Here is a 144,179-nt window from a genome sequence, read left to right as displayed (position 1 = left end):
CACATTTGAGGCTGGGACATAGTAATAAGGAGAGGGGATGTGTTTGGTCTTTGGTCAGGCATATCCTTATGAAGGCATCTATGGGCATGTACTTGGAGTTATTACAGAAGTCATGTCCTTTGTTCCAGATACTGACATCACTCAAGTATGATAATATATTTAGTATTTTAAAAAAGGTGTGTGTGTAATAAAAAGATCTGTAAACAAAAACTATTATGTATTTAGAGGCCAGAAGGAAACCTCATGCATTATTTCTATTGTACTATTTACCTTGATTTTATCTTATATTTATTTACTTACTTTATATAAGCTTGTGTTATTATGTCCATCAATGCTCTTGTCATAGTATTTGTATAAGAATCAGAGCACAAATTCCATAGGTCAGTTATTTCTCTTCACAAAACAGTTTCTACAATTCTTCTGCTCACTGAACCATCTCATTGTCTGATGCTATATTTTGATATAGAGTTCTTGTAGCTTGGCAGCAAGACCCAGAGAAATTTACTTATCTCTTCTTTCCCCATGCTAAGATTAAGAATATATCCTACATTATCTCATTTACTTTGTACTTTCTAGCTGTGAAAATTAAAGTAAATTTCTCTTGCTTTCATGCAATTCACTTTATTGACTAATATCTTCCAGTTGATTTTGATTAGGTAGACAAATGTTTCACAGAAAAAATAAACTAATTTTGGCTAAGTAATAGATTGTATATGATTTAATATAGTGCTAAGTGCCTTGACAATGTTAAGAGTGATAAAATCAAGTTGGGTTCTCTTTTAACTACTGCTGACCTTAGGCCTTAGTGTCTTTTGTGGAAGAAATCATACAGTATATATTCTAATTTTAATTTATGAATTAAATTACTAGTAGAGTTTTGACTTTCACAAGACCATTAGATCAATCTTTCTTGAAAATCGGCCACGTGATATTACATGAGGGTCAGAGCAAGACGTTTTTGGTAATGGCAACTTTCACATTAAGTAAAATTTTCCCCAACCCAGTTGAAATATTCAGTTCAAATACCTGTCAATCATCTATATCAAGGTAGTATTTCTTATTGAGTATTATAAACAGTGGATCCTACCTTTAATTAAGCTACCTTTTGTATCACAATGTCAAGTAGAGAATAAATACCACGTGAGTATTTCTCAAAATTCAAAGTATTACTTAAACTATGTGATTAATATTTTTATAAGACAACATAGCCAAGTACAGCAATTAATCAGGACAGTTGCTATTCTGACTGGAGAATGATCTATGACAGTTGAACTTTGGTTGTGAGTGGGTTTATTAACCAGGTAGCAAGTAAAGTAACACAAAACAACAAATACCAATAATTCTAGACACAGTTGCAACAAGAGTAACTGAAATTCTGAAGAAAACTAAATAAATAAGCAGCAAAGAGATAGCAGAAAATTATCAAATTCTATGCCTACAATCATAAGCCAAATTAACTGAGAAAGACCTCCTTAAACATTGATATTCCAGAAAGAATATCTTCTCTACTAGTGAGGTATCAATCTTCCTATTTCAAGCATAGGGATGTTTACACAATGACATAGAGAATAGTAACTTCTCTTGGAAATAGTATTTTGAAAAGCACATTGCTTTCAAATTTTTATTCAATATACTTTGATGTTTTTTTCTTCTTTCTCCCTATAACAAGATATAATGAGGGAAAATGGTGATCTGCCTAGTCCAGGGAATCTCAGTAGACAATTGCCATGAGCATGCTTGAAAATCTTAAGGCAATTGAGATGCTTAAGGTGGCCCTGTTTTGTCTCATGGTCTATGTTCAATAACTACAAATATTTATGACAATTTATCAAAGTTATTTATGTTAAAGATACTTACTCATTATCTATTCTAAGGTGAAATATATGTACTGAAATCATGCATCCTAAGCATCTGCTTCATATATCTTGATATTATATATTCAAAGTTTGCCAAGGTACATGGGTTTATTGCCAATAAACTGCTGTTTCTATTTAGGATTCAAGACAAAAGTAGTGTTTGTGACTGTCTATTTAAAATCTGAAACCAAGCCACTGCTTTTATCAGTTTATGTTTAATATAGAAATCCTTCCAGAGGATTATTTGTGTTTCTAGTAAACAAGTTTTCCTTTCTTGGATTCCAAAACATTAATATTTTGAGACAATCCAAATATAACTTATATGTCATGGCTTGAATGAGAAATTTCCCTTCTTGGCTCATGTGTTTGAACACTTGGTCTTCAGTTTTTGGGAAGATATAAAGCTTTAGAAAGTAGAGCCTTTTTGAAGAAGTATATCACTGAGCCTTGGTTTTAAAGGTTAACCTGGACCCATTGTGTCATATCATTATCTGCTTCCTATGTTTACTGTTTATAAAGGGTCTATTAGCTTTCTGCTTTAGGCACTTATTTCCATGGCTTCCCTGTTGTTGTGGAATATGTCTCTGAACCCATAAACTAATATAATCTGTTTATTTATGACATTGTTTTTGATTATGTTATTTTATAACATACAAGTAATGCTACAGCTTTTCCTCAAACTTGCTTCACAGGAAAGGATGATCCTGAATGTTTGATCTTCTCCCTCCATTTCCTTTAATATTTGAGCTATATTTGCAGGCTAGGGATGTCTTTCTGGTATTTGTTTGTTTGTTGGTTTTGTTTTGTTTGTTTTTTCTTCTCCTTCTAGATCTACAGACTCAAACTTTATTTTCTAGTTTAAATCTATGTTATGTTTCCTTCTGTTGTCACCTATCATGTAAAATGCATTCTTGTTTTAGAATGGCATTTCTGTACTTTTGACATTCTCTAAAACCCCTTTCTTCCTACAGTAACTACCATAAAGATCTTTATCAATCGTATAAAACTCATCTTTATAAATAAGTTTAGGAATTACAATTGAAACTCCTCTTTTTTAAGCTGAATATCTGGAATACAATATTAAGTGATACTTTCTTTTAAGACATAATGCTGTTTTTTAATATTCATAAAAGAAATTACTGTCAATTCTATAGTGGGAGTAGTTTCATAGATATCAATTATGCTAAGGTATCAATTAAGTTAAGGTCAACATTAACTGTTAACCTACAATATACTTAGTAATAATTGATATTAGGAGTAATGAACTTTTCTTTTATAGACTAATTTTAAAATAAAGATATTTTCACTGAAAATGTCTTTATTGTTAGTCAAATTTCCCAATTACTAGAAATATATCGTAACTTACTTGTGTTTCATAGATGTAATTATTGTTCTAGTACCAGTAGCCTTTTGTATAGTACAATTGCAAACAGTTATTCTGGAAAAGAGATTTTTGCATCAATAGTAAAATTGTTCAATAATATAACAGGCTCATAGTGAAAAAAATTAATGGATAAATCTTTAGTGGAAAAAAATTGTTATTATTACTTCTCACGAGCAACATTGGCAATTACACAGAATATTTAAACTCAGATGTTAGTTTAATGGCAATATAAACATTGTAAGAAGGAATAGCAATAAGTTTGCTTATCAGAGTATACAAAGAATTATCTGACATTAAAAAAAAGCATTTTGAGTAATCTATATATTCAATAGCATCTCCTTTTGGATGCTTTATTTTTAAAACAAGACTATATATTTGCAATCAAAGGTGTAAAATGCTAAATATCTTTTTATAGTTTAAAAGTCACATGCCAGGATCCATCAAAGAGAAGCTAAAAACAAGCAAGCTGTTTTCCTGAAATGGTTCTGCCATGGATTAAAATCTATTATGGATTTGCTTCATTTGTCAAGGCCTAGGAGATTTCATTTCAGGAAAGATTCCTGCTATTAATATACTATATATGTATGTGTGTGTATATATACATATATATATATGTTCCAAAAAGGTTGTGAAACCATTAAGGAGGGGTCATAAAAAGGGTGCAGTATCAAAAGATAAAAATTGACTGGATTTACCTATACAAAACTTCACTATAACTTAGTCCCAAAAGTTATTTTTTTTAACTCTCTAAGAACCTGTAGAGGTGATAACAAATGGCGAGTGTTTAGCCAGAAAATTTCTCCTAATAGATATTCATGTAAATATTCTCTGCTGTACACTTTTTATTCAATTTATGATTTAAATTTCTATGTAAAATTTTTGTGAATGTTTTACCATGCTAGCATGTACTCTGAAAGATGTATAAGTGCTAAGGACTCAAGAAGAATATTTTAGACATAACTGAACTCAAGAAAAACTTACAAGTAAAGGCATGAGATTGGGAGCAATGTATTGAGAGTAAGGGTGTTATTGTGATATCAATGCAGGAGGAAGGAAAAAGCTTAGAAGAAGAGAGCAGAGAAAACTTTTTGGAGGAGAATTTTTGTAGAAAACTGAAGAACATAGAAATAAAGGATAATACCACTTTTCAAAGTGTCTGTTTTTCATCCTGTGACTTCAACTATCAGGCTTCAAGTTAGAGCCTTGTGCAATTCTTGTGGAGATAGACAAAAGTTACATTACTTAATCCCCTGCTGTTCCATGATGTGGTGCTAAATGCAGAAACTACACCTTCTGGCTCAACCTCAGGAAACAGTGTACAAAGTGAGGAGAAAAGATATAAAGATTCTAAGTACTAGGACATTTGCTACAGTATTATGTCTAACATATATAACAGACTGTCTTACCCAAGAAATCTTAACAATCCGATCACCTGTACAAAACCCACAAAATGACTCCATTTGACAGTTAAACATATATGTATGTATGTATGCATGCATGTATGGATGGATTGATCTTGGATGGAAGGATGGATGGATGTAATAAAGCAATACTAAATGGATTCAGATATTTCAGATAATTATATTTATATAGCTACACATATACAATAAAAAACAAGTGGCCATTAAATTGGGATGTAGTTTGTAAGACATATGAGGAATTAGTGTTAGAGGGAGAAAAGTGTGAATTAAGATATTATTACATTCTCAAAATTAGAACAAAATCAATGTAAAAAATTAGCAAATAATAATAGATTTTTCTGAGAAATCGATCTCTATCTGTGAATGGTAAAAATCAGGAATTATCTTTGGGATGATTGCATTATCCTTTGGATATTAACGAAATTATAAATAATAATTAGTAAAAATTTTAAGTCCATTTTTGTAAAAACATAAATATTTAAGTGAGAATGAAATGTGGTTTCACAGTGTTTGTGTGTGTGTGTGTGTGTGTGTGTATAGGAGAAGTCAAAATATCAGCAATTCTTGTGACATGGCATCATTTGTGAGGGTGTTGAAACTAATGAATGCTTTTATCATTTACCATGAATAGGTTTCTTCCAAGTATGATAAAAACTCTAAAGACACAATAATGGAAACCTTATCATATGTAAAACTAATGATAAACAACTTAATAAATTCCATTGCTAGACAGAAAAATTGCAACAATTTTCTGCTATTACTGTGAATCTGGTTGCTTTGTGCTATGTCATGAGTCTAAGTCATGAGTAGTACAGTTTTGCTTTTTATGACAACTGATAATATGAGAAAGATCTGATTGTGTTGTTCTTTTAACTAGCAAGAACTTACAATTGAAATTGTAATTTGTTAAACAGTGAAAATACTTCTGTGTGGGGTATTCAGAGAGAAAATAGCTTGGATGTGGATTTTAAGCCATACAAAGTCTCCAATAGATGCTTGGTGATTACACTGGGTGTTTAGGATCCCGATGTAGCACAGAGCCTTTCTCAGGATGAGTATTTTTTTCTTATTGGATAATTTATTTATTTATATTTCAAGTGTTATCCCCTTTCCTGGTTTCCACTACAGAAACTCCCTTTTAAAGCTCAAAACCCATTTCCTGGGTTGATGTACTTCAGTGAACAAAAAGTTAGTCCAGAAGGGAACCTACAGAAGCCTTCAAAGTAAAGTTAGAACATTTAGAGGCTTTTGAATAACTAATGGCTTACATGGATTACATCTTTGGTTTTATTTTTGGCAGATGGCACTATCTCTGTCCTGAATGTTTTACCATGAATAACACATTCACGATGGACCCAGTTAAGCTAAGTTCTGGGTGCCTATTAAGGTCTTAATCCCTGTTACAATTTAAACAAACAAACAAAAAAAGAAATATAATTTTACTGTTATATTCTTGAGAAATTGTTTTATTGTTGTTATTTTCCTATACTTAAAATATTTCCATAGGGTCAATTCATAGTTCAATGCACTATGATGTTGAAATAATGAACTTGATTACATTCAGTAACATTTATGTCACTAGTAAAGTTTATACTTCAGCATGAGATGGGTTATCTATAGAGGACTAAGTAAGTATGGAAAAGACATTGAGAATATAGCTAGCATCTTCAAAAAATCACCGATATCTAGAACTGAGGTAAAATAGATAAAAAATCAGAAAGTGAGTTGAGCTCCAACATTTTCATGCCCATACTTCATCTTCTAAACATGAGAATACAGGTGTATACTGATAGTTATCTTCTCTTGATTGATGAACAATTTTCATTTGAGGCTTAAAAACTTTTCTACCTCAGACTGCATTGGTTAGCGAAAAGAAAACTAACCAAAGTGTGGATATTTCGGTTCTTCTTAGAATGGGGAACAAAATACCCATGGAAAGAGTTACAGAGACAAAGTTCAGGGCTGAGATGAAAGGAAAGACCATCCAGTCACGGCCCCACCGCCCCACCAGGGGATCCATCCCATATACAAACACCAAACCCAGACACTATTGCATATATCAGAAAACATTTGCTGACAGGACCCTGATATAGCTCTCTCTGATGAGGCTATGCTAGTGACTGGCAAATACAGAAGTGGATGCTCACAGTCATATATTGGATGGAACACAGGTTCCCTAATGAAGGAGCTAGAGAAAGTACCCAAGGAGCTAAAGGGGTTTGCAACCCTTTAGGAGGAACAACAATATAAACTAACCAGTACCCCCAGAGCTCATGTCTCTGGCTGCATATGTAGCAGAGGATGGCCTAGTTGGCCATCAATGGGAGGAGAGGCCCTTGGTCTTACGAAGATCATATGACCCAGTACAGGGGAATGCCAGGGCCAGTGAGCAGGAGTGGGTGGGTGAGGGAGCAGGGCGGGGTGAGGGTATAGGAGGCTTTGGGGATAGCATTTGAAATGCAAATGAAGAAAATATCTAATAAAAAGAAAAAAACAAGCAAAAAGAAAGGAAACTAACCAGTGTATCGGTATACCAATGCATGCCTTGCTTTATCTGTCTTGAATTTCCCTGTTCACTTCCAGAATATCTCTCTTCATCCCACTTCTCCCTCTTTTTGTCTGTCTCTGTCTCTGTCTCTCTCTCTCTCTCTCTACCTCTCTCTGTCTCTGTCTCACATAGATCTTTAAAGAGATAATCTGATTCTTACATTCACTTTTAAACAATATCTCCCAGTTTATTTTCCTCAATTACTTTTTTAAGGGTTAGTACAAAACTAATAGAACCATTAATTAAACTGTATAAAGCTTTTTGTAGCTACTCTGTAACAGAACACCCGGGGCATTACTCCTTCATATATGGGGGAAAATCTAAACATGATTTTAATTAAGGAAGCATTGTCAGGAACTAACTACACCTGACATTTAGTGAGCATATTCTCAAATGTGTAAAAGCATATGAAATTCATATTAAAATTATTTAAATAATTATTTTTAAATTGTTGCAGAAATTTTGACATTTAGAAATGCTGAAAAAAGTCTGAAATAGAGTAATATTTTATTTAAAACAAAAAGTTCTGAACTAAATAAAATGTATATCACTCATCAATTTCTGAAAGATGTATCTAAAACAAGACTATGTAATAAAAGGGGAAATTGGCCTTACATGAATATCCTAAATTTTCACTTTAAAATATGCAAAAATAATGAATACTAACATTAACTCAAACTTAAGAAGAAAAATGAAAACAAAGTAAATTTTTCAAAAGACCCTAACAGAAAAATCAAGAAAGAAACACGTGAAACTAAAGTTTAGTTCTTTGGAAATACTAAATATTGATTAAAGATGATAACAATAAATTTATGTAATAGAAGTACAAAATTTAAAAGGGTATAAATATGAAAATAAATTGTGAATTTTTATTGTGAAATATACACACACACACATATATATATGTATGTATATATATATATATATATATGTATATGTATGTATACACACACACATATACATATACATACACATGTATGTTGATTGTTTGGTAGCTGTCATGTGTAAGGATTTGAAACTTTAAACCAGAGGATATTTACAAATTGCTTTTTATTTAATTAAAAAATATTCTGTGAAAGTTAGAATAATGAAAGAACAAGTCTCCATCTTTATAGAAAGGTTCTGATTGTAAATATACTACTAATTTGGAGACAGACTATATCGAGACTGATTAAAATTAAATATTAAAAATAAAATGTAAATCAGAAAGAAATACCTAAATTAACTTTTCTTTGTGAGAAATACATTTAAGAAGATACTTTAAAGTATGTTTGTTTAACTTTGGAGCATATTTGTCCTTATTCACTGGTTGTAGCATGATTTCAATGAACACTGGCAAGTGAAGATACATAGACAGAGGTGTATACTGTGGGATATCTATGACGTAGTACAGCTACCATGATCAAATCAGATATCAGATGTTCTTATATTGTTGCTTTTGTTGTTGTTGCTGCCTGTTGTTGGAGGTGGTGTGTGTCTATCTGGTGGAGGTGGTGGTGGTAGAGGTGGTAGAGGTGTGTGTGTGTTATTTTGGGTGAATATAGGTTGCAAGGGCAAAGGGAAAAGATGGTGAGACATGCAGGTCTAGGTTGCATGATGTGAAACAAAGAATAAATGAAAGTTATAAAAAAAAAGTTGGAGAGAACTAACCTTGGAATAAAAGATCCAAAAATTGATGAACATGAAAGACCATGATTTTATACACAGTATTTCTTATGGTGGTATTCTATTTCCTTAGTAGCTTTAAAGACTATCATTTTATTTTACCGCATTGTTTAATGAATCAGAAATGGGCACTGCTCCTTATTTTTATAATATTAATATTAATATTTTACTTTGATCATTCTGAAACTAAATCTGAATAAAACTCCAGAGGCAAAATAGTAACAGGTACTAATGTTGGTCTTAGTCAGCCACGCCATATGCAAGGAAATTAAAAGCCTTGGCAAGTGATTTCACACATCATGTTTATCAGAGTATATGTACTAAACTGTAGTATTTGAGTATGAATTATTCAATGTGAAATGAAATGAAAAATAATTTAACATGATTAAAATAGTGAGTTAAATTATGATATGACTTTTTTTTTAGTACTCGTTTGTTTTATATAGATGAGTGTTTTGCTCTCATTATGTATGTGCACTGCCTAAGTGCCTAGTACAACTGAAGGCATAGATGTTTGTGACCTACCGTTAGGATTCTGGAAACTCAACATGTATCATATTCAGGAGCAACACATGCTCCTTTAGCAACCACACCATCAAACCCCTGATTTTATCATTTCAGTATTCCGACATATGTTACAACTCTTTACACAGCGGAAGAAGTTCATGACAGTCCTCTAGTGAAGCCTCACAATTGCTAGCAATTTAAAAATGAGATTCCACACCTGGCAAATTTTGCAGAAGCAGAAGCAACATTCATGTACACAAATAATCAGGGAAATAGGTAATTCATGAAGAAATGATTCAATTTGAAGGAATGTCATTGAAACTTAATTTTAAATTTCAATTCACAGTCTTTGTTTTATAAATTGTAATGTGTGTGGTGTGTGTGCGTTTGTGTGTGTGTAAAATATAAAATTTTCTTTATATCTTTTAATGACTTTTTACTCAATAATGACTTATATTTTATAATATTTCATAAACATGTCTGCATACTATCTGGGTCTGATTAAAATCTTTAAATACTTATTTAAATATCTAAAATGTAAATAAAATATTTATCCTTACTTTAATTAACTACTGTCGTTTTAATATTATAGCTCTTTGTGGACTGAAAGAAGGCATTCTTCAGCAGAGCTAGTGCTCCAGAACCCCTCAAACACCCATGGAAAACTTGAATCTCAGGTGGTCTGACACAACCAGAAATATTGGTGAGATACCCACTGTCCCAATGTCTGACTTTACTGGGACTGCAACAGGGACCAGTGAAGATGGACCCCATCTTCCCTGCCCTGCCAAAGATAAATCTTCCTTTGGACTCAAAATTCAGCAAAGGGTAGAGCCAGTGCTCCAAACCCCCTCATACACCTAAAGACAGCATACTCTCAGGAGCTCCTTCACAGCAAAACTGACAGGATCACAGGAGGGACAGGAGCCAGTCACAGACAGAATGGCCAGATAACACCTGAGATAACCAGGTTGCAGTGGGCAAGTACAAGAACATATGTAACAACAACAGCAACAAAAACAACAACAAAAGTGCCACTTGGTACAATCAGAACCCAGCTCTCCTACAACAGCAACTCCCGGATACCCAATGTCTTAGTCAGGGTTTCTATTCCTGCACAAACATCATGACCAAGAAGCAAGTTGGGAAGGGAAGGGTTTATTCGGCTTACACTTCCATACTGCTGTTCATCACCAAGGAAGTCAGGACTAGAACTCATGCAGGTCAGAAAGCAGGAGCTGATGCAGAGGCCATGGAGGGATGTTTCTTACTGGCTTGCTTCACCTGGCTTGCTCAGCCTGCTCTCTTATAGAACCCAAGACTACCAGCCCAGAGATGGTCCCACCCACAAGGGACCCTTGATCACTAATTGAGAAAATGTTCCACAGCTGGTTCTCATGGAGGCATTTCCCCAACTGAAGTTTCTTTCTCTAAGATAACTCCAGCTTGTGTCAAGTTGACACAAAATTAGCCAGTACACCCAATATACCTGAAAAGCAAGAGTCCAACATAAGATGATAAAGGATCTTAGGGAGAACATAAAAAAACACAAATAAATACAAGAGAACACACGCAAATGGGTAGAAGTCCTTAGAGAGGAAAAACATAAATCCCTTAAAGAAATATAAAGAAAAACAGAGTCAGTCAGGTGAAGAAACCGAACAAAACTCTCCAAGATTTAAAAATGGAAATAGAAAAAATGAAGAAATAACAAAGGGAGGCAACCCTAAAATTGGAAAACCTAGGAAAGAGAACAGGAGTTATAAATGCAAACATCACCAACAGTATACAAGATATAGACATGAGGATCTCAGCCATAGAATACATCATAGAAGATGTAGAAAAATACAGTTTAAAGAAAATACAATGTGCAAAAAGCTCCCAACACAACATACCCAGGAAATTCAGAACAAAATAAAAAGACCACACCTAAGAATAATAGGAACAGAGGAGAGAGAAGATTTCCAGTGCAAGGGGCCAAGAAAGATCTTCAACAAAATCATAGAAGAAAACTTCCCTAGCGTAAAGAATGTACAAGAAGCCTACAGAATACCAAATAGATTCAACCAGAAAAGAAATTCCTCTCATTACATAATAAACAAAATAAAATAATAAACACATGGAACAAAGAATATAAAAAGTGGTAAAGGGAAAGTACAAAGTAACGTAAAATTACACCAGACTTCACAACAGAGTCTCTAAAAGCCAGAAAATCTTGAAGACATGCCATAAATACCCTATGAGAACACAAAAACACAGGCTAATATACTCAGCAAAATTCCCAATCAGCATAGATGGAGAAACCAAGATACTCCATGACAAAACCAAATTTAAATAATATCTTTCCAATGACCCAACCCTACAGAGGATAGAAGGAACATTCCAACACAAAGAGAGAAAATACACCCACAAAAAAAAAACAAGAAATCAGTCATCTTACAACAATCCCCAAACCCACACAAACATAATACCACCACTACCAATAACAACAAAAACAACAAACTGGGAACCAACAATCATTGGATATTAATACCTCTCAACATCCACAGACTCAACTCCCCAATAAAAAGACCAAGACTAACAGACTAGATATATAAACAGGACCCAGCATTTTTTTGCATACAGAAAGCACAGCAGAGACAAAGACAGACACTACCTCATACTAAAAGGCTGGGCGAAAAAATTCAAGCAAATGTCCCAAGAAAAAATCTGAAGTAGCCATTCTTGTATCCAATAAAATAGACTTTCAACCAAAAGTTATCAAAAAAGATGAAAAAGGACACTTCATACTCATTAAAGGAAAAATCCACCAAGATGAACTTTCAATTCTGAACATCTATGTCCCAAATACATAGACACTCACATTTGTAAATGAAATGTATCCAAAACTCAACCACACATTGCTCCTCACACAATAATATTGAGAGACTTTAATACCCACTTGCATCAATCGATAGATCATAGAAATGGATGCTAAAAAAGACACAATGAAACTATCAGAAGTACTGAACCAAATGGATTTAACTGATAACTACAGAACATTTTGCCCTAAAACAAAAGAATGTTTTCAGCACCTCATGGTACCTTCTCCAATATTGACCAATTGGACAAAAAACAAGCTTCAACAAATACAAGAAGATTAAATGTATCACATGCATTCTATCAGACCACTGCTCTCTAAGGTTACTTTTCAATAACAACAAAACAACAGAAAGCTCACATTCTCATCAAAACTTAATAACTATCTATTCAATGATAACATGTTCAGGGAAAAAAATTAAAGACTTTACAGAATGTAATGCAAACGAAGTCATAGCGTACTCAAACTTATGGGACACAATGAAAGCAGTGCTAAGAGGTATATTTATAGCACTGTCTACCTTAATAGAGAGATTGGAGAAATCCTATACTATCAACCTATCTGGAAGCTCTAGAAGAAAAAGAAGCAAACATACACATGGGAGTGGACCACAGGAAATAATCAAACTCAGACATGAAATCAGCAAGTATACTCAAAGAGAACTATTCAAAGAATCAACAAAACTAAGAGGTAGATCTTTGGGAAAGTCAACAGGATAGATAAACTCTTAGCCAAACTAACTAAATGGCACAGAGACAGTATCCAAATTAACAAAATAAAAAGTAGAAGGGAGATATAACAACAGACAATGAGCAAATTAAAATAAAATTAAAATCATCAGATCTTACCACAAAAACCTATACTGAACCACAATCAAAAATCTAGATGAAACCAATGATTTTCTTGAAAGTTACCAGGTAACAATGCTAGCTAAAGACGAGAGAAATTATCTAAATAGTCCAATAAACTATGAGAAAATAAAATCAGTCATTAAAAGTCTCCTAACGAAAATGTCCAGTGCCAGATTGTTTTAATACAGAATTGTATCAGACCTTCAAAGAAGAACTAATAATAATATTTCTCAAACTATTCCACAAAGAGTTACAGAAGGAATATTACCTGAGTCATTCTATAAAGCCATAGTTAGTTACACTGATAGCTAAGTCACACAAAGACCCAACAAAGAAATAACTTCATATTGCTTATGAATATCAATGCACAAATACTCAACAATATACTCACAACCTGAATCCAAGAACTGATTAAAATGATGATTCACCATGATCAAGTAAGCTTCATGCTATGGATGCAGGGACAGTTCAATATGTGGAAATCCTACAACATAATCCATTATATAAACAAACTACACACTAGGAAAAGATTTTTACTCTTCTCCAGGGTACTGGTTAGTTCATCATTTTGTTCCAACTATAGGGTTGCAGATACCTTTAGCTCCTTGGGTACTTTCTCTAGCTTCCACATTGGGAGCCCTGTGATCCATCCAATAGCTGACTGTGAGCATCCACTTCTGTGTTTGCTAGGCCCCGGCATAGTCTCACAAGAGACAACTATATCTGGGTCCTTTCAGCAAAATCTTGCTAGTGTATGCAATGGTGTCAGCGGTTGGAAGCTGATTATGGGATGGATCCCTGGATATGGCAGTCTCTAGATGGTCCATTCTTTCATAACAGCTCAAAATTTTGTCTCTGTAACTCCTTCCATGGGTGTTTTGTTTCCAATTCTAAGAAGAGACACAGTGTCCACACTTTGGTCTTCATTTTTCTTGAGTTTCATGCATTTAGCAAATTGTGTCTTATATCTTGGGTATCCTAAGTTTTGGGCTAATATCCACTTATCAGTGAATACATATTGTGTGAGTTCCTTTGTGATTGTGTTACTTCACTCAAGATGATGCCCTCCAGGTCCATCCATTTGCCTAGGAATTTCATAAATTCATTCTTTTTAATAGCTGAGTAGTACTCCATTGTGTAAATGTACCATATTTTCTGTATCCACTCCTCTGTTGAGGGGCATCTGGGCTCTTTCCAGCTTCTGGCTATTATAAATAGGGCTGCTATGAACATAGTGGAGCATGTGTCCTTCTTACTGGTTGGGACATCTTCTGGATATATGCCCAGGAGAGTTATTGCTGGATCCTCCGGTAGTACTATGTCCAATTTTCTGAGGAACCGCCAGACTGATTTCCAGAGTGGTGGTACAAGCTTGCAATCCCACCAACAATGGGGGAGTGTTCCTCTTTCTCCACATCCTCGCCAGCATCTGCTGTCACCTGAATTTTTGATCTTAGCCATTCTGACTGGTGTGAGGTGGAATCTCAGGGTAGTTTTGATTTGCATTTCCCTGATGATTAAGGATGTTGAACATTTTTTCAGGTGCTCCTCTGCCATTCAGTATTCCTCAGGTGAGAATTCTTTATTCACTTCTGAGCCCCATTTTGAATGGGGTTATTTGATTTTCTGGAGTCCACCTTCTTGAGTTCTTTATATATATTGGATATTAGTCCCTGATCTGATTTAGGTTAGGTTGAAAGAGTTAATGACTGGACACCTGAACTCTCCATGAACTCTTCAGCTCAGAGTTCTCTTACCCCTCCCATCCAGAGATAGTTCCCGGAGCACTCCTGAACTTTTTACCCCAAGGTACCCCCTCCCAATTGGAAACTGCTCCAGGAACATTTTTTAGATAAGGGGTCTCCTGGAAAAAAACCTAGTCCTACCCCTCCCAACTGAAGACTATGCCAAGAACATTTTTGAGATAGGGGCCTCCTGGTAATGTTCCAATAGATCGAGTACATTGCCAAAATATAGGACACGACCCCTTGGTTATGTAAAGCCCCTTGGCAGAACACCTTGGTGACGTAAAACTTGTACTTTTCCCTTGGCTATTTCCTATAAAAGCCTGTGAAAAGTTTGGGCTAATTGCCGAATCTCCTCTGCACCTTGCAGGCTGCATGAGATCCGACCCCAGATATCTGGTATATGTGCTTTTTGTATGCTTTCTTGTCGTTGCTGTTGCTGTATTAAATCTTACTCTCTATACATCTTAAGACCGGTCTCAGTGTCTTCTTGGGTGCGCGGCTGACCCGAGGCTTGAGTAAGTGCCTCCCTTTGGGAGTTTTGGAGTCTTTCATTTGGTGCGTTGGCCGGGAATCAGCGCGACTACCCAGAAGTCCTGGACCCACTCAGAAGTAAGATTTACTGTTCTGCTTTGGTCTGGTGTCTGTGTTCTGTTAATTTCTGAGAGGCCAGGAAGGCCATTCTGTATGAGCGATCGCTGTTTCGGTTTTGCAGACGCTCAGTGTGCAATGTGCACAGTGAGACCGCGCTCCGGGTAGGAGCGTAGGGTGTGGACAAAAGACAGACGTGTCCAGGAGGTGTCCACCGTCTGTGCGCCCTGGGAGACGTCCCAGGAGGACAAGGGGAGGACTAAGGACGCTTAGTGGACCCCTCTGGAGACCGGGTGGGTTCGAGTCCCACCTCGTGCTCCAGGTTGCGAGATCGTGGGTTCGAGTCCCACCTCGTGCTTTGGTTTTTTCTTTTGTCTAAGTCTCGTGTCTGCTCTCGTGTCTGCTATTATTCTAGAAATGGGACAATCTGCTGGGTGTGTAGGTGTGGAACTGCTGCATTTGTGTATTCTGAGATTGTGGGTTTATTCTGACAGTGGCTGTGAGAGGACGACTGTCTATGGCCTCACGGTCCGCACCCCAAAAGAGATGTTCCAAGGGAGACCCTGGAAGGAGTGCCCAGGGTACAGAACAGTCAAAAAGACCTGGCTGTTGCCTGGCAGAGTGAAAGAGAGAGAGTGTTCTCTCTGCCAGAGCGGGAGTGAATGTGGAATCCCACCCCTATCAGGAAAAGGAGTCAATGTAGAATCCGACCCCGTCAGAAAAAAGTGTTTGGCTGGTTGTGTAAGTCCAGGCGTGGACGAGTGTGCTTGTTTGTGGCCACATGACAAGACTGTGTGTGTGTGTGTGTGTTAACCCTTTGTCGACTGTAGACTTGGACTGACGTCAGGACAGAATTAGTCAGCAATGGTTTTAAAAGGAAAAAAAAAAGAGAAAAAGAACCATCAGGCCGGTCTTGCCCACCGCGCTCTCGGCGAGGCAGTGCCAGCGGCTCGCAGCGGGCGGGCAGCGCCGGCCAGCCTGGCTGCGGGGCCATCGTGGGGCAAGACCAGCTGCCACCGGCCGACAGGGGCAGCACACGGTCCGCACTCGGCTGGGGAGCCCCAGGCAGTTCAAAAGAGAACCTAGATGCAGAGCCGGCTTTGGCGGCGCAGTTATGCTGGTGGTGAGTGCGGCCGCCTGCCGGTCCCGGAGTGGCCGTGAAGCCTGCCCCAGCTGGGGAGGGGCCGACTACAGCCGCCGTCCCTCCTTTGGCCCCCCCAGAGTCTACCCGCACTCCCTTGTGCCTGCCTGACTGCGTGCTCCCTCCCCAAAGACAGTGCAGAGAGCACAGGGCGTCTATCAGGTAGTTAAATAGTTAAATTGCTGCCTCTGCCTGCCTGCCAGCGTTTGTTTGCCACTCCCAGGAGTTTACACCGCATTCCGGCGCGCAGCGGAGACTCCGCTCTGGGCTCTTCGCATCAAAGGGTTTGTTTTCAGCCTTTGCCTGCCTCTTGGGTGGGAGAAAGGCTCATTCTCCTGCCCCCTGTATCCTGTCTCTTGTAAACAGAAAAAATTGTGTTCATTTTGAGATATCAGTGTGCAGCCAGATGTAAGAGCTACACTCCCTTCTCTGCCCCATGTGTTTTCTCTTCTCAGGCACTGCCCTGAGCTGTGTGAGTTTGTTCTAAGCTCCGGTGAGGGAGACATACAAGGTAAGGAGCACCTGACTGCCAGGCTCTGTTGAGGGTCTCATGTCTGTGGGACTAGAAAATGTCCCATCAATCTGACCTAGGTTATGAAAAGTTACAAAAGTTAAGAGAAAGATAGAGGTCTGCAAAGAAGAATTGAGAGCAAAGCTTCAGCAGACTCAAAAGAAATAGGTTAACAGTAAAAAGAGGTAAACTATGAAAAAAGTTAAGTGACAGAATATAGATGTAATAATTAGATCCATTGCAGTTAAGAAACAGGAGCAAAGAAAAATAAATGACAAAGACTAGAACCTAGCAAAGTGACACTTGCTAATAATACTAGCACTTAGAGATGATCTGTAAGAAATAAGGAGCCAGAAAATTTTCAAAAAAAGATAAGAGAAATGAAATGCTGGTCACAAAAGTCAGGGAGACTAGAAAACTTAGTACCTGGCAACAAAAGCAAGCCTTTGGCTAAAGATCAAAGTGTTTACTGTCCTAACAAAAAGAAGAAGAGCCCCCCCTCAAGACAAAACCCTTCACCTGTTTGTGGCTGAAAGTAAAGAGATAGCAGAAGGGGTGCTAACACAGAAGCTGAGTCCTTAAAAGAGACTGTGTTTTCATATTCCTCCACTAACCAATGCAAAGCAAGTTTAAAAGGTTCCTGGACACTGCAGGCCTTTGCAGACTGTGGATTCCAGGTTCTGCTGCATTAAAAAGATAAACAGCCCCTCGTATAAGAAATAAAGAACAACCTTGGATGGCCTTGGATGCTATTGAGACTGCCCTAATGTTGTCCCCAACTTTGGGACTCCTAAATGTGACTGAGAACAAAAGTATTGCCAAAGAGGTTCTTACTCAGAAATTGGGACCCTAAAAGACCAGTGGCACTTGAAAAATTAGACCTGGTGACTGAGGGATGGCCTGCTTGTCTGCATATAGTGGCTTCTGGTCAGGGACACATGATTCAATTGTTTCCCTGGCTGATGGACACATTATTAGAGCTTTTTTTGACAGAACAAGTGACTTTTGCTTCCCCTGCTAACCTGCTGAGTCTTCACCTACTCATCGAAGGAACTTTGGCTCGGAAGGCTGAACTCCTGGCGCTAACCCAAGCCCTGCGGTTGGCTGAAGGCAGAGACATCAAAGACAAAGAAAAAATTCTGGCCCTCCTAGAAGCTCCTGAATGAACTGGGTGAGTTGGGATATCGGGTATCGGCTAAGAAAGCTCAGCTATGTCGTACCGAGGTGCCGACGACGGAAAGCGGTGGCTCACCGAAGCCAAGGAAAAGGCTGTGATGCTGATCCCAACCCCCACCACCCCGCGCCACGTGAGTTTCTGGGAACGGTGGGCTTTTGCAGATTCTGGACTAAAGAAAAAGTCCCATTCACCTGGACTGAGGAACACCAAAAAGCCTTTGACAGCATAAAGGCAGCCCTGCTTGCAGCCCCCGCTCTGGCTTTGCCAGATCTGACTAAGCCTTTTCTGAACTGGTACACGGATGGCAGTAGCCTCATGGTTAAAGGTAAGCGGAAGGCGGGGACAGCAGTGCAGCAGTGGACAAAAAGCAGGTGATCTAGGCCAGCAGCCTCCCTAAAGAGACTTCAGCCCAGAAAGCTGAATTTGTGGTTTTGATACAAGCTTTATAAATGACAAAAGAAAAGTCTACAGCAGGTATGCTTTTGCCACTGTATGGAACAATATGCAGACAAAGAAAGCTGTTGACATCTGCAGAAAAAGACGTTCTCAATATAGATAAATGAGACTGCTCACATAAGTCATCAAGAAGACTATTAAAGAAAATTTTTCCAAGGTTCAGAGTGCCAAAAGCAATGGTTGCCCAGGTAAGTCAGGGTGTGGCCAAGCATTTAGAGGTCAAATAAAAATTACATTGTGTGTATAGACCTCAGAGCTCAGGATAGATAAAAATTAGTTTAAAACTCTAAGACAGACCTTGACAAAATTAATCGTGGAGACTGGCATGGACTTGGTGTTCCTTCCCTATGTCCTATCTCTTGATTCAGTTTTACTCTGTTTACGATCCTTTATGAAACTCCTATGCCCATCATAGTCTCAAATGATGTGTTTAAACCTATGTTGTTAATAATGCTCTGTATGCTAAGTTAAAAGGGCTTGCAGGTGATACAGAAAAAAAGTCTGGTCACAACTGGTTACAGTGAACGAGCTGGATATCCCAAGGACATCTCACCAGTTCCAGCCAGAGATCTGATCTACGTGCACCTGCGTCATGCCCAGACCCTAACTAAATTAGTTATTGAGACTGGCGGTAAAGACTGGGTGACCCTCCTTCCCTTTGTGCTTCTCAGAGTCCGAAACACACCTGGACGTTTTACTTCTTTGACTGAGTCTAGCAGGATATTGGATCCCTGTGTTGACTCTTTCTCACCCTCTGCTCTGTTTACCCATTTAAAGGCCTTGGAGGTTGTCAGAACACAGATCTGGGACCAGATCAAAGAAGCTCATGCACCTGAGACTACAGCAGTTCGGTCCTTGTCAGATGACATCGCACCGGCACTCTTGAGCCTCGGTGGAAAGGACCATATCTGATACTGTTAACAACTCCACGCCTCCCACGTCAAGAAGGCTCCTAGCCAGGGTAGAGGCAACCATGAAGACAACTGGACGGTGGCAACTACTGACAATCCTCTTAAACTTCGCTTGTGTCGTGGGGGCCACCCTAAGCCTAGGGAACGACAACCCTCTTGCCCCGATTCAACAGTCATGGGAAGTGCTTAATGGGGAGGGAAACATTGTATGGGCAATCACTGCAGCACATCCCCCTTGGACTTGGTGGCCTGATCTCACACCTGACATTTGTAAGTTAGTAGCAGGATCTCCCAATTGGGACCTCCCTGACCATACTGATCTTAGTAACCCACCCCCTGAACAGCGGTGTGTTTCAGGTGGAATAGGGAACATGTATGGGTGTTCAGGGCAGTTCTACCGGGCTAATCTTAGAGCTGCACAGTTTTATGTTTGCCCTGGTCAGGGTCAAAACAAAGAGCTTCAACAAAAATGTGGGGGGGCATCAGATTACTTCTGTGGCAAATGGACATGTGAAACGACAGGGGATGCCTACTGGAAGCCTTCCTCTGACTGGGATCTAATCACGGTAAAACGAGGTAGTGGTTATGATAAGCCATATCAAGGTGAAAGAGATCCCCATAAATATCCAAACTATGGCGACCTCCATCCAGATGAGGCCGCCATAGGAGCTTATGGGTGTGCTACTGAAAACAGCCCCCCAGGACCATGCAAAGGTAAATACTGCAACCCCCTACTTATAAAATTCACTGAAAAAGGAAAACAAAATCGTTTAAGTTGGCTTAAAGGAAATAAGTGGGGTTGGTGTGTATCCAGTCCACCGAGAGACCCTGGGTTCATTTTTACAATCAGGCTGACTGTGACAGAACAGGGTCCCCCAATAGTACCAGCTCCCCCACAAGTCCCGGCTGTACCAGCTCCACCAACTCCACAGCCCAGAACAGTGAGACCTTCCCTATCGACCTTAGTTTCCCCACCGCCCCTAGATACAAAAAGCCGTCTGGTCAGTCTAGTTCAAGGAGCTTTTTTGGCGTTGAATAGGACTAATCCTAATATGACTCAATCATGTTGGTTATGCTATGACTCTAGGCCCCCTTATTATGAAGGAATTGCTCAGATCAGGACTTATAATACTACTTCAGATCATTCTCAATGCCTTTGGGGAGAAAACAGAAAGCTGACTCTGGAAGCAGTTTCAGGAAGTGGACTCTGTTTAGGCCAGGCACCTCAGGATAAACGGCACCTTTGTAATCAGACCCAGAACATCCAGCCTAGCAAAAGTGGTCAGTATCTGGTGCCTCCCATAGACACAGTATGGGCTTGCAATACCGGTCTCACTCCTTGTGTATCTCTATCTGTTTTTAATAGTTCCAAAGACTTCTGCATTTTAGTTCAGCTTATTCCTAGACTCCTGTATCATGATGATAGCTCCTTTTTAGATAAGTTTGATCATCGGGTCCGTTGGAGAAGAGAGCCCATTACCTTAACCCTGGCAGTACTTTTGGGATTGGGAGTAGCAGCAGGAGTAGGTACAGGGACCGCTGCCTTAATTCAGACCCCCCAATACTATGAAGAATTACGTACAGCTATGGACATTGATATTAGAACTATAGAACAGTCTATAACTAAATTAGAAGAATCTTTAACTTCCCTGTCTGAAGTAGTGCTGCAAAATAGGAGGGGATTAGACTTATTATTCCTTAAAGAAGGAGGACTTTGTGCTGCCCTAAAAGAAGAATGTTGTTTTTATGTTGATCATTCAGGAATAATCAAAGACTCTATGGCCAGACTTAGAGAACGCCTAGATATGCGTAAGAGAGAGAGAGAAAGCCAACAAGGATGGTTCGAAAGCTGGTTTAATAAGTCCCCTTGGCTTACCACTCTCCTCTCCACCATAGCAGGACCCTTAATTATACTTATGCTTTTGCTTATTTTTGGCCCCTGCATTCTTAATAAGTTAGTGGCTTTTATCAGAGAAAGAATAAATGCAGTGCAGGTTATGATATTAAGGCAACAATATCGGGTCCTTCAGGAAGCCAGTACCCAGCTCTAAGATTAGAGCTTGTCCCTAAAAGAAGGGGGGAATGAAAGAGTTAATGACTGGACACCTGAACTCTCCATGAACTCTTCAGCTCAGAGTTCTCTTACCCCTCCCATCCAGAGATAGTTCCCGGAGCACTCCTGAACTTTTTACCCCAAGGTACCCCCTCCCAATTGGAAACTGCTCCAGGAACATTTTTTAGATAAGGGGTCTCCTGGAAAAAAACCTAGTCCTACCCCTCCCAACTGAAGACTATGCCAAGAACATTTTTGAGATAGGGGCCTCCTGGTAATGTTCCAATAGATCGAGTACATTGCCAAAATATAGGACACGACCCCTTGGTTATGTAAAGCCCCTTGGCAGAACACCTTGGTGACGTAAAACTTGTACTTTTCCCTTGGCTATTTCCTATAAAAGCCTGTGAAAAGTTTGGGCTAATTGCCGAATCTCCTCTGCACCTTGCAGGCTGCATGAGATCCGACCCCAGATATCTGGTATATGTGCTTTTTGTATGCTTTCTTGTCGTTGCTGTTGCTGTATTAAATCTTACTCTCTATACATCTTAAGACCGGTCTCAGTGTCTTCTTGGGTGCGCGGCTGACCCGAGGCTTGAGTAAGTGCCTCCCTTTAGGAGTTTTGGAGTCTTTCAAGGTAAAGATCCTTTTCCAATCTGTTGGTGGTCTTTTTGTCTTATTGATGGTGTCTTTTGCCTGGCAGAAGCTTTGCAGTTTCATGAGGTCCCACTTGTGAATTCTCAATCTTACAGCACAAGCCATTGCTGTTTTTTTTTAATTTTTAATATATTTTATTATGTATTTTCCTCAGTTACATTTCCAATGTTATCCCAAAAGACCCCCATACCCCCCCTACTTCCCTACCCACCCATTCCCATTCTTTTGGCTCTAGCATTCCCCTGTATTGGGGCATATAAAGTTTGCAAGTCCAATGGGCCTCTCTTTCCAGTGATGGCCAACTAGGCCATCTTTCGATACATATGCAGCTAGAGACAAGAGCTCCTGGGTACTGGTTAGTTCATCATGTTATGTTATTCCCCCTATAGGGTTGCAGATCCCTTTAACTCCTTGGGTACTTTCTCTAGTTTCTCCATTGGCAGCCCTGTGATCCATCCAATAGCTGACTGTGCACATCCTCTTCTGTGTTTGCTAGGCCCCAGCATAGTCTCACAAGACAGAACCATTGCTGTTCTTTTTGCGCATATCTTCAAGGCTTTTCCCCAATTTCTCCTCTATAAGTTTCAGTGTCTCTGGTTTTATGTGAAGTTCCTTGATCCAGTTAGATTTGACTTTAGTACAAGGAGATAGGAATGGATCAATTCACATTCTTCTACATTATAACAACCTGTTGTGCCAGCACCATTTGTTGAAAATGCTGTCATTCTTCCACTGGATGGTTTTAGCTCCCTTGTCGAAGATCAAGTGACCATAGGTGTGTGGCTACATTTCTGGGTCTTCAATTCTATTCCATTGGTCTACTTGTCTGCCACTATACCAGTACCATGCAGTTTTTATCACAATTGCTCTGTAGTAAAACTTTAGTGTAAAACTTTAGTGATTCCACCAGAGGTTCTTTAATCCTTGAAAAGTGTTTTTGCTATTCTAGGTTTTTTGTTATTCCAGATGAATTTTCAGATTGCACTTTGTAATTCGTTAAAGAATTGAGTTGGAATTTTGATGGTGATTGCATTGAATCTGTAGATTGCTTTTGGCAAGATAGGATTTTTACAATGTTGATCCTGCCAATCCATGAGCATGGGAGATCTTTCCATTTTCTGAGATCATCTATAATTTCTTTCTTCAGAGACTGAAGTTTTAATTATACAGATATTTCACTTCCTTAGTTAGAGTCACGCCAAGATATTTTATAGTATATTATTGAGAAGGGTGTTGTTTCCCTAATTTCTTTCTCATCCTGTTTATTCTTTGTGTAGAGAAAGGCCATTGACTTGAGTTAATTTTATATCCAGCTACTTCACTGAAGCTCTTTATCAGGTTTAGGAGTTCTCTGGTGGAATTTTTAGGTCACTTATATATACTATCATATCATCTGCAAAAAGTGATATTTTGACTTCATCTTTTCCAATTTGTATCCCTTTGATCTCCTTTTGTTGTCGAATTGCTCTGGCTATGACTTCAAGTACAATGTTGAATAGGTATGGAGAGAGTGGACAGCCTTGTCTAGTCCCTGATTTTCAATATATGGAAATCGATCCGTATATTGGGATACAGGGATTGCTTCAAGCTTCTCACCATTTACTTTGATGTTGGCTACTGGTTTGCTGTAGATTGCTTTTATCATGTTTAGGTATGGGCCTTGAATTCCTGATCTTTCCAAGACTTTTATCCTGAATGGGTGTTTGATCTTGTCAAATGCTTTTTCCGCATTTAACGAGATGATCATGTGGTTTATGTCTTTGAGTTCGTTTATATACTGGATTATGTTGATGGATTTCCATATATTGAACTATTCCTGCATGCCTGGGATGAAACATACTTGGTCAGGATTGATGATTGTTTTGATGTGTTCTTGGATTCGGTTAGCAAGAACTTTATTGAGGATTTTTGCATCAATACTCATAAGGGATATTGGTCTGAAGTTTTCTATCTTTGTTGGGTCTTTTTGTGGGTTAGGTATCAGAGTAATTGTAGCTTCATAGAATGAGTTGGGTAGAGTACCTTCTGTTTCTATTTTGTGGAATAGTTTGTGAAGAACTGGGATTAGATCTTCTTTGAATGTCTGATAGAACTCTGCACTAAACCCATCTGGTCCTGGGCTTTTTTTGGTTGGGAAACTATTAATGACTGCTTCTATTTCTTTGGGGGATATAGGGCTATTTAGATCATTAACCTGATCTTGATTCAACTTTGGTACCTGGTATCTGTCTAGAAACTTCTCCATTTCATCCAGGTTCTCCAGTTTTGTTGAGTATAGCCTTTGGTAGAAGGATCTGATGGTGTTTTGGATTTCTTCAGGATCTGTTGTTATGTCTCCTTTTTCATTTCTGATTTTGTTAATTAGAATGCTTTCCCTCTGCCCTCTAGTGAGTCTGGCTAAGGGTTTATCTATCTTGTTGATTTTCTCAAAGAACCAGCTCCTTGTTTGGTTGATTCTTTGAATAGTTCTTCTTGTTTCCAATTGGTTGATTTCACCCCTGAGTTTGATTATTTCCTGCCATCTACTCCTCTTGGGTGAATTTGCTTCCTTTTGTTCTAGTGCTTTTAGGTGTGTTGTCAAGCTGCTAATGTGTGCTCTCTCTAGTTTCCTTTTGGCAGCACTCAGAGCTATGAGATTTCCTCTTAGAAATGCTTTCATTGCATCCCATATGTTTGGGTATGTTGTGGCTTCATTTTCATTGAACTCTAAAAAGTCCTTAATTTCTTTCTTTATTCCTTCCTTGACCAAGTTATCTTTGAGAAGAGTGTTGTTCAGTTTCCACGTGAATGTTGGCTTTCTATTATTTATTTTGTTATTGAAAATCAGCCTTAGTCCATGGTGATCTGATAGGATGCATGGGACAATTTCAATATTTTTGTATCTGTTGAGGCCTGTTTTGTGACCAATTATGTGGTCAATTTTGGAGAAGGTACCATGAGGTGCTGAGAAGAATGTATATCCTTTTGTTTTAGGATAGAATGTTCTGTAGATATCTGCCAGATCCATTTGATTCATAACTTCTGTTAGTTTCACTGTGTCCCTGTTTAGTTTGTTTCCATGATCTGTCCATTGGTGAAAGTGGTGTGTTGAAGTCTCCCACTATTATTTTGTGAGGTGCAATGTGTGCTTTGAGCTTTACTAAAGTTTCTTTAATGAATGTGGCTGCCTTTGTATTTGGAGCATAGATATTTAGAATTGATAGTTCCCCTTGGAGGATTTTACCTTTGATGAGTATGAAGTGCCACTCGCTGTCTTTTTTGATGACTTTGGGTTGGAAGTCAATCTTATCAGATATTAGAATGGCTACTCCAGCTTGTTTCTTCATACCATTTGCTTGGAAAATTGTTTTCCAGCCTTACATTCTGAGGTAGTGTCTATCTTTTTCTCTGAGATGAGTTTCCTGTAAGCAGCAAAATGTTGTGTCTTTTTTGTGTAGCCAGTTTGTTAGTCTATGTCTTTTTATTGGGGAGTTGAGTACATTGATATTAAGAGATATTAAGGAAAAGTAATTGTTTCTTCCTGTTATTTTTGTTGTTAAAGTTGGCATTCTGTTCTTATGGCTGTCTTCTTTTAGGTTTGTTGAGGGATTACCTTTTTGTTGTTTCTAGGGCATGGTTCCCGTCCTTGTATTCGTGTTTTTCTGTTATTATCCTTTGAAAGGCTGGATTCGTGGACAGATGATGTGTGAATTTGGTTTTGTCTTGGAATACTTTGGTTTCTCCATCTATGTTAATTGAGAGTTTGGCTGGGTATATTAGCCTGGTCTGGAATTTGTGTTCTTTTAGTGTCTGTATAACATCTGTCCAGGATCTTCTGGCTTTCATAGTCCCTGGTGAAAAATCTGGTGTAATTCTGATAGGCTTGCCTTTATATGTTACTTGGCCTTTTTTCTCTTACTGCTTTTAGTATTCTATCTTTATTTAGTGCATTTGTTGTTCTGATTATTATGTGTCGGGAGGTATTTCTTTTCTGGTCCAGTCTATTTGGAGTTCTATAGGCTTCTTGTATGTTCATGGGCATCTCTTTCTTTAGATTTGGGAAGTTTTCTTCTATAATTTTGTTGAAGATGTTTGCTGGTCCTTTTAGTTGAAAATCTTCATTCTCATCCACTCCTATTATCCGTAGGTTTGGTCTTCTCATTGTGTCCTGTATTTCCTGGATGTTTTGAGTTAGGATCTTTTTGCATTTTCCATTTTCTTTGATTGTTGTGCCGATGTTCTCTATGGAATCTTCTGCACATGAGATTCTCTCTTCCATCTCTTGTATTCTGTTGCCAATGCTCGAATCTATGGTTCCAGATTTCTTTCCTAGAGTTCCTATCTCCAGAGTTGCCTCACTTTGGGTTTTCTTTATTGTGTCTACTTCCCTTTTTAGGTCTAGTATGGTTTTGTTCATGTCCATCACCTGTTTGGATGTGTTTTCCTGTTTTTCTTTAAGGACTTCTACCTGTTTGGTTGTCTTTTCCTGTTTTTCTTTAAGGACTTCTTCCTGTTTGATTGTGTTATCCTGTTTTTCTTTAAGGACTTGTAACTCTTTAGCAATGTTCTCCTGTAATTCTTTAAGTGAGTTATTAAAGTCCTTCTTGATGTCCTCTACCATCATCATGAGATATGCTTTTAAATCCAGGTCTAGCTTTTTGGGTGTGTTGGGGTGCCCTGGACTGGGCGAAGTGGGATTGCTGGGTTCTGATGATGGTGAGTGGTCTTGGTTTCTGTTAGTAAGATTCTTTTTTTTTTTTTCCCAATTTATTTTTTTTAATTAGGTATTTTCTTCATTTACATTTCAAATGCTATCCCCAAAGTCCCCCAGACCCCCCTCCCACTCCCCTACCCACCCACTCCCACTTCTTGGTCCTGGCATTCCCCTGGTTCTTTTTTTTTTTTTTTAATATTTTTATTACATATTTTCCTCAATTACGTTTCCAATGCTATCCCAAAAGTCCCCCATAGCGCCCCCCCACTTCCCTATCCACCCATTCCCATTCTTTGGCCCTGGCATTCCCCTATATTGGGGCATATAAAGTTTGCAAGTCCAATGGGCCTCTCTTTCCATTGATGGCTGACTAGGCCATCTGTCGATACATATGCAGCTAGAGACAAGAGCTCCGGGGTTCTAGTTAGTACATCATGTTGTTCCAACAATAGGGTTGCAGATCCGTTTAGCTCCTTGGGTACTTACTCTAGCTTCTCCATTGGGAGCCCTGTGATACATCCAATAGCTGACTGTGAACATCCACTCCTGTGTTTGCTAGGCCCCAGCATCGTCTCATAAGAGACAGCTATATTTGGGTCCTTTCAGCAAAATCTTGCTAGTGTATGCAATGGTGTCAGCGTTTAGAAGTTGATTATGTGATGGATCCCTGGATACGGCAGTCTCTAAATGGTCCATCCTTTCATCACCACTACGAACTTTGTCTCTGTAACTCCTTCCCTGGGTGTTTTGTTCCCAATTCTGAGAAGGTGCACAGTGTCCACACTTTGGTCTTCATTCTTCTTGAGTTTCATGCGTTTAGCAAATTGTATCTTAAATCTTGGGTATCCTAAGTTTTGGGCTAATATCCACTTATCAGTGAATACATATTGTGTGAGTTCTTTTGTGATTGTGTTACTTCACTCAAGATGATGCCCTCCAGGTCCATCAATTTGGCTAGGAATTTCATAAATTCATTCTTTTTAATAGCTGAGTAGTACTCCATTGTGTAAATGTACCATAATTTCTGTATCCATTCCTCTGTTGAGGGACATCTGGGTTCTTTCCAGCTTCTGGCTATTATAAATAGGGCTGCTATGAACATAGTGGAACATGTGTCCTTTTTACCGGTTGGGACATCTTCTGGATATATGCCCAGGAGAGGTATTGCTGGATCCTCTGGTAGTACTATGTCCAATTTTCTGAGGAACCGCCAGACTAATTTCCAGAGTGGTTGTACAAGCTTGCAATCCCACCAACAATGGAGGAGTGTTCCTCTTTCTCCACATCCTCGCCAGCAACTGCTGTCACCTGAATTTTTGATCTTAGCCATTCTGACTGGTGTGAGGTGGAATCTCAGGGTTGTTTTGATTTGCATTTCCCTGATGATTAAGGATGTTGAACATTTTTTCAGGTGTTTCTCTGCCATTCGGTATTCCTCAGGCGAGAATTCTTTGTTCAGTTCTGAGCCCCATTTTTTAATGGGGTTATTTGACTTTCTGGAGTCCACCTTCTTGAGTTCTTTATATATATTGGATATTAGTCCCTTATCTGATTTAGGATAGGTAAAGATCCTTTCCCAATCTGTTGGTGGTTTTTTTGTCTTATTGATGGTGTCTTTAGCCTTGCAGAAGCTTTGTAGTTTCATGAGGTCCCACTTGTCAATTCTCGATCTTACAGCACAAGCCATTACTGTTCTATTCAGGAATTTTTCCCCTGTGCCCATATCTTCAAGGCTTTTCCCCACTTTCTCCTCTATAAGTTTCAGTGTCTCTGGTTTTATGTGAAGTTCCTTGATCCACTTAGACTTGACCTTAGTACAAGGAGATAGGAATGGATCGATTCGCATTCTTCTACATGTTAACAACCAGTTGTGCCAGCACCATTTGTTGAAAATGCTGTCTTTCTTCCACTGGATGTTTTTAGCTCCCTTGTCGAAGATCAAGTGACCGTAGGTGTGTGGGTTCATTTCTGGGTCTTCAATTCTATTCCATTGGTCTATTTGTCTGTCACTATACCAGTACCATGCAGTTTTTATCACAATTGCTCTGTAGTAGAGCTTTAGGTCCGGCATGGTGATTCCACCAGAGGTTCTTTTATCCTTGAGAAGAGTTTTTGCTATCCTAGGTTTTTTGTTATTCCAGATGAATTTGCAGATTGCACTTTCTAATTCGTTGAAGAATTCATTTGGAATTTTGATGGGGATTGCATTGAATCTGTAGATTGCTTTTGGCAAGATAGCCATTTTTACAATGTTGATCCTGCCAATCCATGAGCGTGGGAGATCTTTCCATCTTCTGAGATCTTCTATAATTTCTTTCTTCAGAGACTTGAAGTTTTTATTATACAGATCTTTCACTTCCTTAGTTAGAGTCACGCCAAGATATTTTATATTATTTGTGACTATTGAGAAGGGTGTTGTTTCCCTAATTTCTTTCTCAGCCTGTTTATTCTTTGTGTAGAGAAAGGCCATTGATTTGTTTGAGTTAATTTTATATCCAGCTACTTCACCGAAGCTGTTTATCAGGCTTAGGAGTTCTCTGGTGGAATTTTTAGGGTCACTTATATATACTATCATATCATCTGCAAAAAGTGATATTTTGACTTCATCTTTTCCAATTTGTATCCCTTTGATCTCCTTTTGTTGTCGAATTGCTCTGGCTAGGACTTCAAGTACAATGTTGAATAGGTATGGAGAAAGTGGACAGCCTTGTCTAGTCCCTGATTTTAGAGGGATTGCTTCAAGCTTCTCACCATTTACTTTGATGTTGGCTACTGGTTTGCTGTAGATTGCTTTTATCATGTTTAGGTATGGGCCTTGAATTCCTGATCTTTCCAAGACTTTTATCATGAATGGGTGTTGGATCTTGTCAAATGCTTTTTCCGCATCTAACGAGATGACCATGTGGTTTTTGTCTTTGAGTTTGTTTATATACTGGATTACGTTAATGGATTTACGTATATTGAACCATCCCTGCATCCCTGGGATGAAACCTACTTGGTCAGGATGGATGATTGTTTTGATGTGTTTTTGGATTCGGTTAGCAAGAATTTTATTGAGGATTTTTGCATCAATATTCATAAGGGATATTGGTCTGAAGTTTTCTATCTTTGTTGGGTCTTTTTGTGGTTTAGGTATCAGAGTAATTGTGGCTTCATAGAATGAGTTGGGTAGAGTACCTTCTGTTTCTATTTTGTGGAATAGTTTGTGAAGAACTGGGATTAGATCTTCTTTGAAGGTCTGATAGAACTCTGCACTAAACCCATCTGGTCCTGGGCTTTTTTTGGTTGGGAGACTATTAATGACTGCTTCTATTTCTTTGGGGGATATAGGGCTGTTTAGATCATTAACCTGATCTTGATTCAACTTTGGTACCTGGTATCTGTCTAGAAACTTCTCCATTTCATCCAGGTTCTCCAGTTTTGTTGAGTATAGCCTTTGGTAGAAGGATCTGATGGTGTTTTGGATGTCTTCAGGATCTGTTGTTATGTCTCCTTTTTCATTTCTGATTTTGTTAATTAGGATGCTTTCCCTGTGCCCTCTAGTGAGTCTGGCTAAGGGTTTATCTATCTTGTTGATTTTCTCAAAGAACCAGCTCCTTGATTGGTTGATTCTTTGAATAGTTTTTCTTGTTTCCACTTGGTTGATTTCACCCCTGAGTTTGATTATTTCCTGCAGTCTACTCCTCTTGGGTGAATTTGCTTCCTTTTGTTCTAGTGCTTTTAGGTGTGTTGTCAAGCTGCTAATGTGTGCTCTTTCTAGTTTCCTTTTGGAGGCACTCAGAGCTATGAGTTTTCCTCTTAGAAATGCTTTCATTGCGTCCCATAAGTTTGGGTATGTTGTGGCTTCATTTTCATTGAACTCTAAAAAGTCCTTAATTTCTTTCTTTATTCCTTCCTTGACCAAGGTATCATTGAGAAGAGTGTTGTTCAGTTTCCACGTGAAGGTTGGCTTTCTATTATTTATTTTGTTATTGAAGATCAGCCTTAGTCCATGGTGATCTGATAGGATGCATGGGACAATTTCAATGTTTTTGTATCTGTTGAGTCCTGTTTTGTGCCCAATTACGTGGTCAATTTTGGAGAAGGTACCATGAGGTGCTGAGAAGAAGGTGTATCCTTTTGTTTTAGGGTAAAATGTTCTGTAGATATCTGCCAGATCCATTTGATCCATAACTTCTGTTAGTTTCACTGTGTCCCTGTTTAGTTTCTGTTTCCATGATCTGTCCATTGGTGAAAGTGGTGTGTTGAAGTCTCCCACTATTATTGTATGAGGTGCAATGTGTGCTTTGAGATTTACTAAAGTTTCTTTAATGAATGAGGCTGCCTTTGTATTTGGAGCATAGATATTCAGGATTGATAGTTCCTCTTGGAGGATTTTACCTTTGATGAGTATGAAGTGCCCCTCCCTGTCTTTTTTGATGACTTTGGGTTGGAAGTCAATCTTATCTGATATTAGAATGGCTACTCCAGCTTGTTTCTTCAGACCATTTGCTTGGAAAATTGTTTTCCAGCCTTTCATTCTGAGGTAGTGTCTATCTTTTTCTCTGAGATGAGTTTCTTGTAAGCAGCAAAATGTTGGGTCTTGTTTGTGTAGCCAGTTTGTTAGTCTATGTCTTTTTATCGGGGAGTTGAGTCCATTGATATTAAGAGATATTAAGGAAAAGTAATTGTTGTTTCCTGTTATTTTTGTTGTTAAAGTTGGCATTCTGTTCTTGTGGCTGTCTTCTTTTAGGTTTGTTGAGGGATTACCTTCTTGTTATTTCTAGGGCGTGGTTCCTGTCCTTGTATTGGTTTTTTTCTGTTATTATCCTTTGAAGGGCTGGATTCGTGGAGAGATAATGTGTGAATTTGGCTTTGTCGTGGAATACTTTGGTTTCTCCATCTATGTTAATTGAGAGTTTGGCTGGGTATGGTAGCTTGGGCTGGAATTTGTGTTCTTTTAGTGTCTGTATAACATCTGTCCAGGATCTTCTAGCTTTCATAGTCTCTGGTGAAAAATCTGGTGTAATTCTTATAGGCTTGCCTTTATATGTTACTTGGCCTTTTTCTCTTACTGCTTTTAGTATTCTATCTTTATTTAGTGCATTTGTTGTTCTGATTATTATGTGTCGGGAGGTATTTCTTTTCTGGTCCAGCCTATTTGGAGTTCTGTAGGCTTCTTGTATGTTCATGGGCATCTCTTTCTTTAGATTTGGGAAGTTTTCTTCTATAATTTTGTTGAAGATGTTTGCTGGTCCTTTGAGTTGAAAATCTTCATTCTCATCCACTCCTATTATCAGTAGGTTTGGTCTTCTCATTGTGTCCTGTATTTTCTGGATGTTTTGAGTTAGGATCTTTTTGCATTTTCCATTTTCCTTGATTGTTGTGCCCATGTTCTCTATGGAATCTTCTGCACCTGAGATTCTCTCTTCCATCTCTTGTATTCTGTTGCTGATGCTCGTATCTATGGTTCCAGATTTCTTTCCTAGGGTTTCTATCTCCAGTGTTGCCTCATTTTGGGTTTTCTTTATTGTGTCTACTTCCCTTTTTAGGTCTAGTATGGTTTTGTTCATTTCCATCATCTGATTGGATGTGTTTTCCTGTTTCTCTTTAAGGACTTCTACCAGTTTGGTTGTGTTTTCCTGTTTTTCTTTAAGGACTTGTAACTCTTTAGCCATGTTCTCCTGTAGTTCTTTAAAGTCCTTCTTGATGTCCTCTACCATCATCATGAGATATGCTTTTAAATCCAGGTCTAGTTTTTCAGGTGTGTTGGGGTGCCCTGGACTGGGCGAAGTGGGAGTGCTGGGTCCTGATGATGGTGAGTGGTCTTGGTTTCTGTTAGTAAGATTCTTACCTTTACCTCTCGCCATCTGGTAATCTCTGGAGTTGTTATAGTTGTCTCTGTTCAGAGGTTGTTCTTCTGGGGATTCTGAGTATCCTCTGTCAGCAGACCTGTACAGACTAAGTTCGTTGGAGTCCCGGAGCCAAGATGGCGCTCCCTGCAGGGCAGGTCACTGTTCTCCAGCTGGGAGGGTGTCGGATGTCTGCGGCCCCTAAAGGGTGCTGCCTCAGCAGCTCTGTGGCTCCCGCCTGTCCCAGAAGCCGTCTGCCCCCGTGGTCCCCACTCTGACCTGTAGAGACTAAGCTCGGCGGAGTCCCGGAGCCAAGATGGCGTTCCCTGCAGGGCAGGTCACTGTCCTCCGACTGGGAGGGTGCCGGATGTCTGCGGCCCCAAAAGGGTGCTGCCTCAGCGGCTCTGTGGCTCCCGCCTGTCCAAGAAGCTGTCTGCCTCTGTGGTCCTCACTCTAACCTGTAGACTAAGTTCAGCGGAGTCCCGGAGCCAAGATGGCACTCTCTGCAGGGCAGGTCTCTGTCCTCCGGCTGGGAGGGTGCCGGAAGTCTGCGGCCCCAAAAGGGTGCTGCCTCAGCGGCTCTGTGGCTCCTGCCTGTCCCAGAAGCCGTCTGCCCCCGTGGTCCCCACTCTGACCTGTAGAGACTAAGCTTGGCGGAGTCCCGGAGCCAAGATGGCGCTCCCTGCAGGGCAGGTCACTGTCCTCCGACTGGTAGGGTGCCGGATGTCTGCGGCCCCTAAAGGGTGCTGCCTCAGCAGCTCTGTGGCTCCCGCCTGTCCCAGAAGCCGTCTGCCCCCGTGGTCCCCACTCTGACCTGTAGAGACTAAGCTCGGCGGAGTCCCGGAGCCAAGATGGCGTTCCCTGCAGGGCAGGTCACTGTCCTCTGACTGGGAGGGTGCTGGATGTCTGCGGCCCCAAAAGGGTGCTGCCTCAGCGGCTCTGTGGCTCCTGCCTGTCCCAGAAGCTGTCTGCCTCTGTGGTCCTCACTCTAACCTGTAGACTAAGTTCGGCGGAGTCCCGGAGCCAAGATGGCACTCTCTGCAGGGCAGGTCTCTGTCCTCCGGCTGGGAGGGTGCCGGAAGTCTGCGGCCCCAAAAGGGTGCTGCCTCAGCGGCTCTGTGGCTCCTGCCTCTGTTAGTAAGATTCTTACGTTTACCTTTCGCCATCTGGTAATCTCTGGAGTTAGTTGTTATAGTTCTCTCTGTTTAGAGATTTTTCTTCTGGTGATTCTGATTACTGTCTATCAGCAGACCTGGGAGATAGGCTCTCTCCTCTGAGTTTCAGTGGTTAGAGCACTCTCTGCTGGCAAGCTCTCCTCTTACAGGGAAGGTGCACAGATATCTGGTGTTTGGACCTCCTCCTGGCCGAAGAAGAAGGCCCAAAACAGGACCTTTCCCAGATGATGTGTTGTTTTGGCAGGTCACAGAAGCTGTCAGCTTCTGTGGTGCACACTCTCACCTGTGCAGACTAAGTTCCTAAGTTCAGCTCCTGAGGCAGAGGGCTCCCGTGCTAGGCAGACTACTGTCCTCAGGCTGGGAGGGTGGCTGGATGTCTGAGGCCTGAAAAGGGTGTTGCCTCAGCAGCTCCTGTGGCTCCCGCCTATCCCAGAAGCTGTCTGCCTCTGTGGTGCACACTCTCACCTGTGCAGACTAAGTTCCTAAGTTCGGCGGAGTTCTGGAACCAAGATGGCGCTGCCATGCTGATTTTAAACAGTCTCGAGGGAATTTTGATACAGATTTGTTTTTCTCCACCACTCATTTTATAAAATTTTTGTTGTAAATAAAAAGAAAGGCCGGGCGTGGTGGCGAATGCCTTTAATCCCAGCACTTGGGAGTCAGAGGCAGGCGGATTTCTGAGTTCGAGGCCAGCCTGGTCTACAAAGTGAGTTCCAGGACAGCCAGGGCTATACAGAGAAACCCTATCTGGAAAAACCAAAAAAAAAAAAAAAAAAAAAAAAAGTAAGTAAGAAATATGATCAACATCTGGCCTAGCTATATCTAATGGAAACAACAAAAGTCATAAAGTCAGCATAGCTGTTTAAAAATGATCCAGCAAAGCTGTGTCAAATGATGCTCTCCCTGCCATTCAAACTTCCACTTTTAATCATGATATCCACTTGTTACATGTCTGGGAAGTTTTTTAATGTTTGTACAACTAGGAATATTGGATGGATCAAAATTTTCTTAGGAATCATTTATGCATTCTCCCAGGTATACTGCCTCTTTGCTTCTTCAGGAAAACCATGGCCACTTTTATAGAGTTATCCTTATCTGGTTCTACTTGAAGGTCTTTCTAAGCCATGAAGGTTGTGACTCAAAGAGGAAAGAGATCTCCATACGAAACTCTGATTGCCAGATATGCTTGGAACATCTGCTCATGTACTTATTCAGGAACATGATATTCAGAACATAGTAAACTTGAAAAGGTAAACAAGATTTGGTGGGCTAAACGAGTTGGCAGAAGATCAGATTAGAAGCCTCCTCTTAGTATACACTCTGGCCATTATGATTTAATAATACATTTCTAGGGACACAACAATCTTCCCAGGTTGATTGTGAGATTTTCTTTCTATCTAAGCTCTTGAAACTGAAAGAGCTGCTAGCCAGAGAAGGGGCTGACATGATTTGGTAAAATATGCCTATGGATTTTTAAATATTGGGGTAGAAATGGAGAAATTATTGTAAAAGATAATTATGTTTTGTCACAGTTTATCAATGATAACTACACTTATGACCAAGGGGAAATTAAAACACATGTCTGGGAAAAATGATATAATCTATGTTTTGGAACAACATGAATCTACCCCTGACTACTTACTTCTGAATAAATGAAGAAGCCAGTCAGTCAGGATATAAGATCTCCCAGCCCCCTCTCCCAGATACATTCTTCTTTCAGGGACTCTGTATATTCTCTGTGGGACTTCTCCATTACCAGGGCAGGAATCTGGCAAGCATCTAAAGCATCTATACTTCCCAAGCATCCAGATTCAGCAGTTCATGTCTTGTAAAGGTGATTGTGAAACATTGCCTCCTAGGTAGTACAGGATGGCCTCTAACTAGAGATTCTCCTGCCTCTGGTTCTTATTGTTGGAATTTGAGGAAAGATTTCTATTGCTCAATATAATATGATTTTTATGATGGCATTTCCTGTTTTAATGAACACATTTATTTTAAAATGTATTGTTGTCTTATTTATTTTTAAAATTTTGTTTTTACAATGCTTTAATGAAATACCTTTCATATCTTACAACAAAATTATTAATTTAATTCTATGATTGAATATAGAATAAAATGAGCATGTACATGACCAAATTGAAAAAGATAGGAAACAGAATTGCCAAAATCAATATTAGATTATGTGAACATATTTGAATCTGTACATATTCACAGACATATCAAAACAAAGCAGTAAGAATTTGTTCTCTGCAGCTTTTTTAATTACTATAATTTTGAAATAGTCACTATTTTTAAGTTACAATTTCATTAATTTAAAATTAACTATTGTGTTTATCACTTTAAAGGATACTCCATAAAACCTCCACCTCTGGACGGGAGGTGTAGATTGGTTTGTAAAGTGCTTGTGTCTCTGTCACGCACACCTGATTTTGTAAACATCATATAACAAAGCCAGCACAAGTTCTATCCCGGAAAGCACATAATAAAAGTAGGATATGGCAGTTGTTGCTTGTAATTTTTAAGGACTCAGAGACAGGCAGATCTCTGAACTTACTTTACATCACCTTAGATACTCAGTAAGCACCCAGTCATAGAGATTGTCACAACAGCAGCAGCAAAATATACAAACAAAAATATAAGCAAAATTAAAGTAGATGGTAAATTATAGATGACTATCCAGAAAGGTCTGAAATTTACCTTTAGTCTCTACAAACACTACCTCAACTCCCAGATGTATACCCACACAAAACTAGACTGCTATGGAAATGTGTATACACATGCTAATATATAAAATTTTTCTACCTTATGCTTGGTTCTTATAAGCACAAATGATATAGTACACTTATAGTAATTATTACTGGTAGGAAACTAATTCTCATTGTCTCTATGAATGAGGTAAATTAATAATGACTACAAGGAAACATTATCCTCTAGACACAGCAGGGCAACTGTATATAAGAAGTCAGAGTAGCTGCAACACCACACAAGACCTGTGCAATCCCAGGACAAGCCAAATTTCAACATGGAAAGTGCATTGTATGCACAATCTCACCCCTTATCTGTATAAAATATAGTAATTAATATTTACTGAGACAAGGAAAAAATTTTTTTCTAAGTGTTTTGGGTAACATAAATTGGTCTTGATAAGGGAAAAATTAACAAAATAATTTTGGTTAATTGAAGATTGGGGAGGGACTTTGGAAAAAAATAGGGTAGTAAACTTATAGACCACTCAGAAAACTAATAAAAAGGCCAAAGATATATGAGATTGATATTCTAGCTAATGTTTAGTTAAAAAACACGAATAAAAATATATTCTTTGTAACTATGTATATCCAGAAGATAAATTGAACATAAAACACAAACTTCATGAAGTTCTCAAATTCATCTTACTGATTTACCTTTAAAACAAAAAATAAAAGTAACATTAGAAAATATTTGCTCAGAAGAAATATTAATAACATACATGAAAATCATATTAAATAATATCACAATATACTTTGCCAAAAGTGAATATAATTTAAAATGTAAAGGGTTGGAGTAAATTCTGTGAACAGCTATTAGTAAAGAAGAGGATGAATACACTGAATAAAATGTAAGACTCAGATAGGTGTGTCTAAGTTGGGACCACTAGTAAAACCCTGGCCACCCTGTTTGTTAAATTCATAATGCATGTTAATCTGACATGCCAACTAGAATTGAATTGTGTATATTATGTGTTATGAAAAATGAATCATTGTTGTATGTTATAAATTTTTATTAAAAGAACACTTTATGTAGGAGCAGCAAATACATTCATCCTCCCACAGCCAGCAGGAGATATAATGTTTCCACATTCTAGACAAAATAACAAACAATAATCTCTATTTTGTGTTTTATTTCTTTTTCTGCTTAAAATAAAAAGATGGATGTTGTTTAGGGCAACTAATACTTGCAATCTCTACTGAAATAACTCTTGGTAGACAACGATTCAAGTAGTAAATATCTTTTTATGGATAATTAGTTGATTGAATGCTGTGTGAATTAGAGGCTTTTTAGTATTCATGGCTAATTTATATTTATGAATATTTTATTAATTTCTGTTTTGTTTGGAATAATAAAATTGTAATAACATAGAACCCAGATACTTAACATTAATAAACTTTTAACAGTAATTTAGTGACACTTATGTGATTAACTGTCACCTAGAGCTTTCTTGACAGGGCAATATAATATGCAAAGTGCTAATTCTGAAATTCAGGTGAGGAGACATTTGATTCATTATTATTTTCAAATACATTAAATCATTTGGCAATGAAGATATATCCATCATTTCTAACAATGTATGTAGGATCATTAGGTTTTAGAAACCAAGTGTATACTTCAGAATCAGTACCCTGGTTCTATAATTGGGTTTACTTCTATATTTGAGACAGACACATCCAATTTTGAGTGCTTTTCAATTGCTAAACTCTAAAACAATGTTTGTATTAAATCTTTCTGCATTTTATGCAACATGTTTGTTTTAGTTATTCCACTGGTTTTGATCATATTCATATGACCGACACCTCCAAGATCCATTTCTCATTCCCTACATTTGTGTCCAGAGTTCTTTTCAAGACCAACTTGTGATGCTTAAATATTCTTCTACTGGAACATCATCAAACCAGCAGTGGTTACATATGTAGAGAAATTTGTCTCTTCCTCTTCAAACAGCTAAGATTTGACATTCTGTCCATGACAGTGACTGGGATTGGATGTCTAACTCCCTTATCCATGATAGGACTTAGAAAGACTGATTTATTCAAGGTTTTTGCATGCTTCTGAAGGAACTAAGAATTCATATGTGCAGCTGTACTGCTGTATATGAAAGATACATTCTTGTTATCATCCACTACCTTTGTTATCTACATTCTTTCTGACCCCTCTTCTTCAATGATACCATTGTCTTGGGAGAGATGCTAGAATATTGTTGTTCCATTTAGGGCTGAAAATTCTGTAGTGCCTTAAGTCTCTGCACTTTAACTAGTTGTGAATAACTATCTTAATCACAAACACTCTTGTGAGTGGTAAAATATACATTGATCTATGAGTTTAATGAGTCATTAAAAGCAGTTTAATACTATAGCCACTTAGCATAGTTATATTATATTATCCCTTAGGGTTATTACATTTATAGCTTAAGGTATTTAGGTCAATTGTGGCATCAGTTATGACTTTAGTCTTGTAGAATAGGATCTAAATACTACCAGAAGTTCATCATTTACTACCGCTGTTGAAGCAGTGGACATATTTTGCCAGTACTATCATTTTTTTTTTGCAGATTGAATAGTTTATACTTGTGTATTATTGATGATAACTCTTCTAATCTTGTATCTTGCATAGCGCCTTTCTGCACTTGAATAGCTAAGCAGAAACAGGGAAATTTCCACACTCATACCATCTCATCTTGCTATGGGCATTTGTTGGACTTTTGCACTGTGTAATTTAGATTTATAGTAAAAAAAATATAGCAAAAATACTAAAAGGGTTTACTTATGTATTTTTGTTTTGTCACTCTAAGTTTTTAGGAGAATTGAGAAAACACATTCATTTTGGTTTTGTTTCAAAGCTAAAACAAAATTATATAAATAAAAAATTAATTAAATTTTGTATGACAATTTATGTCTCACAAAGATTCACATTTGGAAACATAATTTGTAAATAAATATGTCAATGTAGTGTTTTGGTAGTTTTATGTCAGTTTGACAAGAGCTATTGTGATCTAAAAATAAAGCAGAAACTCAACTCAGAAAAAGTCTCCATAAAGTTTCACAGTAGGACATTTTCTTAATTAGTGACTGATGCATGGGAGAGAGTCCAATCTATTGTGAGTGATGCCATCACTGAGTTGGTGGTCCTGTATTGTGGATTTGGTCTAATGATGCTTGTATTATGTTTATCTGGTCTTTAAAATTGCATGGCACATCTGCATATAAGAAACTGTGGAAACCTTGCCTCCAATTGGTTTTTATCTCCCTTGCCAGCAAGATAGAGGCAGTACTTTCAGGATTTCTGGGCAAGGGACTTATGAAGAGAGAGGGAGGTAGATGCCAAGCATGGGAAGGAAGAGAAACACCTAGCCTTAAGGTGCAGGAGACCAAGAGATAGTCATCATGTAAGTGCTATGGAATGCAGACGAGGGGGATGCAGGTCGGAGTCCAGGGCAGCAAAGGTAGGACATAGATTTTAGTGAGTAATAATTCAGAAATATCAGAGAAGTGTACATCAGCCACATGGAAGTTTATATATCCACCTGCCACATGGAGTTTTAAGATCTGGTCTATCTATTGAGCCGTTTAAGGATAAGTGTTTAAAGGTTTGTGTGTGTGTGTGTGTGTGTGTGTGTGTGTGTGTGTGTTTGTCTTTCATTTGAGAACCCAGAACATTGGGGTGGGTGATGAGGAACACAAACTGCCTCTGCTGAGATCAATTTAAGTATCATTAATTAGGAAAAAACTAGAGATGACATCCAACATGTAGGCTTGAACTTATTATTAAAAGAATAATTGAGAATCTGAATGGAAAACACACAGCATGCCTTAATATTAGGAAGTGGGGCAATTGGTTCAATAGCAGAGCTGCTCATTTTTTGCCCAAGCCACATGAGTTTGGGACTAGGACAAAAGCCATCTAAATTGGCACCCATACTTTTTGTGTTCATGGTGTAAGCTATGACATGGCTGTGTCTCCCAATCTGAACAAGACAACTCTGGTAGTAGACTTAGAATCCATCCTGAGTACTTCTCAAAGGCTTCTAAGCTGCCTCAGAGAGATTGAGCTCAGAGGTTCTGGGAGTCCCTGCTCTGCAAGGAGACACACTGCTCAAAAGAAATAGAAGCAGATTCTAGAGGCTGTATGTCTATTACAATCAAGTGAAAGGAATAGAAATAATGAAAATTTAAGAAGTCAATGTTTTGTAAGCAACTGGGTTCTTTGACTGGAGGACTCCATGGAAATTCTAGGATTGCTTAGCATGGCATATGATACTGTCAGGTTGAAAGTAGGCTTATATTGTGTGTAAAAGGATTTATTTGAAGCTAAATATGAAAAAATATTAAATCATCTCATATAAGGAGACAGATGATATATATACCCATAGAGATATTAATCTACAGAAGGGAGAATGAGTGAAAATTGCTTAATCATTTTACAATATGTATGGATGAATAAATAAATTTAGGCATTAGATGAAAAAATCAAAAAAGAAAGGAGTTTGGGAGGATCACTTTTCAATGGATAACAGTTGTTTAAAATTGCTTTAATTTCCCTAAGTTGCCTTAATTACCAAGATGCAGATGGTTATAAGTTTGGTCTTTAAAGTATTACACATCCACTATGATAGAGGTCAAAATAGGACAGGCCTAAAGAAAAAGGAAACTGTTAAATTAAATCAATCTATCATTTTGATGATTTCAGGTTGTTGGGTCAAAGATATGCTATTTTGGGAGAGGGGCTCTATATTTGTGTTAACAGAAAAGAAGAAAAGACTGTGGATCCCTTCCTAAGTCACATGGATCAGATATAATGGGGAAGACCCCTGAACATCTTGGCTACAGACAGAAAAAAATTCAAGAAGATCAAACAGAACAGGTACCATGATTTTCTGATTCCTCCACATGGGAACAGTCTTAAAACTGGCTTAAATATGAAAATGTCTCTAGACAAAACTTTGGCTAAAATTAGACCATAAATTTTCCTGGTTAAAGAATCCTTAAGATGATATCATCCTTCACATGGCATGAACAAATATCTATTATAATTGGTTATTGATCAAATTAACTCATAAAAAAGATAGTTTTCTTTGACTTGCTCAAAGAGCAAAAAATTCATCCTTAACTCATTTGTGCACCTTGCACAACCCATACAAATATCTATATAGTACTAAAATATTGGTTGTAAGATTCATATATTACAAAGGTTTCAACTTTGAAAAGATTCATCCTTGGTACTCTGAAGTGACCTACTGTCCCACCTCCCTCCCTCCTGAAGCTGGTTTCAGAAACTTGCTCTCAGAACACTTTCAGGAATACCTGGTGATTCCCTATGATCTCAGCTCATCAAGCCTTTCAAATGGAAAGAGCTTCAGTCAAGTCCTGAATCTTCTAAGCATAGAGATTAGATACCAGATGCTAATGCTAGCTTTCTTAAGTTTAACCACTTTTTTCAATTTTCTTATTTATACCCATGCCTAAAATATCATATATGGATATATGATATATGTATATATATATATATATATATATATATATATATATATATATAGTTTTATTTATATAGATGCAGATACAGATGCAGATGATACAGATACAGATACAATTATAGCTATGTTGTCATTTTAAGGGATCATTTGGAAACAAGCATACTTTAAAACAGGGATGAAACTAAATAAAGAGTTTATGAAAGAAAGATAAATTTTCAAGACCTGTAAGTCATATAAAGTACTCAGAAATTGCTGGTTGTTTGTGAGCCTAGAAGCTGCTTGGGGCTGAGAAAAAAAGAAAAAACAAAGCAGGGCATGCCTCGTAGTTAAAACATTCCTGGGAACAGCTTGACCATAAAGATAAAGAGGAATGTGTAGACATAACAGGGCTATCTGAACTGAGTCAAATTGACCAGATAGTCTGCTAGCATTGATAAACATCTAACTCACAGAACTCTGACACCCTGATCTGCACGTACATATAACTTTTCTGCTGATGTTTGAATAAGCCAATAGTATGTTGCTATGCTGAATTCTCCACCCCTAAGCCCTTTACCCCATAAAAACCCCTAGCTTTCGAGCCTCAGGGTCGAATCCACTGTCTAATGCAGGAGATATGTTTCGACCTGGAGCTCCGTCATTAAACTACCTCGTGTGTTTACAGCAAGAAGGATTCTCATGTTTCTTTGGGTGCGCTCTCTTTCCTGAGACACTAGTAGGGGTCCTTGAAAAGGGGGTCTCACATCTTGGGGGCTGGTCCGGGATTTGGGGACACCCAGAAACCCAAGAATATCCCTTGGAGGTATGTTGTGAGAGTCTCATATGTTGTCTGTTGTCTAAGTGTCTAAGTGTGGTGCTGCTGAACTTGTGTCTTTGTTTTTCAGTTCTGAGATTGTGGGTTCGAGTCCCACCTTGTGTATTGGTTTTTCAGTTCTGGGATTGTGGGTTCGAGTCCTGCCTGGTGAGTTTGAGTCCTCCTGGTTTTCCAGTTCTGGTATTCTGTATTCTGGCAGCTGCCACTGTGGACCGTGAGGACCTAGTAGTTGTGGGAGGAAGATGTCCTAAAGCCATGCAGGCTGCAACCCTGGAAGACATTCCACGGGTGGAAGGGGGTTGATGTGGAAACCGACCCCCATCAGGAAGGGGGTCGATGTGGAATCAGATCCCCATCAGGAAGTCTTGGTTGGCTGGCTGTATAAGTCCAGATGTGGACACATGTGTTTAGATGTACTAGTGTCTTCTGTCTTTGTTTTGTGTCTGTTTTTTTCTGATTTTTGTTATGGGACAGACTGTGTCAACCGTTTGTCACTGACTGTGGACTTGGACTGATGTTAAGACAGAATTTGTCAGTGATGGTTAAGAAAAACAACTTGGTGCTGTTTTCCCGAGGACAGTCCGTGTCCCTGACTACTCAGAGGAGCTCTGTGATGCAGCACTGGAGCACAGCTAGGGCCTTGGCACAGCAGCGTGCTGCGACAGAGGTCAGTGTGAAACAGCTCACAGGCCTTCAGGTGGCCTACTGTTCACTTCTGGGTTCCGCAGGTACCTCGGAGGCAGAGGCCAGCTGTGCAGGTGCACGGTCCTGGCAGTCTCAGTGTGATGGGCCGCAAGAGCAAGATGGGCACCAGCTGGCCGAGGTGAGGCACTGCGTGAAAACTGGTGGCCTGGGGAGGGAGGATCACCAACGCAGAGGTTTCCCTGGGATGCCCACCACCGCCACACACTTACTTCGGTGCCTGCGATGGCAGCTGGGGAGGGACTGACTAGTTGCCACCTCCACCCCCTCCCCCAGTGTCTCCCCCCTCCAGGCCAGCTAGTTCCTCCCGCTCCCAGGAGCCCATGACCAGAGTGCCTCTTGTTAACAGAAAAAGTGTTTTCACTTTAAGATATCAGTGGCCCAGTACAGCCAGCTGTGAGAGCTGTGCTCCCTTCCCTGCCCTACATGTCTTCTCCTCTAGGGTGGCACTGCCCTAAGCTGCTAAGCAGTGAGAGAGATATCTGCCCACCCAGGTAAGGAGCACCTGCGAGTCTGACTGCCAGGCTCTGATGGGGGTCTCGTCTCTGTGGGACTAGAAAGTGCACCAACAATCTGACAAAGGTAATAGGAAGTTATAGAAGTTAGAAGGACAGGGTAAGTCAGTAAAAAGGTTAGGATAAGTCGATAAGAAAGTGCAGAGGAAGAGAGACGAAGGAAAGATAGAAGTCTGCAAAGAAGTGAGCCAAGAGCAAAGTTTCAGCAGACTCAGGAGAAATAGATGACAGTGGCAAATAGGTTAACAGTGAGGAGAAGTAAAAATAGAGATGAAGGAGATTAGAGAGGTCTGAAATGAGAGATACTCTGGATGAGAAATATTTAGATTAGGAAACAGTAAGTAAGAGACAGGCAAAAGGAAGAGTTGAGGAACCATGAGGCTGACAAAGACAGAGACCAGAGTCAGAATCAGAGATGTGCAGTGAGACAGAAAGATAAACCAGGGTAGAGGCAAACTATGAGAGAATATGAGTGACAGGGTAGGGACGTGATTATTAGATAACATCCAAAGGAATAAGAGAAAATGCTGGCCACAGAGTCAGGAAAACTAGAGAGCTTAGATAGTACCTGACAACTACAGAAAGCTTTTGGCTAAAGATCAATGTGTTTACTGTAAAGAAAAAGAGCACTGGGTGAAAGACTGCCCCAACAAAAGAAGATGAGCCCCCTCATGACCAAACCCTTCCACCTTTTCATGTCTAAAAGTGAAGGGATAGACAAAGGGGTGCTAACACAGAAGCCGAGTCCTTAGAAGAGGCTGGTGGCCTACCTGTCGAAGCAGCTAGAAAAGAGAATGTGTTTCATATTCCTCCACCGACCAGTTCAAAACAAATTAGAAAAGCTCCTAGGCACTGCAGGCTTTTGCAGATTGTGGATTCCAGGTTTTGCCGAATTAAAGAGATAAACAGCCCTTCATATAGAGAAATAAAGAACAACAGGCCTTAGATGCCATTAAGACTGCCCTAATGTTGTCCCCAGCTTTGGGACTCCTAGATGTGACTGAGAACAAATGTATTGCCAAAGAGGTTCTTACTCAGAGATTGGGACCCTGGAAAAGACCTGTGGCATACTTACAAGAAATTAGACCTGGTGGCTGTAAGATGGCCTGCTTGTCTGCTCATAGGGGCTTCTGGTCAAGGATGCAGATAAATTGACTCTGAGGCAAAACTTGGCACATGACCTTGAAAGTGTTGTTCAGCCCCCCAATCATGGCTGATTAGCACTCACATGACTCATTATCGGACCCTGTGGTTCAACTCTGATAGAGTTACTTTTGCACCCAGCAAGTCTGAACTCAGCTACCCTGCTCCAAGACCCAGACTTTCAGCAGGTTCTTGCTGAGACACATAGGTGGCATAGAGATCTGACAGACCAGTTACTAGAGGGTGCAGATGTTACCTGGTTCACAGACTGGAACAGCTATCTAGAAGAGAGAGAAAAAAAAATACTGGAGCAGCTGTGGTAGCTAGACAGGCCCTTCCAGAGGACACATCGGCTCAAAAGACTCAACATCTACACAGATAGCAGGTATGCTTTTGCCACAGCCCACGTCCATGAGGCCATATATCAACAGAGGAGTCTACTGACATTGGGAAGTAAAAGAAAATAAGAACAAAGAAGAAATGCTGATTCTACTGAGGCCCTCCACGACCCTGCCAAAGATTCCAGTCACCAGTTCAACAAAAAATAAGAGACTGTGATATAACTCCAGGGAAAGAGAATCCTGCCACAAAGACAAGCAGAAGCTGTGATCAAACAGATGCATCAATGGACTCACTTAGAGGTAAGAAAGCTCATTCAGACATTCTCCAAGACTGAGTACCATGTACCAGGGTTAAAACAGTGGAGCAGGAGGTGCACAAGTGTGTGTCCTGCCAAAGAGTCAATGTCTGACACACTATAATAGATCCAGGGAAAAGATACTGGGAAGACAGACCTGGTGTCTACTGGGAAATAGAATTTACTGAGAAAAATATGTGTATGAATACCTTCTGGGTTTTGTGAACATTCTCAAGATGGATAGAAGCTTTTCCCTGTAAAAATGAGACTGCTCAGATAGTCATCAAGAAGATTATTAAAGAAAAATTTCCAAGGTTCGGAGTGCCAAAAACAATAAGGTCAGATAATGGCCCTGCCTTTGTTGCCCAGGTAATTCAAGGTATGGCCAAGTATTTAGAGGTCAAATAAAAATTACATTGTGTGTATAGACCTCAGAGCTCAGGACAGATAAAAAGAATGAATAGAACTCTAAAATAAACCTTGATAAAATTAACCATGGAGACTGGCACAGACTTGGTGCTCCTTCCCCTTGCCCTATTTGAAACTAGAAATACTCCCTCTTGATTCAGTCTTACTCCTTTTGAGATCCTTTATGGGGCTCCCATGCCCATCACTGTCTTAAATGATGTGTTTAAATCTACATGTTGTTGTAAAAATAATTTGTATGCTAAGTTAAAAGGCTTGCTGGTAGTGCAGAAAGAAGTTTGGTAACAACTGGCTGTAGCGAATGAGCCAGGTACCCCAATGTCATCTCACCAGTTCCAGCCAGAGTCCTGATCTACGTACACCTACATCATGCCCAGACCCTCAAGCCTCACTAGAAGGGTCCCTTCCTAGTTCTGTTTACTATTCCTTCTTATTCTGTTTTTGTTCACATGTTAAAAATAGAGTAAATGCAGCGTCAATAACAACCTATAGTTAAGATAGAAGAAGAATATGATTTCTATTCTCCACACAGAGATATAGACTTCTGAAATTCTAAGATTAGAATTATTCAGTAAAAGAAGAGGTGAATGAAAGAAAGATAAAATTTTAAGACCTATAAAGTACTTAGTACTTATAAAGTACATATAAAGTACTCAAAAATTGCTGGTTGTTTGTGAGCCTAGAAGCTACCTGGGGCTGAGGAAAAAAAGAAAAACAAACCTGGGCATGCCCTGTTGTTAAAAAATTCCCGGGAACAGCTTGACCATAAGGATAAAGAGGAATTTGAGGACATAACAGGGCTATCTGAACTGAGTCAAATTGACCAGATATTCTGCTAGCATTGATAAACATCTAACTCACAGAACTCTGACACCCTGATCTGCACGTACATATAACTTTTCTGCTGATGTTTGAATAAGCCAATAGTGTGTCGCTCTGCTGAATTCCCCACCCCTAAGCCCTTTATCCCATAGAAAACCCTAGCTTTCGAGCCTAGGGGTCGAATCCACTGTCTAATGCAGGAGATATGTTTCGACCTGGAGCTCTGTCATTAAACTTCCTCATGTGTTTACAGCAAGAAGGATTCTCATGTTTCTTTGGGTGCGTTCTCTTTCCTGAGACTAGAGTGGGGGGTCCCCAGGAGGGGGTCTTACACTTAAACTTGGGGATTTTTGACTTTCCTTACTCTTCACTTTCTTTTTTTCCTAGGTAAATGGAAAGGGTTGAAAAGAAAATGAGGGATATAGTAATATTATAAGAAATTATGTATGGGATAGGTTACTAAGTTTAGTCTTAAATAAAGCATTGCATATCCATAATCTTACATTGGTAGAAATCTTTATATTTGATGAAAATTCAAGTTATAATTTCTTACATTGGTACAGAACTTATATATTGATACACATTTAAGATTTTCATTGGTATACATTTTTGTATATTGATACAATATTTAAAAGTAATTTTGTGACTCTTAGGCATTATGCCTATGCCACTCATTTAAGAACACAAGGCTTGGACCCAGTCCTTCTTTGTCTTTTCTTTTCTATTGGATAGTTTATTTATTTATATTTCAAATGTTATCCTCCTTTCCTGTTTCCCTTCCACAAAACCCCTATCCTATCCTCCCTCCCCCTGAATACATGAGGGTGCTCCCCCACACACACACCCATTCCTGCTTCCCTACCCTGGCATTCCCCTACACTGAGGCATTGAGGTTTCCCAGAAACAAGTGCCACTCCTCCCAATGATATCCAACAAGGCCATCCTCTGCTACATATGCAGCTGGAGCCATATGTACACAGCCATGTGTACTCTTTGGTTGGTGTTTTAGACTCTGGGAGCTCTGGGGTGTCTAGTATGTTAATGTTCTTCCTATGGGTTGCAAATGTCTTCAGCTCCTTTAGTTCTTTGTCTAATTCCTCCATTGGGTATCCTGTGCTCAGTCCAATTGGGGTATGTGAGCATCTGCCTATATATTTGTCATGGTATGGCAGAGGTTCTCAGGAGACAGCTATATCAGGATCCTGCCAGCAAGTACGTCTTGGCATCCACAATAGTGTCTGGGTTTGGTGACTGTAATTGGGATGGATTCCTAGGTTAGGCAATCTCTGTATGACCTTTCCTTCAGTCTCTGCTCCATACTTTTTCTCTGTATTTCCTCCCATAAGTATTTTGTTCTCCCTTCTATGAAGTACTGAAGAATCTACATGTAGGTCTTCCTTCTTCTTGAATTTCATGTGGTCTGCGAATTATATCTTGAGTATTCTTGGCTTTGGAGCTAATATCCACTTATCAATGGATGCATTACATGTGTGTGCTTTTGTTGACTGGGTTACCTCAGTCAGTATGATATTTTCTTTTTTTATTAGTTATTTTCTTTATTTACATGTCAAATGTTATCCTCTTTCCTGTTTTCCCCTTCAAACCCCCACCCCATTACATCCCTCTTCCTCCTGCTCACCAACCCATCCACCCCCACTTCCCTTTCCTGGCATTCCCCTACACTGAGGCATCGAGCCTTCTCAGGAACAAGGGCCTCTCTTCCCATTGATGTCCAACAAGGCCATCCTCTGCTACACATTCAGCTGGAGCCATGGGTCCCTCCATGATTGGTTTAGTTCCTGGGTGCTCTTGGGGTACTGGTTGGTTAAAATTATTTTTCCTCCTATGGTGCTGCAATCTCCTTCAGCTTCTTTGGTCCTTTCTCTACCTCCATTGTGTACCTTGTGCTCAGTCCAATGGGTGGCTGAGAGCATTCATCTCTGTATTTGTCAGACACTGGCATAGCCTCTCAGGAGACAGCTATATCAGGCTCCTATCAGCAAGCACTTCTTGACATTCATAATAGTTTCTTACTTTGTTGACTGTATATGGGCTGGATCTCAAGGTGGAGCAGTCTCTGGATGGTCTTTCCTTCAGTTCCTGCTCCACACTTTATTTCTGTATTTCCTGCCTTGAGTATTTGGTTCCCCCTTCTAAGAAGGACCGAAGTATCCATACTTTCATCTTCCTTCTTCTTGAGCTTCATTTGGTCTGTGAATTGTATCTTAGGAGCTTCTGTGCTAATATCCACTTATTAGTGAGTGCATACCACATGTCTTCTTTTGTGATTGGGTTACCACTCAGGATGATATTTTCTAATTCCATCAATTTGCCTAAGAATTTCATGAAGTCATTATTTTTAATTGTTGCATAGTACTACTTTGTGTAAATGTACCACATTTTCTATATCCATTCCTCTGTTAAAGGACATCTGTGTTCTTTCCACCTTCTGGCTATTATAAATAAGGCTTCTATGAACATAGTGGAACATGTGTTCTTACTATACTTTGGGGCATCTTTTGGGTATATGCTGAGTCCTCAGGTAGTACTATGTCCAATTTTCTAAGGAACCACCATATTGATTTCCAGAGTGGTTGTATGAGCTGCAGTCCCACCAACAATGTAGGACTGCTCCTCTTTCTCTGTATCCTCAACAGCATCTGCTGTCAGCTTAGTTTTTGATCTTAGTCATTCTGATCCAGTCCTTCTAATAGCTGCTATGCAAACTGTTTAGGAAGATTAAGTAATGCACATTAGGGGCCAGATAATAAGCTCTATTCTATTACATTTTGATTTCATTATAATAAATTATTTTCAATATTATTTAAATAGAAATAGCTAAGAAAAGTCGTTTTAACAGTTTACATGTATATACATGGAAAGAAAGTCTTCAAATTCTTCAGAAAAATCACACAATGTGGCACTTAAAATCATTTCATTATTAATCAATCCTTTAACTGGGAGACATGTATGCTCCTGACAGTACCCCCAGAATAGTTCAATGAAGATGTTGACCATCAAAACCTCCATATAGGGTTGATCCAATTGTGGCAAGGTAGCTACCAGGTAAGAATTAGCCTAATTAGTCTGTAGATGAAAAAAAAAATCCTGTCCAGAAAAGGACACATGGTGTGGAATTGTCAACAGATTAGCATTAGAATGATTTCACCATTCCTGCTTTACTTAGGCTATCAGATGGTTCTTGGCTAGAAAGCTAAAGACAAATTCTTCAACGTTATGAGGAATATAGGGGACAGTCCTGGCAGTCATTTATCTCTACAAATTAAGTTTGGAAGCTGTGTTTTTGTGCTTCCTATATATTCAGGCAATAGTTAATTCATTTTAAGGTCTGTGACAGGGATGAAGACTAGTTATAGTCTCATCATCAAACTTAAGTTGTTTTGTATTAAGGAAGATAATCTAGATTTGAAAGGATGGATTTCAGATGGTTATTCAAGTTAAAATAAAACAAAATTCAGCTATGGAATCACAAACTCTTTAAGTTAAATAAATGATACAGTAATTTATATAAATTGTCAAATGCAATGTATTAGATGTTGTTATAATTATGTTCAATGTATATCTAAGAGAAAAGAGCCTTTTTAAATAAACAAAAATGTGGAAATGTTGTTAATTTCAACCAATGCTGCTTGTTTTATGTTCATCTCATCCCAAAAATTGTCCATGAATCTACATGTTTACATATAAGAAACTGAGGGAACCCTGCCCTCAGTTGTAGAACCATGTTTCCACAGAGACAAAATGTCCTGAGCTATCATTCTCGCTGGCAAGAACACACTTGGAAAACCAGAATCTTCTGCAGCAAAAGCTTTATTGCTTCTTCAGGAGGGAAGACCCAGACCCCGGAAAATGGTGTTGCTTATATAGCCCTCAGCCATGGCGTTTCAGCACCTGATGTGGCATGTCAGCTCCTGATTCGTTGCTCGCCCATCATCCCATTACTATGCCCTGAGATGGGCAGTGACTAGGCATGAGTTCACTCTTGCACCTGTGTACAAGGCTTGTTTACTAGTTAGGCACAGCGGAGGCCAGAATCATCTTATAATGGCAATTGCTTGTGGCACGGTTCTCCACATCTCCCCCTTTTTATTTTATTAAAATGAGGCTGGACTAGGTCTGTGTAATTATGTCCATCTGCTGTGGCTCCTGTCTTAGGTCATTCCTCTAATGTCAGAGCCTTTCCCGTCATAGGGTAACCCTATCACCACCGGGCCCCGTGTCTTAGGTTGATCTGTGCATGAGGAAAGTTGCCCATCCCTGGATACCGCAGTGCTATGTGACAGTAACTACTAAATGACCTAGGGCAAACTCTAAAAAGAGGCCAGCCACCAATGTGAACTAATTCTTCAGCATAGATAGCCAGATTTCAGGGGAGGCCCCTTGCTCAATGGCAGCAAGTGCTTGAGCTATCACAACCTTGTCATTTGTTTGTTGGGTTCTGAGCTTGCAAACCAACCAGAGAATAAACACAGGTCCCCAGCAGGTGGCAACACCAAATAAACCTACCCCCACCCATTCCTTAAAATAAGAAAATGCAGATGAAATCCAGGAGGAGAGGCCCTCTGTCGTTGACAGGTCCACTCGCGTTGAGTTGATCTTTAAAACTGCTATCCTCAGGGCCTCAAGAGTCTCTTAGAATCCCTCAGACCAATTTCCTGCAAGATACAAGGAAAGCTGTCTAGACAGATTAACTACATGAGGAAAATTTTCATATTGGACACTGGTAATACACAGAGCATCCAGTTTTCTTTCACAACCCAACTGGGCCATCTGGTATAGAACGCCTATCTGTTCCTCCGCCAGGTCAAGGCGCTGATTCAAAATCATCAGCCCTCCCTTTAACTTGGTACTAGCAGAAGTTTGGACAGTGATGGCATCAGTCAGATCTGCTGAAAGCTGATTTAATTTTGTGCCTGATTGAACTGTGCTAGCCATAGCGTACCCTACAGCTGTAGCAGCAGCTGCGCTGGCTGAAATTGCTATGATTACTGCAGCAGTAATGCCAAAATCTCTTTTTTATCGAAACAGGGATAAGGTGGAGGGTGTTTCCACCGGAACATGGATCCAACGTGGGATCCATGCCACCATGGCACGGGTGTCCTTTGTTACATGCCAACACTATCCCATGATCAGCATCCAAACGCTGACACCATTGCATTCACTAGCAAGATTTTGATGAAAGGACCCAGATATAGCAGTCTCTTGTGAGACTATGCCGGGGCCTGGCAAACACAGAAGTGGATGCTCACAGTCAGCTAGTGAATGGATCACAGGGCCCCCAATGGAGGAACTGGAGACAGTACCCAAAGAGCTGAAGGGATCCGCAACCCTATGGGTGGAACATTATGAACTAACCAGTACCCCAGAGCTCTTGACTCTAGCTTCATATGTATAAAAAATGTCCCAGTCGGCCATCACTGGAAAGTGAAGCCCATTGGACATGCAAACTTTATATGCCCCAGTACAGGGAAATGCCTGGGCCAAATAAATGGGAATGGGTGGTTAGGGAAGGGGGCGGGGTATGGGGGACATTTGGGATAGCATTGGAAATGTAATTGAGGAAAAGATGTAATAAAAAAAAATAATATATATATATATATATATATATATATATATATATATATATATATATAAATGAAACAGACTTCAAATGAAATATTTGAAGGAATATGCAAGAAAAGGGGATAAAAACAGACTGGGGTAGGTCGATAATTAATCTGGTATACCAAAGTTTTATTGAACCCAGTGATCTCTACACTGGTATTAGTATATCCATAAGAATCCAGGAAGGCAGCATGTATTCCCCAATACTGAACAAATCTTGAGATGCCAGTAAAAGAAGCCTTTCCAACTGTTCCTCCCTGGATAAAGATCAAAGGATTGAGTTCTGTACAAGTACCATTGACTCCACAAAGCACCCATTTGTGAAAGGGATGCATTCTAAAGTCCTGTATGAAAAGTCCCTTTTTCATAAAAAATTCCGTCTCTGGTTCAGCCATCATGTTGGGGGAAAAGGAAAAGGTTTTACTCTGATCTGCCCAAGGAGTGATGGAGGATTGACAATCAGACCAAGGCAGGATCAGCCCTTCATCTTCCAAGCTACAATGAGGGGCTATTTTTGGTTGTGGGGGACGTTCTTTGTCTGAAAAGTTAGGTGGTAGAAATGTACCATTAACCCAAGTTGCCTCCTGCAAGAAGGTCCGATTTGTAAAGTTTATATCTGCGTTGGAAGTATCTTGGGTTGTGCTCACCCAACCTCCTCGGTGCTCATTAAACCTCCCCAAAGCTCGGGCTGTGAGTTTAATACATTTTCCTGGTCCATTAATTTGAAAACATAAAGAACCCTGTTCTAATAAAGAGCGATTTTCTCCTAATGGTGCTCAGGTGGGATCATAGTGTAGATATGGTAAATCTAATGTTTTATTAGTAGTAAAGAATTTTGGAAAAACTATAGCATCATGGCGAACTGGCATTGGTTTAGGGAAAGTAGAGAGAATGGCCCATCTCTGTTCGCCCATCATACTAGGAACCTGAGACAAGTTCAACATTGTCAGGATCAGGAGCAGTCCTCGGGAGGTCAGCATCTTCCACACCATCCTTGATTACTATCTTGCGGGTGAGTCGTTCCAGCAGCCAAAATGGGTTGTCTTCCCTCTGTGGAAAAACACAAACAGCTCCCCTGGATCATATCAAAATAGGATCCGGGCCTTTCCACAGACCAGATAAGACATCCTTCCATTTGACCATTTCTTTTGGTCTATCAGAGTCTGAGCTATGTCGATCGGCTGCAGAGCAACCTTGCTTGTCAAGATTCAAAAAATTAAGTGTAAAGAGTGTCATGGACAGTGCTGTATAACAGTGCTGTATAACATGAGAGGCTTTCTCACCTGTTAAAGGTGTAGCAAACATAACACCAGAGCAGGTGTCAATGGAAACATGTAAATATTGATTTCTTCCAAAGGAGGAAATATGAGTGACATCCATTTGCCAGACGTGTAATGGCCTGATGTCTCGGGGGTTTACCCCTACATGAGGAGTAGGCAGAAATTGACAACAGTTTTGACATTGGGTGACAATGTCAAGAGCTTCTTTCTTGGTTAAAGTGAAATGGTGACATAATGTTTCAGCTGTCACGTGGAAGTGTTTATGAAACTCCCTTGCAGCCTCTGCCTGTGAGGACAGAGCAGCAGCCATGATTCTAGTGGCTTTGTCTGCCAAGTCATTTCCATGAGACATGGGGCCAGGAAGGCCAGAATGAGCCCTAACATGAGTTATATACACAAGATGTCTTCTATGTAACAGGGCTGACTGAATTTGCTGAAAAATGTGAGCAAGCTTGCTAGAGGGTCTAATTAAGCCAGCAACTTCAAGCATATTAACTGCATTAGCCACGTATAAGGAATCAGATACAATATTGAGCGGTCCCAGAAAAGTTTCAAGGACCTCTAGAACTACCAAACACTTTACAATGTGGGATGATGTCTCATTATATTGTTTAGATGTTACTTGGCCATTTACTACATATGCACCTATACCAGATTTGGATCCATCTGTATACACTACTACCCCATCCGGAAGTGGGTGTTTGGCTGTTACTACTGGAAACACTATGGCTTGGCTTAAGGCAACCTGTAAAATTGGATGTTTTGGATAATGATTATCAATTTGTCCTGAATAGGAGGCAACCAAATCTGCCCAATCATTAGTTGTTGCTGCCAGGGTTTGAACTTGAGCAGAAGTATAAGGTACAATTATCATATGAAGTTCTTTCCCAAAATGAGTAATGGCTGCTTTTATCCTCTGAAGTGCAAGTTGAGCAACTGCATTAGGATACCACTCAATGATTTTTGCAGGGGAAGCATTAGGATGGACCCACAATAAGGGTCCATTTTAACACAAGCCTGCTGTTGGTAACTGCAGTTTTTAATATGCACAATTCAAATGACTCTGACTCGTCAATGCGTTGTAATTGAGCATCTTGTAAGGCTTTTTCTATCGTTTGTAAAGCTTGACATGCAGCTGGGGTAAGTACTCTGTGGGAGGAGATGTGGGTATCTCCCTCTAATATATCAAATAAGGGCTTTAATTCTGCTGATGGAATTTTCAAAAATGGTCTTAGCCAATTAATATCTCCTAGCAATTTTTGGAAATCATTCAAGGTATGTAGTTGATCTTTGCGAATCTCTAATTTTTGAGGAACAATTTTGTTAGGATAAATGAGTGACCCTAGAAAGGCTTCCATTCGAGCAATTTGCTTCCTCTAAGTCTGTTTCCTCAGAGGAGCTAAGTTCCTTATCCAATTCTGAGCTACTGACAGCTAGTGCCTTGAACTCATCTAATGGCTGGTAGAGGCTCCTTTCCTTATGTGCCTCTCCAGCTCGATCTCTCTTCTTCTCTCCCTTTCCATCCCTTTTTCTAAGCTCTCCCAGTGCATTCTGTCCCTTATTTCTCTTTTCCTTGGGCTCAAGGCCCGTGGAAAGGCCTTTATTCTTCAGTGCAGCTTGTTTCCTCTCAGCTCTTACTCTCTCTCCCTGCTCTGTCTCTGATAGAGTGTCTTGAATTTCATCCAAAACTTTCTGCCCTGCTTCAACCATTTGCTGACAATACTCGTCTGTTAAGCACAATCTCACCAGTTTCCACAACAGCATGGTCCCTGCTTTAAGTTTGCCGTTCTGCTGTTCCCTAACTAGTTCTCCTTTCAGTTTGTCCCATGAGGCGACAGTTAATGACCCTGAGCAAGCATACCATGGTGCCACACGGTCTATCTCCCTGAAAAATCCCTCTATAGTCTTCGTGACGATTTTCAGGCCAGACTGCTTCAAGACCGACCTTAAGGCCGTTATTACAGAGTGGGAGATTCCCATACTGGTCACTGTCCAGGCCTGACCACGACTAAGAACCAGTCAGCAGTTCCAGCGGTGGAAGCAAAACAAAACCAAAAGGGAAGGAATAATTGCCATGAAAACAATCAAAAGGGCATCTAACTCTGGAGAAATTTCAAGACTGTATGTACCTAACAGAGCCTTAATGTCCTGCAGTTCTGATTCCACCCTGCGAATGGGGGATCTCCCTTGCGCAGGTGTGGTGGTATAAAGTTCCTGGGTTCCTTGGCGCCACTTGTCCCGACCTATCGTTCTCGTCGGCAAGAACACACTTGGACAACCAGAATCTTCTGCAGCAAAAGTTTTATTGCTTCTTCAGGAGGGAAGACCCAGAACCCGGAAAATGGCGTTGCTTATATAGCCCTCAGCCATGGCGTTTCAGCACCTGATGTGGTGTGTCAGCTCCTGATTCATTGCTCGCCCATCACCCCATTACTATGCCCCGAGATGGCCAGTGACTAGGCATGAGTTCACTCTTGCACCTGCGTACAAGGCTTGTTTACTAGTTAGGCACAGCAGAGGCCAGCGCCATCTTATAATGGCAATTGCTCACGGCTCCACAACAAAGAATTCAGTGCATTTATTATTTACTTTTCTGTTACTATGAAAACAAATACCATGACAAAAAATGACTTATAAAAGAATTTCTTTTAGCTTAGAGTTACAAAGGGGCTGTACATAGTAACAAGAAAGGCACCGAACCAGCCACTAGAACAGGAAGTTTGAGGATGATGCCATCAAGTTAAAATCAAAATATAATTCAGTTATAGAATAATAAGCTTTTTCATTTAAGATAAATTGTCAAATATGATGAACTAGATGTTGTTATGATTATGTTTAATGTGTATCTTAGAGAAAAGAGTTTTTTTTTAAATGAACAAAAATGGAAAATGTTGATTTCATCCAGTGCTGCTTGTAATATGCTCATCTGGTCTCCAATCTTGCACAAGAATCTACATGTCCACATGTAAGAAACTGAGGGAAACTTGCCTCCACTTTGTTCTGATTGGTAAACAAAATTGCTGGAGGCCAGTGGTAAGGGACCAAAGAAGATTCAGAGAAATAGCCACAATGATGGGAAAGGAAGTGAAACACCACGTCTGAGAGGTGCAGAAGCCAGAGAAACAATAGTCATATAGTGCAGCAGAATGTATGTTAGAGTGTAGCTAAGGGGGCTACAAGTCTTGGTCTGGGACATCAAAAATGGGATATAGATTTTAATAAGTATTAACTCAGGAATATCGGGGAGATTACATCATCCACATGGAGGTTAGGAAGTTTCCCAGCCATTGAGCTGTTTATGGCATGTCTATAGAGTATGTATGTGTCTGTGAGTGTGTGTGTGTGGGGGGGGGAGGGGTAGATAGGTGTGTCTTTCATTCAGGAACCTAGAACACTGAGGCAGGTAGTGAGAAACATGTGACACTGCAGCCTCCAGGATCAATTTGGGTAGTACTAATTAGGAACAGCTAAAGTCCTAAATTCTATAAGTAAGAAGGCTAAGCAAGTCATAGAAGCAAGCCAGGAATTTAACACTCTCTTGGCATCTGCATTAGCTCCTAATGCAGGGTTCTTTCCTGCTTGACTACCTACTCTCATTGCTTTGATGATGAACTAATAAATGAAATTATGAGTGAAAGAAAAAACATTTCTTCCCTCCAAGTTTCTTTTGTTTATAATTTCTCATCACATCAATAGTAACACTAAGACAAATTGGTATTAGGTATTACTGTAGTGAACCTTCTACTTGGTTTTAAGGAAGACTGTGTAAGGACTTAGGAAGTTTGGCCTAGAAAAGCTTTGAATATTCAAAGCTAATGGGCTCTTCTTTAGGAATTTGGAAGGTAAGAATGTTAAGAGTAGTTTAGAAAATGAAGGCTGGTCTTGTAAAGTTTCAGAGGGAAGCAAATACTCTAGTGGACATTATATATAAAAAAATAATAATAGTAAGATACCAGAACTACTAAATTAAAACTTCCTTACTGTAATATAACATATAGGGATATATGAACAAAAGGAAGTGTGCATATTTCACATCTTGTCACAAGTTCAACTTAAATAAATACTCTCTAGGTAATAATATAAAATACTTTAGATACTTTATTTTTCTTTTCATTCTTGTCTTCAAATTACATTATGCCTTCAATAACATTGTTTGTAGTCCATTATTTTCACTTTAATGCAATGTAAACTTAATAGTGAAGATTTATATGAGCCACAGGATTCATTGTATTTATAACAACTTCTAAACATGTTTCTTGAAATCTAATGATCATATAATTACCTAAAATATTTAGAATTACAGTAAGTGGCATCACATATCATAAGGCTATCACAACTGAACAATGCATATTTGCAATCTTGCATATTTGCAAGATGCCTAAATTTCCCCTCTGCTATTTCATAGTGCTTCTTGCTCATATCTTTCCAGATTGCCTCCTCCCAACATAGACAACTCTTATTAGTTTGTTATTATTATCAATATTTCAACTATTGACAAGGTCTGATTTCCATAACTTTACTACAAAATATAATAGACTCCATGTTTATTAATGATGGCTATGCATATTCACATCCATGAAATTTTGAATGTCAGCTCATGACAGAGATCTCATTAGGAGTAACTGAGGAGAAAATGAAGTTCAGAGTTACAATAATAGAAAGTCTTATTTTTTGATTACAAAGATTTATATATTTTCCATGAAGAATAATGGCAACTCTGTAACAAATTTAAATTATTAATATTTATTCTTTTTTTTAATGTGACTCTGGATGAGTCAGTGAGATGGCATGTGAGTTTGAGGAGACATAGTCATAGACATAGCACATTTGATCACCAAGGAGGAGAAGTAACAGAGTTTTAAGGTGTACATAGTATATTCTGGAAACTCAAACAGGGTTTTCTGCAAAAGCATTATGAATGCTCAGTAAGTCCTTACAAAAAGGGTGTGCATCCGGTCTTAGTTAGGATTTTACTATTGTGAAAATATACTATGACCAAGACAACTCTTATAAGGACATTTAATTGGGGTTGGCTTACACATACAGAGGTTCCAAGGTTCAGTCCATTATCATCAAAACAAGAGCATGGCAGCAATCAGGAAGGCATGGTGTAGGAGGAACAGAGAGTTTCACCTCTTGTTCCAAAGGCAGTGCCCATAAGACTGACTTCTAGGCAGCTGGGATAAGGATCTCAAAGCCCACACCCACAGTGGCACACTAGCTCCAAAAAGGCTAAACCTCCTAATAGTGATATTCCCAGTACCAAACATATACAAGCCATCACATTACACTCCCTGGCTCCCATAAACTTGTTGAAACATTTAAGTCTAGGATAGGCCATTCCTGCTCATAATATAATAAAAAATACATTCAGTCCAACTGCCAAATCCCACATAGTCTTATCACAGTATCAACAATGTTAAAAGTCAAAAACTTCAAGATCTTTTCTGAGATTCAGCCAATTTCTGAACTGTAATCCCCAAAGCAAGACAGGAAATCATCTAGGAAAACTCCAAGCTCTTCCTCTCCATGTCTGTTGCCAAAGTGGTCTTCAGAGATCCAACTCCTTTTTAGACTTTGTTTACTGCAATAAAGTTCTTTCTCCTGAGCTAGTTCCACTACCTGATAGCAGCTTTCCTCAGCAGATAGCCCATGTCTCTGACATCTTGAACATCTTGGGGACTCCAAGGCAACTTCAGTGTTTCAGCTTCTTATTTCAATATCTGGGATCTGCACATGATCTTTTGGGATCCTCCAAAAAGCTGGCATCACTTCCCCAGCTCTACCTTCTGTATCAATCTAAGCTCAGGTTGCTCCATTCCACTTCTGCTGTTGTTCTTGGTGGTAATCTCATTATACTGGTATCTTCAAAACACTGAGGTCTTCCAGTAAATTAGTATTCACTAATAGCCTCTTGTAGGCTCTCTTCTTGGTGTCAAGCCTCAATTCCTTTACATGACAGTATCAGTCCTGGGTCTGAACTGGGGCTGCACCTTAAACAATGACCTCCAGTGGCCTCTCACAGTACAAAGATTCAGCTATTCTTCATGATGCCTTCATGCCTTCTAAACCAGTACCCCTTAGGTGACTCTTACATATTATCTGGTATACCTAAGCATGAGGTAAAACCTTGGCTATCTCTGGAACACAGCTTCCCTGTGCTCCCAGAAAACATTTCCAGATTTTACCTCATTTTACCTCTTTTTATTCATCACTAATTTCTTAGTGCCAATATAACCAGCATCAATTGTCTCAATAGTCCCTTCTATTCTTGACTCTAAAGTCAGAGACATATGGCCAAAGCTACCAAAGTCTCCTACTTGCTGGGGGTGGAACATGGCCCCTTGTTCTATTACATTATCACCAGCTTTCTTGTTTCAAACTCCTTCACTGCCTAAACTTGGATTTGAACTCAGAGATCTTTATGCCTCTCTCCTAAGCACTGAGATGAAAGGTGTCTTCCACCAAGCATGGATTTAAGCTTTAATCCTCCTAGAACTTGCTCTGTTCTAGGCTGGCCTATAACTCAGAGATCTGCTTGCCTTTGCTTCCAGAGATTAAAGACTTGTCCTACCATGACTGGATCTAAATTTAGCTGGGTGGGATCTAGCCCCAAGATCACGACTATCTTAATTCAATGTAATATCCTTGAACACAGAATTAAACTCCATTTTACTTCCTGATACGTCTTTAATACTCTAATCATATATTTATATTTTTATCTCTCTCTCAGCTTACTGCACTTGTTCAAAGCACTCTTCATGAGTTTTATCCAGAGATCAAAGTCTTTGCTTGGCTTTTTTGAGACTTCCTTTTTCAATGCAATTAATATAAATCTCTTTACCTTAACCTCAGGTATACTCTCCAGGTAAAGGCAAATTGCAGCCACATTCTTCATCAAAATACATCAAAACAGTCTCTAGGTGACATACTGAAATTCTTTTCCACTGAAACTTCTTAGGACAGTTTTGCAATGTTCAAATCACAGCAACAAAGTCTTCCATATTCCTACTAGGATGGCCCATCATGCCCCACTTAAAGCATTCCACTGCTTTCCAAATACAAAGTCCCCAAATCCATATTCTTCCAAACAAAATCATAGTTAGGCCTATCACAGCATTACTCCATAATTGGTACCAACTTCTGTCTTAGGGTTTTTCTGTTGTGAACAGACACTGTAACCAACACAAGTCTTAGAAAGACAACACTTATTTGGGGATGGCTTACAGGATCAGTCCATTATCATCCAAGAAGTAGCATGGCAATATACAAGATGTGGGATTGGAGGAACTGAGAGTTCCATATATTGTTTCAAAGGCACGTAGCAGAAGACTGTCTTACAGGAAGTTGTATGAGGGTCTCACAGCACACACCCACAGTGACACACCTACTCCAACAAAGCTACACCGCCTAATAGTGCTACTCTCTGGACTAACCATATACAAACCATCATACATATTAAACCCCTAAAGTATCTTTTCAGTTTTCACTAAAACTTTTAGACTTTGATTCTTACACACCCTGTATTTGTGAAGATAGTAGTATTGGTTTCTTTGATAACTAATGCACTTGAAATATAATCAAGCCATTCCCAGTGGTTTTTTTTTTTTTTAAAGATTTATTTATTATATGTAAGTACACTGTAGCTGTCTTCATACACACCAGAAGAGGGAGTCAGATCTCGTTACGGATGGTTGTGAGCCACCATGTGGTTGCTGGGATTTGAACTCGGGACCTTCTGAAGAGCAGTCGGGTGCTCTTACCTGCTGAGCCATCTCTCCAGCCCCCCAGTGGGTTTTTTGCATCCTAATATGTATAATTGGCATTTAAGATGATAAAAATTAAACAAAATCATAGCTTGCCACTGACTTTATTATTGAGAAAAGTCACTCTGCCAATAACTGCTTTAATTTTCTAACAGAGAATAATTCATATATCATAAAAATTTGACTGATTATTTTTAAGCCATAGAAAATGAGAAATAAGACATTATCAATTTATTTATGTTTTAAATTCTACTGGTGTATTTAGGTCTGACATATTCTCTCTGACACTGAAATAATGATTTTCTATAAATATTTGTTATACATTTGAACCTATAAAAGAGTTTGATATATTCAATAAACCATTTACTGTGGTACTTTGAGGTCTTCATAAGAGCAGTGAATAGTTCCCAAGCTACATATTACACATGATTTTCTACTACATACTTCACAAAATGTCCTTGACATTCAAGAGTATATCACTGCATTTTCATCTACCTCACTCCAGGGGACATTTAAAAATACCCTCCATTTGCCTTTAATAATTATGACTTGTCATATGGAATCCTGATCACAGCTAATGTAACATAATATGTACTTGATGGCTTTTATTAACTGTTTAATGAAACCCAGTGTAGTCAAAAACAATTATTCCTTCTGTCATGAAATTATTCTGTGTGTTTCATTTCTGACCATTAATGTAAAAGGATAATAAACTCAGATACTTGATATTATTAACATTCAGTGTCGTGACTGAACCATTTTGCAGACTTGGCTGTTAAAGACATCAGGTTATAAATGTAACTCTTTTGTGGCTTGTAAAATTGTACCATGAACCATTCATGATGCAATTCTAGTGCTAAAGAGCCTGTGAAGAATTCTTGTTGTATTATACATTTTTACCTTTATTTCAATGCAGATTCTCGATCTGGAAAATAATATATATTTTTTTCTTTTTTAACTTATTTGATCTCATTTCTTATTAATAATAAATTATCTTAAATTCATTTAAAAAATATCTGCTTGCTTAAAACATTCATAATAATCGGCAATCTATCCAAGATTTTATCTCTGATTTCTTTCATGGTCAATGTCTACTGGCATATAAATTATTTTTAAGTATGTCTTCTACTTTTAATAACGATTAGCCTTATATACTTTTGTAGAAGCAATATTCACAGAAATCCTTCATCTCCAATATAATCATTAATTTAGAAACATAATAATTGTATTACTTAAAATATTTTATTTATGTTATGAATTGCAGTGTCTGGGGTTACTGTATACATTAAAGTAGAAGCCATAATGATAAGCCTTTTTTATTGCATGAGAAATTTTAAAAAAAGCCAAGGAACTGAAAAAATCTCTCCTTTTAGGGGAATTAGAGATCACATTTTTGTAAGAGCACATATTTGTTGCAATAAATAATAATCAACTGTAGGTAATTTGAGAATGCTCATTTTGAGATATTTTAGAAATGTTTAAGTTACCAAAATTTCCATCATAAAATCCTGTAAACTGATCCACAGCTACCGAAAGAAATAGGCAATATATATAATATTAATAATATATATATATACATATATAAAACTTATCAGAGCTGAAAAAAAAGTAGTACTCCTTATAGAAATAAAACCACTTTTCATGTTTGGATTGAGGCCTGGAAAAAAGGAAAGCATACTGATTTTCTAATTATCTTCCCACTGTGGGAGTAAGAACAGATTGTAGGGAGTCTGGTTTGTTATTAAATAAAACTCAAAGTCCAAAGACTATAAACATCTTTTTCAGTATTTACTAGGTGTAAGATCTTTAGATATATAAGGTTGTAGGATGTCTCTTCTTCCAAATGTAGAGATAATTCCCCAATGAAATAATTTGAAAACCATGTGTCACTATGAGTTTCAGTTCATTTATCTTTGTAATCTTTTTTCTCTTATTTGTAAAATTAAGTAGGCAATTTATCTTCCTTATCTATATAAAGTATTGTTTCTTTAAGACATTTATAAAAACATATTTTAATCATTGCTTTGGTCTTTATAGGTCAAATTAGATTAATAGATTATTTATTATAAAATAAAGTTGAATCATTTTTCTTTCCTTTTTTACTTTTCATGTTTTATTGGAATTTTTTCATACAATATATTCTGATCATGATTTCTTTTCTATCAGTTTCTCCCACATCTTCCTTAAATCCTTACACATCTAACTATACACCTTCTTTTACTCAACAATTAGAAAACAAATAAGAAAAACAACAAAACAAACACAACAGAATAAGGAAATAAAAACAAAATGAAAAGAAAACATACACACACAAAAATAGTAATAAAAATAAAAACATACTACACCAAACCTATGAAAATACAAAAACTAAGAATCTAATACATTCGCAAAAGACTAGTAAGATACAAAACAATGCACTCAAAGCATTATGAGACAAAACATCTCCAAAAATACCAAGGAGTTTATTTTGACCATGTACACATTGCTGTGGTTGGAGTCTTCCCTTAAGTATGGTTTTCATACCTAGTGAGACTCCATTAAAGAAAAGTTTTCTTTCTTAATTAAAGTTGAAAATTGACATATCTTCTGGGTTGGTTATGGGGGCTCCTGTCCACTTCCCTACTAAATACCAACACTTCATCTGACTTAAATTTGAAGAAGCCATGTGCCTGCTTCCAGTTTCTGTGAGTTCCTATGTGCATCTACCTTGTGTCAGGAATTCATTGTTTTCTTGGAGTCTTCCATTCCCACTGGCACTGCCATTCTTTCTAAGTTATCTTCTAAAACGTTACTTGTTTCCGGAGGAGAGGGGTTTGATCCCATTTAGAATTGTGCCCCTTCTTACAATTGGGAACAAAACACCCATGGAAGGAGTTACAGAGACAAAGTTTCGAGCTGTGATGAAAGGATGGACCATCTAGAGACTGCCATATCCAGGGATCCATCCCATAATCAGCTTCTAAACGCTGACACCATTGCATACACTAGCAAGATTTTGCTGAAAGGACCCAAATATAGCTGTCTCTTGTGAGACTATGCCGGGGCCTAGCAAACACAGGAGTGGATGCTCACAGTCAGCTATTGGATGTATCACAGGGCTCCCAATGGAGAAGCTAGAGAAAGTACCCAAGGAGCTAAAGGGATCTGCAACCCTATAGTTGGAACAACATGATGAACTAACCAGTACCCCGGAGCTCTTGTCTCTAGCTGCATATGTATAGAAAGATGGCCTAGTCGGCCATCGCTGGAAAGAGAGGCCCATTGGACTTGCAAACTTTATATGCCCCAATATAGGGGAATGCCAGGGCCAAAAGAATGGGAATGGGTGGGTAGGGAAGTAGGGGGCGCTATGGGGGACTTTTGGGATAGCATTGGAAATGTAATTGAGGAAAATATGTAATAAAAAATATTTAAAAAAATAACTGAATGTAATAGGAATTTCCAGTTTCATTGGAGATTCAGTTGTGCCATGTGATGTGTTTTCAAGAAACTGTCATAGGAGAGGATATTTGCAGACATGAAAGATGTTTTTTTTCTAAAATAGAGGAGAGGATGTTTTGTTGAGAATAGATAGTGTTTTTCTGGAAGCTGTCTGGGGAAAGGGTGTGTGATGCTGTGCTGGAGCAGATGCATAAGGAGACATGTAAAGTTTGGAAAGAGTATAAGTAAAACTCCATTCTTGGTTTAACGTGCAAGTTTTTGTTGGCCTTCATTGGGCTTCACTGAGGCTAGCCTTCACTGACAACTCTCTTACATTGGTTCAGTTTTCTTTCATTGTTGATCCTCATTTGACATGATTTCATTGAGAAAAAAGTAACTCAGTATTGGGGCTGCATCTTGCAGCTTCTGTGGACTCATGCAGATCAGCTTCACTGGAGCCTTATGGTTTCTTGTATATCAAGCCTGTGCTGCATATTTGTGTTTGGTGTTTTGCTAGTGGACTGGACTACTGACAACAAATATTAAAATTCTTCCAAAGAACTATATCTGAACAGGTCCACGATCCCTGTTTCCTATTATTCTTTCTTTCCTCCAGTTTCTGGTGGGTGGGTGGCTAAATGAAAGGTTGAAATGTAAAAGAACCATAATTAAAGTAGGTTTTGAAAAATCAATACCTATAGCTGAGTGTTACAAGGCAGAGACAATTTTCTATAATTAATGTAAACCCGAGTGAGTCTACAGCTTTTCACTGAAAGATAAAGCATTCAAGTTTGAGTAGCATAAGTTGTTCTTAAAAATATTTTTTTAAAAAATATTATAAAGATGGGATGGTAGATAAGATGAGGTAAGTCTGGAGAGCATTGTGGTCAGGGAGTGAATATGATCAAAACACATCATATTAATTCTCAAAGAACTAATAAGAACAGTATAGATAGTCAGGAAGGTGAGTTACAGAAAATTTTAAAAATACATTATTATACATGTCAGCATTTATTCTTAGGAATAAGGATTTTCTTTGTTTCTTGATCTTGCTGTAATTTTTCCTCATATATTACATCTCAACTTAAGTTTTCGCCTTCGTCCCCAGTAACAAGTCCCTCTCCCCTCTTCCCATTTCCCCCTCCCTATCCATTCCTTCTATTTTTTCTATTCTAAAAATACAGGTTCCTGGGGATAGTTTTGTTTTATCTTGTTTTGTTTTGTTTTGTTTTCAATTTGTTTTCTCTCATCATCATCCAAACCTCTCCACCCCCACCTTCAGGTACTCCAAATCTCTTGCTTTTCCTTTTCATTTCACAAAAGAGCAGGCATTCCAGGTACATCAATAGAACACAGCATAACAAGATGGAATAACACTAGGTATAAACCTGTATATCAAGGTTAGACAAGGCAACCAGGGTCTCAAGGAGGAAAAGGATCTCCAGAGCAAACAATAGTCACATACACCCCAACTTCCACTGTTAAGATTCCCACAGAAACTCCAGCTAAGCAGCCTCAAGATCAACAACAGAGTAACATACAGGCAGAGAATCCAGTACAGACCAGTGCAGGCTCTGTAATTGTTACATTAGTCTCTGTGAATCTCTTTGAGCTCTGTTTAGTTGATTCTGTGGTTCATGTTTTCCTTGTATGCTCAACTCCTCTGGTTCCTTTAGGCATTCCTACCTCCTTTCTGTCAGGTTCCAAGAACTGTAATAATATTTGGCTTTAGATCTCTATATCTGTTCCCATCAGTTTTTGGAGGAAGACTCTCTAATAATGATTAGGCTTGACACCTATCTATTAGAATAGTAGAACATCATTCAGAATCATCAATCCATCCATTCATTCATTTGGCCAGTTGTGTTTGGGTCTACCCTAAGATTCTAGCCTATCAAGCTTCAGGATTATGGCCGTTCATGCAGTGTTGTTTTATCTTCATATTGTGCTGGTCAACTTAGACTAGTCATTATTTGGCCACTGCCACAACCTCTGAGTCACCTTAGCCACCAGTACATTTGTAGGCACGAGAGTTTGTAGGTCTGAGTTTATGTCACAGTCTCACTACTGGAAGCCTTGCCTGGTTATAGAAGGGGACAGTTCAGACTACATACCCGCCAGTAATAGGAGTCTTTACTAGTGTCATCCACATTGTTTCCAAGAAGTCTCCTGTGCACTGAGATTCTGCACTACCAAATAAATGCCCCTTAATTCCAACTGTGGCTCCACTTACACTCCTTCTGTCCCATCCTCCCCAATATTATCTCTTTTATTCCCACTGTCCCCTATATCCAGTTCATCTCGAAAATCTATTCTATATTCCCTTTCCAGGTATATTCATGTATTCACAAAAGAGTCCTCATTGCTACGTATCATCTCTAGGTATTTGGGTTGTAGCATTATTTATTATCCTTTACTTAACAGCAAATATATACATATAAGTGAAAACATTTCATATTTGTCTTTCTGCATTTGGGTTGACCCACTCAAGATTTTTAATTTTTTTAGTTCTATGTGTTTCATGATTTCATCTTTTTATACAGATGAACTATACTCTATTGTGTAAATTCATCACATTTTTTTCATAAAGTTTTGGTTGAGAGATATCTAGGTCATTTAGAATGTATGGTTATTATGAATAAAGCCACCATGAGTATAGTTGAGAGAGTATTCTTATGAGTGGACAGGACATCTATCCTTGGATATATGGCCAAGAGGATATGTATATATATATATATATATGTGTGTGTGTGTGTATATATATATATACATGTGTGTGTATATGTATATGTATATAAATACGCATGTATATGTATATATGTATATGTATATGTATATATATATATATATATATATATATATATATATATATATGATAGATCTATCTGAGCTATATTTCCAAAGTGATGAAGTTTTATTTGTGTTATTTTTTTCTTAGCCATTCTGACAGGATTAACGTAGAATCTCAAAATACATTTGATTTGCAGGTTCTTGATTGCTAAGGATGCTGCCCATTTCATTAAGTGTATTTCATCCATTTGCTGTTCCTCTGTTGAGAATTATCTGTTTAGATCTAAATCAGACTTTTCAATTGGATTTTGTGGTTTTCTTTGTTTGTTTGATTGGGTTTGGTTTTTGTTTTGTTTTGTTTCTCTTTTGTTGGTTTTTTTTGTTTTTATTTTTGTTCTTTTTTGTTTGTTTGTTTTGTCATGTCTAGTTGCTTGAGTTCTTTGTGTATTTTGGATTTTAGCCCATTTATCAGATGGTGAAAATCATTTCCCATTCTGTAGGTTTCTATTTTCTCCTATTGAGACTGCTCATTGCCTTACAGAACATTTCTTTCATGGGGTCCCATTTACTAATTTTGTTACCTTAGTACCTGTGCCATTTGTTTTCTTTTCAGAATGATGTTTGCGGTGTTGAAGTGTTCAAGGTTTTTCCTTACTTTTTCTTCTTGAGAGTTCAGTATGTCTGATTTTATTGTTGAAGTCTTTGATCCACATTAACTTGAGCTTTGTGCAGAGTAATGACTATGGATCTTCTTACTTCCACCTACCTGTCAACATCCAGTTAGATCAGAACCACTTTTGAAGATGCTTTCTTTTTTATTGTGTATTTCTGGTCCTTTTATCAAAATCAGGTCCCTGGGTTTATGGATTCATGCTTGTGTCCTCAATTTGATTTCATCAATTCATTTTCTAGTTTTATTGCAATACATGTATTAAAAAAAACCCAATAACTCTGTAATACATCTCAAAATCGGGGATTTCTTTTTATTGTTCAGGATTATTTTAGCAATCTTGGGAATTTTTTTTATATTATTATTGTTGCTATTATTTTGTTTTTCCATAGGAAATTAAGTAATGTCTTTTTAAGGTTTTTAAAGAATTATGTTGGAACTTTAATGGTGATTGAACTGAATCTATAGATTGCTTTTGGCTGGATGTCCATTTTTACTATGTTCCTCTAACATCCATGAGCATTGGAGATGTGTCTATCTTCTGATATTGTCTTCAGTTTCTTTCTTCGAAGACTTCAAGATTTTATCATACAAGTCTTTCTTTTACTTAGTTACTGGTATCTCAAGGTACAATTTTATGTTGCTTGAGACTTTTGTGAAGTATGTACTCTTTCTCACTTCTTTCTGTATGTATTTATCATTTACATCTAGGAGGTCTATGGATTTTCTTTCTTTCTTTTTTTTAATTTTTAATATTTTTTATTACGTATTTTCCTCAATTACATTTCCAATGCTATCCCAAAAGTCCCCCATACCCCCCCCTCAATTCCCTACCCACCCATTCCCATTCTTTTGGCCCTGGCATTCCCCTGTACTGGGACATATAAAGTTTGCAAGTCCAATGGGTCTCTCTTTCCAGTGATGGCCGACTAGGCCATCTTTCGATACATATGCAGCTAGAGACAAGAGCTCCGGGGTACTGGTTAGTTCATCATGTTGTTCCAACTATAGGGTATGAGGATTTTCTTTCTTTTTTTAACTTTATCTTATATACAATCACATTGCTGGAAGTATTTTGAAAATCCTTTTTGAAGTTCCCCAGTAGAAATTTATTGTCACACATGTATCCAATAGTATCATTTGCAAAAATGATATGTTGCCTCCTTTCTTTCCAGTTAGTATACACTTGATCTCCATTAAGTGTTATATTGAACAGACACTGAAAGAGGAGAAAGACTTGTCTTTTCCTGATTTTATTTTAACAAGATAAATTGCCTCTAATTTTAGGTATGTCCCTTTCATACCTAATATCTACAAGATTTTAACTTGAAGAGTTATATGTACTCTTAGGTTTGGTTTCTTAGAATTGTCTTGAATATTTTTGCACCTAGGTTCATGAAGAAAATCCTTCTGTAACTGTCTGTGTTGAATTTTTGTGTGCATGAGATATCAGGATAACTGTGGTCTAATAAAATGATTTTTTTTTTTGTTTCAACTTTGTGGAATAATTTGAGGCATATTAGTGGTAACTCTTCTTTGAAATTCTGGTACAATTTCTGTGCTAGTATCTTCAGGTCTGGCCTTTGATTGATTGTTTGTTTGTTTGTTTTCGTTTTTTGTTTGTAGTTGCTGTTTTTTGGTTGAGATATTTTTATTGACTGCTTTTATATAGTTACCAATTATGTGTTTATGTAAACTGATTATATTATTTTAATTTCACTTTGGCCAGTGACTCTGTCAAGAAATGTGTTCATATTATTTAGATTTTTCCAGTTTTGAGGAAAGCAGGTTTAAAGTATGACTAGATGACTTTCTTGATTTGTTTCATGTCTTTTGTTATGCTTCCCTCCTTTATTTCCTGATTTTGCTAATTTGAATATTATCTCTTAGCCTTTTAGTTGTTTGGATAAGGGTTTCTCTCTCCTGTCACTTATCTTATAGAACACATGTTTTTTGTTTGTTTGTTTCCTTGATTCTTTGTGTTGTTTTCTTCATTTCTATTTTATTAATTTGAGCCTACATTTTGATTATTTACTTCCTTCTACTTCTCTTGGGTGTGCTTGCTTCTTTTTGTTCCTGAGCTTTTAGGTATACTTTTAAATTACTAGTGTGAAATCTCTTCAATTTCTTCATGAAGGTACTAAGTGTTATTAGCTTTCCTCTTAACACCGCTTTTATTGTGTCCCATAAGTTGAGAAAGTTTTATATTCAATTGCATTGAATTCTAGAATATCTCTAATTTCTTTCCTCACTCAGTTTTCATTGGATAGGGTATTGTTTTGTTTTGTTTGTTTCAGTTTCTATGAGTTTGTGGAATTTCTTTTGTTGCTGAAGACAGTTTACTCCATAGAAGTCTGATCTGATTCCGGGAGTGGCTTCAACTTCCTTGTACTTTATGAGACGTGCTCTGTCTCTGAGTATGCAGACAGTTTTGGAGAAAGTTCTGCAAGGCACTGAGAAGAAGAAATAGTCCTTTGTGTTTGGGTGAAATGTTATGGAGATATCTGTTAGATCTGTTTATAGGTCAGTTTATAATGTATACTAACTCCAATATTTGTTTAGTTTTAGCCTGGATCACCTATCCACTGGTGGGATTAGGGTATATAAATTTCCCAATCTGTGAGTGCTGATACATAATATAAGTTTTAGTAATGCTTCTTTTACAAATGTGGGTGCCCTTGAATTTGGAACACAGATGTTTAAAATTGAAATATCATCTTGTTAGATTTTCCTTTCATGAGTATAAATTGTTCCTTCCTATCTTTTTTGATTAATTTTGACTTTATGTCTATTTTGTTAAATATTAGAAAGCCTCTATTAGCTTGCTTCTCAGTTACATTTGCTTGCAAAGTTTTCCAATTGTTTACTATGAAGTAATGTCTATCTTCAATGTTGCTGTGTGTTTCCAATGGATTCCAATTTCAGACACATTCTGTTATGCTGTGTCTTTTTATTGGCAAATTGAATCCTTTGATAATGAGAGACATATCAAAAATATAAGAATATTAATAACTTATTTTACTATTGTTAGTGGTGATGGTATTTGTTTCATTTCTTTTGGTTTTGCTGGCATAAAATAGTTTACTATTTTATGTGTGATTTATAGAGAAATGTTATTAAAAATGACTATATTCTAGAATATCTTGTTTTCTCCTCTTATGGTTATGAAAAGATTTCCTGGACAATACAAATAATCTGGTCTGACTTTTGTGGTTTGGTAGAGTCTGCAGGATATCTGTCTATACATTTCTGGATTTTTGTCTCCGTTCAGAATTCAGAAGTAATTTTAAAAGGTCTACTTTTATAAGTTGCTTGTTTTGATTTTCCACTGCAGCTTTTAATTTCACTTGTTTTTGTTGTTGTTGTTGTTGTTGTTGTTTTTTCCTGGTTGATTATTGAATGGCATGGGAAACATGTTTTTGATACAATCTATTTTATATTCTATGTGTATCTTATACCTTTATACTCAACTGCTTCCTTAGGTTAGAACATTTTTGCTCTATTATTTTGATGAAAATAATTTTGTGCCTTTGATCTAGGATGCTCTTTCTTTTATTCTTGTTCTTTTAAGCTTTGTCTTTAGAAGTTTTCCATAGCTTTTGAATGTGTGAAAGGAATTTTTATACATAAACTTTGCTTTTGTTGTTTTATTTGTATCTTCTATGATGCCCTGAATGCTTGAAAGTCTCTATTCTAATTCTTGTATTAGTAGTGAAGCTAGATTCTGTAGTTCCTGCTTGCTTACCAAGGTTTTACATTTCGAGAATTATCCTCTTTGTGTTTTCCTTTTAACTTCCAGTCCCATTTTCAGGTCTGAAACGATTTTATTTGTTTCCTTCAACTCTGTTTTGGTTTTCTTAGCTTTCTTTAATGGGTTTATACATTTTTGAAATTCTTATCTTCATGATTTCATGTACTTCATGTGTTAAATGTACTTTACATAATATAACATCTGGGATTTGATGATGAAATATTTTGATGTACCTTTATTTGATTGTGTTTTTATGCTAATGTGTAAGTGTCTGCATTTTGTTTGATCATTGTTCTAGTTGCTATTTTCTGTGTTAGATGGATGTTTTGTTCTTAGGTTTCTGTTTCAGCTCTGTTCTTCTGACTTGTATGGACTGTGATTGATCAGGGAAATACTCCTCCAGATGGGTGCTAAAATTCTCATGGTAGGCATCATCTCTTTTAAACCATGGAGTCTTTGGTCAAGTTGGGAACTGGAGTTCTGGCAGTATGGTCAGCCTGTTACGAAGAAGTTTCTGCAAATTTTGGAAGGTGCTCTATGATCAGGAGGAAGCAAGGGGATAAAGCAGATATTGGAGTTGCAGTGGTTTCAGAACAGGGGGACTATCTCAAAATTTGGTGGCTGATAGTCTCTGCCAATATAAGGAGTCTCTGTCTGAGTTTAGTGCTTTGATATTATGAGTAGAAGGAGGAGGAGATTGAGTAAAGAGATGTGGGACATTAAGAAGTTGATGATGTATAACACATCTGGTCTTCTGGGATGTGTAGTCTGTGGTTATGTTGAGAGGGGACAAGGGTATGAGAGCATTGGGCAAATTTAATATTTTTAAGCCTATAAATAACTTAGACAAGTTGAGATAAAGTAAGGAAAAAATAATCAACTCTATTACACACACACACATACATACACTTAAACACATACACACAAACACACATACACAAACACACCACACACACACACACACACACACACACACACACACCAGGTAGAAGCCCTTATAGAGGAAACAAATAAATCCCTTAAAGGAAAACAAGAAAAAACAATCTATCAGGTGAAGGAGTAGACCAAAACTACCCAAGACCTATATATGAAAATAGAAACAATTAAAAAAGCATAAGGAGAGGCAAACTTGGCAATAAAGGACCTAGGAAAGATATCAGAAACTATAGATGCAAACATCACCAACAGAATACAGGAGATAGAAGAGAGAATCTCATTTGTAAAAGATACCATAGATGAGATTGACACAACAGTCAAAGAAAATACAAAGTGCAAAAAACTCCTAACCCAAAATACCAAGGAAATTCAAGGCAAAATAAAAAGACTTAAGAATAATAGGAAGAGAAAAGAGAGAAAATTCCCAATGCAAAGTGCCAGGAAACATCAACAAAATTATTTAAGAAAACTTCCCTAACCTGGAGAAAGTGATTCCCAAAAACATACACAAACACTAAAGAGCACCAAAAAATGGATTAGAAAAGAGAATCTTTCTGTCACATAATAATACACATAACAAAGAAATAATATCAGAAGTGATAAAGGGAAAAGGCCAAATAACATAAAATGCAGAACTATCAGAATTACACCAGACTTCTTTTCTTTTTTTTTATTACATATTTTCCTCAATTACATTTCCAATGCTATCCCAGAAGTCCCCCTCACACCCCCCACCACCACTTCCCTACCCACCCATTCCCATTTTTTTGGACCTGGCGTTCCCCTGTACTGGGGCATATAAAGTTTGCAAGTCCAATGGGCCTCTCTTTCCAGTGATGGTCAACTAGGCCATCTTTTGATACATATGCAGCTAGAGTCAAGAGCTCCGGGGTACTGGTTAGTTCATAATGTTGTACCTACAGGGTTGCAGGTCTCTTTAGCTCCTTGGATACTTTCTCTAGCTCCTCCATTGGGGGCCCTGTGATCCATCCAATAGCTGACTGTGAGCATCCACTTCTGTGTTTGCTAGGCCCCGGCATAGTCTCACAAGAGACAGCTATAACAGGGTCCTTTCAGCAAATGCTTGCTAGTGTATGCAATGCTGTCATTGTTTGGAGGCTAATTATGGGATGGATCCCTGGATATGGCAGTCTCTAGATGGTCCATCCTTTTGTCTCAGCTCCAAGCTTTGTTTCTGTAATCCTTCCATGAGTAATTGTTTCCAATTCTAAGAAGGGGCAAAGTGTCCACACTTTGGTCTTCGTTCTTCTTCAGTTTCATGTCTTTTGCAAATTGTATCTTATATCTCGCTATACTAAGTTTTGTGGGCTAATATCCACTTATCAGTGAGTACATATCATTTGAGTTCTTTTGTGATTGTGTTACCTCCTCAGGATGATGCCCTCCAGGTCCAACCATTTGCCTAGGAATTTCATAAATTCATTCTTTTTAATAGGTGAGTAGTACTCCATTTTGTAAATATACCACATTTTTTGTATCCATCCCTCTGTTGAGGCGCATCTGGGTTCCAAGAACGAAGATCTTGAAAAGTCATGCAAATTCTAAGGGGGAAAAATGCCAGCCCAGGATACTATATGCAGTAAAACTCTCAATCATCATAGATGAAGAAAGTACAATATTCCATGACAAATCCAAATTTAAATAATATGGTTCCATTAATCCAGTTCTACCGATGATGGTGATAGAAGAAAAGTTGAATACAGGAGGTTAACTACAACCAAGAAAAAACAACATTTTTATCATTGCACAACAAACTCAAAAGAAGAGAACCACACAACCATAATACCACCCTAACAACAAAAATAAAAAGTACCAACAATCATTAGTCTTTAATGTCTCTCAAAGTCAATGGACTCATTTCCCCTAAAAAAATGTCACAGACTAACCAAATTTGTACATAAAGAGAACCCAGCATTTTGCTGCATAAATGAAAAACATCTCATGATAAAGGAAGACACTGCCTCATAATAAAAGTAAAACGTTTTCCAAGCAAATGGTCCCAAGAAATAGGTTGTAGTTGCCAATCTAATATACAATTTAAAAAAAGGCTTTCAAGAAAAAGTTATCAAAAAAGATAGAGAAAAAAATACTTCATACTCATCAAAGGAAAAATTCACCAAAATGAAGTTTCAATTCTGTACATCTATGCCCCAAATTCAGGGGTACCCACCTTAGTAAAAGAAATTTTACTAAAGCTCAGTACACACATTCACTCTTACACATTAATAGTGAGAGACTTCAACAACACACCCTCACCAATGGTCGGGTCATTGAAACAGAAACTAAAAAGAAACACAGTAAAACTAATAGAAACTTTGAACCAAATGGATTTATCAGATATCTACATTACCCTAAAACAAAGAATATACCTTCTTCTCAGCATCTTATTGTACCTTCTTCCAAACTGATCATATAATCTGATACAAAATAAACCTCAATATATACAAGAAGATTGACTTAATGCCATACATTCTATCAGATCACCACAGACTAAAGCTGGTTTTTAATGAGAACAAAAACAACTGAAAGGCCACATACTCATAGAAACTGAACAATTTCTATTCAACTATCAGGAAAAAAAATAAAGAAAAGCATTTAAAACTTTCTAGAGTTAAATAAAAATGAAAGCATAACATTTTTCTCAAATATAAATATTGCTAACATTGGAAAAATTGTAGATAACTTCAAATATCTAATAAAAGGCTTACTTCCCTATAACCATATACAATTTGAGGAAATCATATAAATTTAAAGAATATAAAAATTTACGTCCCTCAAAATTTGCATTAAACCCATAATCAAGTTTCATAGAAAAATATTTTATTTTTAGTTTTTATTCATCCATGGAAAGAACATAATATATTTTGTGAGACCAAGTATATTTAAATTTTCTAACTTCCAAATTTTAGTTGCCAATAGTGTTTTCAGTGAACTATTTCAACATAGAATGCACCAATTGTAATTTATATATTCAAACTGACAAACATGGAATACATAAAAATGATTTATTCCACTCAACTATGGTTCAGTCAGCTTAATGTGTGGATACTGACTCTAATTCAGTGGTAGACAGAATGAATAAGTCCTTAGGTTACATTTTTAGCATTGCCTTAGCCAGAGAAGACAAAGTCGTTCCACCTTCAAAACAACAAAACAGGGAACATATTTTGGATCACTCAATTTCCATATTACAGAGATTTTTCTTTTTTATACATTATATATTTTTATTTTCTGTTTTTTTTTAATTTTTTAAAAATAGTTACTTGATATTTTATGTATTTACATTTCAAATGTTATCCCCTTTCTTGGTTTCCCCTCTAGAAATTCCCAATCCCATTCCCTCCCATCCAAACATTCCCATATCACAGCCCTGGCATTCTCCTACACTGAGTGGAAAATTGAGCCATCCCAGGACCAAAGGGCTCTTCTATTGATGCCAGACAAGGCCATCCTCTGCTATATATGTGGCTGGAGCTACTGGTCCCTGCATGTATACTCTTTGGTTGGTGGTTTAGTCCCTGGGAGATGTGGGGGGATGGGGATGTGGTTGGTTGATATTATTCTTCCTCCTATGGGGTTGCAAACCCCTTCACATTCCCCCAGAGCTTTCTGTAACTCCTCCATTGTGATCCCCATGTTCAATGCAATGATTGGCTGTGAGCATCTGCCTCTGTATTTGTCATGCTCTGGAGAGCCTCTCACGAGACAGCTTTATCAGGCTCCTGTCAGCAAATACTTCTTTGACATCTGCAATAGTGTCTGGGTTTGGTGATTGTATACAGGATGGATCAATCTCTGGATAGCCTTTCCTTCAGTCTCTACACTTTGTCACTGTATTTCCTTTAGACAGGAGTCAAAGGTTTTAAAAATTACATGTGGGATCCTGGATACATTGTTGAGGTCCTGTGTCACTCACAGATCATCTATTACACTGCTACCTTGTTTTAATCAATTTCAATATAACATTTCTCCCTTTTAGGGAGACTGGAAATTAAAAGTTGCCTCACAGAAGTCCCAGAGGAAATTCTTCTCTCTATAGAGTTATCTTAATTTTCTTGGCAGTGTTAATTCTTTTGTATATCCTCACAGGATTATCATAAAGTCCATGTTTGAAGATACTATGTCAAACTTATTTCAAGGAAATTTAATTATCACAAATTGTTTAAGTACCGAGATTGCAATGTTAATAAATTTACTCATTAACCAATATAATGGCTTGATTCTGTACATGTGTAACTAATGTGTTTTTATTAATCTACATATGTATATCTGCAGTAAGGAAAAATACAAAGGCACAACAGCTCTATGTACAATTTCTTGTTGCTGCAACAATGTGTCAGTGACCATAATATAAGCATTTCTTTATTAATTACAACACTCTATGAATTTTATTAGCAAATTACAAAACTTATAGTATTCACTTTCATAATAGTATGAGAAATCTCAATTATTAGTCTCTTATAATCTACAACCTATATACACGATATATACATATATGTGTTATTAATGTGTTTTTGTCTATCTAGATACTATTTCTGTAATCTATCAAACACGTCAGACATCTTTATACCATTCCTTTAGCTTTTCTATTATAAATCTTTTTACATACTTATCTATCATGTAACAACCCTCTACCTACCTCACATGTTATCTCTATCTATATATCTATCATCTGTCTGTCATCAATCTTTTAACATACCTATCATCTCGCTATTATTTACTCATGTACCTAAAGAAGCTTAGAAGATGTGAGAAAGTGGAAAACTGGAATGGTTTAGAAAAACTCATAGTCATCACTGTATGTAAAGTTTGTGAGACCTAACAGGTAATGATGCTTTATTTATCAAAATAAGAATAAAACTCACTGTTTAGTTACAAGTCTGTTAAGAGAATAACACAGTGCTATAATTTTTATTTCAATGTTTTACAGAAAAAGTTCAGATTTGGTTTCACAGTATAAGTGAAATATCATTTTACTATTCCAAGTACTTTATTTTTGCAGTACTACAGATAAATTGGTAATGACTTTAACTTCATTGTTTTCTATTCTTGAGTCATACGTCCTTTTAATTTCATTATAGAAATTGTTGGATCCTAATGGAATTTTGATTGCAAATTCTCAGGTCATAAAATGCTCATTTGCTTCTCATATAGAATAGCACTTTCAATTTTTGCATTTTCTAAAATGTAACTATGTTTATAATAGCATCATTCTTTGCTGTGATAGAAGTCACACAGTACATTGATTAACATGATTGTGGATTGATTAGATTTCATTCTACATTAATGAGTCAAAAGAGACAGGCAAGAGATGGCTCTGCTGATTCTAGATGTATAAAATAGTAATTTAAACACTCCATTAATCAAGCAGTCCCTCAAAAGTTCTTCCTCATTCCTAAATGTCCACCCTATTCTCTACAGTATGAAAGCTGTAGCAATATGTAGTTGGATAAAGATTGCCAATATTATTTGAATATTAAATATATATATATATATATGAAAGGTGCATTTAAAATATTTAGTTCAATGGGAAAAATAGGAGCAATATGAAATATTTAAAAAAGGACATCTGCAAACATCATCAAAGTAGTGGACAAGGTAGTTTCATACACAATGACACATTCAATAACAATGTTTTCTATGTGTTCCTGTGTGAACCTAAAGAAAGGAATAGTAAACAAAACTCAAGAATAGTTTCTTCCATGATTATTAATGACTCATTTCCTCAGTAATCACTGACAATTTGGGGTGGGCACATTTCGATTTCCTATTTCCAATTTCTGTGGTTTTAAGTGTATATCAGTTTCTGGGTTATCTGTCTACCTTCTTAAATATATATATTTTTAATCTCTAATGTTACTGTTTTTAAAAATTCATCTTCAGAATAGTTCAGAACAGGCAAAGAGAAGGAGCTGGATCTTGATTTTCATCCTAGGCTCTAATTTTCTCTGGATCTTGAGCACCTACAAGTACCAATAGCTTTCCAGAAAATGTATTATTTAAGCTAGAAAATAATTTCCAAAATTATTAAAACATTTTCAGTAAATCTATAAATAACAAACTTAATTTGAATATGTCATTTAGGTTCATACCATTTGGATCAACTCTTTATTCTTATTATACTATGTAACTACAAGTAATTAATATTCATGGTGAATACAGCCTAATTTCTGTTATTTTATACTCTATTATATATATTTATATACATATATAAATAATAATTTATTCAAGTATATATATTTGATTAAATATACTTGATTATATACTATAAATCTCAAAAGTTACATAGGGAGATGATAGAAAGGTAAATTATTTGAGAGTCTGATGATAGATCCTAGAAAGATGATTATGTATATATATATATAGATAGAGAGAGAGAGAGAGAGAGAGAGAGAGAGAGAGAGAGAGAGAGGTATGATTGGTAGGTAGGTTGGTGGTTAAGGAAGTAGGTGCAAAGATAGACCCACATTTACAGAGAACTTATTACACACAATGTCCGATCCCAATTTAATTGAGGAAACCGAATATTTTACTTTCAAAATCCATGTCTGGTTTATCTAGTAAAATCACAACTATTATTATTTCTACACTTCCATAATATGCTAACATTTCTACTGTTCATAAATAAAGTTATCAGAATCCAGGAGCTGGAGAGATGACTCAAAAGGTTAATAGAAGTGACTTCTCTTACAAAGGACCTGAGTTCAGTTCCCAGAATGCACATGTCCTCTCACAACTGGCTGTAACTCCAAGATCTGACATGCTAACACTGTCTTATATGCAGGCAAAACATTAATGCCCATGAAATAAAAATAAATATCCTATTTTTTTCTATTTCTTTTTAAACATTTTTATTAGATGATATTTTCTTCATTTACATTTTAAATGCTAACCCGAAAGTACCCTATACCCTCCCCCTGCCCTGCTCCCCAACCCACCTACTCCCTCTTCCTGGCCCTGGCATTCCCCTGTACAGGGGCATATGATTTTCGCCTCTCCTCCCATTGATGGCCAGCCAGGCCATCCTCTGCTACATATGCAACTAGGTACATGGCTCTGGGGAGTACTGGTTAGGTCATATTGTTGATTCTCCTATAGGGTTGCAGACTCCTTTAGCTTCTTGGGTACTTTCTTTAGTTCCTTCATTAGGGGCGTTGTGTTCCGTCCAATAGATGACTGTGATCATCCACTTCTGTATTTGCCAGTCACTGACATAGCCTCACAAGAGATAGAAATATCAAGGTCCTGTCAGCAAAATCTTTCTGGCATATGCAATAGTGTCTGAGTTTGGTGGTTGTATATGGGATGCATCCCCAGGTAGGGCAGTCTCTAGATGGCCCTTTCTTCCTTCTCAGCTCCGAACTTTGTCTCTTCCATGGGTATTTTGTACCCTATTCTAAGAAGGAACAAGTATCCACTTGTTGGTCTTCCTTCTTCTTGGGTTTTATGTGTTTTGCAAATTGTATCTTGGGTAGTCTAAGTTTCGGGGCTAAGATCTACTTATCAGTGAATGCATATCATGTGTGTTCTTTTGTGATTGGGTTACCTCACTCAGGATGATATCCCCCAGATCCATCCATTTGCCTAAGAATTTCATACATTCATTGTTTTTAATTGCTGAGTAGTATTCCATTGTGTAAATGTTTAAAAACTTCCAGTACACTCTATTTCCTGCAACGAATGTGTTTTTAACTCTAGGATTTATAATTGTTCATTTTAAAATAACCTAATTCTTTTTCATTCTCATTATCAAGAACTGATAGTCTGAAATTTTTACCTTGATTTATGATTGCAGGGCAAAGAAGAGGACCATGTATCTATTACAAAACAAACTTTGATATTTAGAACACACTGCACAATATCAGATTCATGTTGTCATAAGTTTGTATTGCTTTCCAAACTCATTGTGAATATGGAGAAAGCCAGGAGAGTTATATGGCCACTGAATTTGAATCACAACTATGGTGACAAAATTTAGGGAATGTGAAATTTTTAAAGGGGATTTTAGTCAACTTATTCAACATTCATTTTGAAAGAAAAGTTTGTTTAATATTAATCATATAAAATTATTTCTGCCAATTATAAAGAAAATGGGATTTGAGTCTGTGTTTTGCAGTTGATTTCTTTAAACCTATTCTCAAAAGTCACATAACAGCATTGTGGTGAAAAGCACTTCACTCATTTCCATGACCACTGTTGTCTGCTTCTTTGCTGCAAAGGTTATTTGGATGGCCTTTTGGGAAGTGGACCCTTTGGGAAACTTAATAAATGGCAAAACATGTCTTTCATTTGCAGACAGGAACATATTTCCTGATTATTGTGAACTTCTACTGGAGTTCTTGACATTTCGTATTATCTGTGAGAAACCTGAGTATTCACTTTTTCTGTGTTGTTTCAAAAAGTCCTTTCCTATATTTATTCCTAGACCACTAAGTTCCCAAGTCACCACTATTTTCCAGTGATTGAATTTCCTCATGAACAAAAGTAATTATAATTTGAATCTGTGACTTAACTAATGCCCACAGATAGACTGTTAAAATTAAGTTCATTTGTGAAAAAGCATATCATATATCAAATCAAGAAATATATGACAAGACAGCTAAAGAGCACATGTGAATAAAACATCAACATAGACTAAAAACAACTAAGCTACAGAGATGACTCACAGTCCTGGATGGGCATCATAGAGAGGTAGTCATAGATTATATAAATGAAGACAGCATCTTTTGTGAGACAGCTAGCATTCAAGAAAAATTCTACCACATTACCCCCATGTCTCTGAGCCTTAGAACCAAATGTTTTTAAATGATATATATCATTTGATACTGAACTTCTCTCAAAACCTAAAAGTCGGGTGAAATCTGAAAAATGTGGGAGTGTAAATGTAACCAGCTATATAGTGTACAAATGAAACACATTCTTAAGAACTAGTTATAGATAGGCACACACTAATCTATAGACCCAAGGAGATGCTCAGCCAGGCTAAAGAAGTCATGCAGAACGGTAGGTCTATCTTTTATGACAAAGGCTGAAAATTGTTGCTTGTGGATCTTATGTATATAGAATTTTGAGCTGTTGCTAGCTGATTGCTTGTTCTCTGGTTTTGTTTCTCTGTGAGGTATTTGGGACCAGGTAAGCTTAAGAGCTATGATCTCAATCTCAGATACTTGATGGGTTAAGGTGCTGGAATGAGTTGTGACATGTCTGATCCATGGATCTCAAAGCTTCTTGCAGTTACTAGTATCTCCAAATATGCAAAGAAAGTAATCAACTAAAGGGACTGTAGGCATGAAGATTACAATATACTCTTGATATAGCTGGTTTCAGCCCACATGCAGCAAAAATGGATATAATAAGAATATAAAGGAACTATAGTAGACTTTAACAGTACATCCCATATTTTTGAGATCAGTCTTTGCAGCTCAAGAAAGAAATAAGCTTTTCCAGTTTACTTTATTTTTATGCTTTGACTATCATTATTCTTTTGTTTTATACTTAAATATATTTTCTTTTAATTATTCTTTATATATGTATATATGCATACAGTTTTGAAATTATTTGGTAAAAAGATTTTTTTTTTTAATAGAACAAAACTTGCCCTGGATGTCCCCAGTGATGAGGCAATTCTCACATTTGTCCCAAGTGATGCTATGTAATCTTGCCCCACAAGTTATTCCTAGTTGGTGAATAGACACATCTACAACCTATACCTGGGCAGAAGAAAGATAAGCAGAGTTTTTGTTCCTTGGCTTGGAGTCTGAGGTAACAATAAGGAGGGAAGAGTTTGAGAGAGAGCAGACTATAGGGTAGCTGAGTCAGGAAAACATGGCTATGAAGGGTAGCCCCATTGCAGTGAAGAGCTGCCCAAATGGAAAATGATAAGTTATAACTTGAGGTTATTGGCATATAAGTAGGCTAGAGGGTAGATATCTGCCCAGCTCTAGTGCTCGTAAGACTCATTATAAATGTAAAGGTTATGTGTCCTTAACTGAGAACTGGATAATCTAAGGCAAAATAGAAAACCATGAGTGAAATTAAATATTACAGGAAAGAGGCCTAGATGCAAAATTAAATTACTAAACAACACTCACAATAATTTATCTAAACAAATGCTTGTTTTAATTTCTGAGACAGAACCATTTCACTATTCACAATAGGTATCTGATTCATTGAGTAATAATTTAAAAAATAAAAGTTTTGATTATATAGTCAGAATTACCACAATGACTATAAAAATAAAACCATTGCATGTTTCCATATTTGGTCATTTCTTTAAACCCATTTGTCTGTAATTCTTTGTTTCATTAATTTTGTATTTACTAAGGAACTTTATTAAGGTCCCTCTAAAAAAAATAACCAAACATAGCCTTATAAAGCTTCTGTTGGCCTACTGGAATGCTTTGTTTTACAACAAATGGCATTGCAATATAGAAATGTTCACTATGTAGCTTTTTAAAAGCCAGTAATGCAAATTTTCTTTAATTGGCATACAAAGAGAAAAAGGTTCCTGCCAGGAATTTATACTTTCATTCTCCCCAAAAAGGAAAACACTAAAGGGCAGAAGCTTTATGTTTGAGTGGCATGATTGACTTGCTATTGAGTGAATATAATATTTAATCAGAAATCTATGCTTTGTATTGTGATTATAATGGAAAATGAATTTAGTTAATTGTGTCAGGACATCCTGTCTCTATCCTGTTCTCCCTTTGTTAGGTTCTGCTGCAAATGAATATTTGATATCAAATTAATCTTCTTCCACACTTTTATGAAACACACATCCTTTTCCTGTTTCTTTATTAACCAATTTATTTGTTTACATTTCAACTGTTATCCCCTCTTGTGCCCTCCCCTCCACAATCCCTCCACCCCATGTCCCTTCCCTTTGCCTCTAAACTACCTAGGAAGCTACTTCAGCTTCATGCCCCTAGCATCCCCCATCTCTGGGACATCAAGCCTCCACAGGACCAAGCGCCTCCCATCCCAGTGATGGCAGATAAGGAAGTCCTCTGATGCATATGTAGCAGGAGCTACAATCAAGCCCATGAATACTCATTGATTGGTGATTTAGTACCTGAGAGTTCTGAGAGGTCAGTTAATTCATACTATTGTTTTTCCTATTGGGTTACAGTCTCCTTCACCTACTTCAGCTTGTTCAGCTCCTTCATTCCTTCCCCTAATTCTTCCCTTGGGATCCCCAGTCTTGGTCCAAAGAATCTTAACCAGGTACTGGAAAAGCCTCTCAAAGGACAGACATACGGGGTTCCTATCTGCAAGCATAGCTGTCATCAGCAACTGTGTCAGGGTTTGATGTCTGCAGATGGAATGGTGTACATGGTAGGGTGGTCTCTGAATGGCCTTTCCTTCAGACTCAACTACATTTTTGTTCCTGCATTTTCTTTAGACAGGGGCAATTCTATTTTAAAATTTTTGAGATGGGGGAGTGCCCCACACCTCTCCTGGGGACCATGTATATCTGCCAGAGATTGTTTCTTCGGGTGCTCTGCTAAGGAAATTTTCCTCTATGTTTGAGGCTTCTTCCCTCTGTCTCTTCTACTAGATTCAGTGTATCTGGTTTTATGTCGAAGTCCTTGATCTTCTTGAACTTGGGCTTTGTATAGGGAGATATAATGGATCAATTTGCATTCTTCCTGCAGACTGCCAGTTAGACCAGCACATTTTGTTGGAAATGTCTGTTTTCTACTGTGTGAGTTTATTTCTAGCTCTTCAATTCTATTCCATTGATTTACCTGTCTGTCTCTGCATTAATACCATGCAGTTTTTATGAATACTGCTCTGTATTATAGCTTGAGATCAGGGATGATAATTTCCTCCAGATCTTCTATTGTTAAGAACTACTTTTGCTATCCTGCTTTTGGTTTTGTTATTCCAGATGAAGTTGAGACTTGTTATTTCTATCTCTGTGAAGAATTGAGTTGGAATTCTGATAAGGATTGCATTGAAGCAGTAAATTGCTTTGGATACAATGGCCATTTTTATTACAGTCATTCTTCCAATCCATAAGCATAGGAGATCTTTCCAACTCCCAAGGCCTTTGGTTTCAGACATCAGAGATATAAAATTCTTGTCATACAGATCTTTCACTTGCTTGGTTAGAGTTATGCCAAGATACTTTATATTATTTGTGACTATTATGAAGGGTGTTTTTTCTGATTTCTCAGTACATTTCCCTTTTGTGTAGTGAAAGGCTATGATTTGTCTGAGTTAATTTTATATTCAGTCAATTTGCTGAACTTTTTCTTTTTTATCAGCTAAAGGAGTTCTCTGGTAGAATTTTTGGTGTCACTTATGTATACTATCGTATCATCTGCAAATAGTAATACCTTGACTTTGTCCTTTCCGATTTGTATCATTTTGGCCTCATTTTTTTTTCTATCTATTATAGCTAGAACTTCGAGTACTATATTGAATGAATAGGAGAGAGCTGGCCGACATGTCTTGTACATGATTTTAGTGGGATTGTTTCAAATTTTTCTCCATTTACTTTGATGTTGACTATGGTTTGCTGAATATGTATTCTATTATGTTTAGGTAAGGACCTTGAATTCCTGATCTCTTCAATTCTTTTAATATGAAGAGGTGTTGTATTTTGTTAAATGCTTTTTTGGCATCTACTGAAATGATCATGTGATTTTTTTTTCCTTTGAGTTTGTTTATATAGTATAATATATTAATGGATTTTCATATATTGTAACAACCTTGCTCCCCTGGAATGAAGCCTACTTGATCATGTTGAATGATGGTTTTGTTGTGTTCTTGGATTCGATTTGCAAGACTTTGTAGTATTTTTTATCACTACTCATAAGCAAAATTAGTCTTAGGTTCTCTTTCGTTTTGGTGCTCTGTGTAGTAACTGTGAAATAAGTAGTGTTCCTTCAGTTTCTAGTGTATGGAACAGTTTGAGGAGTGTTGGTATTAGCTCTTCTGTGAAGGTTTGGTATAATTTTATGCTGAAGCTATCATGACCTGAGGGTTTTTTTTCCCCCCTTGGGAGGTTTTTAATGACTTCTTCTAATTCCTTAGGGGATATAGGACTATATGGATAGTTTACCTGATCTTGATTTAACTTTTTTTATTTATTATTATTTTTATTAGGTATTTTCTTCATTTATATTTCCAATGCTATCCCAAAAGTCAAGTGGTATGTATTGAGAAAATCATCCACTTCATATACGTTGTTTTTCCAGTTTTATGAGGATAGGCTTTTGTAATAGGATCTGGTGACTCTTTTAATATCCCCAATTTCTGTTGTTATGACTCCTTTTTCATTTCTAATTTTGTTAATTTGGAAATTATCTCTGTGCCCTTAAGTTTGTTTGGCTTGGAGTTTGTCTTGTTGATTTTCTCAAAGAAACAATTTTTGGTTTTGTTGATTCTTTGTATCTTTCTCTTTGTTTATATTTGTTTGATTTCAGCCCTGATTTTGACTATTTCCTTCCTTCTACTTTTCTTCAGTGTGTTTGCTTCTTTTTGTTCTAGGGCTCTCAGGTATGCTGTTAAGTTGCTAGTGTAGGATCTCTCCAGTTTCTTTATGAGGGTGCTTAGTGCTATGAGTTTTCCTCTTAGCATTGCTTTCATTATGTTTCATAAATTTGGGTATGCTGTGTCATCATCTTCATTGAATTCTAGGAAGTCTTCAATTTCTTTCTTCCCTGACCAAATTATCATTGTGTAGAGAGTTTGTCAGTTTGCATGGGTATATGGATTTTCTGATACTTTTTGTTGTTATTGAAGTCTAACCTTAGTCTGTAGAGGTCTAATAGGATGATTGGAATTATTTCAACCTTCTTGTATCTGTTGAGGATTCTTTTGTTACTAATTATATGGTCATTTTTGAAGATGGTACCATTATGTACTGAGAAGAAGGCATTTCCTTTTGTTTTACTGTGAAATGTTCTGTATATATCTATTAAATACATTTTGTTCATAACCTCTATTAGTTTCAGTGTGTCTCTGTTTTGTTTCTGTTTTGTTTCTTAGGCAAATGGATCGATATCATCCTGAGTAATGTAGCCCAATCACAAAAGAGAACACATGATAGTCACTCACTGATAAGTGCATATTAGCCCAGAATATGCACCCAAGATCCAGTTTGCAAAACACATGAAACTCAAGAAGAAGGAAGACCAAAGTGTGGATACTTCGTTCCTTCTTAGAATGGGAAACAAAATATCAATGGAAGGAGTTACAGAGACAAAGTTCAGAGCTGAAGCAGAAGGAAAGATCATCCAGACACTGCCCCACTTGGGGATCCACCCCATAAACAACCCCTAAACCCAAACCCTGCTATGCTAAAAAAGTGTTCTGTTGCCTTCCCACAACAACTCTTTAATTTATTCTATCACACACACACACACACACACACACACACACACACACACACATACACACACACACACACGACGTGTGTGTGTGTTTTGCATGTTTTGTATATGACCCTTAGAGGAAAATGTTGGTGAGCTTGTTCTGTGTTTCCCAATGCTTTTTGCAGAACCTATCCTCAAATCAAAACTTGGTTGGCAACACTCTTACTTTCTGAACTATTTCACCCACCTTCTGGGTTTCTTTTCATTAAAAAAAAAAAAAAAAAAAAGGTAAGACAGACTTTCCCAGTTATCTTAACTGTCAGTAAAGTCATGAAGTAGTTGGTATGTACCTTTAGCTCATAGTCCTGTTTGAATCATAAGTTTTGGTCTCAAGTCCATTTCCATGCTTCTTCATTAAGTTCAGTACAATTTTTCAGCTTTGTATGCAATGCCTGTGTGCCTGGAATCATTTTAATGAGTACATCACATAAAAACTCATGAAGGGGAATCAGCAGTGCCAGAACCAAAAAATAACATAAAATGATACAACTAATATGACGTGGATACTTCAAAGTCTGGAAAAACGGCACCCAACACTATTAAAAATATACACATCAGAAATCTGCCTCTGTCTCCCGAATGCTGGGATTAAAGGTGTGCACCACCACGACAGCCCTGTCTCGGAAAAAAAACAAACAAAGCAACAACAACAAAAAAGTATACATCAGTACATCAGTTTGTTTTACACAATTTCCAAATTTGTATTTTATTTGTTTTCTCCTAAAGAAAAGAAAAGAAAAGAAAAGAAAAGAAAAGAAAAGAAAAGAAAAGCACACAGACATCCAACTGTGTGTGTGTTAGTAGTTCCTCAAGACTTGAGTTTGATTGTTGATTAAATAAAACTGAAAAGCTGAGAGTATCAGTATGTCTAAGTGTCACATTATTCTGACTCTGGATATTTAGAACACCTTCCTACTAGTGGCTATGTAAATATTGAGTGTCTATTTATTTGAGAAAGAGGGAAAAAGAGGTAACACAATAAGAAAGATGCACAGAAAATATTTTTTAAAAAGTAAGATAATAGGCCGAACGTAGTCTGCACAGGTGAGAGTGTGCACCACCGAAGCTAACAGCTTCTGGGTCAGGCAGGAGCCACAGAGCTTCTGAGGCAGCATCATTTTCGGGCTCCAGACATCCAACCACCTGCCACCTGCCCAGACAGAGGACAGGTGTCCGCCCAGCACCAGATGCTTTTGCCTCAGGATAGGTGAAAGCCATCTTGGTACCAGGACTCCACCAAACATAGTCTGCACAGGTGAGAGTGTGCACCACAGAAGCTGACAGATTCTGTGACCTGCCAAAGCAACACAGCCTCTGGGAAAGGTCCTGTTTTGGGCCTTCATCTTCAGCCAGGAGGAGGTCCAAATGCCAGATATCTGTTCACTTTCCCTGTAAGAGGAGAGCTTGCCTGCAGAGAGTGCTCTGACCACTGAAACTCAGAGGAGAGAGCTAGTCTACCAGGTCTGCTGATACACAGTAACCGAATCACCAGAGGAACAATCTCTAAACAGAGACAACTATAACAACTAACTCCAGAGATTAGCAGATGGTGAAAGGTAAATGTAAGAATCTTACTAACAAAAACCAAGAACATTCAACATCATCAGAACCCAGCACTCCCACTGTGCCCAGTCCAGGGCACCCCAACACACTGGAAAAGCTAAGCCCAGATCTAAAATCATGTCTCATAATGATGGTAAGGACATCAAGAAGGATCTTAATAACTCACTTAAAGAAATACAGGAGAACACTGCTAAACAGGTAGAAGACATTAAAGAGGAAGCACAAAAATCGCTTGGAGAATTGCAGGAAAACACAACCAAACAGGAGATGGAATTGAATAAAACTATCCAAGACCTAAAAAGGGAAGTAGAAACAATAAAGAAAACCCAAAGTGAGGCAACACTGGAAGTAGAAACCCTAGGAAAGGAATCTGGAACCATAGATGTGAGCATCAGCAACAGAATACCAGAGATGGAAGAGAGAATCTTAGGTGCCAAAGATAGCATAGAGAACATCAGCACAGCAATCAAACAAAATACAAAATTCAAAAAGATCCTGACTCAAAACATCCAGGAAATCCAGGATACAATGAGAAGACCAAACCTACAGATAATAGGAGTAGATGAGAATGAAGATTTTCAACTCAAAGGACCAGCAAATATCTTCAACAAAATTATAGAAGAAAACCTCCCAAACCTAAAGGAAGAGATGCCCATGAACATACAAGAAGCCTACAAAACTCCAAATGGACTAGACCAGAAAAGAAATTCCTCCCAACACATAATAATCAGAAAAACAAATGCACTAAATAAAGATATAATATTAAAAGCAGTAGGGGAAAAAGGTCAAGTAACATATAAGGCAAGCCTATCAGAATTACACCAGATTTTTCACCAGAGACTATGAAAACCAGAAAATCCTGGACAGATGTTACACAGACACTTAGAGATCATAAATACCAGCTCAAGTATACTATAACCAGCCAAACTTTCAATTACCTTAGATGGAGAAACCAAAGTATTCCATGACAGAATCAAATTCACACATTTTCTTTCCACATATCCAGCCATTCAAAGGATAATAACAGAAAGAAAAAAAAAAAAAAAACAATACAAGGGAGGAAACCACATCCTAGAAAAAGCAAGAAAGTAATCCTTCAACAAACCTAAAAGAAGACAGACACAAGAACAGAATGCCAACTTTAACAACAAAAATAATAGGAAGCAACAATTATGTTTCCTTGCTATCTCTTAAGATCAATGGACTCAATTCCCCAATAAAAAGACATAGACTAACAGACTGGCTACACAAACAGGACCCAACAATTTGCTGCTTACAGGAAACTTATCTCAGAGAAATGATAGACACTACCTCAGAATAAAAGGCTAGAAAACAATTTTCCAAGCAAATGGTAGGGAGAAACAAGCTAGAGTACCCATTCTAATATCTAATAAAATCGACTTCCAACCCAAAGTCATCAATAAAGACAAGGAAGGGCACTTCATACTCATCAAAGGTAAAATCCTCCAAGAGGAACTCTCAATTCTATGCTCCAAATACAAGGGCAGCCATATTAATTAAAGAAACTAGTAAAGCTCAAAGCACACATTGCACCTCACACAATAATAGTGGGAGACTTCAACACACCACTTTCACCAATGGACAGATCATGGAAACAGAAACTAAACAGGGACACAGTGAAACTAACAGAAGTTATGAAACAAATGGATCTGACAGATATCTACAGAACATTTTATCCTAAAACAAAAGTATATACGTTCTTCTAAGCACCTCGTGGTACCTTCTCCAAAACTGACCATATAATTGGTCACAAAACAAGCCTCAACATATACAAAAATATTGAATTTGTCCTATGCATCCTATCAGATCACCATGGACTAAGGCTGATCTTCAATAACAAAATAAATAATAGAAAGCCAACATTCACATGGAAACTGAATTACAATCTTCTCAATGATACCTGGGTCAAGGAAGGAATAAAGAAAGAAATTAAGGACTTTTTGGAGTTTAATGAAAATGAAGCCATAACATACCCAAACTTATGGGACACATTGAAAGCATTTCTAAGAGGAAAACTCATAGCTCTGAGTGCCTCCAAAAAGAAACTAGAGAGAGCACACATTAGCAGCTTGACAGCACACCTAAAAGCTCAAGAACAAAAGCAAGCAAATTCACCCCAGAGGAGTAGACAGCAGGAAATAATCAAACGAAGGGGCAAAATCAACAAGTGGAAACAAGAAGAACTATTCAAAGAATCAACCAAAGAAAGAGCTGGTTCTTTGAGAAAAATCAACAAGATAGATAAACACTTAGCCAAACTCACTAGAGGGCACAGGGACAGCATCCGAATTAACAAAATCAGAAATGAAAAGGGAGACATAACAACAGATCCTGAAGAAATCCAAAATACTATCAGATCCTTCTACAAAAGGCTATACTCAACAAAACTGGAAAACCTGGATGAAATGGAGAAGTTTCTAGACAGATACCAGCTACCAAAGTTAAATCAAGATCAGGGTAATGATCTAAACAGTCCTATATCCCCTAAAGAAATAGAAGCAGTCATTAATAGTCTCCCAACCAAAAAAAGCCCAGGACAAGATGGGTTTAGTGCAGAGTTCAATCAGACCTTCAAAGAAGATCTAATCCCAGTTCTTCACAAACTATTCCACAAAGTAGAAACAGAAGGTACTCTACCCAGCTCATTCTATGAAGTCACAATTACTCTGATACCTAAACCACAAAAAGACCCAACAAAGAAAGAGAACTTCAGACCAATTTCCCTTATGAATATCGATGCAAAAATACTCAATAAAGTTCTAGCTAACCGAATTCAAGAACACATCAAATCAATCATCCATGCTGACCAAGTAGGTTTCATCCTAGGGATGCAGGGATGGTTCAATATATGGAAATCCATCAATGTAATCCATTATATAAACAAACTCAAAGACAAAAATATCACACATGATCATCTTGTTAGATGTGGAGAAAGCATTTGACAAAATCCAACATCCATTCATGATAAAGTCTTGGAAAGAACAGGAATTCAAGGCCCATACCTAAACATGATAAAAGCAATCTACAGCAAACCAGTAGCCAACATCAAAGTAAATGGTGAGAGGCTGGAAGCAATCCCACTAAAATCAGGGACTAGACAAGGCTGTCCACTCTCTTCTTACCTATTCAACAATGTACTTGTAGTCCTAGCCAGAGCAATTCGACAACAAAAGGAGATCAAGGGGATACAAATTGAAAAGGAAAAAGTCAGAATATCACTTTTTGCAGATGATATGATAGTATATATAAGTGACCCTAAATATTCCACCAGAGAACTCCTAAACCTGATAAACAGCTTCAATGAAGTAGCTGAATATAAAATTAACTCAAACAAGTCAATGGCCTTTCTGTACACAAAGGATAAACAGGTTGAGAAAGAAATTAGGGAAACAACACCCTTCTCAATTGTAACAGATAATATAAAATACCTTGGCATGACTCTAACTAAGAAAATGAAAGATCTGTATATTAAGAACTTCAAGTCTCTCAAGAAAGAAATTAAAGAAGATATCAGAAGTTGTAAAGATCTCCCATGCTCATGGATTGGCAGGATCAATATAGTAAAAATGGCTATCTTGCCAAAAGCACTCTACAGATTCAATGCAATCCCCATCAAAATTCCAACTCAATTCTTCAACGAATTAGAAAGGGAAATCTGTAAATTCATCTGGAATAACAAAAAACCTAGGATAGCAAAAAGTCTTCTCAAGGATAAAAGAACCTCTGGTGGAATCACCATGCTTGACCTAAAGCTGTACTACAGAGCAAATGTGATAAAAAATGCATCACAGTGGTATAGCAACAGACAAGTAGAACAATGGAACAGAATTGAAGACCCAGAGATGAACCCACACACTTTTGGTAACTTGATCTTTGACCAGGGAGCAAACACCATCCAGTGAAAAAAGCCAGCATTTTCAACAAATGGTGCTGGCACAACTGGCGGTTATCATGTAGAAGAATGCGAATTTATCCATTCATATCTCCTTGTACTAAGGTCAAATTTAAGTGGATTAAGGAATTCCACATAAATCCAGAGACACTGAAACTTATAGCGTAGAAAGTAGGGAAAAGCCTTGAAGATATGCGTACAGGGGAAATATTCCTGAATAGAACACCAATGGCTTGTGCTGTAAGATCGAGAAAGGACAAATGGGACTTCATAAAATTGCAAAGCTTCTGCAAGGGAAAAGACACTGTCAATAAGACAAAAAGGCCACCAACAAATTGGGAAAGTATCTTTACCTCTCCTAAATCAGATAGGGGACTAATGTCCAATACATATAAAGAACTCAAGAAGGTAGACTCCAGAAAATCAAATAACCACATTAAAAAATGGGACTTAGTGCTAAACAAAGAATTCTAACCTGAGGAATACCAAATGGCTGAGAAGCACCTGAAAAAAGTGTTCAACATCCTTAATCATCAGGGAAATGCAAATCAAAACAACCCTGAGATTCCACCTCACACCAGTCAGAATGGCTAAGATCAAAAACTCAGGTGACAGCAGATGCTGGCAAGGTTGTATAGAAAGAGGAGCACTCCTTCATTGTTGGTGGGATTGCAAACTTGTACAACCACTCTGGAAATCAGTCTGGCGGTTCCTTGGCAATTTGGAAATAGTACTACCAGAGGATCCAGCAATTCCTCTCCTGGGCATATATACAGAACATGTTCCAACTGGTATGAACATGCTCCACTATGTTCATAGCAGCCTTATTTATAATAGCCAGAAGCTGGAAAGAGCCCAGATGCCCCTCAAGAAAAGAATGGATACAGAAAATATGGTACATTTACACAATGGAGTACTACTCAGCTATTAAAAGCAATGATTTTATGAAATTCCTAGGCAAATGGATGGATCTGGAGGGCATCATCCTGAGGGAGGTATCCAATCACAAAAGAACTCACACATAACGTACTCACTGATAAGTGGATATTAGCCCAGAAACTTAGAATACCCAAGATATAAGATACAATTTGCTAAACACATGAAACTCAAGATGAATGAAGACCAATGTGTGGACACTTTGCCCCTTCCTAGAATTGGGAAAAAAACAGCCATGGAAGGAGTTACAGAGACAAAATTTGGAGCTGTGATGAAAGGATGGAGCATCTAAAGACTGCCATATCGGGGGATCCAACCCATAATCACCTTCCAAATGCTGACACCTTTGCATACACTAGTAAGATTTTGCTGAAAGGACCCATATATAGCTGTCTCTTGTGATACTATGCTGAGGCCTAACAAACACAGAAGTGGATGCTCACAGTCAGCTATTGGATGGATCACAGGCCCCCCAATGGAGGAGCTAGAGAAAGTAACCAAGTAGCTAAAGGGATGTGCAATCCTATAGGTGGAACAGCAATATGAACTAACCAGTACTCCCTGGAGCTCGTGTCTGTAGCTGCATATGTATCGATAGATGGCCTAGTTGGCCATCAGTGGAAAGAGAGGCCCATTGGTTGTGCAAACTTTATATACCTCAGTACAGGGGAATGCCAGCGCCAAGAAGTGGGAGTGGGTGGGTGGGGGAGTGGGTGGCAGAGCGTGTGGGGTCTTTTGGGATAGCATTGGAAATGTAAATGAAATAAATACCAAAAAAGTAATTATTTATTTTAATTTATATTCTTGGTTTTTTTTATTTTTAATGTGTGTGTGTGTGTGTGTGTGTGTGTGTGTGTGTGTGTGTTTGTGTTTTGTGTTGCATTTCTGGTAGTGTGTGTGCAGGTAAGCCAGCCCCCAAGAGCATGAGAGCTGACCAGAGCCCTACTTACTTCAGGATTTTGCTAGCATGAGTAGTGCTTTAGAGCTTGTGCTGGTGGTATTGTGGAGGGAGAGCCTAAAATTGTCACCAACTCACTTTCCATCTAGGCCCAGATTCAGGGCTTTGAGTTGACTCACTCCAAAATTTCCCTAATATATCAATTCCTGTAACAAGTGAAAGTGCCAGTCTTGCAGAATCAAAGCTGTAGGATCTCTCTGACAAAGGACAACAACAGGATAACCAAGAGGAGTCCTGGAGAGGATCCAGTATTGATGGTTTAGCAGAAGCTAGAGGCCTCAAATAAAACAAATGATTTATTGCAATACACATTTGTAAGCAAAAATGTTTGGAAAAAAATGGTATACTCTGACAACACTGTAATACTCTATAACTTCCATGAAGAGAGTATTCTATGCTTTGTTTTTGATGATGGAAAGTTGCAAAAACAGAGAGAAGATATGAATAGACAGGTAGATGAATGGCATTGAGGTGAATAATATGAATCACACAATTAATCACTAAAAACAAAATATATTATATATTGCCTGAATGCATGACGATGATCCCTTAAGTGTAATATTGTGGAAGCAAGAAGCAGTGTCATGTCTCCCTGGAACTGGAGATACCAATGATTGTGAGATACCTTGAGATTGGTTAAAATTGAACATAAGTCCTCTGCAAGATCAACAAATACTATTATCCACTAATCATTCTTATTGTATTTGTGAAAATGTGTTCCTTTTAACCAAGTCTTGGTTAAAACTCACTAATAATTATATGTTGGACTAAATTAGGTCCATAATTGTTTTTTAAAAGTTTTTATTCATTTTAGAGTAATTTTTTATATTTTTAAGATTGCAAGATAATTACATCCTTTATCTCTTCTCTTCCTACTAAACCATCCCATATAACATTCCCTATTCTTTCAAGTTCATGACCCCTTATTCATAACTTGCTATTATATTTCCTTACATATATGCATAAACATAACTTTATAAATGTAAGTTCTAAGATTACTTGTATGCATGTTTTCAGAGTTGAATATTTGACATTGCATGACAATTCATTCGTTTTTCTCTGAAAAACAAATAATTCTTTAGTTTCCTATAGTTTTGTGTGTGTGTGTGTGTGTGTGTGTGTGTGTGTGTGTGTGTGTGTAGGGTTGAGGGTTCATGAGCTTCATTGGTTCACATTGTTCTGATGTCAGTGATGTCATCCTTGTTCAGATTATATTGAACATCCACTTTTTATTGCATCATCAGACATTATTTGGATACAGAATCTCTGAGTAAATTTCCTGATTATCTAGCTCTTCCATCCTTTTGTTCCATCTTCTAAAATGTTCCCAGAAACTTAGACACTGTAATATTTTCAAAATATGTGCATTGGGACTCCACAATATTGCATTTTGATTGGTTTTGAGTTCTTTAAGTGTTTTCCATCTTCTGCATCTGGATATTCCCTTGAAAAGGAGTGAGGATTAAACTGATCTGCAAATATAAGAAAAAATGTTTTGATTATTATTAAGAATTATGCTGTTTTAGGAAACTGGTAGTTTTAGATTTTCCTCTAAGATCTATGACTTCACTAGCCCTGGGTAATTGCCTAGATTTCCAGTAAAAATAATTGTTTCCCTTTTGCTAAGAAGGTATTAAGTATAATTAGAGATCCTTTGGTTACTGCTGAGATACAGAAGCCACTACTAAACTCTTAGGGTTATCATGCTATGCTGCTCATTAAAATTCATTGGCATTATGGCTTGGAAGGACAATGTTGGTTACTTCCTGTCTTAGTTAGGTTTTACTGCTGTGAGCAGACACCATGACCAAAGCAAGTCTTATAAAGGATAAGCCCCTTAATTGGGGCTGTCTTACAGGTTCAGAGATTCAGTCATTTATCAAGGTGGGAGCATAGCAACATCTAGACAGGTATGGCACAGGAGGAGCTGAGAGTTCTACATTTTTATCTGAAGGATGCCAACAGAATACTGGCTTTCAGGGAACTAGCATGAGGGTGTTAAAGCCCACACCAACAGTGACACACCTACTCGAACAAGACCATACCTACTCCAACAGGGCTAGTTCTTCTAAGAGTGCCACTACCTGGGACAAACATGTACAAACTACCACACTTCCCTCCTTTGAATGTTTCCTTGGTAACTTCTGCTTCCATAAAAGCTAAGCTTTAGGGAGGAGCACTCAGGTCAGTTCCATGAAACAGACCTTGAGCTCTGTTTCCAAAGCTCAAAGTGTATTCAGCAGTTAGGACTTATCTTTGATCTCTCGGGGACAGTCAAGAATATATGCCTCAGTACAGGGAAATGCCAGGGCCAAGAAGTGGGAGTGCGTGGGTAGGGGAGTGAGGGGGGAGGGTATGGGGGACTTTTGGGATAGCATTGGAAATGTAAATGAAGAAAATACCTAATAAATAAAAAAAAGAATAATAGCAATAGATACTATGCATTGGATTTCTCTTGAACAAACATGTCCTGCAACTCAAAAGAGGATTTCTCACGTATGACACTGGAGTTTTTTTGATAGTTAGACTTTGACTCATGGATGGAAATTCTCAGCCCAGATGGCAAAAGTAAATTTAATCTACATGTACTCAACTATATTCTTTTCTCTTTGCTTTGCAACCCTACAATCTGGAAATGGTCCCAATTTATTTCTCTTATCTCTGTAGTTATTCCAGAAAATGTGTCCATATTTGAAGATTTATGACTTACAGATTTGGACGACATAGAAAATTTTACCTCTGTCTTTCTAGTTATGGGGAATGTCACTCAGTATGTTCTTTCTCATATTTTTCCATTTACCTGAAAAGTTGGTGATTTTAGTTTTCTTTATAAATAATTAGTATAGCATAATGTATCTATACCACAGCTTAATTCTCCATTTCTTTGTTGCAAGGCATTCAGGTTATTTCCATTCCCGAGCTACTATGAATAGAGCATTAATGGACATGTCTGAGCAATTATCTGTGGAGTAGCATGTGAAGTCTTTTCAGCATAAGCTAAGAACTGGTATAGCTGAGTCTTGTGCTGGATATAATTTATGTTTTTTGTCCTCCGTCTTGATTTTGGTTGTGACTATACCACTTTTAGGTTCACCGACAGTGAATGAAGGTTTTTTTCCTCTGCATCTCCTCCAACATTTGCTGTAGGTTATTGTTAATTTTTGCTCTTTTGGCTGGGTTAAAGTAATATCTCAAATATATTTTGCTTTGCATTTACCTAGTTGCTATGAATGATGGTAAATTTTTTGAACTACTTCTTAGTTTTTTTTTTTTTGAGAACATTTTGTTTAGATCTGACTCTCATTTTCTAAATATATCTGATTTTTATATGATTTTTGAATTCTTTATACATTCTGAATATTAATCTTCTATCATTTCTATAACTAGAAAAACTTCTGTCGCTTTCTGTGTGCTTTCAATTCATCTGATTGACTGTAACTTTATCTGAACAGAAAATGTTGTTTTGTGAAGTCTTATAGGTCAAGAGTCAGCTTACTGTTTCAGGGTTTGTAGAAAAAGGCTGACAATTGATTATCTAATCCTTCTTTACTTTTACTTTTCTTGTTAGCTTTTGGCTTTTTTTTTATTAACCAATTAATTCACTTTACATCCCAACAGTAGTTTCTATTCTCTTCCCTCTCCCCCCAACCCCAAGTCCTTTCTTCTCCCCTCTTCATTCCTCTAATCCTCCCTGATTTCTATTTAGAAACTGGGAGGCTTCCCAATGGATTCAATCAGGTTTGGCATACATTTGTAAGGAAAAATGTGTAGATAAAAGGGTATACTTTGGCACACACTATAATAGTTTATAGCTTCCATGAAGAGAGTTTTCTATGCTTTGTTTTCTTTTGTTTTGCTTTTTTATTTCTTTTGGGGAAGGGAAGTTGCAAGAACAGAGGACAGATTTTAATGAACAGAGAAAGGAATAAGATTCGGGTGCAGGATATCAAACTCACAATTAGACAAAGAGCTTTAAATAGCAGTGAATTTCTGTTATTTCTTAATGGACAATTTCTTAGATAAGAGAAGGAAAAGAGAAACAGACTTGACTTGATCTTTATGACTCCTGGGAATTCTTAGAACTAAACAGGAGTCTTCCTTTTGTAGCTAATTTATTTTTTATTGTTTTTGGAGTTTTGTGGGAATTCTGAGTTTTATTTTATTTATTTTTTTGAGAAGGGAATAGGATCTTTTTATGTAGCACTGACAGAACTGGCCTGGGACTTTCTCTGTAGACAATGCCAGCCTGCAACTCATAGACTTCTGAGGCTTTTAATTTGTGCCTCACAAATCCAGCTTTGATGGCTTTGCAATATTTTGTTGTTGTTGTTTGGGCCAAACCTTTAAGTCAGGAGGCACATTTTCCATTTTGTGTGTGACTACAGATATAATTATGGTTAGTGTTATGGTATTAAAGGAGCTACCTGGGGAGCTGAGAAAGGAAGTAATTCTCAAAGAGGCTGCATAAATCTTTAAACATTATCTTTTCAGCAAGCAATCCACATTACAGCATGGTAAACAGTAAATTTAGAAGAGTGTCCTGGAGCTGTGATGGTTGGGATAAAAATGATTGCTCAGGGCAGTATATAAGTGACAAGAAGCAGAAGGTAAAACTGAAGTGAATGTAGGAAGACATTCCACTCTATCTCAAACACATATTGTAAATTCAAAAGTATATCAAACTAACCACAGTGTTTATACTAATAAGGATGCAGTGTGATTGTCGTTCTTGTGTTGTCCCAAAGAATCTCTATCTCAGTAAAACTTTAATCGACACTTCAGACACATGACTTTTATTTCCTTCTGGTACACCTTTCCTAACTAAGCAAGTTATAACTATTATGTGTCCTTTATGAAAAGATCGCCTATTCTTTCATTTAACCTATACTTCATTTTTTAGAAGGTGTTCTAAGCAAAATATCTAGAACTTGTGTTCATTGATGCAGAGACTGAGGGGGTTTCTTTTTCTTATGACCAACAGTTTACTCCCATCATCTTTTCCTGACAACCCTTTTCTTACACAATCTAAAACTATCATCAAAATTTATCAAGCACTTTGAATCAAAAGTGTTGTTTCAATTCTGCAACTCCCAATACTCCAGAAGCAGAGACAGGAGGATCCAGCTTCATGTTGCCCTTGACTACATAGCAAGGATAAGGCCATATAGAGCTATGTGAAGCACTGTCTTTAATAAATAAATCAATAAAATTTGCTGCTTTTGCAACAGGACTCTTTAATGCCCTTTTCCTTTCACTTCTCTTTGTCTTGTTGTCTCATAGCTAGTGCTGTAATTTCACCCAGAGTATAACAGCCCCAGTGTGTCCAGATAAACTGCTTTGTAAGAGTTATCAGCATCTGGATTGTCATATATTTAAAAACAACAACAATAACAACAACAATATCAACAAATTCTTAAAACAATTGTTTCTAAATTGTGTCTCAGAAATATATTTATCAAAATTAAAAAAAACAAAAACAATTACTTGGCTCATGGGTGGACAACTGAGTTCCTACAGGGTATGTTTCCATAGAAGGAAATCTTATTCACACCACAGATACTACAGCATGGTGTCTGAAAGTTGAATTCAGTGAAGCTCCTCACAGAGTTCTATACAGAGCCACCTCAGCAGAAAATCTTCACAGTGATGAGAGTTTACAAAAAATATAGTGTGCAATCCTTGTGTCTTAAGCTAATATACCAAGAAACAGGAGTAGATGCTATACAATGATTTAAATTTTTTATTATTTTTATTAATTTTTATCCAAGTCTAAGCGTTGATTGTGAAATATTTGTACATATTAGGTTAATAAAAGCAGTAATTTAATTCTCATCAAGACTCTAAAGAGGCTGAAGTTGGGAAGATAGCTAATATTTTAGAGAGAAATGCTTCTCACCCTTCCAGAAGATCTGGATTTGGATCTGGATGCAGCTCCCTCTTATGGCATTTTCAGGTACTTGCACATACTTGCCTATAGTCACATACACATACAAACAAACAAGCAAACACACATATCTACCCTTCTAATCTTAAGAGATCCTAAAGGCAGTATTCACAGTTGTTCTCAAGAGGAATAGAGGAAAAAGAAAATTAAGTTTTATGTTTCTTTTCCAAGTGAAAACCTATATAAGGTTTTAATGAATTTTAAATTCTAAGTAGTTACACATAACCTCAGCACATCAAATGTTTTATTGTATCCATTCTTTCAGGATTACACAGTATGTGAAACTAAGGCTAAAGCAATTGATGCAGGTGAGAAGCATCTTCTTTTCATTCCCTGCAAATGCTGGGTTCAAGCTACCTCTTGAATAAAATAAAAATCTTTAATTCAAATTTGGAAAAATCACTCTCTTTATGCAACTGCCCTTGAACAGAAGATATTTTCTAAAAACTCATTTTATCCAAAGAAGCACAAAAATATCTAGCGTGGTTAATACTTTAAAAAAATTATTGCCTATTTTATTTACTTACAGTTTACATGTTATCCCCCTTCCCAGTTTCCACTAGGCAGAGCCCTTATTCTATTCTCCTTCCTCCATGTTTCTATGAGGGTGCTCCCCCATCCCCGCAATTCCTTCCTCTTCACACTAGCATTTCCCTACTCTGGGGCATAGAACCTTCCCTCCTATTGATGCCAGATAAGGCCATCCTCTGCTACATATGCACTTGAAACCCTGGGGTCCTCCATGTGCGTTCTTTGGTTGGTGGTTTAGTCCGTGGGAGCTCTGGGGTGTCTTCATGAAATGTTCAGGCAAATGGATGGAACTAGATAAATTCATCATGAGTGAGGTAACCCAGTTAAAAAGGAACACACATAGATGTGTTCAGTGATAAATTGATATTAGGAAAAAAGCATGGAATACTCACAATACAACTCACAGACCATAATAAGCTCTTGAAGGAAGACCAAGTGCAAATCTTCAGTACTACTTAGAAGAGGGAATAACATAATCATGGGAGGTAGAGGGTGGGAGGGACTTAGGAGGAAGAGAGGAAAGGGAGGGGACAAAAAGAGGGGCAGCATCAGGTGTGTGAGGAGACAGGGGAGATGTACAGAGAATCAGGAAATTGAACAGAGTTATGTAGCAATGGGGGATGGGGAACTCTGAGTAACCACCAGAATGTCCCAGAGGCCAAGAAAGCAAGAGGCTCCCAGGCTCCAACAGGGATGACATTGGCTGAAATGCCCAACAAAGGGGAAAGAGAACCTGTAGAGACCATATTCAAAGGTTAGGCAAGGCACCCCTACTGAGGGATGTGGCCATTCACCCATCTCAATAATATTAACTGAGAATTGTTCCTGTCTAAAGGAAATACAGGGACAAAGAGTGGAATAGAGACTGAAGGAAAGACCATCCAGAGACTGCCCCACCTGGAGATCCATCCCATATGCAGTCATCAAACCTAGACACTATTGCTGATGGAAAGAAGTGCTTGCTGACATGAGCCTGATAAAGCTATCTCCTGAGAGCCTCTGCCAAAGCATTACCAACATAGATGCAGATGCTTGCAGCCAACCATCTGACTGAGCACAGGAACATCAATGGAGGAGTTAGGGGAAAGACTGAAGAAGCTGAAGGGGTTTGCAACTCCATAGGAAGAACAATATCATACGTGTTTTTAATAGTTGAATATCATCCTCATTAATAGCTTTGGAAGTGAACCAGGGTACTCAATCTAAAAAAAAAAAACTCCTTTTATATTAAGACTGAGATTTTGGTTTTGACCCTATATTATATGTTTGTGTTTGTTTGACAGGAGTATATGGAGTTTATGGTAGTGTATCCTAACTAAAAATAGAAAACAAGACATAAGACTGGTACTGCATGATTGCTCATTCTCTAGGACACGTAAACTAAAAGCAGCAGCAGATTTATGCCATTAAGTAGGTATAATCGGCATCTTGTGGCTAGGATATCTGCATTTTTATGAGGCTGGAAGCATAGTTATACAAATATTTCAAGTTTCAATTCTTTTATTGATAACATAAGAATAGAGTTAGAATATGAATTAAAGTTCTCCGCATTATAGGTCCTTCTGTATTTCTTTTTCTCTGAAAGCACAGGTGGGTGTCTAAACAAGTGCAGCAGGATTTTATAAATGATCCTTATCGTTAGCTGTGCCAAAAGAGTAATCAATTTTTCAGTTTAAAGGTTACTATGATTTAATAATATAGAGGTCAAGATTAAACTGTTTAAAAGCAATTAGGTATGCAAATTTGAAGTACTGACACAAGGTCTAACAGATGTCTGAAATTTTACTTGATTGTGTTTATTCATTCTAAATATGTTTACATAATTCATTCTATGCTATTTTCTCAAACAAATTTGCATGGAAATGTATGTATGGTCTGTGTTCTGCCGTTTTTAATCATGCCAAACTGCCATTGGCTTCTATTGAAATGATGCCTGTGTCATTTGTTCAAGGATCTACCCAGGAGAAGGTCAGTCAGTCATTGGAGCAAAGGTGTCTGTTGCTGTGCAGTGAGGTAGAAATGTGTGTAGAGGACATCTGGCAAAACACCAAGGTTCATGACAGAGAATTAGTAAAACAACCTAATTTATTCCCAAGAATGTAGGCATGAATTAGTACACAGGTGTGTGACTCCTGATACTTATTACAATGCTAAGAAGTCCAATACCTGTTTCTAATGCTAAATTTATGATGTTATTTAATGTATATGTCATACTACATGTATATTAGTCAGAGAACATCTTTTTGGAATAAATCTTTATTAAAATGTATTAGTCTTTTATTTGTTTATTAGTTTTATAGTCTTTTTCTTTTATCCAAGTTTGATTTTGTTTTCAATTGTTTCTTTAAGAAATGCTTACTATCCTGTTTTAGAACAACTTAAATTCATAATATGTACTGAAGCCACAGTCCAAAATTTGTCATTGGCTATAACAGAGGCAGTATACAAAGGAGTATGTATATATAATGATTTTTGAAATAATTTTTAAAAATAACTTCTCTCTCTCCTTCCCTGTGTGTCTGTCTGTCTGTGTGTGTTCATGTGAGTTTGTGTGTGTGCGCTTTTGACTGAGAGTATGTATCTCTGTGTGTGTGTGTATGATTGTGTATTAATGTGTATGTACATTGGTGTGTGTGTGTGTATGTGTGTGTGTGTGTGTGTGTGTGTGTGTATGAGAGAGAGAGAGGGAGAGAGAGAGAGAGAGAGAGAGAGAGAGAGAGAGAGAGAGAGAGAGAGAAAGAGAGAGGGAGAGAGAGAGAGAGAGAAAGAGAGAAAGAGAGAGAGCGAGCGAGAGAGAGACTCCCCTTCCCCCCTGTCTGGTCAGTTCTCTTCTTTAGCATATAAGTCCCCATGATTAAAATGAGATTGTCAAGCACTGAGGCAGGTGACTTCACATGAGTTATCTTAGTGACTTACTCATCCCAAAATTATATTACTGCCCTACTATTACATGTTCCAAACAGATGTATATACATCTAAATGTTATAGCTTCAGTAATTCCAAAAGTCCTACTTGGAGGATAACAAACCATTAAGAAGGTTTGTATACAGCATTTGCAGAAAATAAGGCATTTATTTTTTTTCCTCATGCTTGACAGTTTTAAATTAATACAGTAGTAATATTTTGTGGTTCTCAATAAATAGGTTTGATAATTAGACAATCTGTCTATGCTGCTCAATGATATATTTAAAACACAGTTTTCCAATTTTTAATAGATTATCATAGTTATTTCCTTTTTTATTAGGTATTTATTTCATTTACATTTCCAATGCTATCCCAAAAGTCCCCCACATGCTCCCCCACCCACTCCCCCACCCACCCACTCCCACTTCTTGGCCCTGGCGTTCCCCTGTACTGAGGCATATAAAGTTTGCATGACCAAAGGGCCTCTCTTTCCACTGATGGCCAACTAGGCCCTCTTCTGATACATATGCAGCTAGAGACAACAGCTCTGCGGGGGAGGGGGGGTTTACTGGTTAGTTCATATTGTTGTTCTACCTATAGGGTTGCATATCCCTTTAGCTCCTTGGGTACTTTCTCTAGCTCCTCCATTGGGAGCCCTGTCCAATAGCTGACTGTGAGCATCCACTTCTGTGTTTGCTAGGCCCCGGCATAGTCTCACAACTAGTTATTTCCATTTGTTATAAAATTCTTCAAATTTAAAAATTATATTTATCCATATTTTTAATCAACTTTTTCTCATAATCCTTATCTTGATCTGCACAGATTTATCATTTTAAAATATTTTATCATTTTTTAATGTTTTTTTTTCCTTATTTTTGGCATTGGATGGGATAGAACACAGAGATTAGTTTATGTTTGGTGAGCATCACAAAATAGATGTACACCTAGTAGTGAACAATTGCATAACAATACTAAGATTAAAGGCCAAAATGATAATTGTGTGTAAATACTCTCAGCATAAGTTCTAAATACCTGAGTTAGAGTCTCTGATTCCATATGGTGCAATGAGAGAGCTGTCATCTGTAAGTTATCCTCTGACTTCCACCAGTCACTGGTAAATTCCCCCCAACACACACACACACACACACACACACACACACACACACACACCCCATGTGCATAGTGAAGTCTAGGTTTCATTGTCAAATTGACAGTTTAGAGCTCTCTGGAAGAAGCATCTCTAAGAATGTCTGTGAAGTATAATGTTATTATGATAATCTATATGGGAAGTCCTGACCACAGATAAACAATACCATTCACTCTTGCTCTTCAGCTGATGGATCCCTGATTGTATAAGTTTAGAAAGAAGCACTGAGCACTTGTGTGCATGCATTTCTTCATTGCTCTCTGCTTTCTGGTGTGGACATGATATAATCAGTTCCTACAAACTCCTTCATTTCACCATCCTGATGAAGTATAAAATAATACAGACTCTCCTTTACAAATTTCTTTGGGGGTAAGGTCAGAACATTCTACCACAACAAGAGAAAAACTAAAGTAAAACAAACAAACAATAGTACTAATAAGCACATATAAATATATAAATGTAAAAATAAATACTAAGGCAAACATTTCTACTATTTAATTCATGACAATAGCCATATTAAATAGTTAATTCATTATTTATTTTTTATACAAAATTTTTCCTACTATGACATGTGAAGTTCAAACTTAATGAGGTTCAAATATTCTATAGAGAATTCAAGTAGTCTGAATAGTTAACAAGACCCATTGTATTTTTACTTCATATAAGTAAAACTAGTCTATTTAAATAGTACTCTTTTAATATAAAAATATACAAGTTAAATAGATAGTATAATTAATATGGATTAACTACTCCTATAAACTATGTTTCATATAAGGTTTACTCAAGTAGGGTGGTGGATATGGGGCTAGATGCATGTCCCAGCAGATAATAACACTATCTTCTTTTCCAATGTATATCACTTCAATTCTCACAGTCTACATGGTGTCTCCCTACCACCTATAATTTAAGTTTCCTGGTATTTGATGTGCTGATTAGTCACCTCAGGCAACATGCACACAAGTGGTGCAGATAAGAATATACTGGTAAAACACACACACATTAAAAAATTAATAACAGGATAATATTCAATATAATTTAATTATGAAGAAATGAGTAGTGCATCACTCTACTTTTAACAGTGTATTAAATTGAATTTTAACAAGACTTATATAGTTTACTATTAAGTATTTTTTAATAAGACTATAATTCTGTCCATAAGTGATATATTGGGAAACAAGGGGATAATTCTACTCTACTGGTTAAGAAAACACATTTCCTCATTAAGTTATATTGATGCAATATGAATGTTAGGACCTAAGTAAAATGTGAAGATCTAAGTAAAGTGTTAAGACATAGCTAAAATATTAAGGCCTAGATGAAATGTTAAGGCCTAGAAAAGAGTTGCCTGATTAGCCTGCCATTATAAAGAAACTTTCTTGTATTTTTCTGTTGTAACTAGGAATCTTTCTAATGTCAAGACTGATTACATATTCTGCTATGCTCTGTGCCCTTGGAAACCAATCATAATAGAAGTCTGTAGAACTGTTTTATATAGTTGCATACAATAAGCTTGGACTCAAACCAACTACTCAACAGCACTTTCTGCACCTATGTATAAACTCTTATGATATCTACCTTTATAAGCTGTCCCTGGGATGGACCACAGCATTAGAGAGATACCGGCACCAATATAAGAAATTATTTCTGAATGAAGTAGTATTCTAGTAAAGTTTAAGTTCCCAAAACCTTCCAGAAAACTCACATCGTGCTTGGCAGAAAGATGTCTATCTATAAGAGGTGGGGAAGTGACATCCTGGTTGGCTCATTACGATAAGTGTCAGACAAGGCCCGGTTTTGGTAGACAAGTTAGAACATGAATATCAGACAAGGTAAGTCCCCAACCATAGTTGATGTACTCCAACCAATGGGAACAAGATAAATGTACAACAACATGTTCACAAGGAAATTCTCCTTTCCCTAAATTGTGAATAGTGAAATAACTTGGCACAGACATTTATGTACTTTGGACTTACAAACCCTGTAGGATCTTATTCAGAAACAGAATCCAGATTCCGGAACTGAACCATACCCCTTGTCGACCTGTCCAGGAGCGTATCCTCAGTAAATTATCCATATTTGACTGAGATTGGTTGTTTGTGTAATTTTTGAGGCAAATTCTGGACCCCAACAATTAATACTTTTGCAGAATAATGCTAGACAATGATATAAGTATGACAATTATTGATTTGGTAAACATATATCAACCACGTAAAAGTAACTATAAAATTCAAATAATTCCACTGCATAGAAAATTCTGGGTTACAGGCAGATTAATTACATGTCAGTTTTGTGCCACTCACATATCCACTATAGAGTAACATTTAGTCCCATGTTTCTCACATTCCAAAGATTATGGGGTATCATCACTGGTAAGTAAACAGACAATAACTGACTTGGCTACACCACAATCTAGGAAGCTTATAGAAGCCATATTTTATAGATGGCTTAGAGTTTTAAAGAGGCAGTCCATGACTATAATAATAAGTATCATGTGAGTAGAAATGTAGACATAGTGCTGAAGTAATAGATGTGAAATTACATCCTGATCCACAAGCACTAGGCAGAGAGAGCAAATTCTGTATGGTATGGACTTTTGAAACCTCAAAGCCCACCATCAATATCATAACTCTTCTAACAAGACTACACTTCTTAAATCTTTCTAAACTCTTCCATGAACTATGAACCAAAAAACTCAAATATATGTAGCCTTGGTGACCATTCTTATTCAAACACACAGAATTTGACATATACCGAAACTTAGTGCTGAGTAAAATGAAATTAATATTATTTGTTAGTGCTTTCTATATAAACAGCCTGTAAGAAGATGTTATATGAAGAAGGAATTAATATGTGTCCTAGATAGGTATCTCTTGTGTTGATAAAACCCAAAACCAAAAGCAACATGGCAAAAAAAATTGTTTATTTCACTTTACTTTTTAGAGTTCATCATCTCCAGAAGCCAGGCATGAATTCAAAGTGGGAACCTGGAGGCAGGCATGAAAGTAGAGACCATGGAGAACTCCAGTGCTATCTTCCGATGTCTTGTTCATCTTGCCTTCTTGTACTTACCTGGATCACCTGCCCAGGAGTGACACTAATCAGAATTGCCTAGGTCATCCCACATCAATCACTTATAATTATTTAAAAAAAGTTCCATAACCTACAAGTCAATCTTACAGGAGAATTTTCTCAATTGATTTTGTTTCTTCCCAGATGACTCTCTAGATTGTGTGCCAAGTTGACATTCTCTCTCTCTCTCTCTCTCTCTCTCTCTCTCTCTCTCTCTCTCTCTCTCCCTCTGTGTGTGTGTGTGTGTGTGTATGTGTGTGTGTTTGTGTGTGTGTTTGTGCTGGTCTCTTAAGTTTCCTAGCTTTTCTCTGTCTCTTTAGAGTTGTTCATATGCTATCTCTGATTTATTTTGTTGCTTCATCATTCTTTATGTCCATAAATTAGCTGTTTCTTTAAAAGATGGCTGCTTCCTTCTATATATACCACATATATATATATATATATATATATATATATATATGTGTGTGTGTGTGTGTGTGTGTGTGTGTGTGTGTGTGTGTGTGTATATATATATATATATATATATATATATATATATATACATATCTTCTATATATACCTTACTTGCATTATTTGGGATTAAAGGTATATTAAGGGTGTGTCTATATTCCAGCCAGATCATACCATAATCCACTGTGTGTCTGCATTACAGCCTGTTCATTACAACTTAGACGTTTTATGGATGTGATCCCTTGCCACAGTAGCCATGTTGGTGGATTAAAACTCCTCTGCAACACTGGAGCTATTTGATGAAGACATCAGAAAAAATATATTTAGGATAATAAAATTTAAGCTGAATTTTAGAGGCTAGAACAGAATATACAGAGAATATTTTGGAGAAGCAACTAAGTGAGGTAGATCATAACTGCAATCTACTACTCAGTAAGCTGAGGTACAAGAGCTGCTGTGAGTTTGAGGCCAGTATGATGTATGGCATGCTTGAAACCATCCTAGGCTGCAGAGTGACTCTCTGTATCAAATAACTGACAGATAAAAGAGATAATTGATATGGGTAAGAGAAAGAAAAGGAGAAAAATAAGAAGAGAAAAAGATAGAGAGGAGAGAAGAAGGGAGAGAGGAGTGAATATGAAAGAGTATTGAGAGATCAAGATGTGTGAGAGTGCCATCTTCTCATTATTTCTCATTCCTTTCTTACAGAAGAGACAATCTTTCTTAGGTTTGTGTTTATTCTTATCTGTTTCTCATTACTGGGTGACATTCTGACTGATGGACTAACATGGAATAGGCACCTTCAATTACATTAAAATTGGTTCTGAGCCATTTTAAGCATCTTAAACCTAGGGGACAGAATCTGTAACCATTAAGAAAGATAAACTTACCACACTTTGCAGGATGGAATGACCATGGCTGACTCATTTTAAACCTGGCTGACCACTGGAGGAATCCTTTGACCTGGGATTGATCCAAGGGATCAAGAAATTTGTTTTCAAAGCCAAATTTGGCCACCTAGACCAAATACCTTATGTGATGATCTGGCAAAACCCCCTAGAGGACCCATACTCTTGGTTAAACTTTTTTTCTTTCCAGACAATAGGCAGAAGTTTCTGCGTTGGCTAGCAGAAAGCCTATGGGTACAAAAGAGGAGACAGCAGACCACATGTCTACTCCTACACTATCCCTCTACTTGGTCCCCCAATGAAGAGCACTAGAAGTGTTACTTTCTAGTTAGCACTAGAAGAGCACACTAGTGGTGTTTCCACCACCACCTAATTCAACCTCTCAGGGTAAATGGCAGCTGCCATAGGTAACTCTGCTGCACACAGCTCTGCCACTGGCAGCCCCACCGTAGGCAGTGAATGGAGGAACTATTACAGGCATACAAGCCAACAGAGGCTGACTTAATAGCTGAAGTCTGTCTTCCTTTGCTTTAGAACATCTGGGCTGGTCGATGGTTAAAGAAACTTACCCTGCCATGGTTGGCCTTTGCCACTAGTTACTTTTACAGCTGGAAAACTCAGAACTTCCCTTATTCAGACAACCCTTGAGATTTAATCAATCTTTTAGAGACAGTCCTCTTTATCCAGTAGCCCACTTGGGATGATTGCCAACATTTATTCCAGACTCCAGAAAACTGGTTCTTGGTCCCACAGTGGCCCCACCAGTACCCAAGCAGGTATTAATGCTGAATTTCCTATAATCCACCCAGATTGAGATTTTAACAGCATTTAAATGTAAGGAAAGTATCTTAAATCTGCCATTCTCTGTTGGCAGCTCTCAAAGCATATGTAAGGCACCCACTAATTTGCCCAAAGATAAATAAGATAGTAGTAAAAAAAAAAAAAATAAGAGCCCTGCATCTTTCTTAGAGAGGGCCATAGAAAATCGAAAACAGCACTAGCTCTAGCTTTCATTGATTAGACAAAACCAGATATTAAGAGGAAAAAAAAGAAAGGAGAGGAGAGGAGAGGAGAGGAGAGGAGAGGAGAGGAGAGGAGAGGAGAGGAGAGGAGAGGAGAGGAGAGGAGAGGAGAGGAGAGGAGAGGAGAGGAGAGGAGAGGAGAGAGGAAAGGAAGGGAGGAGAGAGGAGGGGAGGGGAGGGGAGGGGAGGGGAGGGGAGGGGAGGGGAGGGGAGGGGAGGGGAGGGGAGGGGAGGGGAGGGGAGGGGAGGGGCGGGGCGGGGCGAGGCGAGGCGAGGCGAGGCGAGGCGAGGAAAGGAAAGGAAAGTACACACTCCAACAGGTTAAGACTACTAAGAAAATAAGCAGTGGAGGGTAGAAAAAGAAAAACAAACAAACACGCACATGCATGCATGCATACATACATACATATGAAAAAGCAAATCCAACAGACTTGCAATCTGACAACACCTAAAACATGACTTCCAGAGAATAAAGAGGTCCCTAAGGATCAAGAACATGCCCAATTGGTTAAGAACCAATGCGCTTATAATTTAAAAATGGGAGGGGGCATTGGGCTGGAAAATGTCTTCCAGAAGGATGCCTACTCAAACTATGACCTTAAAAGATGCAAAGGATAACCCTAAAAGTAGAAGAGAAACCCACTAATTTCCTTTTTGATAATAGAGCTTAACATTCTATCATGCTAAAACCTGAAGATAAAGTCTCTTGAACAGTATATGAATTATTTCCTAGTGGCAGCAGAAAGTAAACAAAAAATGCTTAGAGGAGACAGAATCTGGGAAATTTAGCCTCCACTAAGAAGGCCCAGCTAGGGAATATACAGTAAGAAAAGATCAAGGCCCCTCTTGGAGGCCAGAATAGAATTCCTACATCAGCAATACAATTGCCAGAAGTAACTAAGCTCTTTCTGCTTTTTCATGTATTAGAGATATGAGACTCAGTTGCAGAGACTGCACCTCATCCCCATTAGCACATCACCACAGTCATGGTCCTCTTTGTTACAATTGCTGACAAACTGTCACTGGGCCAAAATAGGACCATTGCCAATTCCAGAATAACTCATTATCAGTCTCTCCTATTAAATATCTTTAGTATAACCTTTCAGGGTCCAGATGCCCTAAACTCAGACACCCTGCTATCTAATGCAGACCTCAATGAACCTCTACATGACAACTTGGACATTTTTGGCTACATTCATGGGGCCATATCAGATCTTCAGGATACTCCTTTGATGGTTCTCCAATGACAAGAGCCTCATTCAGGATGGAAAGAGGTATTCTGGGTCAGCAGTGGTCGCAAACACATGGGTGAAGACACTCCCCACAGGTATGTCAGCCCAAAAAGCTGAACTGACAGCTCCAATCAACGTGTTAGAATTGAGAAAAGACCAGAGATATAGATCACTGGTATGCCTTTGCTACTGCTTGTGCCTTGGGGCTACTTTTAGGGAGAGAGGCCTTCTAACAGCCAAAGGGAAGACCAAAAATTCTCTCCCTACTAAAAACACTATGGGGATCTAAAAAGCTGGCTATCACCCATTGCTTGGGACACCAGCGAGGAAAAGGCCCAGTTTTAGAGGACAAAATAAGACAGATGAAACAGCCTAGCATGCTGTCCTAGAAATCGGACCTCTCTTGCTCTTAACTTTCCTGGATTCAGGATATCCTATATCCCTTGACCACTCTAAGTATTCAAAAGATGACATAATCTGGGCTAGAAATTTGCCCATGTCCCAATATTATGATGGATGATATAAATCCATTGTGCCAGAAGAAATAGAACTTCACATACTTCAGAAGATCCACCGCTCTTCCACCAGAGATGTACAGAGAATATAAGATTTGATACAACATGCTAATATCAGAATTAGAGATGCCATCTCAAAGATAACTAAGATTGTCAAGAAAGCTTGCCAGCTAAAAAGAACCCCAATAATAGGTTCAGAGACACAAAGCCTAGAGCCTGCAGAGACACAGAATTCACAAAGGTAAAACTAGAAAAGCCAACAGAGGCTGCCTTCCAAGCCTAAGTCTGTTATCCTCCTCTTGCCTGCAGCTGGAGATAGATGTTTACTGGGATTATAGATACCATTTCATGTTGGACTGAGGCTTTCCCCACCAAACTCGAAACTACATTCACAGTGACAAAGAAACTCTTAGAGGGTATACTGCCAAAAAATGGGCTTTCTCAGATGATAGGGTCAGGCAGTGGAACAGCTTTTGTGTCTGAGGTAAGTCAGAGATTAGTCAATATTTTGGTGATTGATTTTAAACTTTATTGTATATATAGACCCCAGAGTTAAGGACAGGTAAAGATAATAAACAAAACCCTAAAAGAGACCTTAACTAAATTGACCTAAGAGACTGGCAATGACTGAATTGGTCTCCATTCCTTTGCTTGCTACAGAGTATGAAACCCCACTTACTCGATGGAACTTATTCCTTTTAAAGTCGTGTTTGGAATATCACCTCCCATTATTCTTAACATATACGCAGAGGTAATCAATGAGTTTGAGAATTCCCAATTGCTAGATGACATCAAAGCTGTCCAAGGGGCTTTGTTTGGCCTAAACATTGTGCTCTCTATGAAAAAGGTACCCCATCCTTACCCCCAACCACCCTGAAGGTCACAAGATTTCAGTGTGAAATCACACACCTGTTTGCAGTTGAAGACCCTGACTAGCAGGAGAAAAACTCAGTATCAGGAATGCCTTCTGTTTCCCACTGATGGGGCCCTTACCCAAGTCCCAGGAACATCACGATGACTTGTTGATGACAACCCGGACACCCTCTAAAATATGATGGTCTAGTCTTTTCTGGTCACTAATATATCCAGGCCTAAATTAAATGAGTCATACTGGTTATGTTATAAGATAACATTCTTTCACTTCCAAGAACCTCTAGGCTCCATGCCAGAGATAGTACAAACAGAATGGGCTAAATACAGTAAAAAAAAAAAAAAAAAGACAAAGACTATGCACAGTCCTCATCACCCACCCCCACCCCCCAAAAAATCTTGTTTCTATGTTGAACATTTGACAGATAGTCAAAAGATAAATGGCCAAAGTTAGATAGGGCCTTATTCAATGTAAGAGAGACTTGAGACTATTCAACTTGTGGTAATAAAGAGTCATTTTCAGTACCTCCAAAACCTAGATAACAAAGTACCTCCAGGAAGCCCCATGATTTGGCTTTCTAGTTACCAGAGAAAGAGGGTGAGGGAACGAAAGACCAGAACTTTTGGGTTCAGATTTCATCTTAGAAAATCTGACCTAAGGTTAAATCTTAATTAACTAACAAGCCAGTACCTAGCCTCAGTTTCCAGGTTACCTGCCAACAACATCTGTATCTAACACCACTTACCCCAACAAAACCTGTGTCTAGCACCACTTTTCAGGTTATTCCCCAACAAATCTACACCTCCAGGTTATAAGCCTGACCCTGACATTTCACTTACTAACAACCACCAATAAGCAGAAAATCAGAAGTTAAGTTTATGGTTTGGCTCCCAGCACCAACCAATTATGTTAATGGTCATAATGGACCACCAATCAGATATGTACCTTGTTTTGTTCTGCTGTGTCAGAAAAGGCTGTTTGACTAAAGCTCAAGCTTAAAGATCCTAATGTGATTACATCAGAATTGGCTCCTGGTTGGTCTTTTGTGGCTCATGAATGCTTCTTGGTATAACAGTATCATATGTCCTGAAAATAAATAAGTCAGATAAAAGCATATTTTTATTTTGAATTTTTTTGTAGAACAGTGTACGTACATATAATGGTCATTTCAAATATTGAATATATTTTATTTCTCTAAACATAATTTCCTCAAAAATTATTTTTCATACACTTTCTTCTTAATTTAGAATAAAAAGTGGTATTTTTTTTTTATTCTAAAGCTAAAATGAAGCATTACAAGTTTGATCCAGTTGATACTCTAGGTCAAGTGTGCTGAATCAGGATAAAATGTTTGATGAAGTACATTAGGGCTAAAACAGTACAGAAAACTTCCTCTTGGCCCTCCTAGAATACACTCCTGGTATTTGCTAGATAGTTTTCCGTGAACACTTTGCTGCTTTGGGACATCAACATCTTTTTCAAATTTACTGGCTTGGGATTTTGACTAATTTTCAATAAAAAAAAAATCATGACATAAAATTTCCCTTTTATATTGTGGTAATCAAAAATATTAGCATGTACTTGCTAGAGGCCAGAGGGAATCTCTTTATACAAGATAATTCATTTCCTTTCAGTGTTTTTTCTCTTATCATGCCTGTGGTTACTGCTGCATCATCAGTTTTATAGTATCATAAGCTCATATTTTTATTGTTTTGTTCAAATGCTGAATAATGGATTTGGGAGAAGTTTTGCCTGGGTGCAATATTTTCTGATACATGTTTTTCATCTGTCAATCTTTTTGGTTTGGGATGGGTGGGAGTGTGCTGTCATCATTTTCCCAAGTGAGATACTCACTCTCACTTATTCTGTGTAGTTTTATCACTAAGAAGCTGTCCACTCCTGTTCAGTATCTGCTTTCTTGACTGTAGTGTATATTCCATTTGTGGACAATGTTGAGCATGCCAGACTTATCTGGTTTTACTAAGATTATGAATCCATCTGAATGTGTGTGTGTGTTTGGTGGTGGTAGTTGGTTATTGCTCTTTACTACTTGATGGTTTCTGTTAGAAACCATCAACATCCAAGATATTTTATATTATATTAAAACACAAACCCTCACTGGAGCAATGTAAGATTGTATTTATAAATTGGAACCATTGGCTTCCTATTTCAAATATTTAGAACAAATACCAGGTGGCTATGCCCACCAATAAACTTTTGTTATTTGAGTTTAAAGCTAAAAACCATGCACTTTTTTTGATTTATTTTTATTTGCTATAAGGTACTAAATATATGTCACAGACATACTCTTGATTTGCTTTTCACATGTTACAAATGAGATCCTATTAACATGATAATAGTGAATAATCTACATTTGTTCCACATATTATCTGGACAATATCAATGACATTTTTAAAAAATTAACTTTTACAAATATAAAATTACCTTTGTCAAAGATTGGCAAGTGATGTTAACAAAGTATAGTTCTGTATATCCAACTATATCCAACTATGTCAGTGAAGATCATGGTTGTCATGATTAACATGTTTGAAAGTGTCTTCTTCTGGCAGCCACCACATTCCTAGATTTTGAAGGAAAAAATTAAATGCAGTAATTGAATACTTTTCTGATTCAGCTTATTAAACAAGTATCACCTTGGGCATTCTTCATGACTTAGGCAATTTTCTGTGGTTTGACCATTAGGAATCATAAATGACAAACTGTAGCTCTTTTTCTAGTGTGGGAAAAATTAAATAGTTAAAAATAAGTTAAATTAGGTGTATGTGTATGTTTAAGAATAAAAGATTGTTTGGAAAATTGTGGTTCACTTTTAGTTTTACAGGATCATGAAAACGAAGTATTAGGATAAACTACAGAGAAAAGATTATGTTTATAATGTTATATGGTGTTTTTAGACATGAGAAAACTATAAGAACTAAGAAAATTATTCCATGTGGTTTGATCATAAAGTATCAGATATGTTTAACCTCATATAGCAAGCTATTAAGTTTTTTGTTTTGTTTTTGTTTGTTTGTTTGTTTGTTTAAATCATTCCAACGAAGTCTCACAATGTACACCATACTGGCTTGGAAATCACCCAGCTTGGCCTCAAACACAAAGCATTCTTATGTTTCAGTATCTTAAGTGTTGGACTTTGGAGCATAAGCTTTTAAGTTTGGTTTTCTGAATACATTTCTTTTTTGTTGGCATAATGAGACAATGACTGTTATCATTATTTAGTGAGTAACTACCTTCAACAAAACATCATCATGTTCCATATATTATGGACAATGATACTTTGTAATATGTTATAAAAAGGTGAACTACATTTTTATATATAATTAAAAAAACTAGAAGATGATAGTTAGTGAAGGCAAGAATGAGAGAGCAGAAAGACAGAATCCAGAAGTTCATGCATATAAGTTTATTTAACAAGATCAGCATCATTTCTGCTATGATAAGAATTTGATAATGGGTGATAATGAAAGAGATCAAAACCTATTTAAGAAGCTATAGCAAGAATCTTGGTAAGTACTAATGAGTGATAACAAGACCTTTAAAATTGAAGATAGGTGATGAAAACAGATTGAAGTGATTATGTTTGAAGTAGAAGATATATGATTTGAATGCTATAAGAAGCAGTGATAGTGAGTGTGAAATTTACTGGTATGCTATTTATAAACAAATCATACCAATAGTCAGTGCTTGATTTTACAAGATAGGCTTAAGAATAGGAGAACCATGAAATACACAATTTTAGTTTAAAATAATTGAAAAATGGAAATGGAACCATAATTTTCACCATGCACAAAACTCAAGTTCAAGAGGTTCAAAGACCTTAACATAAAACAAAACACAATAACCATGACAGAAGAGAAAGTGGAAGATAACCTTGAACATACTGGCACAGAAAATGACTTTCTGAAAAGACCACCATTAGCACAGTTACTAAGCTTAAAAAAAATAATAAATAGGAGCTCAGGAAACTGAAAAAATCTGGTAAATTGAAGGACATCATCAATTCAGCAAAACAGAAGCCTAAAGAATGGGACATATTTTTACCAACTCCAAATCCAATATCCAAAATATGTAAGTAACTAAAGACATTAGATATAAAAAAGCCAAAAGCAACAAAAAAGAAAATAACCCAATTTTAAAAAATTAAAGTATAAATGTAAATGGAGAATTATCAATAGAGGAAAATCAAATGGCTGAGAAACATTAAGAATTGTTCAAGATCATCAAGGAAATAAAAATCAATACTACTTAAGAATTCCATCTTATACCACTGAGAATGACTAAAATCAAAACACAAGTGAAAACTGTTGTTGGTGAAAATATAGCGCATAGGCAGCAATCCTCCACTGCTGATAAAAGTACAAAATTGTGCATTCACTATGGGCATCAATATAGTGGTTCCTCAGAAAATTGAAAATTGTTCTATCTCAAAAGCCAGCTATTCCACTCTTGGGCATATATCCAAAGGATGCTTGTATATACAACAAGGATTAGTGTACAACTATGTTCACTGAAGTGTCATTCATAATAGCCAGGAACTGGAAAGAACCTTGAATTCTCTCAATTGAAGAACAGATAAAGAAATCTTGGTACATTTACAAAATTTAGAATTACTCAGTTGAAATATATGTATATTCAAATATATATATACATATATATTTGTTATCATGAATTTTGTAGGCAAATGGATACAACTAGAAAAGATCATCCTAAGTAGGTAATCCAAATCCAGGGGGGAATATGAAGTATGTGTTGGGGGTTTGAGAGTTACCATGCAACCAAAAATATACCAAACTCAGTAAAGCAAGAATAGTTTATTGAATGCACACTAAAATACTTAATATACAGGTCCACAAGAAGTAAAAACTCAATTTTAGCGGCAATCTGTCCTCAGGGCAAACTTTTTGTATGAAAAAACAAGATCAAAACTTTGAAGACAAGCAGTAAAGGGGTACTACATTTTTTATACCTAGACAAAGAGTATTATCTGCTAACCTTTAAACTTACTGGTCCTGAGAGAGGTAAGAAGGCAGGTTGAGAGATGCTGAACAGAAGGATTTCATAACATTAAAATAACAGGGTATAAGGGATTCATCATAACTTTTTACTTATTATTAGCATTCTTTGGTGTCAGGTAACATAATAACAATGAACTTAATTTCACCTTGTGAGTAACATGGAGTCTGTTTCCAAAATAGCTACAGTTATCTTAAAAGGAACAGACCTCAGCTGTATGTATTCATTTATAAGTGGATGTTAGCCATTAAGTAAATGAAAACCAAGCTAAAGTCTGTACACCTAGAGAGATTAGAAATGAAGAAGTCTATAGAGAGGAAGTTTGGATCTCTTGGAGAAGGGAAAATAGAATAGATTTTGCAGCTAGAATGAGGGCTGTTGGGGCAGTGGGCAAAGAGGTGAAGGACCAGGTGAGAGATAGGGATTAGATGGAAGGAAACAGTACAGAATGAGACAGCTGAGACTGGGTTGTATTTAGGGGACTGTGTGGAAAACTAGTGCAGTGGAAACTTCCTGGAAACTATGGAGGCAAACATATGGAGGATTTCTAGTATGGGGATGCAGTTTGATCTGGCCAGCTTGAATTTGGCTCCCAGCCTAACAACTTGGATTCCTTTGGCTGAGTTGTTGGCCAAGGAGGTACTGTGATGATGCCCATATAAAACAGGGTGATGCTTAGACAGAGGAGTGCTTTTTGAAAACTGACAGCATGGCCTCATTTCTGAGGACAAAGTACATACCACTCATTGAAAGTAGAGATGTCAGACCCTGTGCCACAGCACTCCATTCCCAAATACCACCAGGAGAGAGCTGGCCTCCCAGGAGTGGGGACAAGCCTGAGAGCACAGGTAAGATCATCATTTCTGCTGAGGGACCTGCCCAGAACCCTCAGTGCACAGGAACCAAAGAACAGCCAGGGACAGGATCCTTCTAGTTTCTGTCTGCACCCTGGAGCTGACACTATGTGAGAGCTCTCCATACCCAAATTCCTCTGGGAAAGAACAGATCTCCTAGGAGTACTGACACACAGGTTTGCAGGAAGGACAAGCCACAGTCAGAGACAGCAAGACCAGCTAACACCAGAGATAACCAGAGGGTGAGAGGCAAGGGAAAGACCACAAACAACAGAAACCAAGGCTACTTGGAATCATCAGAATCCCATTTTCCCACCATACCAAGTCCTGGTTACCCTAACATACAGGAAAAGCAATATTCTGATTTAAAATCACATCTCATGAAGATGACAGAGGACTTTAACAATAACACAAATAATACCCTTAAAGAAGTACAGGAGAACACAGGTAAACAATTAGAAGCCCTTAAAGAGAAAACACAAAAATCCCTTAAAGAATGTAAACAGGCAACCTCAGGAAATAGGAGATTTCCCCCACCTCCACCCACAAGAATGCACCAGGGACCTGGGAAGTGAGAGACTCTCAGGAGTCATAGGGAGGGACCTTTAATGAAATGTCCTACAGTAGGGAGTGAAGACTTATAGAACGCACCTCCAACAGGAAAACAGGACATCAAGTGAGGGATGGGGTTGCCATCCCACAGTCACACCTCTGACCCATAATTGTTTCTGTCTGAAAGAATTACAGGGATGGGGATGTAGAGGAGCCTGAGGATTAGAAGGTCCAGTGACAGGCCCAACGTGGGATCCAGCTCAAGGGGAGGTCCCAAGGCCTGACTCTTACTGAGGCTATGGTATGCTCACAAAAGGGACCTATTATATCTATCCTTCGAAAGACTCAACAAGCAGTTGAAAGAGTCAGATACAGTTATTTGCACCCAACCAATGGACAGAAGCAGCTGACCCCTGTTGTTGAATTAGGGAAGCCTGAAAGAAGCTGAGGAGAAGGGCAATTCTGTAGGAGGACCAGTAGTTTTAATTAATCTGGATGTCCAAGATCTTTCAAACACTGGGCCAACAAACAGCATACACCAGCTGATATGAGGCCACTAAGTATAATTGAATTTAGAACAATGCAACATAATGCCATTACATATAAAAGTAATGTTTTCTACATGTGTGTGGTGACATTTTATGGCTGCTCAATCCAAATGGTCATCTCACATCTTTTCATACATCAGTTTTGAAAGCATTTTTTGGTACACTGCAAATAATGATATACTGAGACAGAAGAGATGACTTAAGATTACTAACTGTTTATCCTGGGAGACCAAATTCAGTTCCTGGCATCAACTTTGTCCTGAGCTGCACATAACTTCCTGTAGCTCTGACTTCAAAAATTCAACATGATCTTCTGGACCTGAAAGCACTGCACTTATGTGCACTGCCCCCATTATTGTACTAATATGCACTGCCTCTAATGCTCCACTGATGTGCAGTGTCCATAATAAAGCATTCATATGCACTCCCCCTAATACTGAACTCATGTGCACTGCCCCAATACAGCATTCATGTGCACGGCACCTAATACAGCAGTGATGTGCACTGCCCCCAGCACTGCACTCATGGGTACTGACCCCAATATAGGACTCATGTGCATACTCATAATAGCAACCTAAGAAAAAGTTAATTCTGAGAAAAGTAGGTACATGTCACAAGTGATCTTTTACAATAATGAATGAATATATACTTCATGACTGAGAAGTCAAAGGAGAAGAAAGCACAAATAAGACCAAATACAAATAAGTTCAAATGCAAATAAGTACAAGTACAAATAAGATTTACTAAAGTTAAATCAAAATAAAAATAGGCTAGAAATAGGATATATTCAATATTATGAAATAAAGACAATCTCTTAAATGTCATCTGTAATATTTAAGGCTCAGAAAAGATTAAATGAATTCAACACCCCTTGCCAGTCACTTAGTTATTTTGTAATCATGTAAAAAGTCTTTAAAAAACACTACATGCAACATACACTGATAAAGCCAAAGTAATTAGTATTCAGATGTATATCCATGTATAATAAAATATGTTAATTAAAATACTTAAAGCAACAAAACATTATAATATTAATGATAAACAGTAGCATAAACAGAAGATCTAGCTAGCCCCCACCTATTTTGGAGTGCTACCTCTGCCAGGGAGACCAGAGAATCTTGGATGTGAGAGACTCCTTTTTCTAATCTCTTTATATCAATATGTATGGTCTCCATAAGACCATCATAATGCTTGTTTTGTAACACCAGGGAAGCTATTCCTGATCCCATGCCTACCATAACCAATCCTATGAGAACAGCCAGGGTTATAGCCAAGATTCATTATAATGTTTGACCTTTGTATGTACTGACCCAGATGTTCCATCTAGGAAGTCTAGTACTTGGTCATCTTTGTTCATAAAATTCTTTGTCTTGGTGTAATATAGCCCTCTGTGACTTTGGAGGTGAACCTGTTTCATAGAGGGCACGAAGTTTATGCCAGATGTGTTTATGGACCCATTGGATACCCTCAAGGTTGTCTAAAATTTGGCATTCATCTGATTTGGTAATGACTCATTTTGAAGGTTAGGAATAATGGGAATGGTAGAACTGAACATGATCTCAAAAGAGTTGAGTCCCATCCGGTGAGGGGAGTTCTGTACCCTCTAAAGGGCAAAGGGGAAGAGAGTCAAACTGTCACTGCCAGCCTCTAAGGCAAATTTAGTTAAGGTCTCTTTTAGAGTCCTGTACATCCTCTCTACCTGTTCTGAGTTCTGGGATCTATAAGCACAATGACTCTCCAATAAGGCCCCAGAATAATTGCTAATCCCTTACTTACCTGGAACACAAAAGCAGGTCTATTATCTGATGCTGTAAATTGAGGGAAACCATACAGTCAAAGAATTTCTTTTAATAGTTTCTTCACAAATGTTTCTTTTTTATTTTTAAAATTTTAACTTATTTTTTATTATATGCTTTTATTATATGCTCTGTGTTTATTTCCTAATGTGCTCAGGTGAACATCGAGGTAAAAGAATGTCTCAGATTGCTGGTTAATTGTGGAGTTAATTTTTATTGAAATTCCCACCCTCGCATATCTCTTTTTGCCTTTTATGCTTTTTCACTGTCCTTTTCCTGTGTTGTGTTTAATGTTCTAGGCCAGGATTTATCCTTGTTTTCTCTCCACTTATTTGATCACTATCACACCATTTAGTTATATAGAAGTTCAAGTGTGATCCTATACAACGACCATTAGTTATTTAATTGTACTCTGCTTACCTTTCCTTGGGCTCCACATATACAAAACAATTCTCAGAAGTTCTGCTTTATTCCTCCAAACTTCTGTAATAATAAAAGAAAATACTCCATATATGGTTACAATTTTCTTGGTACCAAGAATGAATATTAATTTGTACAAACAAATATAAATAATTGGGAAATTCACTGCTTTCGAGATTGTGTGTGTGTGTGTGTGTGATTTTATCTATTTTTTTCCCTTTACATAAGTGTTTTTTAAGGAAAATCTCTTCTTATTCCTAAGAGGGCTCAAGTCAATACCATTATACAATAATACCATTTGACATTTATGAATATAGTCATATAGTGGAAGTTTTTCTGGTGTTGTTTTTCTCTCCAAATTTTTTTAAAAATTAAAAAATGAAACAAAGACTATAATTTCCAGTGACAGATTATGATGACAGTCAGTACACTTACCACCTCTAAAGTATATTAGCCATTTCCAGCTACCTTGGCATGAACCATGATAATTTTGTGTCACCATGAATTTGAGTATCTCCATATTTGACATGCGCCCCAAAATAGTAAATATCTGTCAATAGTCACATCTGATGTAGATTTCTCTAGTTAACTTACTTGTTGTTATTAGTGTTTTAAAGAATGTGAAACCCTTATTTATTTCTCAAGCAGTTGCCTATCCAAAGTCAAGAAGACAAACCATACTATACATGTAGTTTCTAGAAAAATGAAAGGAATAGTAAAATTAGTGAGATTTTTGCCCCAATATATCTGAGCATACATGTGATTGATAATGGTATTTTCAATATATTAAGTGAGTATGTTAAGAGGAAAGAAGAAAAGTTGGAGCAATATTAACAATGTCCAAATGGTTAGCTATGTGAAGAGACAGATTACAATTATAAACCATTCTAAAATATGTCTCCAGTTCAGTTAACATGTGCTCATGGAAGGTCATAAAATCCTACTAAGAGTAGAGGGTAACACATTTCTCAGACTGATATTCTGATTTTACAATACACACACAAATTCATACATATATAGAACATATTCATGAAATATAGATTATAGATATTATACAAATGAGCCTATATGTCAGTCTATATTATGCATAGACATGTACATTATACATATGTATATGTACATGTGTGTGAGTTTGTATATGTGTGTGTGCACATGTGCATACACCTGGAAATTGTTTCTAAGGGTGCCATATATATGGCTCTATCATTTTCAATGTTTCATTTGTTTTGTTGTTGCAACCAATAACATCACTAAGAAAGCCTCAATGTCTCTGACAGTTTATGAGCATATGAATCATTTGTGATTATAGGTTGGAAGAGTTTCCTATATTGGTTTCAGGTTTCAATCACTGATAAAACACTAGATACCTACATCACTTACATTACCCCAAATTGGAATCAAGACAGAAATTCTGTGTGGTTAATCTTGATATTATAAAATCTACCCAATTAAAAGGTATCATTTTGCATAAAATGTAATATTTTTATAGAGGCATTTATTAAGCTGACAAGAATATATTTACCAGTAAAATACTAACTTTGTTTTAGTCATAGATTGGATCTTTAGAACCAATGTAAATAAATATTAGGATATAATGAGTTAATGAATTGAATCTATATAAAATGATTGAATTGCATGCTAGACAGACCCAAATCCCATAGAATTGAAAGATAAGAAACAACAACTTGTGTCATTACTCTGTACTGTGAAAACATGACATCAGAGTGGCAGCAGATCTAGGACCTGGGGAAGTCGTCTTTTCTAGTTTATATCTTATCTTCTTCCTGTCTTTCCACAGAGGAAAGAATGTTCTGGTGGTTGTCTCTCTTCTCTTAAGGGCATCAGTTTCATCTTTGTGGCTGCTCCTTTATGATCAACTCTAAACCTGGTTCTCTTAAAAGTTTGATGTCCAACTCACAATGATGTTAGCTTTCAGCATATGAATTTTGATGTGGACTGAATTTAGCCTAGCACACTATCTTCAAAGTATATATTTTTTAAACATCTTGGTTAAAATCAGTTATGCCTGGTGTGAGATTTTTGCTTCATAACAATGTGATTAAACAATATGTGCCTGCTGGGCGTGGTGGCACACGCCTTTAATCCCAGCACTCGGGAGGCAGAGGCAGGCAGATTTCTGAGTTGGAGGCCAGCCTGGCCTACGAAGTCAGTTCCAGGACAGCCAGGGCTACACAGAGAAACCCTGTCTCTAAAAAAACAAAAAGAAAAAGACAAAAAAAAAACAAACAAAACAAACAAACAAACAAACAATATGTGCCATAAGAAAAATCTATGATATCCTAACCAGCATGCAATTTCCTAATGTCCATTTTCAGTAGAGACCTAGGAAGATACGAATGTGACAGTTTAAATCTATTGCATACTGTTGTTGAGGATGATTTGTTTTACTTTTTATAACATATTTTCTTGGCAAATCATTAAATAGTTTTATCTTTGCTTTGTCTTTGAGTATCCATATTGGGGGATGATGGTTTAGACACCTTTAAATGTAATTCATTCTTCACTTCTTTGAAGTAAATGATAATTGACATGTTAAATTACATAATATTCAAAGAAAGTTTATCTTTGACACTCATAAGCAATGGCATTCATAGATAATAAAGGAAATAAAAGTATTTGTTTTTTCAGATATCATGAACATTAATAGAGGCTTCTCTTTCAATAAAAAAATGAAAATATACAAAAATTTAGATGTTTCAAAGGCTAAAATAATTTAGTTTTCTTAAACCTCTCTAACATTTATTTAACTATCGATTATTTAAACAGAAAATATGTCTAGAAAAACACCATCACACATGTACAGAAAGTGGACTTCGTAACAAGCAACCTAATAGTTTTGGGGTATAGAAAAGTAAATCAGAATCTGCAATTGAAAGAACTGTGCAAAAGAAAAACAATATAAAACGCAAATGCTATCTGTCTTCTCCTTCTTTTATAAATGTGCTTTTCAGCATGAAAAGTTAACTCTATCTGTACCCAATATTAGAAAAGGTTTTTTATTAATCAGCACTATCTCCATGCCTTCCTGCCCTTTCGCAGAACTTGCTTGTTTTTGTTTTACTATATTTTGTTGTTTAAAAAATATAACTCTTGATTTGAATCATAATTTTTGTAAACTTATGATTTCTCCGATTCTTTTCTCAGGTTGAGCGACCTATGATTTGTTTTATATTTGAGCCCTCTATTCTTAGATATGCCCCTTATTTCACGGTACTATAACACTACTTTTTCAGCTAGTCTTCATGGTAATAATTTGAAATTTTTCTTATTTTAGAAACATAATTAAGAAACATCCTATTTTATTTAATATTTTAAAATATTGTATATTTGCCTTCTGCCCCAGTTAAATGGAAAACTGATAATCGCTTTTCAAAATTAGAATAATTTAATAATGTTGCTAATTTTTGTTCTCAGTCTGAATTGTGCTAAAATTAGCTTTTACTTTATTTAGTTCTATAAAGAATTCTAACTCTTGTTTTACCTAAATTGTATGATTAATGTCTGAATAGACAGCACATTTACATTTATTTTTCAATAAGAGAAAGAATTACAATGGTATTGAAGTTTGGCAGTATGAAGTCAGCCAGTGAGCTTGGAGAGGGATGACTCAGCATGCAATTCACAAAAATTCAGAATACAAGGCAGCCTTTAAGAAGCTAAGTTTTCTGAACCAGCCCTGAATAGCCCTAATGTTCCCAAGTTGCTGATTTGGAATGTAAGAGGTTTAGATCATAGAAATGCCATTTTGAAACAAAATTGCCTTTATACTCTATGGCCTTAGCCTTGGGATATGAATCTTGCTCCATTAACAGTTCAACATAAGAGAAGTGTTTGTCACAAGATGGAAAACAAAATTCTCAAATAACAAAGAAATATGATTGGAAGATGTTCAGGAAAACATCACTATTTTGATCATAAGTATTTCCTAAGATTCTCCCTGACCATTAATGTGAAAGGTAAATAAACATATAAGAAACAAATTACAGAGAAAATATTGTAGGGTGAATGATAGAGGAAAACTGATGATGTGGTGATAGGTGGAAAATGAGAACAAGAAGTAAAAGAAAGCTTGGTAGTGCAGTGTTCTCACTTGAGTTTTTCCTTCAACTCTTGATGTATATTTGGCTTCACCATGTGACTTTCTACTGCTTTATACTTCTTATTTATCCTGGAAGTTCTCATATCCAAAGCCACATGCCTTGTATTAATATAGATTTTTTTAAAAAGGCAAATAAAGCTTGAATGTCAAAGATGAGAAACTGCCTTGAAACAAAAACAGAAAGCACAAACAGAAATAAAATTTATAGTTAATGATAACTGTCGTTACTTTTCCATGTGTAACTGCTGCATGTTAGGTTAATTAACTCAGAAATTATAGAATATTTTTTTTCAATTAGTTGATTGCACAATTTCAACCAAACATAAATTTTGTGAAAATACTAGTTGAATTAATAGTTCTAGATAGGTTTTAAGTGAAATATATATATATATATTATTTTTAATTTTTATTAGATATTTTCTTCATTTATATTTCAAATGCTATCCCAAAACGTCCCCTATTCCCTACCCCTGCCCTGCTCCCTTACCCACTCACTCCCACTTCTTGTCCCTGGCATTCCCCTGTACTGGGGCATATAAAGATTACAAGACCAAGGGGCCTCTCTTCCCAATGATGTCAAACTAGGCAATCTTCTGCTACATATGCAGCTAGAGACACGAGCTCTGGGGGTAATGATTAGTTAATATTGTTGTTCCACCTATAGGGTTGCAGATCCCTTCAGCTCCTTGGGTACTTTCTCTAGCTCCTCCATTGGGGGCCCTGTGTTCCAACCTATAGATGACTGAGAGCATCCACTTCTGTATTTTCCAGGCCCTGGAATAGCCTCACAAGAGACAGCTATATAAGGATACTTTCAGAAAATCTTGCTGGCATATGCAATAGTGTCTGCATTTGGTGGCTGATTATGGGATGGACTCCTGGGTGCAGCAGTCTCTAGATGGTCCATCCTTTCATCTTAGTTCCAAGATTGTCCAACTGGTAATAAGGACACATGCTCCACCATGTTCACAGCAGCCTTATGTACAATAGCCAGAAGCTGGAAAGAACCCAGATTTCCCTCAACAGAGGAATGGATACAGAAAATGTGGTACATTTACACAATGGAATACTACGCAGCTATTAAAAACAATGAATTTATGAAATTCTTAGGCAAATGGATGTATCTGGAGGATATCATCCTGAGTGAGGTAACCCAATAACAAAAGAAGTCACTTGATATGCACTCACTGATAAATGGATATTAGCCCAGAAACCTAGAATACCCAAGATACAATTTGCAAAACACAAGAAAATCAAGAAGGAAGACCAACACGTGGATACTATATTCCACCCTAGAATGGGGAATAAAATACCCATGGAAGGAGTTACAGAGACAAAGTTTGGAGAAAATTATATAATTTTAAATAAAATTAGTATATAACATATTGATTTAAAATTCTTTGGAAATTTTCTGAGTCCTAAAAAATTATTCGTCTGAAATGGTAAATTAAATAGAAGAGATGGTAGGTTTTTTCTTTTTGTATATTTATGTTCCATAAAGAAACAGCTAGAATTTATATATTTGCTGAAAACATTTATTGAGTTTAAACAAAACAGATGCCAGAATAGAAAAATAAATAAATAATGCCACATATTTTCCAATGTAAGATCATTTTCCATTTTATGTTCATTTACTTTTCCTGGAAGTGGCTCACATTTTGCTAGGATTTTGTAGATAACTATAATTTTTATGATAGTATATATAATATTTATGAAAATTAAAGTGCATTGTTGCTTAGTGAAGCCTCCCAAATCAATATATTCACATCCTTTTTAGCAGCATTATTCTACAAGAAATACATTGTTTTCAAATAACTAAAGCAAGTGCTTTATTATGAAACAGCATTAAATTCTTTTTTTTTATTATGTATTTTCCTAAATTATATTTCCAATGGTCTCCCAAAAGTCCCCCATACCCTCCCCCCCACTTCCCTACCCATCCATTCCCATTTTTGGCCCTGGCGTTCCCCTGTACTGGGGCATATAAAGTTTGTGTGTCCAATGGGCCTCTCTTTCCAGTGATGGCCAACTAGGCCATCTTTTGATACATATGCAGCTATAGTCAAGAGCTCCGGGGTACTGGTCAGTTCAGAATGTTGTTCCACCTATAGGGTTGCAGATCCCTTTAGCTCCTTGGGTACTTTCTCTAGCTCCTCCATTGGGAGCCCTGTGATCCATCCACTAGCTGACTGTGAGCATCCACTTCTGTGTTTGCTAGGCCCCAGCATAGTCTCACAAGAGACAGCTATATCAGGGTCCTTTCAGCAAAATCTTGCTAGTGTATGCAATGGTGTCAGCGTTTGGAAGCTGATTATGGGATGGATCCCTGGATATGGCAGTCTCTAGATGGTCCATCCTTTCGTCACAGCTCCAAACTTTGTCTCTGTAACTCCTTCCATGGGTGTTTTGTTCCCAATTCTAAGAAGGGGCACAGTGCCCCCACTTTGGTCTTCATTCTTCATGAGTTTCATGCATTTAGCAAATTGTATCTTATATCTTGGGTATCCTAAGTTTTGGGCTAATATCCACTTATCAGTGAGTACATATTGTGTGAGTTCCTTTGTGATTGTGTTACTTCACTCAGGATGATGCTCTTCAGATTCCACCTCACACCAGTCAGAATGGCTAAGATCAAAAATTCAGGTGACAGTAGATGCTGGCGAGGATGTGGAGAAAGAGGAACACTCCTCCATTGTTGGTGGGACTGCAAGCTTGTACAACCACTCTGGAAATCAGTTTGGCGGTTCCTTAGAAAATTGGACATAGTACTACCGGAGGATCCAGCAATACCGCTCCTGGGCATATATCCAGAAGATGTCCCAACCGGTAAGAAGGACACATGCTCCACTGTGTTCATAGAAGCCTTATTTATAATAGCCAGAAGCTGGAAAGAACCCAGATGCCCCTCAACAGAGGAATGGATACAGAAATTATGGTACATTTACACAATGGAGTACTACTCAGCTTTAAAAAGAATGCATTTATGAAATTCCTAGGCAAATGAACAGTATTAAATTCTTATATGTGTCTTTTTTCCTTTTATTTCTATTAATTTTATAAAATACTCATACATTTTTATCTTATTTTATATTGATTTGTGTTCTGTCTGCATGTATAGTTGTGTTAGGGTGTCAGATCCCCTAGAACTGGTGTTACAGGTAGTTATGAGTAGTCATATAAGTGCTGGAAATTGAACCTAGGTCTTCTGAAAGAACAGGCAGCACTCTTAACTGCTGAGCAACCTCACCAGCTACAAATACTAGTACTTTAAAACATTTTGAAGCTACTTTTCACTAAGCATTGCAATGAAATATTTTAAGAGTTATTTTCCATTTTCTCCATTTTTGAATGCATACATTTACTTTTTTCCCTTTTCATTCAATTTACACTTCTATTGAAGCACCCCCTTCACAAGACACCTCCCCAATTCCCCAACCCCATTCTTCTCTAAGAGGGTTGAGGGCCCCCATGGGTTTGAGTCCCACCCACCCTAACAGATTACATCACTGCAGGACTAGGTGCATCCTCTACCACTGAGGCCAAAATATAAGACTCAGTTGGGGAAAGAGGATCCATGGGCAGGCAAAGATTTAGAGAAAGCTGACTCTCTAGTCGTTGGGGGATGTACATGATAACCAAGCTGTACATCTGCACAAACATGCAGCAGGCCTAGGTTCTGCCCATGTTTGCTCTTTGGTTAGTCTGTGGTTCAGTTTCTGGGAGCCCTGATGGGTTCAGGTTAGTTGCCTATGTTGGTATTTTTGTGGAGTACCTATGCACTCTGGTCCTTCAGTCCTTTACCCAATTCTTCCATAAGATACACTGATCTCTGCCCAGTATTTGAACCTTGTTCTCTGCATCAATTTCAGTCAGCTATTAGGTGGAGTATCTCAGATGTCAGTTATGCTATGCTCCTGTCTGCAAGCATAACTGAGCATCATTAATAGTGTCAGAGGTTGGTTTTCTTTTTTCTTCAAATATACAAACTTTTAATTATTAGCATAGATGAAAGAGACACCAAGTCAATGGCATGAATATCTTCAGCATGCTCATAGGTGAAAACTCCCCACACTAAGGAAAGTCACATCTATGCAAAACAACCCCCCAACACAGAACAATAAATAGACAAGACAAGAAAGGAAAATCCTCGGAGCATTAATAAAACACTAAGTACATATAGCAAAGAGTGTATAGTGAAAGCTGTAAGACAAGACTAACAGCTGATTTTTTCAGTGAAAATTCTGAAATCCCCCAGAAGTTGTAACAATGCATCCATGTCTTAAAGACTATAACAGCAAACCTAAAATAATATACCCAGCACAATTGTGATGATTTAAGGAGAATGGAAATTTTCCATGACATAAGCAGCTTAAACAAATTATGTTCAACAAATTAAAACCTAAGGGAAAAATAGAAAACATTATTTCTATCTTAAGAGAGAATTCAGCATTGCAGAGAGAGTCATATTGTGGAAAGTTAATTATTAAAGGATAAAATATACTAAGAAGAAAACACCAACAATAAGCAAAAGGATTACCATTACTTATGAAGGAGAAACTGAAGGGTTCTTTGGAAAATCAGCTGGATGATGTATTGCTGAGGTGAACACAGGAAAGAAACATTTCCTGAAATTGGACAGAAAGACTAAGGCAGGCTTGTGAAGGAACATTTTGCTTAAGCAGACATAGGGGAGAGGATGTTCTGCTAAAGCAAGCATGTGAAAGGGCACATGATGAAAGACTTTTTGCTAATGAAATACATGTATTGGTATATCTTACTCTGTGTAGTTGAACCACATTTGTCAGGACACCATAGAGAGAAATGCACCAAAATCTTCTGGTGGTATACTGCAGTTTGTTGCCACTTCCAAGGACTTGGGTTGATTGGATGCACACACTGAGGCAAGACCTGTGCTGAGGCAAGAGACATGGTGAGGCAATACACATGGAAGACATGTGATGTTTGGAGGGTATAAATAGAACTAAATGGAGTGAGAGAGACAAAGCTTGACTTTCTAGTGCACCTAGGTGTTCAATGCTTGTATGTCTTACAGTTTCACTGATCTTCACTTCCCTGATAGAGGCACAGTTGAGCACTTCCTCTGGTGTTCCTGTTGGTCCCTCCTGCTGACTCGAGCCAATGCTGAGGCCTGGCTGTCTCTGCTAGGTTGTGTCACCACTTTTGCTAACCCGACTCTACTAAAATGGACCCCTGATATAATTGTAAAGTTTTTTTTTTCCAGTCATTGGTTGCCATTCACTCAGTTTCTGTTCAATCCTTGCCCCTGTGCTTCTTATAGGCAGGACAAATTTTGGGCTAAACGTTTGGTGGCTGGTTTTGTGTCCTTATCCCTCCACTGGGCATACTACCTGGCTTCAGAAGATAGCCAATTCATGGTGTTTATCAACTATATGCATTCTTTTGTAAAATTTTTAGTGGCACTTATGTATACTATCATTTTATCTGCAAATAGCAATACATTGACTTCTTTTCCAATTTCTATCCACTTGATCTTCTTTGTTGTCTCATTGCTCAAGGTAGAAAGTCAAGTACAATATTAGAGAAATATGGAGAGAGTAGACAGCATTGCTTTGTCCCTGGTTTTAGTATGATTGCTTTACGTTTCTGTCCATTTTATTTGATATTGTCAATTGGCTTGGCGTTACTAGGGTTAGGAATGCACCTTGTATCCCTGTATCCCTCTCATCTCTCCAAAACTTTTAACATGAAGAAGTGTTGCATTTTTTTCAAAGACTTTGAGCATCTAATGAATTGGTCATGTGATTTTTTTTCCTTTGCGTTTGTTATATAATGAATTAGGTTAACGGATTTTCATATATTGAACCACGCTTGCATCCATGGAATGAAGGCAACATGATCATGGTGAATGATATTTTTCATGTGTTCTTGGATTTTTTTTTACTATGTTTTTGCACTGATGTTCATATGGGAAATTGGTCTGAATTTTTCTTTTGTTGTTGAATCTTCGTGTGTTTAGGTATCAGTGTGACTCTGGCCTCATAGAATGAGTTTGACAATTTTCCTTCTGTTCTATTTCAAAGAATAATTTGAGAAGTATTAGTATTAGTTCTTTATTGAAGGTTTGGTAAAATTCTGTGCTAAAACCATCTTCTTTGTTGTTTTTAGGTCTTTATTTTTGCCCATTGGGAGATATTTAATGAATCCTTTTAATTCCAAATGGGTTATAGGACTACTTAAATATTTTACCTGATTTAGATTTAACTTTGGGAAGTGCTATGTTTCTAAAAAAATCAACCATTTCTTTTAGATTTTTCCAATTTTGTGTACTGCAGGCTTTTGAAGTAAAATACAATGGTTTTCTCAATTTCCTCATTATCTGTTGTTATGACTCCCTTTTTAGTTCTTATTTTGTTACTTTGGATACTGTCGTCATGCCTCTTAGTTAATATGGTTAAGTGTTGACTATATTGTTGATATTCTCAAAGAAGCAGCTCTTGGTTACATTTATTCCTTGTATTGTTCTATTTGTTTATAATTAATTGATGTCAGTCATGAGCTTATTTATTTAAATAAATATGCTATTATTTTTATTTTTCTTATTTTTTATTATTTAAATGCATTTTATAGCTCAATCATATTAATAATATCGAGTATTTTGAGAATCAAATAATACATAAAAATTTTGTTCAATGTTTATATTCATATCATTTAATACCCTAAAAGTATCATTAATGAACATTTAATACTATCCATAACTGAGGATCCTATATCTAATACTGAATATGAAATTGTTTTAAAACATACAAAATATTCTTTAGGAATTAAGCATAATAGAAGAGCATAAAATATTAGAAATGAATCACTAAGGGATATATTCAAAAGCCCTTTTTTATAGCCCCACCTGTCATAGTGAAAGAGTATTTCAAATGCATTATATATCTCTGTGCATTGTTTGACTATAAGTTTACTTTAAAAAGATTATCAGTGTTTCTAGGTGAGAAATTATTTTATCAGTAAATATATTTAAATTTTTTCAAAATAGCAAAAACTCTTTGATGTTAAACATTAAGAAAATGCTAATTTCAAGCACAGTGAGAAAAATTATCATTAATATTCACATGGTGTTTATAGAATGTGATTTCAATATTTTTAAACAGAATAATTATTTTGAGATATATTTCATTGTAATTCCTCCCTTTTCATTTCTGATTTTATTAATTTGGATACTGACTCTGTGCCCTCAGGTTAGTCTGGCTGAGGGTTGATCTATCTTGCTGATTTTCACAAAGAAACAGCTCCTGGTTTTGTTGATTTTTGTATAGTTCTTTTTGTTTCTATTTGGTTGATTTCATACCTGAGTTTGATTATTTCCTGCTGTCTACTCCTCTTGGGCATATTTGCTTCTAAAGCTTTCAGGTGTGCTGTCAAGCTGCTAGTTTATGCTCTCTTCAGTTTCTTTTTGGAGACACTTAGAGCTATGTGTTTTCCTCTTATCACTGCTTTCATTGTGTCCCATAAATTTGGGTATGTCCTGCCTTCATTTTCATTAAATTCTAAAAAGCCTTTAATTTTTTTCTTTATTTCTTCCTTGACCAAGTTATCTTTGAGTTCAGCTTCCATATGAATGTGTGTTTTCCATTGTTTTTGTTGTTATTTAAGACCAGCCTTAGTCCATGGTGATCTGATAGGGTACATGGGCTTATTTCTATCTTCTTGAACCTGTTGAGGCCTGTTCTGTGACCAATTATATGGTCAATTTTGGAAATGGTACCATGAGATGGTGAGAATAAGGTATATTCTTTTGCTTTAGGATGGATTGTTCCACAACTTTCTGTTAGAGACATTTGGTTCATAAATTCTGATAGTTTCACTGTGCCTCTGTTTAGTTTCTGTTTCCAGGATCTGTCCATTGCTGAGAGTGGGGTATTGAAGTCTCCCAGTATTATGGTATGGGGTGCAATGTGTGCTTTAGTAAACTCTCTTTTATGAGTGTGGGTACCCTTGCATTTGGAGCATAGATGTTCAGAGTTGAGAGTTCATCTTGGTAGATTTTTCCTTTTACCAGTATGAAGTGTCCTTCCGTAACTTTTTTGATAACTTTTGGTTGAAAGTTTATTTTCTGAGATATTAGAATGGTACTCCAGCTTGTTTCTTCAGATCATTTGCTTGGAAAATTGTTTTCCAGCCTTTTACTCTGAGGCAGTATCTGTCTTTGTCAGTGAGGTGTGATTCCTGCATACAGCAAAGTGCTGGGTCCTATTTATGAATCTGGTTTGTCAGTCTAATTTCTTTTTATTGGGAAATTAAGTCTATTGATGTTAAGACATATTTAAAAAAAGTGATTTTTACTTCCTGTTATGTTGTTGTTGTTGTTGTTGTTGTTAAAGGTAGAATTATGTTTGTGTGGCTATCTTCTTTGGGGTTTGTTGAAAGATTACTTTCTTGCTTTTTTCTAGGGTGTAGTTTCTCTCCTTGTTTTTGTGTTTTCCATCAAGTATCCTTTGTAGGGCTGGATTTATGGAAAGATATTGTGTAAATTTGGTTTTGTCATGGAATTTTTTGTTTTCTGCATCTATGGTAATTGAGAGTTTTGATGGGTATGGTAGCCTTGGCTGGCATTTTTGTATTCTTAGGGTCTTTATGACATCTGTCCAGGATCTTCTAGCTTTCATAGTCTGTGGTGAGAAATCTGGAGTATTTCTGACCATCTGCCTTTATATGATACTTGACCTTTTTCCCTTACTGTTTTTAATATTCTTTCTTTGTTTTGTACATTTGGTGTTTTGATTATTATGTGACAGGAGGAGTTTCTTTTCTGGTCCAGTCTATTTGGAGTTCTGTAGGCTTCTTGTATGTGCATGGGCATCTCTTTCTTTAGGTTAGGGAAGTTTTTCTTCTATAATTTTGAAGATATTTACTGGTCCTTTATGTTGGGGATCTTCACTTTCTTCTATACCTATTATCTTTAGGTTTCATCTTCTCATTGTGTCCTGGACTTCCTGGATGTTTTGGGTTAGACGCTTTTTGCATATTGTGTTTTCTTTGACTGTTGTGTCAATGTTTTCTATGGTATCATCTGCACCTGAGATTCTCTCTTCTATGTCTTGTATTCTGTTGGTGATGCTTGAGTCTATGCCTTCTGATCTTTTCCCTAGGTTTTCTAATTCCAGGGTTGTCTCACTTTGTGATTTCTTTATTGTTTCTATTTTCATTTTTAGATTCTGGATGGTTTTGTTCATTTTCTTCACTTATATGATGGTGTTTTCTTGTAATTCTTTAAGGAATTTCTGTGTTTGTTCTTTAAGGGCTTCTAGCTGTATGCCTGTGTTCTCCTGTATTTCCTTATGGGAGTTATTTATGTCCTTCTTAAAGTCCTCTATCATCACCATGAGAAGTGATTTTAGTTCTGAATCTTGCTTTTCTGGTGTGATAGTGTATCTAGGACTTGCTATGATGAGATAATAATGCCAAGTAACCTTGGTTTCTGTTGCTTATGTTCTTACATTTGACTCCTGCCATCTGATTATCTCTATTGCTAACTGCCCTTGCTATAGCTGAGTGGAACCCATCCTTCCTGTGATCCTGGTTGTGTCAAAACTTCTCAGATTTCAGCTATCTCTGTGATCCTATGGTTCTGAGATCCTGTGATCCTGAGATCCTGGGTGTGACCAAGCTCCTGTGAGTCAAGCTACCTCTGAGACCTTGAGATCCTGGTGTGACCAAGCTCCTAGGATCCTGTGGTCCTTTGATCCTGTTATACTGAGCATGTTAGTGTGCCTGGAGGTGGAGTTTCTTTTGGGTGTTGTGGGACTAGCTGTGGAGTTCATGCCCAAAATCTACTCAGGGCAGTGGCCCAGACTGGAAGGAATCATGCCACTGGTTGGGTGGAGTTCCTGGGTGCCTGGGTCACTCTGGTTCCAGTTATTTCCAGTTTTGGGGCAAATGTTGTGTACTCCTCACCTCTGATCCTATGATCCTGGCAGTGTTAGAGCACCTGGGAAAGGATCTTTCTCTGGGTGTTATGGGACTTGCACTAATCCTATAATCCTGGGAGTTTAGAGCAGCTGAGAGTGGATCTTGATCTGGGAATTGTGGGACTAGCTACAGAATTCACACTCAAGATCTGTTCAGGGCAAAATGATGAGAAGACATGGACACCAGATAAAGTGTTGTATCTGAAGGTAATTTCTCAAAGTGAGCAACAGATTTATAATGCGGAAGAAAAACAAGGAAGTTATGGTATATATCAACCAAGATACATTGAGATGCATAATGGCTCTTTACACAAAACAGAGAAAATATATACATAAAGGCTACCAGGAACCAGGCAGTGTTTACAACTGAGATAAGATCAACCCTAAAACTATAAAGTCAGCTATTCACAGGAGCCAGGTGAAAGGGCTAATATGCCCAGGTGTGATACTAGCCTATTGTTTAACCCACGACCAGGGGTCCCTTAGTAAACACCTAATTATGCTATTTGTTTGGGCCTAGTGAAAAACATGTACCAGGGAATTTAGCTCTTGCTAACCTTTTCTTGAATAATGCAATACTCTAGCTCTTCCTTAAATCACAACAAACCTTCTTTCTACTATTATGTAATGTAGTCTGACATTCATGTCTGTAATGAGAATTCTAAGTATACTTTGTTGAACTAGTCCTGAGGTTTCTAGCTCCTATCCAGTAAACTACATTGCCTGATTTCTAACTATTAACACTGGAGGCATTAAGTCTGAATAAGTAACATTCTGAAAGGACCCTGATATAGCCTTCTCTTGTGGGACTAGGCCTGGCCTAGCAAACACATAAGTGGATGCTCAGTCAGCTATTGGATGGATCACAGAGCCTCCAATGGAGGAGCTAGAGAAAGTATCCAAGGAGCTAAAGAGATCTGCAACCCTGTAGGTGCAACAACATTATGAACTAACCAGTACCCTGGAGCTCTTGACTCTAGCTGCATATGGGGCCTAGCAAACACAGAAGTGGATGATCACAGTCAGCTATTGGATGGATCACACGGCCCCCAATGGAGGAGCTAGAGAAATTACCCAAGGAGCTAAAGGGAACTGCAACCCTATAGGTGGAACAACAATATGAACTAACCAGTACCCTGGAGCTCTTGTCTCTAGCTGCATATGTATCAAAAGATGGCCTAGTCGGCCATCACTGCAAAGAGAGGCCCATTGGACTTGCAAATTTTATATGCCCCAGTACAGGGGAACCCCAGGGCAAAAAAGGGGGAGTGGGTGGGTAGGGGATGGGGGGGGTGGGTATGGGGGACTTTTGGGATAGCATTGAAAATGTAAACGAGGAAACTACCTAATAAAAAATAAATATATATAAAAAAAAAGATGGCCTATTCGGCCATCACTGGAAAGAGAGGCCCATTGGACTTGCAAACTTTATATGTCCCGGTACAGGGGAACGCCAGGGTCAAAAAGTGGGAATGGGTGGGTAGAGGAGTGGGGGGAAGGTTATGGGGGACTTTTGGGATAGCATTGGAAATGTAATTGAGGAAAATATGTAAAAAAAATATTTAAAAAAAAAGAAAAATGATAAAAAAAGAAATTGCAAGCCCAGGGTCAGCTCAAGGACTACCTAAGACCTCAGGACATAGCTGAAGGCCAGGAAGCAAAGTTTAACTAAATTAGCTATTTGTCAAATCATTTCTTGGGGGTACCTATAATAAAACAATACTGAAGGAAAGTACTTTAAATCCTTCACCAACTATTGCAAGGGCATATCTGGAGCATTTATGCTATGGGGTGCCAAGGTTCCAGGAGACCAGTTTCGGTGAAGCTTTTTGCCTCAGGTCTGAGGCCAAGCTTTTGAACTTTCCATGCAGGCTTCACCCGAGTGGGTGTGGCACCCGCCCAGTCCAGAAGGAGCCCATGCCACTGGTAAGGCAGAGTTCCTAGCTCTTGCTGGTCCCAGTTACTTCCAGTGTTGAGCTTTTTTTTTGTTGTTGTTGTTGTTGTTTTTGTTTGTTTTGTTTTGTTTTGTTTTGTTTTGATTTGATTTTTTTTTCTGTTGTCCTCTTGTCTGTCTGATGCTTTGTGTCCCTGAAGTTTAAGTATGTTCAGGCCTTTCTGCTAGGGCAGACTGCTAACTAGTCTGCTCCCCTGGAGATACCATATCCTGAGCCACCCCAGAAGATCCACTGCACTCAGGGTAACTGACACCACAGCCTGAGGCATCACAGGGGATGTGCTACTCATAGGGCAATTGGAATACTGGGAGATATGTTACACTGATAGCCAGCTTGTCTGTTCCCTGTAAGCATAATAGCTTGAAGGCATCCCAGGAACTCTTAAGTACATAGGGCAACTGGGCAACAAACACCACAGTTTGAAGACCTCCTGGGGGACTCTGCGGCATGCAGAGTAATTGACCCAAGAGACTGAAAGCCTTGCTGAGATTCTGCTACATATAGGGAAACAGAAACCACAGTCTTTAGGCCCCTCTGGAGAACATCATCACACAGGGCATCGACTTGACTGCTCCTCTGAAGACAAAACAGTCAGAGGGCCTCCCAGGAAATCTACTGCAGCTAGGGCAACAGATCAGCAGCTTCCCTGCTCCTCTGAAGAGCCTCCAGTTTGAAGGCCCCACAGGTGATCTGCTACAGCTAGGGCCACAGGCCTACCAGAAGACCTGAAGCAACCCAGAGACAAAAGAGAGTCTCCAGAGAGAGTCACCCAGACCAGCAAATACCAGGGCCAAACAGATGGCAAGAGGCAAGCACAAGACCATAAACAACAGAAGCCAATATATTTTAGTATCATCAGAACACAGTTCTTACCACAGCAAGCCCTGAATACCCCCAACACATTTGAAAATCAGGAAGCTGACCTAAAATCCCATCTCATGAAGATAATAGAGCCTTTTAAGGAGGGTATAAATTACTCACTGAAAGAAATAAAAGAAAACACTGGTAAAGAGGAAGAAGCCCTTAAAGAGGAAACAAATAAATCCCTTTAAAAAAAATACAAGAAAACACAATCTAACAGGTGAAGGAATTAAATAAAGCAGTCCATGAATTAAAAGTGGAAGTAGAAACAATAAAGAAAACACAAATATGGGCAAACTTAGAAATAGAAAAACCTAGGAAAGAGGTCAGCAATTACAGATGTACATATTACCAACAGAATATAAGAGATAGAAGGGAGAATGAATCTCAGGTATAGAAGATACCATAGAAGAGATTGACACAACTGTCAAAGAAAATTCAAAACATAAAAATCTCCTAACTTAAAACATCCAGGAAATTCAGGACACAATGAAAAGACCACATCTAAGAAAATATAAATAGAGGAGAATGAAGATACCAAAATCAAAGGACCTGAAAATGTCTTCAATGAAATCATAGAAGAAAACTTCCCCAACCTAAAGAAAGAGATGGCCATAAAGGTACAAGAAGCCTATAGAACACCAGATAAACAGGACCAGAAAAGAAAATCTTCTTGTCCCATAATAATGTTTGTGAATGTCACACTTAAAGCTGGCCGAGAGACTGTTAAAGAAGAGTGGATGTACATAGGAGAGCATCCCTATCACCTGCATGTACTTAGTGACTCTCCTCTGTGTCCCATGGTGATAGCTTGCTGAATGCTGTGACTCATAGTGTACTGTTCTCTTAACAGCTTTCACTTTTCGTTAATAAAATTAACTTGAGGGGAAAAAACACTAAATGGACAGAACAAAGAAAGAACATGAAAAACTGCAAGGGAAGGGGGAAAAGTAATATACAAGGGAAGTTCTATCATAATTACACCAGACTTCTTAACAAAGACTATGAAAGCCAGAATAGCCTGATCAGAGGTCATGCAGACTCTAAGAGAACACACAGGCCAGCCCAGATTACTATACCCAGCAAAACTCTTAATCAACATAGACAGAGAAAGCAAAATATTCCAGGAAAAACAAATAAACAAACAAACTAACTAACTAAAACAGTATCTACTAATTCAACACTCCAGAGGATCCTGGAAGGAAAGCTTCACCTCAAGGAAGGTACCTACACTAAAGAAAAGACCAACTATCAAGCATCTCACAACAAAGGCAAAGGGAGAGAACCACAAGCACATAAAGCCACCTACACAAACAAACATCAGGAACCAAGAGTCATCTATCTTGAATATCTCTTAATATTAATGGTCTCGACTTACCCATAAAAAGACATTAGCTAATTTTCTGGATATGCAAACAAGATGAAGCATTTTGCTGCATACAAGAAACACAACTCAATAACAAAGACAGACACTACCTCAGAGTAAAAGGCTAGAAAAAGGTCTTCCAAGCAAATGGTCTCAGAAAACAAGCTGGAGTTGCCATCTTAATATCCAATAAAATAGACTTTCAATCAAAAGATATTAAGCATAATGAGGAAGGAGACTTCATATTCACCAAAGGGAAAATCCACCTAGAGAAAGTCTCACTTCTGAACATCTATGCCCCAAATGCAAGAGCACCAGCATTCATAAAAGAAACTTTACTAAAGCTCAAAACATACATTGTACCCCACGCATTAATAGTGGGAGATTTCAACACCTCACTATCACCAATGGGTGGGTCATTAAAACAGAAACTAAATAGAAACACAGTGAAACTAATAGAGGTTATGAAGCAAATGGATTTAACAGATATCTACAGAATATTTAACCCTAAAACAAAAGAATATACCTTCTTCTCAGTACCTCATGATACCTTCTTTGAAATCGACCACATAATTGGTCACAAAACAAACCTCAACTGATACAAGAAGATTGAAATAATCCCATGTATCCTATCAGATTATCATTGTGGAAGCTCAGAGAACCTGGTGGGGAACTGGTGGAAAGACTGGAGTTGCTGAGAGAGTATGCAGCCTCATTGAAAGAGCAACAAACTCTGGCCTGACTACCCAGTTCTCCCAGAGTCTAGACCACCAACCAAGGAGTTTGCCTTGAGGGATCCATGGCTCCAGATACATATGTAGCAGATAATGGCCTTGCCTGACTGCAATGGAAGAGGAAGCCCTTTGTCCCGAGAAGGTTTAATGCCTCAGCATAGGGGGATGCTGTAGCCACGGTGGGGTGGAAGAGTGTGGGTGTGTGGGGGAGAACCCTCCTACAGGCAAAGGAGAGGGGAGAGGCGACTGTTGGATGGGGTTTGGTTGTAAGAAGGAAGCAGGACATCTTGAGATGGGCGGTTGGTGGAGAGGGTAAACGGGAAATGGGATATCATTTGAGACGCAAATGAATGGAATGATTAATTAAAAAAATAATAAATTAAGCTGGGCGTAGTGGCACACGCCTTTAATCCCATCACTTTTAATTAATGGTGTTTATTTACATGGTGTAAATTAATATATAAAATCAGCAACAAATCCTTAGAAGTAGCCAGTATAATGGAAAGAAGAATCCAAGGGGATAAATAAACCGCCCCACATTTTAAAAAAATGACAAATTTGTCAATTTTTATCATAGATAGAATAAGATAAAGACAGAAAACTAACTGATGGGACAATATAGAAATCAGTAATAATACTTTTAAAGCAGATTGTTTATACATAGGGTGTGTGAGAAGAATCTAGTTGTTTCAATAATGTGGAGTTGGATGTCAATGCATTCAGACAACAGACAATAAAATAATTCAAATGTGGAGAATCACATGGACTGGAACATGAATACTGGGATACTATTCCAGGAATGTGGAGGCCAAGGAGAGTTTAAAACTATTACCCATCTTCAATATCATGGCCAAAGATTAAATCTATGGAAAAAAAAGAAAAAGTTCCATCTCAAATCTGGAATAATATTTTTTGCCAGTGTTCCATTTTAGGTGAGGAGAATCCAGGTTCATAAAAATGGTTAGTGGACCTTGTTACTTGGGCAAGATTAATTATTTTCCTTCGAGGTTTTCTCCATCTCTAGTAAATCACACCCAGTACCTGTATGTGTGTATGAAAGAGGGATTTGAGATGAGAACACAAAGAACAAATATTGAAAATGGGAGCATGCTTGAATTATAGAAAATTAGCTGACCTATTCATTTGAACTGCCTAGCAAATATTCTTAATGAGATCACATCATAATTCTTGATATTTTGCCTCAATTTGTTCAACTCTAGATGTAAAGTAAATGAGAATAAACCTCAAAATTAAGGAAGAGTAAGGAATGGAGAGGAGGGACTGAGACATGAAGAGAAGAAAGCAAAGAATAGGAGGGGAGAAAGAGAAGAAGAAAGAGAGTGACCGAGAAATAAAAGAAAAAAATGTTTCTTCAAGATGCCTTAAACTCATAAATATGAATATGGAGATAGAGCACGGAGAAGGGCAGTAAATGAGCACAATGGATTGAATATCTTTTGATGATATTAAGAATCTTCAGGATGGCCTAGTCAGCCATCAATGTGTAGAGAGGCCTTGGTCTTGGGAAGATCATATGCCCCAATACAGGGGAAAGCCAGGGCCAGGAATTGGGAATGGGTGGGTTGGAGAGCAGGGTGGGTGGAGGGCATAGGGGACTTTGGGGATAGCCTTTGAAATGTAAATGAAGGAAATATCTAATAAAAATTAAAAAAATAATCTTCAGAATTGATTGCACTGAAGGAATTACAGCATTTTCTCTAAATATTCTGGTGATATTTTAGTAATAGATGTTTCTAGGTTCTTCTGTGTTGCTCTGATTATTACACTATACATTTCTAAATTATAAGAATCCATCTCAAGTTATTGAAGTATTGCACACACACACACACACACACACAAACACACACACACACATACAAAGAAGCCATGAATTTAAAAGAGAAAAAAGTGGAACTTAAAGTAAGGAAAGTGAATGAGTATGACATATATGTATTGTAATGTCAAGATTTTGCTGAAAGGACCCTGATATAGCTGTCTCTTGTGAGGCTATGCTGGGGCCTGGCAAACACAGAAGTGGATGCTCACAGTCAGCTATTGGATGGA

This window comes from Mus caroli, unplaced genomic scaffold, assembly GCF_978045245.1.
Source record: "Mus caroli unplaced genomic scaffold, Mus_caroli_1 scaffold_1, whole genome shotgun sequence".
Taxonomy (NCBI): domain Eukaryota; kingdom Metazoa; phylum Chordata; class Mammalia; order Rodentia; family Muridae; genus Mus; species Mus caroli.
The sequence above is the reverse complement of the archived record's forward strand: the minus strand, read 5'-3'. Positions refer to the sequence as shown.